Source organism: Oncorhynchus masou, chromosome 27 (genome assembly GCF_036934945.1).
Source record: "Oncorhynchus masou masou isolate Uvic2021 chromosome 27, UVic_Omas_1.1, whole genome shotgun sequence".
NCBI classification, from domain to species: domain Eukaryota; kingdom Metazoa; phylum Chordata; class Actinopteri; order Salmoniformes; family Salmonidae; genus Oncorhynchus; species Oncorhynchus masou.
This window is the reverse complement of record NC_088238.1, coordinates 59575579-59719757: the sequence shown is the minus strand read 5'-3', so window position 1 is coordinate 59719757 and position 144179 is coordinate 59575579. Positions and strand designations below refer to the sequence as shown.

At 42.8% G+C, this 144179-nt stretch overlaps 3 protein-coding genes and 1 pseudogene across 5 annotated transcripts; 3 read left to right on the top strand and 1 right to left on the bottom strand.

The window, feature by feature from the left end:
• Positions 1–72597: 72597 nt before the first annotated feature.
• On the top strand, positions 72598–74136 carry LOC135515533 (general transcription factor II-I repeat domain-containing protein 2B-like; annotated as a pseudogene).
• Positions 74137–91699: 17563 nt separating this feature from the next.
• LOC135516467 (caspase activity and apoptosis inhibitor 1) lies at positions 91700–97628 on the bottom strand. The gene is made up of 6 exons (XM_064940798.1): positions 97397–97628; positions 93954–94145; positions 93496–93580; positions 93222–93279; positions 92740–92804; positions 91700–92346 (listed from the first exon to the last, which is right to left on the bottom strand). Exons 1-6 carry the CDS (start codon positions 97499–97501, stop codon positions 91853–91855), a joined length of 999 nt encoding a protein of 332 aa, XP_064796870.1. The 5' UTR covers positions 97502–97628; the 3' UTR covers positions 91700–91852.
• On the top strand, positions 97181–101822 carry LOC135516464 (zinc finger protein 37-like). 2 transcript variants are annotated; one of them, XM_064940795.1, is made up of 4 exons: positions 97181–97270; positions 97926–99187; positions 99325–99654; positions 99899–101822. In XM_064940795.1, the coding sequence occupies exons 2-4, from the start codon at positions 98596–98598 to the stop codon at positions 100489–100491; spliced, it is 1515 nt and encodes a 504-aa protein (XP_064796867.1). In that variant the 5' UTR covers positions 97181–97270; positions 97926–98595; the 3' UTR covers positions 100492–101822. The 2 variants fall into 2 exon arrangements, with proteins under 2 accessions (XP_064796867.1, XP_064796866.1); XM_064940794.1 differs by having other exon boundaries at positions 97227–97305.
• Positions 101823–101925: 103 nt separating this feature from the next.
• Positions 101926–108321, top strand: LOC135516465 (protein c-ets-1-A-like). Of its 2 annotated transcripts, none has more exons than XM_064940797.1 (7): positions 101926–102280; positions 102465–102668; positions 102774–102848; positions 102933–103133; positions 105964–106176; positions 106526–106644; positions 106779–108321. In XM_064940797.1, the coding sequence occupies exons 1-7, from the start codon at positions 102265–102267 to the stop codon at positions 106995–106997; spliced, it is 1047 nt and encodes a 348-aa protein (XP_064796869.1). In that variant the 5' UTR covers positions 101926–102264; the 3' UTR covers positions 106998–108321. The 2 variants fall into 2 exon arrangements, with proteins under 2 accessions (XP_064796869.1, XP_064796868.1); XM_064940796.1 differs by having other exon boundaries at positions 106526–106692.
• The last annotated feature ends 35858 nt before the right edge of the window (positions 108322–144179 follow it).

Genomic DNA, 144179 nt, shown 5'->3' with positions numbered 1-144179 from the left:
GTCCAGACTTCAGGGGGAAGCTTGTTCCACCAAGACAGAGAAGAGGAAGACGGGCAGGGACCCAGCTGTCCAGACTTCAGGGGGAAGCTTGTTCCACCAAGACAGAGAAGAGCACACATCTGAACAACCATGGTGGATTTACAGTAGAGACATTTTCCCCAGCACCACAGGAGTTTATACGGTAGAGCACATACTGTACATTGTGATACGCCAACGGTGGGCGTTGGCTTCCCAGACATAAAGAACACACTGCTAGGGCCATTTAACCTTGAGCTGTTGGCACTCTGGCACATATCACCCTGCGCCCCCCTTCCCCCGACTGGCTGCCGCTATAAATCTAAATGTCTGCTGCTTTTTAGGATGAATCAGCAGTTTGGAATACTGATTGAATTTGATTTCATAAAACATTTAGACAAACCAATTAAAGAGGTGGCTGACTACGGTCACGAGAACCTAATCCATCATGCTGTCACAGGGTGAAAATCGGAGTGACACTAATGTAGTCGATATGTTGATGTATTTGCGGTCTGGTACAATAAAGTGGAACCTGATTACCGCATGAAGGAGAGGCTCATGATTCTAGCATGACGGTGACTGGACCGTACCATTCCGGCTTCAGGTAGGGAGGTTACATGCTGGACAAAGAATTTGTGGGGCTTTGCCAGAAGTTATACAGTTTGAGTTGGTTAGCATGCTTTATCTGTTGTTGATTTTCCAAATTAGGCTCACGAACAAGTAAAGCAAGGCTAAACCTTCTCCAAGCTGGTTGATATAAAGACAAGAAACGCTAGCATGTAGCTATGCTTCTATACCTGCATGTATGTTAATCCCAAATCCAGCTGACACTTCATAGAATTCCGAGCACGATCATGGACAAAACATTACATTTCTTGTTCCTTTCAACCACTTGAGGCTACTTCCTCCTTGGCAAGGTCCAACAAATGAAGACGGGATTGAAAATGAACATTCCGTGGTCTTCACCGACTTAAAGATGTTCTCCTACCGAACTTTTTCAGGCACTCCATTATTTGCGGTCCTGTTCGGGTTGTAAATGGGCCTTTATTCGCATTCTGTAATCAGAATAAATCCTGAAGACAAGTCAGTGGCCTGACTCACTGCTATTGATTCACAAATTACCCATATATCATTAACCAGGTGCCTCTTTACACTCCCATATTATTAACCAGGTGCCTCTTTACACTCCCATATTATTAACCAGGTGCCTCTTTACACTCCCATATCATTAACCAGGTGCCTCTTTACACTCCCATATTATTAACCAGGTGCCTCTTTACACTCCCATATCATTAACCAGATGACCCTTTACACTCCCATGTTCCATATCATTAACCAGGTGTCTCTTTACACTCCCAAGTTCAATATCATTAACCAGGTGTCTCTTTACAATCTCAAGTTCCATATCATTAACCAGATGTCCCTTTACACTCCCAAGTTGCATATCATTAACCAGATGTCCCTTTACCCTCCCAAGTTCCATATCATTAACCAGGTGTCTCTTTACACTCCCAAGTTCCATATCATTAACCAGATGTCTCTTTACACTCCCAAGTTCCATATCATTAACCAGATGTCTCTTTACACTCCCATATCATTAACCAGATGTCCCTTTACACTCCCATATCATTAACCAGATGTCTCTTTACACTCCCAAGTTCCATATCATTAACCAGATGTCTCTTTACACTCCCATATCATTAACCAGATGTCCCTTTACACTCCCATATCATTAACCAGATGTCTCTTTACACTCCCAAGTTGCATATCATTAACCAGATGTCCCTTTACACTCCCAAGTTCCATATCATTAACCAGATGTCTCTTTACACTCCCAAGTTGCATATCATTAACCAGATGTCCCTTTAAACTCCCAAGTTCCATATCATTAACCAGATGTCTCTTTACACTCCCATATCATTAACCAGATGTCCCTTTACACTCCCATATCATTAACCAGATGTCTCTTTACACTCCCAAGTTCCATATCATTAACCAGATGTCTCTTTACACTCCCATATCATTAACCAGATGTCCCTTTACACTCCCATATCATTAACCAGATGTCTCTTTACACTCCCAAGTTGCATATCATTAACCAGATGTCCCTTTACACTCCCAAGTTCCATATCATTAACCAGATGTCTCTTTACACTCCCATATCATTAACCAGATGTCTCTTTACACTCCCACGTTCCATATCATTAACCAGGTGTCCCTTTACACTCCCAAGTTCCATATCATTAACCAGATGTCCCTTTACACTCCCAAGTTCCAAATCATTAACCAGGTGTCCCTTTACACTCCCAAGTTCCATATCATTAACCAGATGTCTCTTTACACTCCCATATCATTAACCAGGTGTCCCTTTACACTCCCAAGTTCCATATCATTAACCAGGTGTCCCTTTACACTCACAAGTTCCATATCATTAACCAGATGTCTCTTTACACTCCCAAGTTCCATATCATTAACCAGGTGTCCCTTTACACTCCCAAGTTCCATATCATTAACCAGATGTCCCTTTACACTCCCAAGTTCCATATCATTAACCAGGTGTCCCTTTACACTCCCAAGTTCCATATCATTAACCAGGTGTCCCTTTACACTCCCAAGTTCCATATCATTAACCAGATGTCTCTTTACACTCCCAAGTTCCATAACATTAACCAGATGTCTCTTTACACTCCCATATTATTAACCAGATGTCTCTTTACACTCCCAAGTTCCGTATCATTAACCAGGTGTCTCTTTACACTCCCATATCATTAACCAGGTGGCTCTTTACACTCCCAAGTTCCATATCATTAACCAGATGTCTCTTTACACTCCCATATCATTAACCAGATGTCTCTTTACACTCCCAAGTTCCATATCATTAACCAGGTGTCCCTTTACACTCCCAAGTTCCATATCATTAACCAGATGTCTCTTTACACTCCCAAGTTCCATAACATTAACCAGATGTCTCTTTACACTCCCATATTATTAACCAGATGTCTCTTTACACTCCCAAGTTCCATATCATTAACCAGATGTCTCTTTACACTCCCATATCATTAACCAGATGTCTCTTTACACTCCCATATCATTAACCAGATGTCTCTTTACACTCCCATATCATTAACCAGATGCCTCTTTACACTCCCAAGTTCCATATCATTAACCAGATGTCCCTTTACACTCCCAAGTTCCATATCATTAACCAGGTGTCTCTTTACACTCCCATATCATTAACCAGATGCCTCTTTACACTCCCAAGTTCCATATCATTAACCAGATGTCTCTTTACACTCCCACGTTCCATATCATTAACCAGGTGTCCCTTTACACTCCCAAGTTCCATATCATTAACCAGATGTCCCTTTACACTCCCAAGTTCCATATCATTAACCAGGTGTCCCTTTACACTCCCAAGTTCCATATCATTAACCAGATGTCTCTTTACACTCCCAAGTTCCATATCATTAACCAGGTGTCTCTTTACACTCCCAAGTTCCATATCATTAACCAGATGTCTCTTTACACTCCCATATCATTAACCAGATGTCTCTTTACACTCCCATATCATTAACCAGATGTCTCTTTACACTCCCATATCATTAACCAGATGCCTCTTTACACTCCCAAGTTCCATATCATTAACCAGATGTCTCTTTACACTCCCACGTTCCATATCATTAACCAGGTGTCCCTTTACACTCCCAAGTTCCATATCATTAACCAGATGTCTCTTTACACTCCCAAGTTCCATATTATTAACCAGATGTCTCTTTACACTCCCATATCATTAACCAGATGTCTCTTTACACTCCCATATCATTAACCAGATGTCTCTTTACACTCCCAAGTTCCATATCATTAACCAGATGTCTCTTTACACTCCCAAGTTCCATATCATTAACCAGATGCCTCTTTACACTCCCAAGTTCCATATCATTAACCAGATGTCTCTTTACACTCCCACGTTCCATATCATTAACCAGATGTCTCTTTACACTCCCATATCATTAACCAGATGCCTCTTTACACTCCCATATCATTAACCAGATGTCTCTTTACACTCCCATATCATTAACCAGATGCCTCTTTACACTCCCATATCATTAACCAGATGTCTCTTTACACTCCCATATCATTAACCAGGTGTCTCTTTACACTCCCAAGTTCCATATCATTAACCAGATGTCTCTTTACACTCCCATATCATTAACCAGATGTCTCTTTACACTCCCATATCATTAACCAGATGTCTCTTTACACTCCCATATCATTAACCAGATGCCTCTTTACACTCCCAAGTTCCATATCATTAACCAGATGTCTCTTTACACTCCCAAGTTCCATATCATTAACCAGATGTCCCTTTACACTCCCAAGTTCCATATCATTAACCAGATGTCCCTTTACACTCCCATATCATTAACCAGATGTCCCTTTACACTCCCAAGTTCCATATCATTAACCAGGTGTCTCTTTACACTCCCATATCATTAACCAGATGCCTCTTTACACTCCCAAGTTCCATATCATTAACCAGGTGTCCCTTTACACTCCCAATTTCCATATCATTAACCAGATGTCCCTTTACACTCCCATATCATTAAACTGCTCATTGAATGATTAATCAATGCCTGTTGAGGAATGTATGATTCCCCCATTGTTCTATAGCCTTGAGAGGAGACATTAGTCCACCATTTTGTAACACTTTACAGTTACAGTGGTTTTACTGTAAGTGCAGACTAACTATTATTTCTCATTAAAACAGTGTATTTACAGCAGTAACACTAATCCTAGCCATTACACTAACCTTCAGTACAATGTAAGTAACAAAATAATATTTGTTTAGCCTAGTGGTTAGAGCTTTGGACTAGTAACCGAAAGGTTGCAAGTTCAAACCCCCTGAGCTGACAAGGTACACATCTGTCATTCTGCCCCTGAACAAGGCAGTTAACCCACTGTTCCTAGGCCGCCATTGAAAATAAGAATTTGTTCTTAACTGACTTGCCTAGTAAAATAAAAAAAATCATATTTGTTGTTACTGTGTACTTCTATGACTATGTCCACAGTAATAAGAAGACACTATAACGTCAGCCCCACAATGTCTACTCACCCTCTAATGTCTAAGACATGGATATGTATGTAAAACAACATGTTTTTCTTGCACTGTTCTTCAGTTCACCATATTAAGCCGAAGCTAAATATATCATTACTGCACATTAAAATACTCTTGACACACTGCTACCGAGGCTTTTGCAAGAGCTTGGTAGCAGATTCTATTTCAAAAGGAGGTTTGAGTGTTAACTGAGGAAGACAGTCCCCTGTGAAAGGTTCATTGATACACCTAGACTCCATAATCCACTACTAAATTCCCTCTCGGTTGACTTAAAAAAGAGGAATAATCAATATTGGACCAAATCTGGCCAATTTATTCTTTCATCTGGGATAATCTTCTTTTAGGAATCCATATTTTCATGGATAAAACACATTCTCCCAACTCGAAAAGAGAATGTGCTGTCAGTGGGAAAAAGTGCTTTATCTGCAGATTGAAAAAAATACTGCTTTCTCAACCCCCCAAAATGCATTATGGTCAAAAGGTTACTAGAACCGCTATCCTACCCACGCCTTCACCCTTCAGAGAGACTGTTACATATTGCTGTTCTGTGAGCAACTTATACACACCGATTTTACCCAATTTAGCAACAACAACAAAAAATGACAAATATATCCAGAAATATTAGCTTCAGCCAATCCTCAAAAAGATTCTAGATAGATTCCTCTAATATAATAATTAGTCGGCATTACATGTTAAGACACTGTATCACACAATATTCTCTTCCAACACCTGTGAGGGCCGCACCCAACTGACACTATTCCCTTCTCATTAGGGTGCTTTGTTTTGTCATTATGTCATGACATCGATGAAGCCCAGGTTGGTGCTTTGTTTTGTCATTATGTCATGACATCGATGAAGCCCAGGTGGGTGCTTTGTTTTGTCATTATGTCATGACATTGATGAAGCCCAGATGGGTGCTTTGTTTTGTCATTATGTCATGACATTGATGAAGCCCAGATAGGTGCTTTGTTTTGTCATTATGTCATGAGATCGATGAAGCCCAGAGGGGTGCTTTGTTTTGTCATTATGTCATGACATCGATGAAGCCCAGATGGGTGCTTTGTTTTGTCATTATGTCATGACATCGATGAAGCCCAGATGGGGGCTTTGTTTTGTCATTATGTCATGACATCGATGAAGCCCAGATGGGGGCTTTGTTTTATCATTATGTCATGACATCGATGAAGCCCAGATGGGGGCTTTGTTTTATCATTATGTCATGACATCGATGAAGCCCAGATGGGGGCTTTGTTTTATCATTATGTCATGACATCGATGAAGCCCAGATGGGGGCTTTGTTTTATCATTATGTCATGACATCGATGAAGCCCAGATGGGGGCTTTGTTTTATCATTATGTCATGACATCGATGAAGCCCAGATGGGGGCTTTGTTTTATCATTATGTCATGACATCGATGAAGCCCAGATGGGGGCTTTGTTTTATCATTATGTCATGACATCGATGAAGCCCAGATGGGTGCTTTGTTTTGTCATTATGTCATGACATCGATGAAGCCCAGAGGGGTGACATTTTTTACTCCTGTGAAATAAGCTAAATGTTTGTCCTGTGAAACGAGTGAACAACTTTGTCCTCTAAAATGGAATGAAAGGATAATCTTTTGTCACCTGAAAACAATTAGTCCGGACCTTCCTTATTTTCTCTCATTTGGATGTGCTTACATGCAAAATCCAGTGGTTAAGTCAATCTTCAGTCATTGAATGTTCCATCTCGTGGTTAGATTGAAACTATGGTTAACATGATAAAACTAAGTTGCTTGTATACCTGTGTAGTTATGTCACGTTCTGACCTTTATTTCCTTTGTTTTGTCATTATTTAGTATGGTCAGGGCGTGAGTTGGGGTGGGCAGTCTATGTTTGTTTTTCTATGATTTGGGGATTTCTATGTTTCGGCCTAGTATGGTTCTCAATCAGAGGCAGGTGTCATTAGTTGTCTGATTGAGAATCTACTTAGGTGGCCTGGGTTGCACAGTTTGTTTGTGGGTGATTGTCTATGTTAGTTGCTTGTGTCAGCACAGTCCTTATGACAGCTTCACGGTCTTTATTTGTTTATTGTTTTGTATTCAGTATTCAGTTCTTTCTTTAATTAAACATTCATCATGAACACATACCACGCTGCATGTTGGTCCTCTGATCCTTCTCGCCTCTCCTCTTCAGATGAAGAGGAGGAAGATCGTGACAGTTACTTTCATACTAACATGTGGTTACTCAATACAATTACATTAACGGAGCTGTGCTGTTGTCACACACAATGAACAACAAATGCATAACATATTGGGTCTATAATACTTAACAAGGTGCTTTTTGTTTTCTGTCTCAGTGAAGGTGGCCTCGTCTGTGTTGTTGAAATTGCTCACGTGTACTCCATTCCTTCACCTGTCGGCTACAGGGTCATATTCATGCCAGTTAATTGAGTAATTAAATATTTTTATACCCCTTGCCTGCGCGGGAGAGGACAACCATATAAATACTGTAATAACAGGGTAATCTTTCTCCCTTGAAGGTCAAACAAGTCCCTTAGACTTCAGCCTGCCCTAAATATTTTATTACATCAAAATGAAAAACAGTATATCCAATTCAAACATCCCTGAAGGTAATTTATAGAACCTTCTAGAAGCTTCTGATAATATAAGGTGGTTTGAGGTTTAAACAAAAAACAAAAAAAATTAGATACAGCACCCGGGAACATTTATATTTTTCGTATATAATATAACAGTGATTCTATAATGATGAGAGGATCATTTATGAGTTTTGCCCTGCAAAATTTGGGCTTGATTTTTACGGACCTCATTTCTGATATTAACCAGAGGATGTGGGTCTATTCATCAAAAAATAAACACATCTGTTTTAACTGACAAACTAAGAAAATCACTACTAAACAAAAGGTGTGTCGCTCAAGGCAGTTTGCAAGTTGAGCGAGGGAGCATAGGTCAACTTGAATAAAAGTTGAGAGAGAGAGAGAATAGGACCTTTTATAGAGAATGCAAAACTATGTCAAGTGATTGCTCTCAGTGGTTGGACACCTCTGCCCCCTTTTCTCTCTCTCGCTGTAAACAACGTTCGTTGTGATTCAATAAGCAATAAACAAATGAATGAAGAGACAATTAAACAGTGGCCCAAAGTCAAACATCCTACCCACCCCTCCCTTGGCCGCAACACGGCCAGTCACAACGATGGCGAGGTTAACCTGTGCTAACATTAGCATCGATCTTTCCCCCTTGACGTGTCTCAGGGGGGGCCCTCCCCTCTTCTCCAATCTTCCTGCCACGCTCACCTTTGTGCCCTTCCATCAAGCTCTGCCCTCCCCGGGAGGAAAGACCCCGATGTTAAACATGAATTCTTCCGAGCTGGGGGCCATTTGACTAATCAGCAGTTACGAGACTCGGTGGCGCGGCGCGTTTGAGTGACAAATGCCAATATCCACTCGGGGGAGGGGGGTATGGATCAACAAGCCAATACGATAAAACTGATCTATCATTCTGTCAGCCTATGGGCAGGGGCGCTCTGTTTGGCCAATAAGGAGGAAAGGGAGGGGTGTCAGGGCTTTGGGAGGGACAGGGGGTGATTAAGGTGATAGGTACAGGCCTCCCAGCCATGATGACAGACACCTTTGGCGATTCTTAATTACAAGCTTGGAGATGGGGAGGAGAGAGGACGCATCGGCACCTCCATTTTCTAAAATAAAAAAACCTGTAGCATGTATAGGTTTAAAAAAAACAAAAAAACAAATGGTTCTCTGGCTCAGAAGAAGTTTAAATCGGCAGGTCCAATGATAAACAAAATGTAATATTATATTGATCGTCATGATGCGGCCATTACATGTTCCTAATAAGGGAGGAATATCAGGCCAGGCCAGATTGTTATTCAAAAGCATTTGAGTCAAAAGATCTTCAAATCCATCGAGATGAGTGGCGTTTTCCTGATTCCTATTGAACACGTAGTGAACTTGTTGAACTTTGAGTATCAAAGTGGGGGGGTGGGGGGGGGAACACACAAAGTGGTCGTATTTTAATGATGCATAAGTTATATCCCACTTTACTATGAATGCACTCAATGTGCCTCCAGCTTCCTACGCTGTACAATCACAGCGTTTACTGAGAGCTTTTAACAGATTGCATTTTTCATTTTTTTTTTTTTTTTTTAAACACCCCGACGCACAAAAGCAATTTGCCAGAATAGTGCCGGAAAGTATAGCTTTTTTGTATTCATTCTGCGGTTTCAAATTGTTTGCCTTTCATTACAATTTTAGATGTCTGGCTCTGTCCTCTTGTCAACTTTACCCTCAAAGTATACGATAAGTGATACCTGGAACTCCAGTGCAATTGATACCACTTCAGATGACTGTGAATCCCCATTTATTGTGCATTTGTTGGAATGAACATGTGTTTGAATTTCCTCATCTTCTCTCAGCACGACCCTTCCTACCAACAGCCAACAGCGGCTATGTAAGGAATGGCATACTATTCCCTTTATAGAAAATAGGGTGTCGTTTAGGATGCACACAGTGTTGCCATGGGCCAAATATACTCTCGGGTTGGCTGGGAAGAGGAAGGAAAAAAAACATGTCCCCCCCACCCCAAGAGCTTTGATCCTCTGTCCCCCCCTTTAAGGGTCAAGTGAAGCATCCTATTCTTCCATCTAAAAGGCCACAGGTGCCCTGGGCTGGCTTTTCAGCAGTCTAAAACCGAGCCATTTCTTAAGTGCTCTGCGACAAAGAGACGTTGTAAACAATACAACGCAAATACAAAGTCAACGCGGCGTGTCAGAATACAGGTGTGTGTGTGTGTGTGGGGGGGGGGGGGTGAAAAGCAGGGGAAAGAGAGAAGAGGGTTCAAACTGATTCAAAATGCAGGAGTGGTGTAACCTTCACAGGTCCTATGTTTAAGCATCAGTACTTCCTACAGAAGTGGGCAAATTAAATCAGGTCTAAGCAGTGACATGCCGTGAGAGACAAGTTCAATATAGATGATTTATCTACTTAGACAAATTAAATCAGTGGCAGCTTATTCTTGCGAAAAGGTTCGGATGTCTCCAACTTCTCTGGAAAAATTTAATTTGTATCGAATTGGATTTTGTCCAACTTTTTTTTTTGTTACGATGCCTCGGGGCAGTTGGGAAGGCAGCCAAAGAAAAGTGCTGTAATGGTTAAGATTGCATTTTTGTTTTTGATACAAGAACGAAAAGGGCATTTTTGGCTTAAAATCACTGCCCAGTCAAAGAAGATATATATTTATAGATATCGGTGTCTGATATCTCCACAGATTAGGAATATAGGAAATGTATACAACATGTGGAAGGACAAATTATATTAAATGTAACAACCTTTATTAAATTAGATATATATATATATATATCCATCAATATATATATGTATTTTAAGCAACAGACACTAAACCATTTCCTGATGAAATCATGCATTTGAATCATGCATTTATTACCACTCGACTGTTGTTTAACACTGTACATTGCTCCCTTCGTAAGATTCCCTGTTGTTTTCTTCCTCTTCAGCATACAATTGGAGTCATGATAGAAGAAGCTAAAGAAGGGAGACGTGTAGTAGCAGGTGGCCTAGTACAGTAGTAATTCCCTATTTTAGTTCATTTACTACTTACTGACATTTTTTTGAGGATTTCAGGAAACATCGTTTGCCTCGTTGTCCATGTTTGATGATGTCACAATGACTCTGCAGACGTTCTGAAATTCTTTTCTGTTGTTCTAACGACCCCTAAAGCGGTCCCCTGGCTGATCATTTCAAAGGGAATACTTTCTCAACCCAAAATGATAACAAATGACAAATGCGCTTAGTTTCTACTCTGTAATCACCACCACCTCCACCAATCCATAGTAATTATCTACAAAAGGGGGACACGCATTAACAAGTGATTTACGAGTTACACTATGCAGTATGATATACAGAAACCACAAAGGGTATGGATCATTCCCTGTGCATCTCTCGGTCAATGTACTGTGTAGCATTCTGTGGCTTTAATGTGATTTCATTTACAGCAACGACACACTGCGCACTTCTATAACTCTGCAACACCAAACATGCCTCAGCGAAGAGAGCATCTTAGGAAGCATTGTGCACTGACTGGAGAATCGCCGACATCATTGTTGTAGGCCTGTTTGGGGATAAGACAGAGTTACAGTAGCCCAGCAAAAATGAGTGTAGGAGCGTTGCGAACTAACTGTAAATAAGGTTAGCTAGTTAGCTTACCGCCGGACGAAACAATGAACTTACCAAAAGTTGGTAAAACTGCTCATTGTTGCCTTTATAAAATGGCACGGAAAGCTCCTTACAGCCTATATCTCTGTAGTTGTACATACTATTTAAGATGTTTCAGTCTGCCTAAAAGGGCATTTTCCTCTAACAAAATGTGAGCTACATGAAGCAAACATCCTGTCTGAATGTATTTGTATCTGTGATGACAATCTAATACATTGTGTGAACATGACCCTTTGGATGTATTGATTCGGAAGTGGGTATTTTTCAGAGTGCAGTCTTGTATGTCAAGAATTTACCAATTGGGAGGAAAACTACACAAACCCCCACCCCCACAGCCTTGTCCTTGCTTCACACACAGGATACAAAACCTGTTCCAATAACAACCATTTGGAACTATAATTGCTTATAGAAATTTGGTGATGTTTCATGTAAGTAAGGAAACCATATTCTCGCTTTTTGAATAGTTGCTTAACAATGGACTGTGGATTTGTTATGACTTTTCTTTCGGGTAGCTACAGTAAGTAGTATGTCACATTACATGTGATGTATCCTGTGATTAGCCATCAACTCAAAGACAAGCAGAGGCATACATCACATTTCTCAAATCTACTTAATAGGCTAAAGTGAAAGAACTTGTATAAGTTGTTTTATGTAGCGTTTTATGTAGCGTGGACTACTGGAAACCCATTGGCTGTTAATAGAGGCCACTGGACAAAACAAGTTAAGGTGTCTACTGTTCGGTGTATTTTATGTCACTTTGGCGAACATGAAAAAGACTCAAAATCTCAAATCAAAACAAATCAAAGTATATTTGTCATGTGCGCCCGAATACAACAGTGAAAGGCTTACTTACAGGCTCTAACCAATAGTGTGAAAGAAAAAGGTGTGTGTTTCTGTGTGTGTGTGTTTCTGTGTGTGTGTGTGTTTCTGTGTGTGTGTGTTTCTGTGTGTGTGTGTGTTTCTGTGTGTGTGTGTTTCTGTGTGTGTGTGTGTTTCTGTGTGTGTTTCTGTGTGTGTGTTTCTGTGTGTGTGTTTCTGTGTGTGTAGGTAAGTAAAGAAATAAAACAACAGTAAAAAGACATTTGACAAAATAAGAGTTGCAAGGCCACATACAGACACCGGTTAGTCAGGCTTATTGAGGTAGTATGTACATGTAGGTATCGTTAAAGTCACTATGCATATATGATGAACAGAGAGTAGCAGTAGCGTAAAGAGGGGTTGGCGGGTGGTGGGACACAATGCAGATAGCCCGGTTAGCCAATGTGCGGGAGCACTGGTTGGTCGGCCCAATTGAGGTACTATGTACATGAATGTATAGTTAGTGACTATACATATAAGATCAACAGAGAGCAGCAGCAGCGTAAAAGAGGGATGGGGGGGGGGGGGTAGCCTCCGGGATGGGGGGGGGGGGGGGGGGTAGCCTCTGGGATGGGGGGGTAGCCTCCGGGAAGAAAGGCATGTTCCAATGCTATTTTCTCTGGGAAGATGATCGCTGCAGCTGTACATAGCCCATCTGTAAATAGCCCACCCAATCTACCTACCTCATCTCCATATTGTTTTTATTTACTTTGCTGCTCTTTTGCACACCAATATCACTACTTACACATCATCAGCTGCTCATCATCACCATCTATCACTCCAGTGTTCATCTGCTAAATTGTAATTCTTTTGCTACTACGGCCTATTTATTGCCTTACCTCCTCACGCCATTTGGACACACTGTATATCAACTTTCTTTTTTTTTCTATTGTGTTATTGACGGTATGTTTGTTTATTCTACGTGTAACTCTGTGTTGTTGTTTCTGTCGCACTGCTTTGCTTTATTCTTGGCCAGGTCGCAGTTGTAAATGAGAACTTGTTCTCAACTAGCTTACCTGGTTAAATAAAGGTGAAATAAATGATATTATATATTATTAAAGACCATGTTTCTAAACAACATTAAATCTAATGGCTAGAAACGTGGAAGAAGTGTTTGTAACAGCATTACAGGTGTAGGAAGATAACAAGCCCGAGCTCTCAAGAAACAGCAGGATACACATGTATACAGTTTATTTTCAGTGTTGTTCTTAAGGCATTCATTTGCATTAATGGTTTGCAAAATCAATTAAACATCCCTAATTGTACTTTATATACCGTGCTGTTTTAATGATCAAGCTAAAAAACAGAGCCACACAAAATTAATAATGGCTTCTAAATGAGGTTGTTTAATGATGCCTTATTATAAATCAGAAATGCAAAATAATTTGAATTTATTTCCTTGCCCGTACAATGCCTTAAGAACTAATGATGGTGATTCAAACAAACATAGTCTTTTTTTAACTTGAATCCTTTCACCGAGGCAACTGTTCATTTCCAAAATCTCCGGTCAGTACTTGGGAGTTGGGACACTGTATTTTTAGCTCTGTGTTTTGGGCAGGGAGATAAGAGGAGGTAAATAGTATCAAGTTATTTTTTTAAATATGAGAACCACAACAGTGAGAGCAATGGAGTGGCAAAATAAAGAGCCAATCTGGCGGTTAGGGGCAGCATGGTCCAGATCTCATCTTTAAGGACCAGCTGGTCGAGTGAGGAGCTCTGTTCCTCAGATAAGGAAGAAGTGGTTTTAATCCTTCAAATGGAGCTTCCCTATGACCACAGGAAGTGAGAGGATGGGGGCCTAGCCAGACCTACTGCTCTCTGATGTGGTACGCTGCCAGTGCCAATGAAAGCCTCAGAGGAAAGGGAAAAGCTTGGACGAAGCACAAACTCTAATCACCGTTTGGGAAATAATTGCTAAACAGGCTGCCAATGATTTCCAATGCATCATGGAGTATATAGCGTGATATTGGAGACAGGGAGAAAGGGGGAGTTGGATAACAGATACAAGCAGATCTTCAACCGTTGAGATATCTCTTGTTATTTCATTCCCACTGGCAAAGAGATTTCCATTGCTTACATTTTCATGATTATGCACAAATACCCTTTATGTGTTCTGATATCGAATGTATTAATTGTGAAAGCGTAAAAATAAATAAATAAAACGTCCTTTATTTCCTCCGTTTATTTCTCTTCAGCAGGTTAAATATTTTTGCAGACTTGCTGTTTTAATATGATGGATTCGACTGATGGCACAAGTCCAGCTCCTATTTTCCTGCTGTCAAATGATTCCAAAACATCTTCAAGCATGATGAAAACCCTCCAAGTGTAAAAAATGAGCCACTCTTTGGGTCACCGTGTGATCTGCGAGATGGCTTCTTTCCACATAATGAATGGAACTTGACTACAATTAGGTCCAATTAAATCTTTAATAAGCAGATAATGGATCATCTGGAGGTTATGGCATCCTGAATGCTCTACTCAATACTCATTCCATATTAAATAGTATTTACTTCACATTCACAATTGCAATTACCGTCCTGCTGACGCGAAGGCAAAGCACATTGTGAAATGGTTAAAGGGGTACTTCATTAGGTATTCATTACAGGTCATTTGGAGTTATATCTCCTCACTGAAGTCCTAAGTGTGTTTGTTAGTACTGGTAAATACTTTGCAGTATTAATTCCACATCGCACCTTTTCAGTGGCTATGTGCCTACAGTTATAAAGGATAGGTCTTACATCACCTTCTTTCAAAGGCACCTTGAGATCAACAAAGGGGGGGGGAGACTGCAATCTATGCTAACATTTGCTTCATTGCTGTTCGACACGTAGGGCTTGTTTCTATGAAATACCTCTTGTAAGTGACAGTTGGTAGGCATATGGAAGATCTAGTAAAAAAGCACATGCTGACACACCCAAAAATGTCTGGTATACATGCTGACTAACAGACAGCACTGACAGCACTTAAGGTCGGTTTGGTTTCAGTTTAGATTATTTTTTGTTGTTGTTGATAAAAAAAATGCATTATCTGGGTTTGATGCTGTAACGACAAAGAATAAAACAATTGACGGTAGCGACGGCTCATTACTATCACATATTGGTTGCGACTGCCCCCCCCCGACAGACAAATCGCAGCACCCCCCGCCCCAAACTACTTCCTGCGCTATGCCCACAGGCTTGCCTGGCAAGAGCCAATGAGAGCAGACAGCTGTAGGTGCAATGGATTCTGGTCATTGTAGTTAATTAGCACATGTTCTGCTCTTAATCATAATAAGTTGGAGAATATATCACAGAGAGAAAGGCACAGAGGGGAAAAAAAATGTAAATTAAACAGAATTCAGATATTTGAACCACTGTTGGTCAATTAGTTATTTTAAATCTGAAAATAAAACAGAAATTTCAGTTACACTCAGCACCACGAACGGAACAATAAACTGTGTCAAAAGAAAGAAACAAAATGGCTGATTGCACATATTGTTGTGTCGCAGTCTGGATTCAGAATGGATTACATTGTTTGTTATTTCTCAACCATCTACACGCAATACCCCATAATGACAAAGTGAAAGCATTTGACATTTTTTGCTAATTTCTTGAAATGAATTAGAGAAATATCTAAATTTACATAACTATTCACACCCGAGTCATTACTTTGTAGAAGATCCTTTGGCAGCAATTACAGCCGTGAGTCTTTGTGTAAATCTCTAAGAGCTTTTCTACACCTGGATTGTGCAATATTTCAAAATTCTTTAATTAAGCTATGTAAAATCTATTGTTAATATCTAATCAACTATTTTCAGGTGTTGCCATAGATGTAAGTAAATTTAAGTCAAAATTGTAACTCTGTCACTCAGGAACATTCACTGTCTTCATGGTAAGCAACTCCAGTGTAGATTCGGCCTTGTGTTTTAGGATAATGTCCTGCTGAAAGGTGAATTCATCTTCCCAGTTTGTTGGACTGAAACTCCCCAGGTCTTCACAATTCTAACTAAACCCATAACATGATACAGCCTTCACTATGCTTGAAAATATGAAGAGTAGTACTCAGTAATGTGTTGTATTGGATTTACCCAAAACATAACACTTTGTATTCAGGACAACAAAAAAAAACTCAGTTTAAGAACAAATTCTTATTTACAATGACAGCCTACCGGGGAACAGTGGGTTAAAAAACATCTTCAAAATCGGTGTCCCTTCCACGGGACGGTTGAGCTAACGTAGGCTAATGTGATTAGCATGAGGTTGTAAGTTACAAGAACATTTCCAAGGACATTGACATATCTGATATTGGCAGAAAGCTTAAATACTTGTTAATCTAACTGCACTGTCCAATTTACAGTAGCTATTACAGTGAGGGAATATCATGCTATTGTTTAAGGAGAGTGCACAATTTTGAACATGAAGTTATTAATAAACAAAATTAGGCACATTTGGGCATTCTTAATACAACATTTTGAACAGAAATGCAATGGTTCATTGGATCAGTCTATTATATAGTCAATTTTTAACATTAAAGTAACCATTGGCCTCATGGGGAAATCAGTTAGGAGGGGCGCCTGAGTTAGGAGGGGCGCCTGTATCTTTGTAGTGACTGGGTGTCTTGATACACCATCTAAAGTGTCATTAATATTTTCACCAAAAGGATATACAATGTCAACTTTAAAAAAATTGTTTTTACCAATCTACCAGTAGGTGGGGCATTGGAAAACCTCTGGTTTTGTGGCATTTGCAGTTGAATCTGTGTTTGATATTCACTGCTCTACTGAGAGACTTTACAGATAATTTACTCCTGCTGTGGTACACCTTGCCATTCATAATGATTCAAAAAAATCTTTGTATACTTTTGATTCTGCTTGATAAAAAAAAAATACCAGTATGGCAAACAGTCTTACACTAGCATTGAATGTTTGAATTTGACGATGACTAAGAGAGACCAATGTGTATTAGTCAAAACAGCCCCAGAATCTTTTGCTGGGTTAGGGGCATACCTCAGATAAGACAAAATGGTTGCCAGAACAAACAATGTCCCTGCATTGAAATGAAGAGCTACTGCTCGACTCATTCACCACATCTTCCTAATAAAGTGAATCTTAGTGAATGACTTGGGTGTTAGGTGGGAAAAGTTACAATACAACATGTCAGCTCACCACACACACACACTAACACTAAGACCGGGATTCAATGCATGCGAGACAGACTATAACAGTAATAATTAGTTATTTATTGAATTTATGGTTAAGGCGACATTTTGGAATGCAATCTCTGAAGGTCGGGGAAAATACCTTTAAAAGACGCATCGTCGGCTGTATAGCGATCTGCTAATTGCTCTTAGTGACACCTCTTTAAACGCTTCAGTCATTTGAAAGTGTATCAATAGTTGCGAGATACTATGATACTATTGAACCATCTGGAGGAACTACTCATGGTGTGATTGTGATAACATACAGGAACTCAAGTCCTTTTTGTTCACCCAACCTAGAATACCTCATTCAAATGCCGACCGTATTACCTCCCAAGAACATTCTCTTTGGTTATAGTCATAGCTGTGTATATTCCCCTTCAAGCTGATACCACAATGGCCCTCAAGGATCTACACTGGACTTGCTGCAAACGGGAAAGCACAAATTCTGAGGCTGCATTTACTGTAGCTGGGGACTTAAAAAAGCACATGTTTGGAAAATGCTACTGAAGTCCTATCAACACATTTTCTGTGGTTTCGCACTTCAAAAACTCTCCTGTTTCTCGCCCTTCCAGGATGGCTACAAGGCCCTCCCCCGCCCTCCCTTCAGCAAATCAGATCACGACTCCATTCTGCTCCTCCTTTCCTAGAGGCAGAAATTCAAACAAGGAGTACCTGTGCTAAGGTCTATTCAACACTAGTCCGACCAATCGGAATCCATGCTTCAATATTGTTTTGATAATGCAGACTGTACACAGCCCCCTCCTATACTCCCTGTTTACCCATCACTACGTGGCCACGCACTCTTCCAACTCAATCATCAAGTTAGCAGACAACACAACAGTAGTAGCCCTGATTACCATTGATGAGACAGCCTACAGGGAGGAGGTGAGGGCCCTGGCAGAGTGGTGACAGGAAAATAACCCCTCTCTCAATGTCAACAACATGAAGGAGCAGATCGTGGACTTCAGGAGACAGCAGAGGGAGCACACCCCATCGACAGGACTGCAGTGGAGAAGGTGAAAAGCTTCAAGTCCCTTGGCGTACACGTCACGGAGAATCTGAAATGGTCAACCCACACAGGCAGTGTGGTGAAGGTGCAACAGTGCCTCTAATCTCAGGAGGCTGAAGAAATTCAGCTTGGCCTCTAAGACCCACAAACTTTCAGACACACCATTGAGCGCATCCTGTTGGGCCGTGATACAGCCCCGCAACCGCAGGGCTCCCCAGAGTGCCTGCCCTCCAGGACACCTACAGCATCCGATGTCACAGGAAAGCCAAGAAGATCATTAAGGATATCAACCATCCAAGCCATGCCTGTTCATCCCACTTATCATCCAGTAGGCTAGGTCAGTACAGGTGCATCAAAGCTGGGCCCGAGAGACTGAAAGAAGCTGTTTATCTCAAGGCCATCAGACTGTTAAATAAGCCATCACTAGCCGGCTACCACCCGATTACTGGACCCTGCACCTTAGAGGACGCTGCCCTATGCAGTGTACATAGACATGGAACACTGGTCATTTTAATAATGTTTATATACTGTGTTACTAATTTCAGACGTATATTCTAGTCAATGCCACGCCAACGTCCTAATGTAGATATGTTTCTTAATTCCATTATTTTCCTTTGAGATTTGTTAGTATTGTTAGATCCTACTGCACTGTTGGAGCTCGGAACAAGCATTTCACTACACCTGCAGTAGCATCTGCAAGTGACCAATACAACTTGATTTGATGAATGCAATGCAATGCTCCCAGGTCAAACCGTGGACCTTTGAGCACAAGAGTGCAGAAGCAGGTAGCCTAGTGGTTAAAGCATTGGGCCAGTAACCAAAAGGTTGCTAGATCGAATACCCGAGCTGACAAGGTAAAATAAAAAAAATCTGTTTTTCTGCCCCTGAACTAGGCAGTTAACCCACTGTTCCTAGACGGTCATTGTAAATAAGTATTTGTTCTAAAGTGCCTTGCCTCATTAAATAAAAAGCGTAATAGGGGATTTTATTGACACAAAGACCAAACACATATACAAAGCACAGGGTTGAAACCAAAACAAAAGAGTGGGAGACCCGTAACATACACGATACCACACGGGACGAGACCCGTAACATACACACACACGATACCACACGGGACGAGACCCGTAACATACACACACACACACGATACCACACGGGACGAGACCCGTAACATACACACACACACACGATACCACACGGGACGAGACCCGTAACATACACACACACGATACCACACGGGACGAGACCCGTAACACACACACACAACGATACCACACGGGACGAGACCTGTAACATACACACACACACACACACACGATACCACACGGGACGAGACCCGTAACATACACACACACACACACACACACACACACGATACCACACGGGACGAGACCCGTAACATACACACACAACGATACCACACGGGACGACACCCGTAACATACACACACACACACACACGAAACCACACGGGACGAGACCCGTAACATACACACACAACGATACCACACGGGACGAGACCCGTAACATACACACACGATACCACACGGGACGAGACCCGTAATCATTTGCGCAGCACAAAGTCCAAAACACAGCACAGGTTCTCTGTTACGTACAGCTCTTGGAGGCAACGTTACATCTCAACTCACCGTGGAGTGAAAAAACAAGTCCGATAATAGGTGCGTGGAAGGACAACAGAGGCAGAGAAAAATACAGTTTGCAGGAATGTATTATTCCTAAGTGGGGGAAAGTGGGCCGGACGGAACCAAAGAAAATAAAGTAAAAGTTAGTAGCCTCTCCTACCTTACCTGCCTTCTCACTTCTTACCTAACCTTTAGCACCACCTGGCGTGCTAACCAAAATACAGGGGTGGTCCACCCAGGTCTTACCTAGTGTGTATAGACAGATGAAATACTACGGGTTATGTATGCCCACAGGCCTCTTGCCTAAACACTCCCAAGGTGCAGTTCCCTTCCTCCCCTGGGAACAAGTGAAAACTAATAATTTAAGTGAACAATTTCAATTAACCAAAACCACTAAGTCCTATTGGCATACACATACCTCTGAAGGAGCAGCTACAACATAATATCAACATAACTTTCACTGACCAACAACCAACACAGGACATAAAAAGAAGTTCCCTTCCCTGGGGAAGGAACACTGGCTTTTATCAAGCTGGAGAAGGAGTTGGTATAATGAAGAGCCAGCTGTATCCCTTGACGAGAGGGAGGGGTCAGAGCTCCAATCAGCGATGGGGCCGACCAATCAGCTGCTTTAGGATTCCAGGAAACCATTTCCTGAAATGCACAATACAAACCCACAACAACACAGAAGCTGGGGATTTGTAAGATGCTCACACGACCAACGGACTTTGGAACAATAATCGACAGCTCGATGGTGAACCAAAGAGCATATTTATACAATTACAATCAAGGAAATGGGGACCAGGTGTGCGTAATGACACAGTTCCAGAGGGATCCGGAACAATAAGGACTATGCTGAATGTGGAGTAGAAAGTACGTGCACAGGAAAGGTACCTATTGGAAATCACTGGGGAGGCAGGGTAGCCTAGTGTTTAGAGTGTTGGACTAGTAACCGAAAGGTTGCAAGTTCAAATCCCCGAGCTGACATCTGTCGTTCTGCCCCTGAATAGGCAGTTAACCCACTGTTCCTAGGCTGTCATTGAAAATAAGAATTTGTTCATAACTTGCCTAGTAAAATAAACTTGGAGACCACATTATTCTATTAAAATGTTTAGTGTATATGCCCTTTGAGACATAACAAAAGTGTCATTTGAACAATAGTTCTCTTTTTGCTTTACATGTTACCTTATAAGGACATCTCCCCATGATGAGTAATGGTAGCCAATCATTGCCTTATAAGGACATCTCCCCATGATGAGAAAGTGGTACCCAATCATAAATTCAATATGGTCTGGAAACACTAAAGGCCTAATACATGTGAAGAGGACCTGTTTTTTTTTCTGTGACTATGCCTAGTTTGTGATAGAAGACACTATTTGGGCATTCCACTGCCTGTGAGCCGTTCTGTGATCCTGGCTGTATATGGTAGTAATTGGCCAAATCAGCCATCATTCTAAATACTTACACTGCCCCCTGTTGGTGAGAATCAATCAACGTTGTGTCGTAGGAACATAAAAAGAGACCCTATTATGAATGCTTGTGTAAAGTTGCACCCGGTCTCAGCTTATTCTCAATACCCGGTCATATTTCTAAGTAGGGTAGTGTTCAAGTATGTAGTGTTCAAGTATGCAAACTTTGGGTTTGTGTAAAAGCCTGATCAGAAATACCAGTTTGTACCGGCAAAAACACAAAACAAGGTTTAGCCTGTTATGTATATCCACTGAAAATAAGATACGTGAGATCATCACCTCTCCACTGTGACGTGTGGCGAGCCTTCTCACAAAATGGCCGCAGTGGCATCACAGAGGTGGGTGCTACACATTGGTAGCATATGTATGTTTGAGTTGCCCCCATTACAATAGCTATTGTTATGCTGTTATATTATATTATATGTTGTATTGTTGAACATTCTATAACTAAAGCAAAAAGCCGAGATGAAGCCAGCAATGAGAATGAAAGTGTAATATTAGGAAACTCTCCAAACTGTTTCTTATGTTCTGAGAGTGGTTGAATAATCACATTACCCTTGACCTAAGAATAGTTTTGGTTGGACACAGTCGGAGAGGCTCACAGGAGGCCCTACATATTTGAAAATGAACTACTGTCTTTCAAACCAAATCCCACATGATGAAAAGGCACTGAAGTGGTACTGCACTGTGACAGCTGCTTGTTAGTGACTCCAGTGTAAGAACTACCACAGTGTCGGCTTGTTTAGAAAGAGTGAGAGTCTATCACAGAGAGAAAGAAATAAAGCGAGAGAGAGAGAAGGAGAAATGCACATAGACACAAGGATCACCGGTAGCCTCTAGAATTTGAACTCTTGTTCAGATTCATGTAATCTGTTTAGCTCTGCATTGCTTCCATGTGAGGGTGTGTGTGTGTGCCTTTCAAATCTGGTCAAACGTAGGCGACAGAAGTCTTATCCAATCTGTATAGGAAGGAAAGTATGAAGCCCAAGTTATAATTTATGACAACGTATGAAACATCCATAATGAATGTGTTGAACTTTTTGAGAGAATGTCAAATCTTAAAGACCCAATGCAGTCATATTGACCTCAAATCATTTCTGGGTAACAATTAAGTACCTTTATGTTAAAAAATATACAAAAATATATTTTTAGCTATGCATTTTGCTAGATTGTCTGGGTGTGGTCTGAGTGGGGAGGGGAAATTGGAAGACTAGCTGTTATTGACAGAGGTTTGGAACTCTCTGTCTTATTGGTCTATTAACTAATTACAGCCTGATGACGTCACCAGGCTGGCCAAAACTTCATCCCACCCAAACAGGTGATACGATACTTCAGGCGGTATTTTCAATCAGTTATTACACTAAAAGGGCTTTGTCATAATTTTCACAGTTTCACAGTATTATTGCAAACCTATAGTATGGAAATATATTTACTCCACGGAAATATAAATGCAACCATGTGACAATTTCAACGATTTTACTGAGTTTCTGTTCATATAAGGATTTCAGTCAATTGAAATAAATTTATTAGGCCCTAATCAATGGATTTCACATTGACTGGGCAGGGGCACAGCCATCAAAAGTGGCATAGCCCCGCCCACTGGGGAGCCAGGCCCAGCCAATCAGAATGAGTTTTTCCACGCAAAATAGCTTCATTACAGACAGAAATGCTCCTCAGTTTGATCAGCTGTCTGGTTGGCTGGTCTCAGATGAACCCACAGGTGAAGAAGCCGGGGGTGGAGGTCATGAGCTGGTGTGGTTACATGTGGTCTGTGGCTGTGAGGCCGGTTGGACGTACTGCCAAATTCTTTAAAACTACGTTGGAGACGGCTTATGGTACAAAAGTGTACATTAAATTCTCTGGCAACAGCCCTGGTGGACATTCCTGAAGCTAGCATGCCAATTGCCCGCTCCCTCAAAACTTGAGACATATGTAGCATTGTGTTGTGTGACAAAACTGCACATTTTAGAGTGTCCTTTTATTGTTCCCAGCACAAGGTGCACCTGTGTAATGATCATGCTGTTTAATCAGATTCTTTATATACCACACCTGTTAGGTGGATGGATTATCTTGGCAGAGGAGAAATGCTCACTAACACGGTTGTAACATATTTGTGCACCAAATTGGAGAGAAATACGCTTTGTGTGTTTTCACATTTCTGGGAGCTTTAATTTCAGATCATGAAACATGGGACCAACACTTTACATGTTGCGTTTTATATTTTGGTTCAGTATATATAAAATACAGGAAAATCTAGTTTTTGACTGCACTGAGTAAGGAAGGCTGTCTTGATTTCCTCTGAGGAAAATGACCAACAGTAATGTTGATGTGCTTTGTAGTCATGGTAATTACACACACTGACTCTTGTTGACAGTCGGAAGGGAAGTCCCATTGAGAGTAAATGGACCCTTTTGTCTCATGAATGGAAGGCTGATAGAGATGCCTTAAAAATAAAATAACCAGAGTGTAACTATTACTTAGTGCAAAAGCCCAAGTGGCAACTGGCCATTGTCAGACATGGGATAGTTCGTTAAACGTGTAGAGGGATTCAAAGGGAACAGCCTTCAGAATAAAGAATACAATGAAAATAACCAACAGAGAACGCATAGTTCCTGTTTTGTAATAACTTTATTGACAGTATAGTAGAAATACAGACAATATGTTTGGGCTGGTATGTAGTGTGCTGTAGGTCATATTTCTGCTTTGAGCAATTCAAGAAATTCAAGGGATGGCACCAAATTCTACACCCAGGAAAGCAAACCAAAGAGGAAATGGCTTTGAATAAATAAAATGCCGCCAAATGTGCCTCTGGTTGAATTGAATAAAAAATGAAAGCTGGTAAATTTAGACTATCCAATCATTTTATTATTCTGCTAAACCATGGTGCAATGTGATTAAAATAACACACACTAAAGAAAGCCTGGAGAATGAGGGGCACATTTTGCACATTCATCGAAATGCATAATTTAGGCAGTAATTCAAATTGAAAAACAATATAGCAATGACATGCTTTGCTTGATGATGCTTGGTGATTGGGCTCATGCTTGTTAATGCCATGGGTTTCGCTCAATGCTTAAAGCCTCTTAATTTGGTGAGCCGTTTACATTTGGAAACAAAACACTCACCATTTCTCTCATTATCCCAAAAGCAAAACCCATACAAACAGATTGACATAAATGTGTTTGACAATAGTGCTGTGACTCTACAATGGTCGTTTCACACCTCAACATAGTAAGGAGTCCAGCAGAATCAGCTGTGCATTATATTTAATGTTAATGTTAATGTTATTTAATGTTAACACGGCCATTTGAGTTGTTTTGAGTTGTACTCTAAAAAGGTACTGCATACAATTAGCTAATCATTCAACAGCAAGACATGCTGTTCCTATACTAATCTAACAATCTAAGTTTCTTTACTTAGACTGTGTGTATTAGGTAGTTGTTGCGGAATTGTTAGATTACTTGTTAGTTATTGCTGCCTGTCGGGAACCAAAAGCACAAGCCTTTTGCTACACGCGCAATAACACCTGCTAACCATGCGTATGTGACCAATAACATTTGATTTGATTTGATCAAAGTAATACATAGAGACAGCATTCACAACAGCAACACAGAGAAAGAAGGGACCTAAACCTCTACCAGACTCACACACGTCTAACCATGGGTAACCGTTAGTGACCATACTATAGAAATCAGTCATCGACAATGGGCATCAATACCACCTACAATGTGCCTTTTGTAGATGATGCACCACCGTATTTAATGTCAAATATGTATTTATCCAGTAATCAGTATGCATTTCTAATGTCATAACATTATTTATTTATTTTTTTACCTTTATTTTACTAGGCAAGTCAGTTAAGAACAAAATCTTATTTTCAATGACGGCCTAGGAACAGTGGGTTAACTGCCTGTTCAGGGGCAGAACGACAGATTTTGTACCTTGTCAGCTCGGGGGTTTGAACTTGCAACCTTTCGGTTACTCGTCCAATGCTCTAACCACTAGGCTACACTGCCGCCCCATAACATCAATAGGATCAATCAGGCTAAACCAAGAGCAGTATTGTTGAATGTATAAGTGCATAGTAACATCTACTGAATGATAGACACCTTTTAAAAAAACACATTTATATATATATTTTTTTTAAGTACAACCAATCTTTTTTATTGGGCCTATTGCTAGGGACGTTAAACGTTCAGGTGTGCGTACCTTCACTATGGGGGATCTAGTCTAGAGCACCCTTTTAAGTTGCGTTTGAGAACATTTATAAACTACCTAAAGGGTTTTAATGAGTGAGAAATAGATGTCGTTGTTGCAACAGTTTGTGAGTGGGCCACATCATCGTCAATGGATATGTGCAATTATGTTGCCATATTAAATTATTTTACAATATGCGCTAATTTACCAAATATGAACAGTTTGTGTTACCACTCTATACAAATTTGCATAACAAATAATAATAATTTGCATTTTCACCCCATACAATAGAGTGAAATTATACATCCTTTTATACCTCAGATTAGTGATGTTAGTATGAAAGTGCGTAGTCATCACGATGGAATACGATTGATTACTTTTAAAACAGATCAATAATCTTTGGTTTTGTATGGTTGATTCTGTCAAGCACTGGGATGCGCAGGACTTCGAACACGGGAGTTATCAATGAAACAGACAGGAAATGACACGGAAAATTTGTATTATAAAAGTTGCGGGCCACACACCAATACATGTATTTGACATTCACATTATCGGTTAAATAGCAGCCAACCTGTTGTCACTGTTGATAACCTATGCTGTGTTGTGATTGGATTAAGTTAACAGAAAAAGTGGTCCGTTTCCTTTTTCGTGATGGCAGCCTCCCAAAATCAACATCCGACATTTGAAAGTACATATTGTATAAGCCTTCAACAAGCTCTCATCTAACCAACCATGTATACAGTGGCAACTTTAGCATGTAACCCATGGGGCAACCCACCCACAAAAATATAAAATAATAACATGCATGCCAGCAAAGTCACAACACAACACTAAACAAGACATTAATTGCACTATAATGGTGACAAACGGTGCCTACAAACTGTTAGGGCCTACATAAAAGCTGTCCCAACAGTAGAGCTTTCTTTTCAACATCATGGAGTGAATTCTTACCACTGTGGAGCCTTGTCTGGCATCAAAACAGTTCATTCAGCCTCATTTACATACAGTGCCTTGCGAAAGTATTCGGCCCCCTTGAACTTTGCGACCTTTTGCCACATTTCAGGCTTCAAACATAAAGATATAAAACTCTATTTTTTGTGAAGAATCAACAACAAGTGGGACACAATCATGAAGTGGAACGACATTTATTTTGCATGCCCAATTTTTCAGTTTTTGATTTGTTAAAAAAGTTTGAAATATCCAATAAATGTCGTTCCACTTCATGATTGTGTCCCACTTGTTGTTGATTATTCACAAAAAAATACAGTTTTATAACTTCATGTTTGAAGCCTGAAATGTGGCAAAGGTCGCAAAGTTCAAGGGGGCCGAATACTTTCGCAAGGCACTGTAGCTGATATGGCTGACTTGCTTAAACAAATGTGGTTTCTACTGACAATTGAGATGTACAAACTATGGCATAAGGGAACGACGAGCGGATAAGAGACAATCTGTAATTTAGATTAAGAAATTCATGAAGAAGCTACGACGGATGTAGTCAATATAACTTTTTGTTCAGCACTTTTGAAATGTACAGCGACAGAATTCAGAACACGTATTCTCCCTGTACACCAAGTCAGAACTGTAGGATAAATAAAGAGGGCATATAAGTAGACAATGAAAGCACTTACAATATTCAATCTTGCTGCTCGGGAGTTACCCACGGATCTTGACTCACTCATCGCTTTGACCATCCGCATCGATGGGCGATTGCGGGAACGACGGATGGAGAGGAAATTCGATTTACCTCGCACGTCCAGGGATTCCACCTCGCCTCCGAGTCATCCCGGATGTCCCCAATAGTCCTGTTGCCAAAAGCTCCCGAGGTTTCCCGACCTTCCTCGAGAGTCACCGAAGGCTGCCAAGGCACTGTTTCCCGAGCCTATGTAACTAGGCCGAGCTGGGCTGTCGCCATTGGAACGGCAACACAGGATCAACACAAGGAGCTGTCTGTATTGTCAGACTTTTGGTCATTTTGTGCCCTTTTGCCCGGTAAAAGACCAGGCTCACTGGTAGGAATGAGTACTCTGGTGGGCCATATGGAAATGTTTTCTGCTTCCCTTACTCACACCCCTTTTCATGTCATTCTGCTGTGGGGAAACCAGTCCAAATCTCTCCGGGTCCTCATTGACTCTGGGGCCAATGAGAGCTTTTTGAACGCCATACTGACTTCCGAGCTGAATATCCCCCCTCAGCCCCTCTCCATTCCCATGGATATTAGAGGGCTGGACGGGCACTCTATAGGTCGGGTCACTCATAACACCACTCCCATCAACCTACGTGTGTCAGGGAATCACAGCAAGACCATTCAATTCCTGCTCATTATGTCCACCCAGATTCCTGTGGTTTTGGGATTCTCCTGGCTCCAGCAACACAATCCCCTCCTCATCTAGTCTACGGGTGCTATCACGGGCTGGAGTCCGTTCTGCCACGCCCATTGTCTGAAGTCGGTGCAACCTGCCCCGGATGTCTTCCTTGGATCTACGAAACGCCTACCACCTGGTGCGGATACAAGAGGGGGACAAGTGGAAGACCGCCTTCAACGCGGCCAGCGGGCACTACGAATATCTGGTGATGCATTTTGACCTCGCCAACGCCCCCGCCGTGTTCCAGGCTCTGGTGAATGATGTTCTCTGCGACATGGCTGAACTGGTTCATCTTTGAAAACATTGATGACATTCTCATCTTCTCCCGCTCCCCCCAAGAACACATGCTCCACGTCCGACAGGTTCTCCAGCGCCTTCTGGAGAACCAGTTGTTCATGAAGGTGAAAAAGTGTGAGTTCCATCGCTCCACCATTCCCTTTCTGGGCTACATCATCTCCATTGGGAATGTCCTGATGGATCCCGAGAAGTTGAGAGCGGTGGTGGATTGGCCTCAGCCTATGTCCAGGGTGCATCTGCGACACTTCTTGGGGTTTGCCAACTTTTATCGCTGCTTTATCCTGGGTTACAACAACCTGTTCTCCCCCCGTCTGCACTCACCTCTACCAAGGTTCCGTTCAAGTGGTCCTCTGCCGCTGACCGGGGGTTCCGGGACCTCAGACACCACTTCACCACTGCTCCTATATTCCGGTTCATCCTGACACTTCCAAATCAAATCAAATCAAATTTTATTTGTCACATACACATGGTTAGCAGATGTTAATGCGAGTGTAGCGAAATGCTTGTGCTTCTAGTTCCGACAATGCAGTAATAACCAACAAGTAGTCCAACTAACAATTCCTAATCTACTGTCTTATACACAGTGTAAGGGGATAAAGAATATGTACATAAGGATATATGAATGAGTGATGGTACAGAGCAGCATAGGCAAGATACAGTAGATGGTATCGAGTACAGTATATACATGTGAGATGAATATGTAAACAAAGTGGCATAGTTATAAATTGGCTAGTGATACATGTATTACATAAGGATGCAGTCGATGATATAGAGTACAGTATATAGGTATGCATATGAGATGAATAATGTAGGGTAAGTAACATTATATAAGGTAGCATTGTTTAAAGTGGCTAGTGATATATTTACAACATTTCCCATCAATTCCCATTATTAAAGTGGCTGGAGTTGAGTCAGTGTCAGTGTGTAGGCAGCAGCCTAGCAATGTTAGTGGTGGCTGTTTAACAGTCTGATGGCCTTGAGATAGAAGCTGTTTTTCAGTCTCTCGGTCCCAGCTTTGATGCACCTGTACTGACCTCGCCTTCTGGATGATAGCGGGGTGAACAGGCAGTGGCTCGGGTGGTTGATGTCCTTGATGATCTTTATGGCCTTCCTGTAACATCGGGTGGTGTAGGTGTCCTGGAGGGCAGGTAGTTTGCCCCCGATGATGCGTTGTGCAGACCTCACTACCCTCTGGAGAGCCTTACGGTTGAGGGCGGAGCAGTTGCCGTACCAGGCGGTGATACAGCCCGCCAGGATGCTCTCGATTCCCATTAGTTCGTGGTGGAGGCCGATGCTTTGGACTTCGGAGTGCGGGCTGTTCTGTCCCAACGTTCTGCCCTGGACCTTAAGCTGCATCCCTGCGCCTTCTTCTCCCACCGCCTCAACGTCACAGAGAGAAACTACGATGTAGGGAATCGGGAGCGGTGAAGATGGCGTTGGAGGAATGGAGGCACTGGCTCGAATGGGCGGAACATCTGTTCATTGTGTGGACCAACCACAAAAACCTGGAGTATCTCCGCACCGCCAAGTGCCTCAACTCCAGGCAAATGAGATGGGCCCTGCTGTTTACTCAGTTCAACTTTCCCCTCTTTCCTACCGGCCTGGGTCCAAGAATGTCAAGCTGGATGCCCATCTTGCCCCTACGGTTACCACCCCGGAGCCCGAGACCATGCTTCCCACCTCGTGCCTAGCAACAGCACCCAGCTGGGGAAACAGGTCCGGGAGGCGCAGCGGTCCCAGCCAAACCCTGCAACAATGCTTAATTGCGACAATGCTTTTGGTGTCCTACTATGGTTCCGGATGCTGCCACATTTGGGATCCGGATGGTTCCGGATGTTGCCGCTTTGGGATATAAGCCTACGCTCTCCCCCGAGCAAGAGGAGGAAGTCAGCAATCCCTCTGCCAAGATATTCATCCACCGCTGTCGCCATACCTGGAAGAGAGAACGGGCCGTTCTGTTGAAGACCACTTCCAGGTATAGGTGACAAGCGGATTGCCACCAGACCCCTGCTCCACGATATGGGCTCGGGCAGAATGTATGCCTCTTCACCCGGGACCTGGTGTTGTGTTGCTACCAAGCTGTGTTGTCATGTGCTACTGCCATGCTATGTTGTCTTAGGTCTCTCTTTATGTCGTGTTATGGTGTCTCTCTTGTCATGATGTGTGTTTTGTCCTAAATTTTTATTTTATTTTGTATTTTTAATTAACTGGCTTGGCCAAGTTAAATAAAGGTTAAATATATAAATACAAATGATGACTGGTTGTCTAGCTCCCTAGCTAAGATTTTGAAAGTATGATGTTGACATGATCACAATATACCTAAAACACAATAATTATCTCTCTGGCTTTCTCCAAGTCCACTCAGTCAAACACCAGTTGTATTCCAGATACTTACAGCTAACACTTTGACACAAACACACAGAGACTGAATAGAAGATGTGTTATCCGTGAATGAAGCAGGTTTGAAAGCTACAGTAGGTCTGGTTTGTTCTGGTCTGGTGTGGTGTGGTGTGGACTGGTGTGGTGTGGTGTGGACTGGTGTGGACTGGTCTGGTCTGGTCTGGTCTGGTGTGGTGTGGTGTGGTGTGGACTGGTCTGGTCTGGTCTGATGTGGTGTGGACTGGTCTGGTCTGGTGTGGTGTGGTGTGGACTGGTCTGGTCTGGTCTGGTCTGGTCTGGTCTGGTGTGGTGTGGTCTGGTGTGGACTGGTCTGGTGTGGTGTGGACCTGTCTGGTCTGGTCTGGTCTGGTCTGGTGTGGTGTGGTGTGGTGTGGTGTGGACTGGTCTGGTGTGGTGTGGACCTGTCTGGTCTGGTCTGGTCTGGTGTGGTGTGGTGTGGTGTGGTGTGGTGTGTGGACTGGTCTGGTCTGGTGTGGTGTGGTGTGATGTGGTGTGGACTGGTCTGGTGTGGTGTGGTGTGGACTGGTCTGGTGTGGTGTGGACTGGTCTGGTCTGGTGTGGTGTGGTGTGGACTGGTCTGGTCTGGTCTGGTCTGGTGTGGTGTGGTCTGGTGTGGACTGGTCTGGTGTGGACCTGTCTGGTCTGGTCTGGTCTGGTGTGGTGTGGTGTGGTGTGGTGTGGTGTGTGGACTGGTCTGGTCTGGTGTGGTGTGGTGTGATGTGGTGTGGACTGGTCTGGTGTGGTGTGGTGTGGACTGGTCTGGTGTGGTGTGGACTGGTCTGGTCTGGTGTGGTGTGGTGTGGTGTGGTCTGGTGTGGTGCGGACTGGTGTGGTGTGGTGTGGTCTGGTCTGGTCTGGTGTGGACTGGTCTGGTCTGGTCTGGTCTGGTGTGGTGTGGTGTGGACTGGTCTGGTGTGGACTGGTCTGGTGTGGACTGGTCTGGTCTGGTGTAGTGTGGACTGGTCTGGTGTGGACTGGTCTGGTCTGGTGTGGTGTGGTGTGGACTGGTCTGGTGTGGTCTGGTCTGGTGTGGACTGGTCTGGTGTGGTGTGGACTGGTCTGGTCTGGTCTGGTCTGGTGTGGTGTGGTGTGGACTGGTCTGGTGTGGTGTGGTGTGGTGTGGACTGGTCTGGTGTGGTGTGGACTGGTCTGGTGTGGTGTGGACTGGTCTGGTCTGGTGTGGACTGGTCTGGTCTGGTGTGGTGTGGTGTGGTGTGGACTGGTCTGGTGTGGTGTGGTGTGGACTGGTGTGGTGTGGTCTGGTCTGGTGTGGTGTGGTGTGGACTGGTCTGGTCTGGTGTGGTGTGGTGTGGACAGGTCTGGTGTGGTACCTGGAGACAGCAGCAGATCTGTCCCTTCTCCCGCTCCAGGAAATGCATCACCATTTTGTAGGAAACGTGGAGGTGCATTCTACAGAGCTATTTTTTATTTCACCTTTATTTAACCAGGTAAGCTAGTTGAGAACAAGTTCTAATTTACAACAAAAGCTACATCTGCAACCAATCAGAACACTCAAAGAACGAATTCAAACGGACTAATAGGAAAGCATACAAATTTCACATGACAACCGTATTTACTCAAATAGAGGCACCTCAACCCTGTTACAGAAGCTAACGATGCCACAGTTGCAAGACATAAGCCATTAGCAACGTCTGGGGGCAGAGCTGTGGTGGCAATGCCAGCCGGTGCCCGTCTATCGTCTCCCTGGTTGACAGTGTCCTACGGTTACATGGAGTATTCACAGAGTGGCACTTTGTTCCTCAAACTGGCCCGGCTAGCGCGCGGTTCATCATCAATTAATGAGATGGTGTATTGTATCAGTAGCTAGTAGGGGTCCCTGCCTCCTCTTACTCACGGCTCATTAAAAACCTTTTAACAGGCTGGGCCTTCCATAACTGTCTCTTAATGCTTGTTCAGGTTGTCAAGGAAAATAATTTTTGTTGAAAGAGGAACCATTTTATTTTGAAATATTGATTAGGGTCAAAGAAAAAAAAGAAGGGCCGATTGGCATAAAAAAAACAACAGTGTTTGACATAGTTTCTACGTGTCTAGCTTCAACAACAGGGTTTGACATAGTTTCTAAGAGGTTTGACATAGTTTCTAAGTGTCTAGCTTCTACAACAGGGTTTGACATCGTTTCTACGTGACTAGCTTCAACAACAGTGTTTGACATAGTTTCTACGTGTCTAGCTTCTACAACAGTGTTTGACATAGTTTCTACGTGTCGAGCTTCTACAACAGCGTTTGACGTAGCGTCTACAAAAGTGTTTGACATAGTTTCTACGTGTCCAGCTTCTACAACAGTGTTTGATGTAGTTTCTACGTGTCTAGCTTCGACAACAGCGTTTGATGTCATTTCTACGTGTCCAGCTTCTACAACAGGGTTTGACGTAGTTTCTACGTGTCCAGCTTCAACAACAGTGTTTGACATAGTTTCTACGTGTCTAGCTTCTACAACAGTGTTTGACATAGTTTCTACGTGTCTAGCTTCGACAACAGTTTTTGACATAGTTTCTACGTGTCTAGCTTCTACAACAGGGTTTGACAGTTTCTACGTGTCCAGCTTCTACAACAGCGTTTGACATAGTTTCTATGTGTCTCGCTTCTACAACAGGGTTTGACAGTTTCTACGTGTCTAGCTTCTACAACAGTGTTTGACGTAGCGTCTACCTGTCTAGCTTCTACAACAGCGTTTGACGTAGCGTCTGTGTCTAGCTTCTACAACAGCATTTGATGTAGCTTCTACAACAGCGTTTGACGTAGCGTCTACGTGTCTAGCTTCTACAACAGTGCTGACGTAGAGTCTACGTGTCTAGCTTCTACAACAGCGTTTGACGTAGCGTCTACATGTCTAGCTTCTACAACAGCGTTTGATGTAACGTCTACAACAGCGTTTGACGTAGTTTCCACGTGTCTAGCTTCTACAACAGCGTTTGATGTAGTGTCTACAACAGAGTTTGACGTAGCGTCAACAACAGTTTATGACATAGTTTCTACGTGTCCAGCTTCTACAACAGTGTTTGATGTAGTTTCTACGTGTCTAGCGTCTACAACAGCGTTTGATGTCATTTCTACGTGTCCAGCTTCTACAACAGGGTTTGACGTAGTTTCTACGTGTCCAGCTTCTACAACAGGGTTTGACGTAGTTTCTACGTGTCCAGCTTCTACAACAGCGTTTGACACAATTTCTACGTGTCCAGCTTCTACAACAGCGTTTGACATAGTTTCTACGTGTCTCACTTCTACAACAGTATTTGACATAGTTTCTACATGTCTAGCGTCTACAACAGAGTTTGACGTAGCGTCTACGTGTCTAGCTTCTACAACAGCGTTTAATGTAGCTTCTACAACAGCGTTTGACGTAGCGTCTACGTGTCTAGCTTCTACAACAGCGTTTGACGTAGCGTCTACGTGTCTATCTTCTACAACAGTGTTTGACGTAGCGTCTACGTGTCTAGCTTCTACAACAACGCTTGACGTAGCGTCTACGTGTCTTGCTTCTACAACAGCGTTTGACGTAGCGTCTATGTGTCTAACTTCTACAACAGCGTTTGATGTAGCGTCTACGTGTCTTGCTTCTACAACAGCGTTTGACGTAGCGTCTACGTGTCTCGCTTCTACAACAGCGTTTGATGTAGCTTCTACAACAGTGTTTGACTTAGCGTCTACATGTCTTGCTTCTACAACAGCGTTTGACGTAGAGTCTATGTGTCTAGCTTCTACAACAGCGTTTGATGTAGCGTCTACGTGTCTAGCTTCTACAACAGTGTTTGACGTAGCGTCTACGTGTCTCGCTTCTACAACAGCGTTTGATGTAGCTTCTACAACAGCGTTTGACGTAGCGTCTACGTGTCTAGCTTCTGCAACAGCGTTTGACGTAGCGTCTACGTGTCTAGCTTCTACAACAGCGTTTGATGTAGCTTCTACAACAGCGTTTGATGTAGCTTCTACAACAGCGTTTGATGTAGCGTCTACAACAGCTAAACTCGTGAATTCTGGACCGAATCCGAACGCAAGGTGGACTCGTATTCGAAATAAAACGCAACGTGGACTCGGACTACGGACTCAGCACCATAGCACCCAAACTGAAAATTACTTTTCACTGTAAAATACATTTTGGACCGCTTATGAATAATTAATTAACTATGAAACTCGTCCACCGTATATTCATGCGACAAAGGCTTTTTCTGGTGTGTTTTTCAAGCCACTACAGTGGCTCAGAAGAAGATCCTGAAGTCAAACAAAAATAAATATAATCTCCATTTTACCGTTTTATGGAAATTAACCACTGGCATTAGTTGGATGCAGAACATTTTCCAAGTAGGAATCTCTACATCATTAAGCACATTAAATCATCTTTGCATTTCAGAAAAGGGCAAATTACTTATTAAATATAACATGCAATCTGTTTGTTTGTTAGTTTGCATGTCCTAGTTACTGGGGGCTGAGGGATGGCGGCTCTTAGAATCCAAAGACAGGGGCAAATGACACATTCATTAGGATGCCAGTAATTATGTATTTACCCTTTTAATGAGTGCAGATGCTTAAAAGTAGATAATGGTCCAACATGTCCCCAGGGATCTGTGATTAGCTTACATGAAGTGCTTTGTCATTTCGGCATGCTTTTCCAAAGTTCAGTTTTAGGCTTTACACCACAGATTGAGCTTCTCAGTTTTGTGATGTGGTTACAATATCCATGTTCAAACTGGATATAGATTCAGATATGTCACTGTAACGGTTTTCATGCGGTGAAAGAGAGTCGGACCAAAATGCAGTGTGTAGATTGCGATCCATGTTTAATGAACAAACGTAAACACGAATCAAATACAAATACTACAAAACAAAGAACTTGATGAACGTAACGAAAACCGAAACAGCCTATACTAGTGTAAACTAACACAGAGACAGGAACAAGGACACTAAGGACAATCACCCACGAAACACACAAAGAATATGGCTGCCTAAATATGGTTCCCAATCAGAGACAACGATAATCACCTGACTCTGATTGAGAACCGCCTCAGGCAGCCGTAGACTAACGCTAGACATCCCACAAAACCCCAAGACAAAAACACACCACAATAACCCATGTCACACCCTGGCCTGACTGAATAAATGAAGAATAAACATAATATATTTTGACCAGGGCGTGACAGAACCCCCCCCCCCCCTAAGGTGCGGACTCCCGGACGCACATCAAAACAATAGGGATGGTCCGGGTGGGCGTCTGTCCATGGTGGCGGCTCCGGCTCCGGCGCGGGACGTGGAACTCACTCTATAAATGTCTTAGTCCCCCCTCCTCGCGTCCTAGGATAGTCCACCTTTGCCGCCGACCATGGCCTAGTAGTCCTCACCCAGAAACCCACTGGACTGAGGGTCAGCTCGGGACAGAGGGCAGCTCGGGACAGAAGGGCAGCTCGGGACAGAGGGGCAGCTCGGGACAGAGGGGCAGCTCGGGACTGAGGGGCAGCTCGGGACTGAGGGGCAGCTCGGGACTGAGGGGCAGCTCGGCACTGAGGGGAAGCTCGGCACTGAGGGGAAGCTCGGCACTGAGAGGAAGCCCAGCACTGAGAGGAAGCCCAGCACTGAGAGGAAGCTCAGGCAGGTAGTTGGCTCCGGCAGATCCTGGCTGGCTGGCGGGTCTGGTTCACTGGCGGATCTGGAAGAGTCTGGTTGACTGGCGGATCTGGAAGATTCTGGTTGACTGGCAGATTTGGAAGGGTCTGGCTGACAGGCAGATCTGGAAGAGTCTGGCTGACTGGCGGATCCCGAAGAGTCTGGCTGACTGGCGGATCCCGAAGAGTCTGGCTGACTGGCGGATCTGGAAGAGTCTGGCTGACTGGCGGATCCGGAAGAGTCTGGCTGACTGGCGGTTCCGGCAGATCCTGGCTGACTGGCGGTTCCGGCAGATCCTGGCTGACTGGCGGTTCCGGCAGATCCTGGCTGACTGGCGGTTCCGGCAGATCCTGGCTGACTGGCGGTTCCGGCAGATCCTGGCTGACTGGCGGTTCCGGCAGACCCTGGCTGACTGGCGGTTCTGGGCAGACTGGCGGCACTGGGCAGACTGGCAGCACTGGGCAGACTGGCGGCACTGGCGGCGCTAGGCAGACTGGCGTCTCCTTGCAGACTGGCAGCTCTGGCTGCTTCATGCAGACTGGCCGCTCTAGCTGCTCCATACAGACTGGCAGCTCTGGCTGCTTCATGCAGACTGACAGCTCTGGCTGCTCCATGCAGGCTGGCAGCTCTGGCTGCTCCATGCAGGCTGGCAGCTCTGGCTGCTCCATGCAGGCTGGCAGCTCTGGCTGCGCTGAACAGGCAGGAGACTCCAGCAGCGCAGGAGAGGAGGAAGGCTCTGGCTGCGCTGAACAGGCGAGGCGCACAGTAGGTCTGATGCGTGGTGCTGGCACTGGTATTACTGGGCCGAGGACACGCACAGGAAGCCTGGTGCGGGGAGCTGCCATCGGAGGGCTGTGGTGTGGAGGTGGTACTGGGTAGACCGGATCGTGCAGGCGCACTGGAGCTCTTGAGCACCGAGCCTGCCCAACCTTACCTGGCTCGATGCCCACTCTAGCCCGGCTGATACGAGGAGCTGGAATATACCGCACCGGGCTATGCACCCGCACTGGGGACACCATGTGCACCACTGCATAACACGGTGCCTGCCCGGTCCCTCTAGCCCCCCGGTAAGCACAGGGAGTTTGCACAGGTCTCCTATCTGGCGTAGCCCTACTCCCTGTGAGTCCCCCCCCAAGAAATTTTTGGGGCTGACTCTCGGGCTTCCTGGCCAACCGTGTTCCCTCATATCGCCGGCTCCTCTCTCCGGCTGCCTCTGCTCTCCTCGCTGCCTCCACCTGTTCCCATGGAAGGCGATCCCTTCCCGCTAGGATCTCCTCCCATGTGTAGCAACCCTTGCCATCCAATATATCGTCCCATGTCCAATCCTCATTGCGCCGGTGTTGCTGCCTTTGCTGTTTCTCCTGTGGCTCCTTCCTGTTGACACTCTGCTTGGTCCGTTTGTGGTGGGTGATTCTGTAACGGTCTTCATGCGGTGAAAGAGAGTCGGACCAAAATGCAGTGTGTAGATTGCGATCCATGTTTAATGAACAAACGTAAACACGAATCAAATACAAATACTACAAAAACAAAGAACGTAATGAACGTAACGAAAACCGAAACAGCCTATACTTGTGTAAACTAACACAGAGACAGGAATAAGGACACTAAGGACAATCACCCACGAAACACACAAAGAATATGGCTGCCTAAATATGGTTCCCAATCAGAGACAACGACAATCACCTGACTGATTGAGAACCGCCTCAGGCAGCCATAGACTAATGCTAGACATCCCACAAAACCCCAAGACAAAAACACACCACAATAACCCATGTCACACCCTGGCCTGACCGAATAAATGAAGAATAAACATAATATATTTCGACCAGGGCGTGACAGTCACGCCCTGACCGTAGATTGCTTTGTATGTTTCTATTTTTTAGTTTGGTCCGGGTGTGATGTGGGTGGGTATTCTATGTTGTATGTCTAGGTGTTGTGTTTCTATGTTTAGGCCTGGTATGGTTCCCAATCAGAGGCAGCTGGTTATTGTTGTCTCTGATTGAGAACCATACTTAGGCAGCCTGTTTTCCCACTATGGGTGTGGGTAGTTGTTTTCTGGTTTTTGTGTGTCTGCACCAGATAGAACTGTTTCATTTGTTCCTCTTTGTTTTTTGTTCTAGTGTTCAGTTTCTTTATTAAATTTACCATGAACACGTACCACGCTGCACCTTGGTCCTCTTCACCTTCTTCCACCTACGAATATCGTTACAAGATATGATCATATTCTGACAGAAATGGGTTTAGCATTTTAGCTGTGATTTTTATAAGAACAGATCTATGGCCGCTGGGATGCAGCAGTTCAAGTTTCAGGTCCTGCAATGTAGAACCATTCAGAGTTGCTATGGGTCAGCACAAAGTATTGTCCAATCACATTCAAGTCCTGACCAATATATACTTCCATATAAACTCAACATGGTTTTGGCAGGGTAGCCTAGTGGTTAGAGCGTTGGGCCAGTAACCCGAAAGGTTGTTGGATCGAATCCCCGAGCTGACAAGGTACAAATCTGTCATTCTGCCCCTGAACAAGGCAGTTAACCCACTGTTCCCCGGTAGGCCGTCATTGTAAGTAAGAATTTGTTCTGACTTGCCTAGTTTAAATAAAGGTTAAATAAAGTTCATAAGGTCCAAAGAAGAAGAATCTGTCAATTTAAATAAATACATTAGGCCCTAATCTAGGGATTTCACATGACTGAGCAGGGGTGCAGCCTTGGGTTGACCTGGGAGGGCATAGGCCCACCACTTCGAAGCCAAGCCCACCAAATGTGGAGCCAGGCCAAGCCAAGCCAATCAGAATGAGTTTTTCCCCACAAAAGGGCTTTATTACAGACAGACATACTCCTCAGTTTCATCAGCTGTCTGGGTGTCTGGTCTCAGACGATCCCGCAGGTGAAGAAGAGGTTGTGGGCTTACGTGGTTACACGTGGTCTGCGGTTGTGAGGCCGGTTGGTCGTACTGACAAATTCTCTAAAATGACGTTTGGAGGCAGCTTATGGTATAGAAATTAACATTCAATTCTCTGGCAACAGCTCTGGTGGACATTCCTGCAATCAGCATGCCAATTGCACGCTCCCTCAAAATTTGAGAAATCTGTGGCATTGTGTTGTGTGACAAAACTGCACATTTTAAAGTGGCCTTTTATTGTCCCCTAGCACAAGGTGCACCTGTGTAATTATCATGCTGTAGAATCAGCTTCTTGATATGCCAGGTGGATGGATTCTCTTGGCAAAGGAGAAATGCTCACTAACAGAGAAATAGCGTTTTTATTTCATTACCCCGTCTTTCTCCCCCATATTGTGATATCCATTTTGTGATATCTATTTTGTGATATCCATTTTGTGATCTCCATATTGTGATCTCCATATTGTGATCTCCATATTGTGATCTTGTCTCATTGCTGCAACTCTCCAACGGGCTCAGGAGAGGTTGAAGGTCGAGACTTACGTCCACCTAAATCTGGCCTGCCAAGCCGTTCTGCTTAACCCGGACTTGAACCCAATCGAACATATCTAGAGAGACCTGAAAATAGCTGTGCAGCAACGCTCCCCATCCAACCTGACAAGAGCTTGAGAAGTTCTGTAGAAACTCCCCAAATACAGGTGTGCCAAGCTTGTAGCGTCATACCCAAGAAGACTCAAGGCTGTAATCGCTGCCAAAGGTGCTTCAACAAAGTACTGAGTAAAGGGTCTGAATACTTATGTAAAAGTGACATTTCAGTTTTTTTCTTTTTATAAATTAGCAAAAATGTATAAAAAAAAATCTTTGTCATTACGGGGTACTGTAGATTGATGAGAGGAAAAAAACAATTGAATCACTTATAGAATAAGAAAATTGAAAATGTCAAGGGGTCTGAATACTTTCCCGAAGGCACTGTATTGTATACGAGCTGAGAAGGACCACGTCTTGCTAGTCATTGGTACTGAAATGTTTGATAAACGCTGTTCTGTACTGCCAATGTTGTCAGCACTACTGCCTCTGTAGAGTGTGTAGGGTCAGAGTGTATGTGTGAGGATAGGGTGTGTGCGGAGGGGTGGGGTTAGTTGACGATGCACACAGTGATGTGGACTGTTGTGGATAAAATGCCAGGGCCGGATTCTTGTCCCAGTCCGCCAATTGTCTGCATTCACGGCTGCATGTGACAGCTCAATCGGATATTACCTTTACATTTCTATCGCACAATCTGTAGTGCATGAAACACATCGGGAATCTCACTGCCGATAGGTACTTATCACAGTGGGAGGCCGTTCCTTCTCTTGCTAGAACAAAAGCGGTACCTGCTGGGCGCCGACCCGGTAGCGGCTAACCTATAGATTTTACTTGTATAACCGCAATGCACGTGTCAGTGGCCAACAACTTTGAGCCAATCTGAGAATATGTGGGGAGCCAAAAAAAGTAACAGGAAAAAAAGAGAGCATTTTCTCTGTACATCTGTAGGCTAAATACTTCCTCCAATCAAGCTAACCACTGTGGCTAGTATTGACATTATGATTAAAGAACAATGCATTAGCTAGTTTCCATGAAAAAAACTGCCTGTGTCAGCTGCCGAGTTAGTGCAGTGTCCTTAGATAGCTAGCTAGCGAATATGCTAATGTTACCTAGCTAGGTAAACATTTGTCTATAGGCTGCCACTGGCAGTATGGGCTTATGCAGAGTGAATTCAATTGCTTGTTATCTTGCTAGGTAGTTATCTAGCTGTGGCCGTCTGGCTAGTAACAACAAGGGCTTTCTACAAAATAGCAAGATTAGCACAGATAGCTTAGAATCAAGACCATAAGCAATGCGCACAAATATGCATTGACAAACAATGCTACTGCCACCCTGTGGTTTGGAGTATATTAACAAGGTATTTTAACAGAGGTGCTAAGTGCTGAGGCCAGGCAGTGTCTGTGCTATGACTCTTCAGCGATACAGACTGAATAGAGCCTTATATTTTGGGTTCTGATGGGGTACGACAGTTGAACATAGCTCTTAAGTTATATTCTTCAAAGAAAATCTATGGCTATAGATCATTCATTTAGTCAAAAGATTGACCCTTTAAGTTAAAGTTAAGTGAATCCTTCGAATTTGAAGATATTTCTCTCACACCACACTTTCTGTCACTCAAAGTATTGAGTTGAAGAGGTTGACAAAGCGTCTGTCATGTTAAAGACACTGAAAGGCACTCAAAGTGCCGCTAATCTAAAAACAAGAAACATGGGGCGGCAGGGTAGCCTAGTGGTTTGAGCGGTGGACTAGTAACCGGAAGGTTGCAAGTTCAAACCCCCGAGCTGACAAGGTACAAATCTGTCGTTCTGCTCCTGAACAGGCAGTTAACCCCACTGTTCCTAGGCTGTCATTGAAAATAAGATTTTGATCTTTAACTGACTTGCCTAGTTAAATAAAGGTAAAAATAAAAATAAATGTTTCAGGAACTTTTTTTTTTCTCCCACTGACAGCACAAATCGTTTGTGGGCTCTGACTTTCACAAAGCAGTTCTCTCAGTCTGGTGAAAAGGTTTGGGGGGCCGTTTTTACAATTCCCCACTGACTCATTCATCACGCTGAGAGGAGAAGGGCTGAAATCATTGAATGATCTTTGCATAGAATGCTCTGAAAGGTGAGAGGACCCATTAGTCTTCGAACCGACAGAAATTCGCAAGAGCAATCTATAGGCATATGTCATCTGGTTTCAAAACATTCATCATCGCGTGCTCAGGAGAGACTTGGGCCGAGGAACTGCTGAGTGGCACTGTTGATTAAATCTACAAAACTCAGCAAAAGTAACATTCTCAAGCAAAATAATTTGTTTTCGGCAAATGAATATGGACAGGTGTTATTATTCTGGCATTGTCTCTGACGTTGGGCTGTAAGAATAAATATTCTACCTCACCTGATGAAGAAGAAACAATAAAAATGTTTAAAAAACACGTGGACTCCAAGTTACCGTTACTACAATAAATGTTATCAAGCTAAATGTGTCCCTTTTACAAAAACAAGCATTGCACTCTGGTGAAGTGACGATTGCGACCACGCACAGTTCATGGGCTCTCAAAGAAACGTGAACAGAATACATTTATCTGGACCTTTTCACTTTAAAAGTGTCACTGGCCTCCAAGAGGAACAATCTATTTGAGACAATATTGAGGGTCGAATGGCCACCCTTTCAACCCTTTTCCCCTCTTCAATCCTGCTGGTGAATTCTGCCAAGAACCAAGAACAACATCACCAACATGTTAATTGACCTCTTCCTGCAAAACAGCAAGTGAATTTCAAACGCGATATGAATAGATAACCAAGCATACGCTCCTCTCAGGCTCCTCGCGCTGCACACAGTTTTGAACTCAATTTCACACTCCACTGCTTTCTGAGACAATTTAGACAGCCTGACGCCAACAGCAGAAAGTGAGAAGACAATGCTTTTTTTTATTGACTTTTTAGCAGAGGTGTGGGTGTGTGAGTGAGTGAGAAATATGATTCATCCCCAGAGAGAGAGAGAGAGAGAGAGAGAGATACAGAGAAGGAGAGAGAGACAGGGAAGGGGGGAGAGAGAGAGAGAGAGAGATACAGAGAGACAGGGAAGGGGGAGAGAGAGAGAGAGAGAGAGGGGAGAGAGAGAGGGAGAGAGAGGGAGAGAGAGAGAGAGAGAGAGAGAGAGAGAAAGAGAGAGAGAGATACAGAGAGAGAGAGAGATACAGAGAAGGAGAGAGAGACAGGGAAGGGGAGAGAGAGAGAAATACAGAGAAGGAGAGAGAGACAGGGAAGGGGAGAGAGAGAGAGAGAGAGAGAGAGAGAGAGAGAGAGAGAGACAGAGAGAGAGAGAGAGAGAGAGACACACACACACATTGGGCATATCCAAGGGAATTGTTTTCTCAGTGACTAATCCAATGTTTGTCCCAGCGCTTCTCCAATGAGTCTGCCAAGGACAGGGAAACATTGAGGGACCAGGGGAGTCCATCTTGGAACACTCAACTAAAGGGACTGCTCGCCGGTTTCCAAATACAACTAGGCCTGCAGTAATAATACCTTGAATTCAAATAACATAAATTCAGATATACAATGGATTTGGTGTACTGATGACTCAAGACATTCATAGTGAATCACATGTCCTTATTAAGTCAAAAATATGTCACAGATTATGTCACAAACATGTCATACATAGATGTCATAACAATTCTCTACTACAATGTCACTACTGCTTATAAGTGAAAAGGCAAGTGCTGTATGGTATTGGATCCATGTTGTATCAAGTTTTGGGAAAAGTGTATTGTACTCTTTGTAGAAAAAGGACACAATTGACATAGAAAATGCTCTTGATCTTGTGATGGGATATACAGCATTGGTTCAGAGCTCACAAAACACACCGCACACCTATTTGTGTTGCTATCACACCTTTCAATCTCTTTCGATCTCTTTCTTCTTTTCTTTGGAAGGGACCAGGGGGGAAAAAAGTCCAGCTTCCTTTTGAAACGTGTCTTTAATTCTACCTTATTAGTCAGACTGACTTTTTTTCAAAGGCATCGTAAAGACAGAACCTTTGTGTTGGAAGAACTGTCAATAATTCAAAGTGGAGGCCTGCGAATATTCAACAATTTAGTTGATCCATTCGGACCGATTCCAGCTCTGCTTAGTATTTCCTTATCACTAAGGGTTTGGTAATTGGCTTAGACACATAAAAAATATATATATATATATTTCGGGAGTAAGCAGGTATGCCATTCTAATGGGTATTTTCAGTAGGACTTCTGGCCAGGGGTGATGTGTTTGAAATGAATGTTACATTTTCTACTCCAAAAGGGGTTTTTGCCTTCTTTTTATTTTTTTTATTTTTTTTACACTAGCTATGAATATAAATGATTCCCAGTTCAAATGATCTAATCCAATACAAAGATCTGTTTGTTTATTTTTTGTTCTCCGCTAAGCCACCTGACATCTAACAGAGAGCCCGTCTGGTGTTCAACCTTCCCAAGTTCTCTCACGTCACCCCGCTCCTCCGCTCTCTCCACTGGCTTCCAGTTGAAGCTCGCATCCGCTACAAGACCATGGTGCTTGCCTACGGAGCTGTGAGGGGAACGGCACCGCAGTACCTCCAGGCTCTGATCAGGCCCTACACCCAAGCAAGGGCACTGCGTTCATCCACCTCTGGCCTGCTCGCCTCCCTACCATTGAGGAAGTACAGTTCCCGCTCAGCCCAGTCAAAACTGTTCGCTGCTCTGGCCCCCCAATGGTGGAACAAACTCCCTCACGACGCCAGGACAGCGGAGTCAATCACCACCTTCCGGAGACACCTGAAACCCCACCTCTTCAAGGAATACCTAGGATAGGATAAGTAATCCTTCTCACCACCCCCCCTTAATGATTTAGATGCACTATTGTAAAGTGGCTGTTCCACTGGATGTCAGAAGGTGAATTCACCTATTTGTAAGTCGCTCTGGATAAGAGCGTCTGCTAAATGACTTAAATGTAAATGTAAATGTAGAATGAAATACACATATTTATTTTTTCACTAATAAGGTGAATTTATTGACTTACAGAATGACTAGCCACCATTAAAAAATACCAAAAGAGCAACTTGGCTGAACTTTTTTTTGTCATTGGGGTCCAATTGGGTCTGGTTGTCGTCGGGTTCATTTGAGTTCGGGTCTGATTGTCCTCAGGTCCGGGTCCAACGTTTTGGATCCGAGAAGACCTCTTACTGTAAATGCTTTATCAATTGTAGTTAAAAAAAAATGGGTCCTCTCACATTCTTACAAATTAACAAATCGGCACATGAGGAATAACATAATTGAACATCTAAAACACTAGACTCCACGCTATAAACAAATAGTTTTCTCCTGTGGAGTTTTATCTAACGCTCAGTGCTGTTATCACCATTTCCCACTAAAACAGAAACTACCCAGATAGCCTACTCTCCTGAGAGCAGCATTGAGCTGTACTGGCGCCTTTGCCATGTTTCCATGGAAACATTCCCATGGCGTAGCCCATTACAGCAACAGACTTGGGCAAAGCTTTCAGGTGATTTCTTGCCAGAGTAAAAAGGCTGAAATAGTCTATTTCCAGAATGTCCCCTCTCTTGCATTAGCTGTATGAGAAGAAGGGGACAGTGTTATGGTTTTTGTGTGTGTGTGTGTGTGGGGGGGGGGGGGGCAGATTCCATCACATTCAAAAATACTGCAAGTGAACGACCAGACTAGAGGAGACAGATTCCATCACGTTCAGAGTACTGCGAGTGAATGACCAGAATGTCCCTCCTTTTTGAAGTTAACAACTTGTAATGGGCTCACTAGAGTATATCGAAAGCAAAGGTGTCTGATGATATGACAACCCCCCCACCCCCAAATAAACCGGCTGCCTCATTTAATCAAAACGCAAATTGAAAATAATGAACACCTCGAGCCCGATGGCCTCTGCGTCTGGTTCCTCCATCTCCTAAATGAAGACCTATGATGAGGTTAACTAGCGCTCTAACATGGGGACTGATTGTTTCACATATTTGACTGTGGGGAGCCATTCCTCTCGGGCCTGTTTGGTTTTGATTAAGTTGCATTTTATTACGCTGTCTCCCACCGTGGTTGCCAGCTTAACGAGCCTGGCGTGGCGATAATAAGGCAATGATAAAAGATCTGAGGAGGCCATTATGACTTCTCCGCCACAGAGTACAATATAAAAAATGGTTCGGTGAACGCTAGGGACTCAATTCCAGTGGCTTCTAAGCGTCCAGAGGGTTTGGTTCTAAGGGTACGACGATTACGAGATGATCGCTTTTTGGGAACTACTTCAAGTGCAGAGTGTATTCGGCTCTTTTGCCTCAGGTTGAGCTGCATAGCATGTTGTGACTTGTACTAGACATAACCATTATTATTGCTAACATCCATAACAATACCTCATTACAATAGCTCATTACAATACCTCATTTCAATACCTCATTACAATACCTCATTACAATACATCATTGCAATACCTCATTACAATACCTCATTACAATACCTCATTACAATACCTCATTACAATACACCATTACAATACACCATTACAATACATCATTACAATACCTCATTACAATACACCATTACAATACACCATTACAATACACCATTACAATACCTCATTACAATGCCTCTGTCACGTCTAATCAAGGTGGGTGGAATCAGGCCCAGAGAGCAGATAGCGATATAAAGTTTTATTCTCCGGTGAACAAAATAAACAACGGTCAACCCAAATACACACAGGGTAAATTTATCCAACACAGGATAAAGACTAATCGGAGAATAAGAAACAATAAACACCGACAGACAAAACGAATGACAAAATAAACAATCCCGCACAAAACAAGGGCGGGACAACCTACATTAAATACAGACACTAATTAACTAAACACACAGGTGAAACCAAAACAAACAAAACCAACAGATACACGAAAAAGGGATCGGTAGTGGCTAATAGGACGGTGATGACGACCGCCGAGCACCGCCCGAACGGGCAGGAGAGCCAACTTCGGCGGAAGTTGTGACAGTACCCCACCCCTGACGCGCGGCTCCCGCAGCGAGCCGCCACCGTCCTCGAGGACGACCCGGAGGACGAGGTGCTGGGCGATCCGGGTGGAGGCGGTGGAAATCTCTCAGGGGGGAAGGGTCCAAAATATCCCTCACCGGAACCCAGCATCTCTCCTCCGGGCCGTACCCCTCCCAGTCCACGAGGTACTGTAGGCCCGACCCTGTCCCCCGGTGCAAACACTGGGGTCTCACTGCGGTGCTGGTCAGCGCTCCTCTTCTGCCGTTCTCCCGCTAACCGTAATGAGTCCTGAACGGCTTTCCAGGTGTCCTTGGAGCGCTGTACCCATTCCTCCACCGCAGGAGCCTCGGTCTGACTCTGATGCCATGGAGCCAGGACCGGCTGGTAACCTAACACACACTCAAAAGGAGACAAGTTAGTAGAGGAGTGGCGTAAGGACTTCTGGGCTAGTTCGGCCCATGGAACATACCTTGCCCACTCACCAGGCCGGTCCTGACAATAGGACCGCAGAAACCTGCCCACATCCTGGTTAACGCGCTCCACCTGCCCATTACTCTCGGGGTGAAAACCTGAGGTTAAGCTAACCGAGACCCCCAGTCTCTCCATAAACGCCCTCCACACTCTGGACGTGAATTGGGGACCCCGATCAGAGACGATGTCCTCAGGCACCCCATAGTGCCGGAAGACATGGGTAAACAAAGCCTCAGCAGTCTGCAGGGCCGTAGGAAGAGACGACAGGAATGAGAAAACCGATCCACAACGACCAGGATCGTAGTACTTCCCTGGGACAGGGGAAGGTCGGTAAGAAAATCCACCGATAAATGTGTCCACGGCCGTTGTGTAACGCAGAGGGGTTGTAATTTCCCTCTAGGCAGGGGCCGAGGAGCCTTGCTCTGAGCACACACTGAGCAGGAGGAGACATAAAATCTCACGTCTTTAGCCAGTGTGGGCCACCAGTATCTCCCTCTCAGACTCTGCACTGTCCTCTTGATACCAGGATGACCCGAGGAGGGAAGAGTATGAGCCCACCTAATCAGCTTGTCCCGGACCACCCTCGGCACGTACTTGGTCCCAACTGGACAGTTAGGAGGAGCCGGCTCTGACCGTGAGGCCCTCTCTATCTCAGCGTCCACCTCCCATATCACCGGTGCCACGAGACATGACGGTGGAATGATGGGAGTTGGCTCTACTGACCGTTCCTCGGTATCATAGAGGCGAGACAGTGCGTCAGCTTTAGTGTTTTGGGAGCCTGGCCGATATGTGAGGGTAAACTGGAACCTAGTAAAAAACATGGCCCATCTAGCCTGACGTGGATTTAGTCTCTTAGCTGCCCGGATGTACTCGAGATTACGATGGTCAGTCCAGATGAGAAAAGGGTATTTAGCCCCCTCAAGCCAATGTCTCCACACCTTCAGAGCCTTGACTACAGCTAACAACTCCCGGTCCCCCACATCATAGTTTCGCTCCGCTGGGCTGAGCTTGCTCGAAAAGAAAGCACACGGGTGGTGTTTGGATGGCACGCCCGAGCGTTGGGACAGCATGGCTCCAACCCCAGCCTCGGACGCATCCACCTCCACTATGAACGCTAAGAGGGGTCCGGATGCGCCAACACGGGCGCATTGGTGAACAGCTCCTTCTGACGACTGAAAGCTCTGCCCGCCTCTGCTGACCAGCGCAAGCTTACCGGTCCTCCCTTCAGCAGTGAGGTGATGGGAGCAGCCACCTGACCAAAACCCCAGATAAACCTCCGGTAGTAATTGGCAAACCCTAAAAACCGCTGCACTTCTTTCACCATGGTCGGAGTCGGCCAATTACGCACGGCTGTAACGCGATCATCCTCCATCACCACCCCGGAGGTGGAAATACGATACCCCAGGAAGGAAACGGACTGTTTGAAAAACTCACATTTCTCCGCCTTGCAATACAGGTCATGCTCCAGTAGTCGTCCAAGTACCTTACGCACCAGAGACACATGCTCCGCGCGTGTGGCAGAATAGATCAAGATGTCATCAATGTACACTACCACTCCCTGCCCGAGCAGGTCTCGGAGAATCTCATCTACGAAGGATTGAAAAACGGCTGGAGCATTCAACCCGTATGGCATGACGCAGTACTCATAATGACCAGAAGTAGTACTAAATGTGGTTTTCCACTCATCTCCTCCCCGGATACGTACCAGATTATACGCGCTCCTCAGGTCCAGTTTTGTGAAGAATCGCGCCCCGTGAAATGATTCCATTGCCGTAGCGATGAGAGGTAGTGGGTAACTAAACCCCACTGTGATGGAATTTAGACCTCTATAATCAATACACGGACGCAGACCTCCATCCTTCTTCTTCACAAAAAAGAAGCTTGAGGAGACGGGTGATATGGAGGGCTGAATGTACCCCTGTCCCAGCGATTCGGAAACATATGTTTCCATCGCAACTGTCTCCTCCTGGGACAATGGATACACGTGACTCCTAGGAAGTGCAGCGTTTTCCAGAAGGTTTATCGCACAGTCCTCTCGACGATGAGGTGGTAATTGGGTCGCCTTCCCTTTACCGAAGGCGATAGCCAAATCGGCATAATCAGAGGGAATGCGCACGGTGGAAACTTGGTCTGGACTCTCCACTGTAGTCACACCAACGGCAACTCCTAATCACCTACCTGAACACTCCTCCGACCACCCCTTAAGAGCCCCCTGTTGCCAGAAAATCACCGGGTTGTGTTGAGCTAACCAGGGAACCCCCAACACCACTGGAAACGCATGTGAATCTATAAGGAACATGCTAATCTGCTCCTTATGATCACCCTGCGTTACCATGTCCAGCAGCACCGTAGCCTCCCTAATTACTCCTGACCCTAATGGTCGGCTATCTAAGGAGTGCGCGGGGAAAGGTCGATCTAACGACACCAGGGGAATCCCTAGCCTTAACGCAAGCCCACGATCCATAAAATTCCCAGCTGCGCCTGAATCGACTAGCGCCTTATGCTGTAAAGATGGGGAAAAACCAGGGAAAGAAATCAATACAAACACATGACCGACAGGAAGCTCTGAATGAGTTTGGTGCTTACTCACCTGGGGTGATCGAGCAGTGTTCCGCCTGTCCTCCCGACTCCTAGATGAGTTCCTCCAGCACCGGTCGGACGTGTGCCCTCGTCGACCACAACTGGGGCAGGACACTCCTCCTCCGGTCCCCCTTGAAGTCGTACCTCCTAATTCCATAGGGATAGGAACAGGGGGGCTGGGGATTGGAAACGACAGGACCTGATCCGAACGCCCGCGAGCAGCCAGCACGTTGTCTAGACGGAGAGCCAGATCGATAAGTCCATCCAGTGTGAATGTGGTGTCCCAACATGCCAGCTCCCTGCGGACGTCCTCCCTGAGACTACATCTAAAATGATCAATCAAGGCCCTGTCGTTCCATCCTGCTCCTGCTGCCAAAGTCCTAAACTCAAGGGCAAAATCCTGTTTCCTCCTCCTGGAACAGCCGTTCACCCGCCGCCCGACCCACGGGTGGATGGTCAAAAACAGCTCGGAATCGGCGGGTGAACTCTGGGTAATTATCCTTAGCCGAGTCCGGACCATTCCATACTGCGTTGGCCCACTCGAGGGCTCGCCCAGTCAAGCAGGAGACGAGGGCGCACACGCTCTCCTCTCCAGAGGGAGCAGGACGCACGGTAGCCAGGTATAGTTCCAGCTGAAGGAGGAAACCCTGGCACCCAGCCGCCAATCCGTCAAACTCCCGTGGGAGTGTCAGCCGAAGAGCCCCAGAGCCAGATGTGGACGCAGAAACAGGAGGTGCTGGAGAAGGGGTTGGTAGAGATGAGGTGGGGAGGCCACTCCTCTCCCATCGATCCATTCTCTCCATCATTTGGTCCATAGCAGAACCATTCCGGTGAAGCACGCTGGTATGATGGAGGACCCTCTCTTCCATCGATGGGAGAGGAGACGCTGCTGCTCCTGCTGATTCCATGGGTGGTGCGGGATTCTATCACGTCTAATCAAGGTGGTGGAATCAGGCGCAGAGAGCAGATAGCGATATAAAGTTTTACATACATTAAATACAGACACTAATTAACTAAACAACACACAGGTGAAACCAATTACACAAAACCAACAGATACACGAAAAAGGGATCGGTAGTGGCTAATAGGACGGTGACGACGACCGCCGAGCACCGCCCGAACGGGCAGGAGAGCCAACTTCGGCGGAAGTCGTGACAGCCTCATTACAATACCTCATTACAATACACCATTACAATACACCATTACAATACCTCATTACAATGCCTCATTACAATACCTCATTACAATGCCTCATTACAATGCCTCATTACAATACCTCATTACAATACCTCATTACAATACCTCATTACAATGCCTCATTACAATACCTCATTACAATACATCCATTATTTGCTCAAATGTAAGTCTTATTTTGCTGAACAAAGCTACTATGGTCGTGTTCATTAGGGGCCCCAACGGAAAGATAGTCCCTCCCTATTTTAGTTGATTTTCTACCGTTTGCTGCCTAATGAACTCTACCGAGGTCGTCCATATCTAGGGGAAACATGACAGCAAGACCTTTACTGTGTAATAATGTTGCTGATGAATCTTTTGGTTTTCATGTTGACCCTCACACTATATGACGATTAATTAGTGACGGGTCGTTCGTTCGCAAACGAACGGCTCTTTTTGAACTGATCTTTTTGGTGAACAACGGGAACCGAATCACATATGTGAAAGAGCTGTTCATTTGACTCCCTGATTTGCATACTGTTACCACTACTTTATGAGCTCCAGACAACCATTATCTGCAGATAAGTTATAAAAACATTCTCTGAAGATGGTAATTCCTCACTGCAGGAACAGTAGATAGTAAGGAGAGAAGCTAATTCTGGTCCAAACACATTTTTGCACTACTGAACGAAGAGCCGTTTGAACAGCTCTTTTAGCTGAATCGGAGAACTGTTTGTGAGCCAAATGAACAGCTCTTTTAGCTGAACGGAGAGCTGTTTGTGAGCCAAATGAACCGCTCTTTTAGCTGAACGGAGAGCTGTTTGTGAGCCAAATGAACAGCTCTTTTATCTGAACGGAGAGCTGTTTGTGAGCCAAATGAACAGCTCTTTTAGCTGAACAGAGAGCTGTTTGGGAGCCAAATGAACAGCTCTTTTAGCTGAACGGAGAAATATTTGGGAGCCAAATGAACAACGCTTTCAGCTGAACGGAGAGCTGTTTGGGAGCCAAATGAACAGCTCTTTTAGCTGAACGGAGAAATGTTTGGGAGCAAAATGAACAGCGCTTTCAGCTGAACGGAGAGCTGTTTGGGAGCCAAATGAACAGCTCTTTTAGCTGAACGGAGAGCTGTTTGAGAGCCAAATGAACAGCTCTTTTAGCTGAACGGAGAGCTGTTTGAGAGCAAAATGAACAGCTCTTTTATCTGAACGGAGAGCTGTTTGTGAGCCAAATGAACAGCTCTTTTAGCTGAACAGAGAGCTGTTTGGGAGCCAAATGAACAGCTCTTTTAGCTGAACGGAGAAACGTTTGGGAGCCAAATGAACAGCGCTTTCAGCTGAACGGAGAGCTGTTTGGGAGCCAAATGAACAGCGCTTTTAGCTGAACGGAGAGCTGTTTGAGAGCCAAATGAACAGCTCTTTTAGCTGAACAGAGAGCTGTTTGGGAGCCAAATGAACAGCTCTTTTAGCTGAACGGAGAAATGTTTGGGAGCCAAATGAACAGCGCTTTCAGCTGAACGGAGAGCTGTTTGGGAGCCAAATGAACAGCTCTTTCAGCTGAACGGAGAGCTGTTTGGGAGCCAAATGAACAGCTCTTTTAGCTGAACGGAGAGCTGTTTGGGAGCCAAATGAACCGCTCTTTTAGCTGAACGGAGACCTGTTTGTGAGCCAAATGAACAGCTCTTTTAGCTGAACAGAGAGCTGTTTGGGAGCCAAATGAACAGCTCTTTTAGCTGAACGGAGAGCTGTTTGGGAGCCAAATGAACAGCTCTTTTAGCTGAACGGAGAAATGTTTGGGAGCCAAATGAACAGCTCTTTTAGCTGAACGGAGAAATGTTTGGGAGCCAAATGAACAGCTCTTTCAGCTGAACGGAGAGCTGTTTGGGAGCCAAATGAACAGCTCTTTTAGCTGAACGGAGAGCTGTTTGGGAGCCAAATGAACAGCTCTTTTAGCTGAACGGAGAGCTGTTTGGGAGCAAAAAAAAACAGTTATTTTAGCTGAACGGCAAGCTAAATGATCTTCACTGAAAAGACTCAGAATTCCCATCACTGCAACTCAATCATTTCTCCGTTACCTTTCTTGTGCTACCATTAGACAATTAATCCTTAGTATGAAGAAAATAAACCCTCAAATGTAAAGTCTTAGGGGTTAGTTTTGCTGAATAGTAACGAGTTGGTAACACTTTATGAAGGTGGTACGCTTAAGAGATTCATAACAACTTTATGAATCAGTCATGACAACTTCAGGAACATTGCAGTATCATTCATACATACTACATTCATAGCACATTTATTCGACGTCATTCATAAGGGGGTCTTCAAAGGGGGTCTTCAAAATAAAAGTCCTTTTTCATTATATTGCAAAAAGGTATTTTAGTAGAAAACTGTGGTGGGAGTGAGCCAGATGGTCACTGGTGTTACTGACTGGGTGGGTTCAAGCTTGGGTGTCCTCCGCGCCACAGCATTGCTGAGCTAAAGGCTAGGCATTAGCTTGCGGAGTCTTCGGGTCTTATTGAAGTTTGCTTACTACCACAATTACAATGGCAAATAACTGTTCAGGTGCCATGCAGACATGGGTTCAAATAGTATTTGAAATATTTGAGCCTGCCTGGACTGCCTGATGGGCAGGTGGGGTTTGCACTTTTAGGATGATGCCATTGACTTCATTGAGCCAAGCAAGCTCAAATCAAGTACAGCTAGCTTATGCAGTTCAGAGATACTACACCCAGGGCAGGTGCCATCCCCTACTGCCATTGTGGCCTTGAGCAAGACATTTAATTTTTAACCCCTAAACTGCTACCAGGGTAATGCTGTAAGGCTGACCATGTGTTGTGTCGGGAGTTTGGGTACCGTAACAAAACAAAAACCATTTCCTTTTTACAGTGGATTAATACAATTTTATTTTGAAAATTCCTTATGAATGATGTTGAATACATGTCTTATGAATGTTGTTATGAATGCAACTGCAACACTCATAAAGGTGTTACGACTGGTTCTATAAAGGTGTTATGACTGGTTCTATAAAGGTGTTTTGACTGGTTCTATAAAGGTGTTATGACTGGTCCTATAAAGGTGTTACGACTGGTACTATAAAGGTGTTATGACCGGTTCTATAAAGGTGTTACGACTGGTACTATAAAGGTGTTATGACTGGTTCTATAAAGGTGTTTTGACTGGTTCTATAAAGGTGTTATGACTGGTTCTATAAAGGTGTTACGACTGGTACTATAAAGGTGTTATGACTGGTTCTATAAAGGTGTTTTGACTGGTTCTATAAAGGTGTTATGACTGGTTCTATAAAGGTGTTATGACTGGTTCTATAAAGGTGTTATGACCGGTTCTATAAAGGTGTTATGACCGGTTCTATAAAGTTGTTATGACCGGTTCTATAAAGGTGTTATGACTGGTTCTATAAAGGTGTTACGACTGGTTCTATAAAGGTGTTACGACTGGTTCTATAAAGGTGTTACGACTGGGTCTATAAAGGTGTTACGACTGGTTATATAAAGGTGTTATCTATAGCCACTTTATTCAAAGTGTTACCGATGAGTTTGGGTTTGTGAGAGTAATATTCTTATAGTAGCTGTCATAAAAAACCTTTATAGATCCTTCAAACATACTTCACAAATAATTTGTAAGCAAATACCATGCTATTTAGAGGGAGAAAAAGGGGGTTAATGGGAAGGACATTTTTAAGAGTAAATTAATTAATTTCATCCCTTAGACAATATTAAAAGGGGGTAATCTGCTATTCAAACAACAACAAACAATGGAATAAAACAGGCAGATATTTTAGGTTCTGATGGGGTACAGCACTTGAACTAAGCTTATAAGGCCTCATAAGTTCAATTCTTCAAGAATCATTTTATCATTAATATCAAGGTCGAATTTGGATACGAAAATGGACCAATTCCGCCCCTTTCTCAGTTTTCAAACAGAAATGTGCTTTTGGTGGTTCATCGACGTGTCATTCTGGTGCGCCGTGACCGACGTAGCTAGTTAGCTAAGCTAGCCACTGTAGCTAGCCAGTAAGTCCTCCACCATGTGTTGATGTGACGTAGATAGTTCCTTATCTAAGCGAGCCGCTGTAGATAGCCATTATCTCCTACAGTATATATTGATGTGACGTACAGTTGAAGTCGGAAGTTTATATACAATTAGGTTGGAGTCATTAAAACTCATTTTTCAACCACTCCACAAATTTCTTGATAACAAACTATAGTTTTAGCAAGTTGGTTAGGACATCTACTTTGTGCATGACACAAGTAAATATTCCAACAATTGTTTACAGATAGATTATTCCACTTATAATTCACTGTATCACAATTCCAGTGGGTGAGAAGTTTACATACACTAAGTTGACTGTGTCTTTAACAGCTTGGAGAATTCCAGAAAATTATGTCATGGCTTTAGAAGCTTCTGATAGGCTAATTGCCATCATTTGAGTCAATTGGAGGTGTACCTGTGGATGTATTTCATGGCCTACCTTCCAACTCAGTGCCTCTTCACGTGACATCATGGGAAAATCAAAAGAAATCAGTCAAGACCTCAGAAAACAAATTGTAGACCTCCACAAGTCTGGTTCATCCTTGCGTGCAATTTACAAAAGCCTGAAGCTCCCACGTTCATCTGTACGAACAATAGTACGCAAGTATAAACACCATGGGACCAGGCAGCCGTCATACCGCTCAGGAAGGAGACGCGTTCTGTCTCCAAGAGATGAATGTACTTTCATGCGAAAAGTGCAAATCAATCCCAGAACAACAGCAAAGGACCCTGTGAAGATGCTGGAGGAAACAGGTACAAAAGTATCTATATCCACAGTAAAAGAAGTCCTATATCGAAATAACCTGAAAGGCCGCTCAGCAAGGTAGAAGCCACTGCTCCAAAACCGCCATAAAAATAGCCAGCCTAGGGTTTGCAACTGCACATGGGGACAAAGATTGTACTTTTTGGAGAAATGTCCTCTGGTCTGATGAAACAAAAATTGAACTGTTTGGTCATAATGACCATCGTTATGTTTGGAGGAAAAAGGGTGAGGCTTGCATGCCAAAGAACACCACCCAACCATGAAGCACGGGGGTGGAAGCATCATGGTGTGGGAGAGCTGTGCTGCAGGTGGGACTGGTGCACTTCACAAAATAGATGGCATCACAAGGAAGGAGAAATATGTGGATATATTGAAACAACATCTCAAGACATCAGTCAGGAAGTTAAAGCTTGGTCGCAATTAGGCCTTCCAAATGAACAATGACCTCAAGCATACTTCCAAGGTTGTGGCAAAATGGCTTAAGGACAACAAAGTCAAGTTATTGGAGTGGCCATCACAATGCGCTGACCTCAATCCTATATAAAATTTGTGGGCAGAACTGAAAAAGCGTGTGCGAGCAAGGAGGCTTATGAACCTGACTCAGTTACGAATGGGCCAACATTCACCCAACTTATTGTGGGAAGCTTGTGAAAGGCTACCCGAAACATCTGACCCAAGTTAAACAATTTAAAGGCAATGTTACCAAATACTAACTGAGTGTATGTGAACCTCTGACCCACTTGGAATGTGATGAAAGAAATAAAAGCTGAAATAAATCATTCTCTCTATTATTATTCTGACATTTCACATTCTTAAAATAAAGTGGTGATCCTAACTGACCTAAGATAGGGAATTTTTACTAGGATTAAATGTCAGGAATTGTGAAAAACTGAGTTTAAATGTATTTGGCTAAGGTGTATGAAAACATCCGACTTCAACCGTAGCTAGTTCCTTATCTAAGCTAGCCAGTAACTCCTACAGGATGTGTTGAAATCATTTCCCAGGATTTGTTTTTGGACAGATCTGTAAGAAATGTCACTTCTTTAGCCAAATATCTAATGCATTTTTAAAGGGGGGTTAAGCATTAAATGACCTGGTATGATGGTGCGTTGATCAGTTACACAGTTTTTGTTATTTTTGCCCACAGCAGACCTTTAAAAGTCCAAAGATGTTTATAGCAATTGCACATTCCTCCTTTAACAGAGAGCTGTTCTTCGTATCCCTTGAAGAGCAAGTTGTTGATTTTCCAGCAAAACATTGCCTTCTAATTGCATACACACAACATTCTAATTGCATACACACAACATTCTAATTGCATACACACAACATTCTAATTGCATATACACAACATTCTAATTGCATATACACAACATTCTAATTGCATACACACAATATTCTAATTGCATACACACAACATTCTAATTGCATACACACAACATTCTAATTGCATATACACAACATTCTAATTGCATACACACAACATTCTAACTGCAAACACACACCATTCTAATTGCATACACACACCATTAATTGCATACACACAACATTCTAATTGCATACACACAACATTCTAAATGCATACACACAACATTCTAAATGCATACACACAACATTCTAATTGCATACACACAACATTCTTATTTTGTGCCACTCTGCCCTCCAAAATGGAATGACATTTTATTGTCATACTGTCTTCACCAACAAGCAAACAATTTTCAGTTTACACACAATTTGAATCATTCAACTTGTTGCAATAAATATTAGAGCTTATACTATAACGTGGCCAAATGAAGAGTTTAGTTGAAAACTGCTATATCCACAATTTTTTCACATTTGTGTTTTTTTCATCAGAAATGAATGCTTATGGCTTGGGTACCGATCTGTGTGTGTCACGTTCTGACCTTTATTTCCTTTGTTTTGTATTTATTTAGTATGGTCAGGGGTGAGTTGGGTGGGCAGTCTATGTTTGTTTTTCTATGATTTGGGGAGTTGTATGTTTCGGCCTAGTATGGTTCTCAATCAGAGGCAGGTGTCATTATTTGTCTCTGATTGAGAATCATACTTAGGTAGCCTGGGTCGCACTGTTTGTTTGTCTGTGGTTGTCTATGCTAGTTGCTCGTGTCAGCACAGGTCTCATTTGTAGCTTCACGGTCGTTATTGGTTTATTGTTTTTGTATGCAGTGTTCAGTACCTTCTTTAATTAAACATTCATCATGAACACATACCACGCCACATTTTGGTCCTCTGATCCTTCTCGCCTCTCCTCTTCAGATGAAGAGGAGGAAGACCGTGACAGTGTGTAAAATATTACAGCACTTTGTTTCTTCGACTTTTTGATTCATAGATTGGAGATGTGTATTAAAATGGGTTTTGTTGCATTGATAATACCATGTTCAGAACACGTTACTATAGTAGTATAACCTCTGGAAATTAGCTTGCTTTCCAGATCAACGATGTATTGCAGACTTCACAGTAACGCTAATGCATGTCTTCCCATGTATGTGTCACGGATCTCTCCGGAACTTTCATTGTACACACCTGGCCCCTATTCCCACATTGTATTTGTATATAGAATATATTTTTGTATATATTTGAAACCCTTTGGTTTCAATTGGGCTGTCCGTTAATTGTTACAATGTCCGTGGGTACGTGTGAGTACCTGAGCTGTGTGTTCTGGACTTTCATGCCCTTGCCGGATTGCGCAGATGATTACGGGTCTCGTCCCGTGTGTTAATCATTGTGCGCGTGTCTTATTTACTCGAGGTACTCTGCACTCTTTTGTTTGGGTTTCAACCTTGTGTTTTTGTTACGTGTTTGTTTGGTCTTCGTCCCTGTGCCTTTACATGGCACGCCGTAATTTGGGCTTAATAAAAAAAAATTACACATTCCTACGTCTGTCTCCCGAATCATTCATGTCTGCAGGACAGTATGGCTGACCCAAGAAATGTCCTGTTTGAAGAGCAGTGCCAGTGCTCCATCTGTCTGGAAGTGTTCCCTGAGCCAGTTTCCATGCTATGTGGACACAACTTCTGCAAGAAATGTATCAACAAACACTGGGCTAGCAGAGAACAGACCCAGTGTCCACTCTGTCCGGAGTTACTCCACAGAAGACCTGACTAGGTCAGTGTCCCTCTCTCTGGTCACACACTGAGGCCCACCTCCACCTCCTACAGGTCAGTGTCCCTCTCTCTGGTCACACACTGAGGCCCACCTCCACCTCCTATAGGTCAGTGTCCTTCTCTCTGGTCACACACTGAGGCCCACCTCCACCTCCTACAGGTCAGTGTCCCTCTCTCTGGTCACACACTGAGGCCCACCTCCACCTCCTACAGGTCAGTGTCCCTCTCTCTGGTCACACACTGAGGCCCACCTCCACCTCCTATAGGTCAGTGTCCCTCTCTCTGGTCACACACTGAGGCCCACCTCCACCTCCTATAGGTCAGTGTCCCTCTCTCTGGTCACACACTGAGGCCCACCTCCACCTCCTACAGGTCAGTGTCCCTCTCTCTGGTCACACACTGAGGCCCACCTCCACCTCCTATAGGTCAGTGTCCCTCTCTCTGGTCACACACTGAGGCCCACCTCCACCTCCTATAGGTCAGTGTCCCTCTCTCTGGTCACACACTGAGGCCCACCTCCACCTCCTATAGGTCAGTGTCCCTCTCTCTGGTCACACACTGAGGCCCACCTCCACCTCCTATAGGTCAGTGTCCCTCTCTCTGGTCACACACTGAGGCCCACCTCCACCTCCTATAGGTCAGTGTCCCTCTCTCTGGTCACACACTGAGGCCCACCTCCACCTCCTATAGGTCAGTGTCCCTCTCTCTGGTCACACACTGAGGCCCACCTCCACCTCCTATAGGTCAGTGTCCCTCTCTGGTCACACACTGAGGCCCACCTCCACCTCCTACAGGTCAGTGTCCCTCTCTCTGGTCACACACTGAGGCCCACCTCCACCTCCTATAGGTCAGTGTCCCTCTCTCTGGTCACACACTGAGGCCCACCTCCACCTCCTACAGGTCAGTGTCCCTCTCTCTGGTCACACACTGAGGCCCACCTCCACCTCCTATAGGTCAGTGTCCCTCTCTCTGGTCACACACTGAGGCCCACCTCCACCTCCTACAGGTCAGTGTCCCTCTCTCTGGTCACACACTGAGGCCCACCTCCACCTCCTATAGGTCAGTGTCCCTCTCTCTGGTCACACACTGAGGCCCACCTCCACCTCCTACAGGTCAGTGTCCCTCTCTCTGGTCACACACGGAGGCCCACCTCCACCTCCTACAGGTCAGTGTCCCTCTCTCTGGTCACACACTGAGGCCCACCTCCACCTCCTATAGGTCAGTGTCCCTCTCTCTGGTCACACACGGAGGCCCACCTCCACCTCCTACAGGTCAGTGTCCCTCTCTTTGTTCTAACTTCAGTGGCGGCAGGTAGCCTAGTGATTAGAGCGTTGGACTAGTAACAGAAAGGTTGCAAGATCGATTCTCTGAGCTGAGAAGGTAAACATCTGTCGTTCGGCCCCTGAACAGGGCAGTTAACCCACTGTTCCTAGGCCGTCATTGAAAATAAGAATTTGTTCTTAACTGACTTGCCTAATGAAATAAAATGTCCTGGGAGATTAGTGCTTTTTCAGGTCGGATCTGTTTCAGTTACATTATTACAAAATAATCACGGTTTCAATTGTTTTTTTATCATTAAATGCACTATCCATTATTTGGGTTAAATGTTGTAACAACACAAAATAAAACAATGAATAAAGTCCCCATGATGGTAGTGACTGTAATGAAAGTCCCAGGATGGTAGTGACTGTAATAAAAGTCCCCATGATGGTAGTGACTGTAATAAAAGTCCCATGATGGTAGTGACTGTAATAAAAGTTCCCATGATGGTAGTGACTGTAATAAAAGTCCCCATGATGGTAGTGACTGTAATAAAAGTCCCCATGATGGTAGTGACTGTAATAAAAGTCCCCATGATGGTGGTGACTGTAATAAAAGTCCCCATGATGGTGGTGACTGTAATAAAAGTCCCCATGATGGTAGTGACTGTAATAAAAGTCCCCATGATGGTAGTGACTGTAATAAAAGTCCCCATGATGGTAGTGACTGTAATAAAAGTCCCATGATGGTAGTGACTGTAATAAAAGTCCCATGATGGTAGTGACTGTAATAAAAGTCCCATGATGGTAGTGACTGTAATAAAAGTCCCATGATGGTAGTGACTGTAATAAAAGTCCCCATGATGGTAGTGACTATAATAAAAGTCCCATGATGGTAGTGACTGTAATAAAAGTCCCATGATGGTAGTGACTGTAATAAAAGTCCCATGATGGTAGTGACTGTAATAAAGGTCCCATGATGGTAGTGACTGTAATAAAAGTCCCCATGATGGTAGTGACTGTAATAAAAGTCCCATGATGGTAGTGACTGTAATAAAAGTCCCCATGATGGTAGTGACTATAATAAAAGTCCCATGATGGTAGTGACTGTAATAAAAGTCCCATGATGGTAGTGACTGTAATAAAAGTCCCCATGATGGTAGTGACTGTAATAAAAGTCCCATGATGGTAGTGACTGTAATAAAAGTCCCATGATGGTAGTGACTGTAATAAAAGTCCCATGATGGTAGTGACTGTAATAAAAGTCCCATGATGGTAGTGACTGTAATAAAAGTCCCCATGATGGTAGTGACTGTAATAAAAGTCCCCATGATTGTAGTGACTGTAATAAAAGTCCCCATGATGGTAGTGACTGTAATAAAAGTCCCATGATGGTAGTGACTGTAATAAAAGTCCCATGATGGTAGTGACTGTAATAAAAGTCCCCATGATGGTAGTGACTGTAATAAAAGTCCCCATGATTGTAGTGACTGTAATAAAAGTCCCCATGATGGTAGTGACTGTAATAAAAGTCCCATGATGGTAGTGACTGTAATAAAAGTCCCATGATGGTAGTGACTGTAATAAAAGTCCCATGATGGTAGTGACTGTAATAAAAGTCCCATGATGGTAATGACTGTAATAAAAGTCCCCATGATGGTAGTGACTGTAATAAAAGTCCCATGATGGTGGTGACTGTAATAAAAGTCCCCATGATGGTAGTGACTGTACATTACTGCTGATCATTTATGAACCATCATTTACTCACATTAATTTACTTTAGTAGAATATTTCAGTTGTTTTGTATATTACAGAATCACACAGACAGGACAAGTTGGTGCTCAATCGATTATGGTCATTCTAGTTAATTACCAAGTTTTCTGCACTAAACTATGTAGAATATTGGCCCGTTGAAAACTACAACTCCCTACTACATCGCACAGTTTGGGATTGATCTGATTTATCTCTAGAGAAATGCATTGCGCAATGTGTGCCTTAAGATCAGAAAAAAACCTGAACTAAATGGAATTAAAATAATTAAACTGAGGTGGGTCAATCTCTCTGCACTACTCTGATTACTACTCCCGAAAACCACTTCATAACTTTGGCTGTCTCCTGCTACAGTGAGAGTGTGAGTCTCCCATCCAAGGACTGGTCTGAGATCAGTGTTCACAGTGCTCTATCAGTAGGGACTGTGAGGAGATTCCTGTCTAGGCTGATGGGGAATCTTCAGAGTGAAATCCAGGTTGTCTCGTGTCATGAAGGACTCAAAATCACATTTAAATTGACAGGCCTTCCAACAATATTTGGGGTTTCTGTGAGAGATATATTGTTGCCTGTCAAATAGGAAAACGTCTTGGGGAACACTTTATTTGGATAGTCCCCTATAGATGATCTACGGATGGTGAAGCTATCAACTAACTATTACTGTAATTCTGTTGACATGGCAACAGCTTGCTAGAGCTAGAGCTAGAGTTAGAGCTAGAGTTAGAGTCAGAGTCAGAGTCAGAGTCAGAGTTAGAGTTAGAGCTAGAGCTAGAGTTAGAGCTAGAGTTAGAGTTAGAGCTAGAGCTAGAGTTAGAGCTAGAGTTAGAGTTAGAGTTATGGTTAGAGCTAGAGCTAGAGTTAGAGCTAGAGTTAGAGCTAGAGTTAGAGTCAGAGTCAGAGTCAGAGTCAGAGTTAGAGTTAGAGTTAGAGCTAGAGCTAGAGTTAGAGCTAGAGCTAGAGTTAGAGCTAGAGTTAGAGCTAGAGTTAGAGCTAGAGTTAGAGTTAGAGTTATGGTTAGAGTTAAAGTTAGAGCTAGAGCTAGAGTTAGAGTTAGTTAGAGCTAGAGCTAGAGCTAGAGCTAGAGCTAGAGTTAGAGTTAGAGTTAGAGCTAGAGTTAGTTAGAGTCAGAGTTAGAGCTAGAGCTAGAGTTAGAGCTAGAGTTAGAGCTAGAGTTGGAGCTAGAGTTAGAGTTAGAGCTAGAGCTAGAGTTAGAGTTAGAGCTGGAGTTAGTTAGCGCTAGAGTTAAGGTTAGAGTTAGAGCTAGAGTCAGAGTCAGAGTCAGAGTCAGAGCTAGAGCTAGAGCTAGAGCTAGAGCTAGAGTTAGAGCTAGAGTTCGAGCTGGAGTTAGTTAGAGCTAGAGTTAAGGTTAGAGCTAGAGCTACAGTTAAAGCTAGAGCTAGAGTTAGAGCTAGAGTTAGAGTTAAGGTTAGAGTTAGAGTTAGAGCTAGAGTTAGAGCCAAAGCTAGAGTTAGAGCTAGAGTTAGAGCTAGAGCTAGAGTTAGAGCTTGAGTTTGAGTTAAGGTTAGAGTTAGAGCTAGAGTTAGAGCTAGAGCTAGAGTTAGAGCTAGAGCTAGAGTTAGAGCTGGAGTTAGTTAGAGCTAGAGTTAAGGTTAGAGTTAGAGCTAGAGTCAGAGTCAGAGTCAGAGTTAGAGCTAGAGTTAGAGCTAGAGTTAGAGTCAGAGTCAGAGTCAGAGTCAGAGTTAGAGTTAGAGCTAGAGCTAGAGTTAGAGCTAGAGCTAGAGTTAGAGCTAGAGTTAGAGCTAGAGTTAGAGCTAGAGTTAGAGTTAGAGTTATGGTTAGAGTTAAAGTTAGAGCTAGAGCTAGAGTTAGAGTTAGTTAGAGCTAGAGCTAGAGTTAGAGCTAGAGCTAGAGTTAGAGTTAGAGTTAGAGCTAGAGTTAGTTAGAGTCAGAGTTAGAGCTAGAGCTAGAGTTAGAGCTAGAGTTAGAGCTAGAGTTGGAGCTAGAGTTAGAGTTAGAGCTAGAGCTAGAGTTAGAGCTAGAGCTAGAGTTAGAGTTAGAGTTAGAGTTAGAGCTAGAGTTAGTTAGAGTCAGAGTTAGAGCTAGAGCTAGAGTTAGAGCTAGAGTTAGAGCTAGAGTTGGAGCTAGAGTTAGAGTTAGAGCTAGAGCTAGAGTTAGAGTTAGAGCTGGAGTTAGTTAGCGCTAGAGTTAAGGTTAGAGTTAGAGCTAGAGTCAGAGTCAGAGTCAAACTAGAGCTAGAAGCTAGAGCTAGAACTAGAGTTAGAGCTAGAACTAGAAACTAGAGTTAGAAACTAGAGTTAGAGTTAAGGTTAGAGTTAGAGTTAAACTAGAGTTAGAGCCAAACTAGAGTTAAGCTAGAGTTAAACTAGAAGCTAGAGTTAGAGCTTGAGTTTGAGTTAAGGTTAGAGTTAGAGCTAGAGTTAGAGCTAGAGCTAGAGCTAGAGTTAGAGCTAGAGCTAGAGTTAGAGCTGGAGTTAGTTAGAGCTAGAGTTAAGGTTAGAGTTAGAGCTAGAGTCAGAGTCAGAGTCAGAGTTAGAGCTAGAGCTAGAGTTAGAGCTAGAGTTAGAGCTAGAGTTAGAGTTAGAGCTGGAGTTAGTTAGAGCTAGAGTTAAGGTTAGAGCTAGAGCTAGAGTTAGAGCTAGAGTTAGAGCTAGAGCTAGAGTTAGATCTAGAGCTAGAGCTAGAGATAGACCTAGAGCTAGAGTTAGAGCTTGAGTTTGAGTTAAGGTTAGAGTTAGAGTTAGAGCTAGAGTTAGAGCTTGAGTTAGAGCTAGAGTTAGAGCTAGAGCTAGAGTTAAGGTTAGAGTTAGAGTTAAGGTTAGAGTTAGAGCTAGAGTTAGAGTTAAGGTTAGAGTTAGAGCTAGAGTTAGAGCTTGAGTTAGAGCTAGAGTTAGAGCTAGAGCTAGAGTTAAGGTTAGAGTTAGAGCTAGAGTTAGAGTTAAGGTTAGAGTTAGAGTTAGAGTTAGAGCTAGAGCTAGAGTTAGAGCTAGAGTTTGAGTTAAGGTTAGAGTTAAACTAGAAGTTAGAACTAGAAGTTAGAGCTAGAAACTAGAGTCAGAGTTAGAGTTAGAGTTAAGGTTAGAGTTAAACTAGAGTTAGACTAGAAACAAGAGTTAGAAGCTGAGTTAGAGTTAAGGTTAGAGTTAGAGCTAGAGTTAGAGCTTGAGTTAGAGTTAAGTTAAAGCTAGAACTAGAGTTAGAACTTGAGTTAGAGTTAGAACTAGAAACTAGAGTTAGAGCTTGAGTTAGAGTTAGAGTTAAACTAGAAGTTAGAAGCTAGAGTTAGAGTTAGAGCTGGAGTTAGAGTTAAGGTTAGAGTTAAACTAGAAGTTAGAGCTTGAGTTACCGTTAGAGTTAGAAGTTAAACTAGAAGTTAGAAGCTAGAAGCTAGAAGTTAAGGTTAAACTAGAAACTAGAGTTAAGGTTAGAAGTTAAGGTTAGAAGTTAAGGTTAGAGTTAGAACTAGAATAGAGTTAAGGTTAGAGTTAGAGCTAGAAGTTAAACTTGAAGTTAGAAGCTAGAGTTAGAGCTAGAAACTAAGTTAAGGTTAGAGTTAGAGTTAAGGTTAGAGTTAGAAGCTAGAAGTTAGAGTTAAGGTTAGAGTTAGAGTTAGAGTTAAAGCTAGAAGCTAGAGTTAAGCTAGAGTTTGAGTTAAGGTTAGAGTTAAACTAGAGTTAGAGCTAGAGTTAAGCTAAACTAGAAGTTAGAAACTAGAGTTAAAGCTAAACTAGAGTCAGAGTTAGAGTTAGAGTTAAGGTTAGAGTTAGAGCTAGAGTTAGAGCTAGAGCAAGAGTTAGAGCTGGAGTTAGAGTTAAGGTTAGAGTTAGAGCTAGAGTTAGAGCTTGAGTTAGAGTTAGAGTTAAAGCTAGAGTTAGAGCTTGAGTTAGAGTTAGAGCTAGAGCTAGAGTTAGAGCTTGAGTTAGAGTTAGAGTTAGAGCTAGAGTTAGAGCTAGAGTTAGAGTTAGAGCTGGAGTTAGAGTTAAGGTTAGAGTTAGAGCTAGAGTTAGAGCTTGAGTTACCGTTAGAGTTAGAGTTAGAGCTAGAGTTAGAGCTAGAGTTAAGGTTAGAGCTAGAGTTAGAGCTAGAGCTAGAGTTAAGGTTAGAGTTAAGGTTAGAGTTAGAGCTAGAGTTAGAGTTAAGGTTAGAGTTAGAGCTAGAGCTAGAGTTAGAGCTAGAGTTTGAGTTAAGGTTAGAGCTAGAGCTAGAGTTAGAGTTAGAGCTAGAGCTAGAGCTAGAGTTAGAGCTAGAGTTAGAGTTAGAGTTAAGGTTAGAGTTAGAGCTAGAGTTAGAGCTAGAGTTAGAGCTAGAGTTAGAGCTGGAGTTAGAGTTAAGGTTAGAATTAGAGCTGGAGTTAGAGTTAAGGTTAGAATTAGAGCTGGAGTTAGAGTTAAGGTTAGAGTTAGAGCTAGAGTTAGAGCTAGAGTTAGAGTTAAGGTTAGAGTTAGAGCTAGAGTTAGAGCTAGAGTTAAGGTTAGAGTTAGAGTTAAGGTTAGAGTTAGAGTTAGTGTTAAGGTTAGAGTTACGGTTAGAGTTAGAGTTAAGGTCAGAGCTCGAGTTAAGGTTTGAGCTAGAGTTATCCCACATCGTAACTCTTGGGTTAATGGTTATGGTGTTGGGTTGACAGAAGCTGGACTGGGGTTTGAACACCGGTCGGGGCTTCCCTTCAAATGAGCTACTTTGGTCCATTGATCTTAAATAGTTCCGCTGATATCCTTAAGTTGAGAGGACTTTCAAACAAAAGTTGAGTCAACCCAGAAGAAAATCGAGGCAACCCAGTGTAATAAGATTTTTAGTTTTCTCAACTTCAGCAAATGTGTTGAGACAACTCAGGAATGCATTTTAGCAGACTTTCCGCCCCAGTGAATTGAGTGTTTGACAGTGTACACATCAGCAGCATGCACACACTTACTCACACATCTCACCTTCTTTCTTCCACACTTACTCACACATCTCACCTTCTTTCTTCCACACTTACTCACACATCTCACCTTCTTTCTTCCACACTGACTCACACATCTCACCTTCTTTCTTCCACACTTACTCACACATCTCACTTTCTTTCTTCCACACTTACTCACACATCTCACCTTCTTTCTTCCACACTTACTCACACATCTCACCTTCTTTCTTCCACACTTACTCACACATCTCACCTTCTTTCTTCCACACTTACTCACACATCTCACCTTCTTTCTTCCACACTCACACATCTCACCTTCTTTCTTCCACACTCACACATCTCACCTTCTTTCTTCCACACTTACTCACACATCTCACCTTCTTTCTTCCACACTTACTCACACATCTCACCTTCTTTCTTCCACACTTACTCACACATCTCACCTTCTTTCTTCCACACTTACTCACACATCTCACCTTCTTTCTTCCACACTTACTCACACATCTCACCTTCTTTCTTCCACACTTACTCACACATCTCACCTTCTTTCTTCCACACTTACTCACATATCTCACCTTCTTTCTTCCACACTTACTCACACATCTCACCTTCTTTCTTCCACAGTGGATGTGTCTCTGGACCCTGATTACAGCACATCCCAGACTCATCCTTTCTGAAGACAGGGAAGTGAAATATGGAAAAACACTACAGAATCTTCCTGACAACCCAGAGAGGTTTGATATGATTTGGAATTTCTTGGGAAAAGAAGGTTTCTCTTCAGGAAGATTCTACTGTGAGGTGGAGGGTAAGACTGAATCGTCTTTAAGGAACGGCCAGAGAGTCCATCAACAGGAAGGGGCAGATTAACCTGAACCCTGAATTTGGATACTGAACTATATGGAAGAGAAATGGAAATGAGTATGCAGCTCTTGATGACAAAGCTGTCCATCTCTCTCTCAGACAGACGCCCCAGAAGGTGGGGGTGTTTGTGGGTTATGAGGAGGGTCAGGTCTCCTTCTATGATGTGAAGACCAGCTCTCATATCTATTCTTTCACTGGATTCACATTCACTGAGAAACTCTATCCATTCTTAAACCCCGAGACAAATATTGACGTTGAAAACTCATCCCCGTTGGTCATCACTCCTGTCAGTCAAATAGATGAGCCCGATATTAAGGAGAAAACATGGTCTGAGATTTTTGATTAGAAATATAGCATGTCTTTAAAAAAAAATTCAAACTTGATAACTTCTGTACCATTTGTTTACCAACTTTTAAATCTTGCTTCAAGTTCAATCTTGCTTCATGTCACCTCCGTTCTCTTCCATATTTTTTATTATCAGTGTGCTAGCCTAAGCAAGCACACTGCTGTTACCTTGCATTAATCAGTCATTGGCTAATCGTTTACCACTTCTTCATAAGTATGTTTACAAATAACCAATGGCCTAAACACATATAGTTATAATTATTTATAAATAATTTACAAATAATAACCACATCCCTTATAAACATATTAACCATTTATAAATAGCTTACTAATGTTTAAATAAGTTGTAATGATGAGTTACAACTGTGCGTCAAATTATTAACATATTTCTTATACTGTAAATTATATTTTAATGGTAATTAGAAAGGTCTTAACCATCCATGATTCATTTTTTTGCATAGTCCCTCTCAAGAAAATTGTGATTTAATGTGCTTACATCTCCGTACAACCAAGAAAGCAAGGCGTGACTGTCCTTAAAAAAAGCCCTTTGATTCATCCACTGGCACTGCTTTTCTAAGTCATGGTGTCTGATTGTTTTAGCTTCAAATGACATTAAAGCTACAACAACAACAACACAATCTGTCTCTTCCATTGGACCTATGTGCAATCAGAGGGGGGACAAGCAATCACTTTGGGAAGCGTTGTCGGCAGACATTCCCTGGTAATTGTCTGTCAACATGTTGGGCTGAAATAACACTCTATTCATACATGGTGGTGGTGGTGGTGGTGGTGAAGGAGGGCTAGGGATCGGTGGAGGGGAGGAAAGGTTGCCATGGCATCCGTTTGCTTTTAGGATGACTTATGTTACTTTATTTGATGGAGATTTACAGACGGGTAACCCACTCCAGATGTCCGACTGGTGCGTTTAAGCAATCCAGGTGTCCTGTAGGCCCAAAGTATTGTACGTTTAAACGCATGAGTACACCATTACCTGAAGCCATTGTGTGGCCAAAGTGTATGACAATCAAAACCATGGGATAGATTGATCATCACCAAGGTGTTGTAACTGGTTACAAGCTTTCGATTCAACTACTCAGCCTAGACAAGTGAGATTTTTGTTCTTTCTCAAAGTCAACTGTCAAAAGTATGACTGATATTCATTTGTATATGTCTATTGACATTGAGTGTACAAAACATTAGGATCACATTAAACAGTACCTCCCAAAGAAATGTATAACGTTCCTTATTTAAAACAGTTGTTTTTGTTTAAAGCATTATACCGAGTAAAGGAAAGTGGGGCCCCAAGGAAGGCCTGATATAAAATCATAGGCTGGACAAACGTTTCTGTTAAGCTCCTTTTTGACAATTACTTATAGAATACAATTGCCTGCCAGCTGGTGGGAGAACAATTTGACAGGTTTATCACAACTTTGACAAAAGTAATTTACTCGGCTCACTCCTTTGTGGCTCTCTGGAGAATGTAAATCCTAGAAATAAAATAAATAAATAAATGAAAGCCCGAAGGGAACTGACAGCTCAATGTCTCCAAGCCCTCCGCAAGCGAGGGAGGAATCACTTGCCATCGTAAAAATGTGAGGGAACCGTGCTACATGTTGTGATATATCAACCTTCCTGGGAGGCCTGGTGGTCCATGATGTTCTGAGAACAGCTGGGGCCCATAACCAAACAGCTGAGTACCTTTCATTTGCTGATAAGGAAACTGGCACAGGAGATGTTCTGATGTCCATCTTTTAGAATGGTTTGCTACCCTCCAATAGGTTTAGAATGGTTTGCTACCCGGTTTAGAATGGTTTGCTACCCTCCACCCGGTTTAGAATGGTTTGCTACCCTCCACCCGGTTAAGAATGGTTTGCTACCCTCCACCAGGTTTAGAATGGTTTGCTACCCTCCACCAGGTTTAGAATGGCTTGCTACCCTCCACCAGGTTTAGAATGGTTTGCTACCCTCCAACAACTTTAGAATGGTTTGCTACCCTCCACCAGGTTTAGAATGGTTTGCTACCCTCCACCAGGTTTAGAATGGTTTGCTACCCTCCAATAGGTTTAGAATGGTTTGCTACCCTCCAATAGATTTAGAATGGTCTGCTACCCTCCAATAGATTTAGAATGGTTTGCTACCCTCCACCAGGTTTAGAATGGTTTGCTACCCTCTACCAGGTTTAGAATGGTTTGCTACCCTCCACCAGGTTTAGAATGGTTTGCTACCCTGCAATAGGTTTAGAATGGTTTGCTACCCTCCAACACGTTTAGAATGGTTTGCTTCCCTCCAATAGGTTTAGAATGGTTTGCTACCCTGCAATAGGTTTAGAATGGTTTGCTACCCTCCACCAGGTTTAGAATGGTTTGCTACCCTCCACCAGGTTTAGAATGGTTTGCTACCCTCCACCAGATTTAGAATGGTTTGCTACCCTCCACCAGATTTAGAATGGTTTGCTACCCTCCAATAGATTTAGAATGGTTTGCTTCCCTCCACCAGGTTTAGAATGGTTTGCTACCCTCCACCAGATTTAGAATGGTTTGCTTTTGTGAAAACTATGAACTAAGGACATGAAGTCAGAATTTTCCAAGACGAGAAAGTCTGACATAACGGGTATGTCTGTGACGTTTCTGTAGTATTTGAAGGTTGGGTTTGATTTCAAGTAATGCCAAGCAACACGTAGGTGTTTGTTTGTAAGTTCTCTTTCGGAGGGCACACTGGACACTGGACGGATAAAGAGCAATGTTCTGATCTCACAATATCAGTCAAGCACCAAAGCTAATTGACTAATTTTGGTTAGCTTGCTAGCTATCTGAACACACAAATGAGAGAACGCCTCACTCTGATTGTGTTACTCACTCGAGAAGAGCTGGTTATGTTATCTAGACAGGTGAGTGACTAACTATGTTACTCACTCTAGAAGAGCTGGTTATCTAGACATGTTATGTTATCTAGATTAACTGTGTTACTGGCAACATTTTAATGAGTGTCCCAAGTTTGACCTTTTTTCCTTGCATCCTCTCTCCTTACATCCTTCCCAAAGGTCTGAGAGGAGAGAAATTCTCCTGACATAAGGTCTGTGGTAAGTGGTCAGAGTCAGATCCTGGTCCTCAAGAGATATGGGCACACGTGGCCAGTGAGGGGGAAGGATATACCAAGTAGACGAGATGAGCATTGCCCGGCCTATTGACCAACTACCATGAATACTAACATTCTATAGTCAGTAAGGCCTAGATTCAAATCAGATCGAGCATTTCCTCACGCTAGCCATCACCCACAATGCTGGTGTTTTGGCGGTGTCGGAGCAGTAACTGCGTTTGGAGCTGTCAAATCGGTGAGCAGATGCTCTTGTGGTCATCGTCCCAAAGCCACATCTGTTCCATTCCCATTACGAGTTCAGAAGGAGAAAGTGTACGCTATATAGAAATCGTGACGATCAAATTGAAAATCATTCACCAAAAATAATGAGGATTTATATCAGCCTAATTGAGATGTCGATGACATCACACGTTTCAGTGTTCAAACTAAAAACACGGCTGCGTGAGATTTATAAATAATACATCTATGTGCAGCCAGTGGCAATGTCCGCTTTAGATATAATGCCAGGAGCTGCTTGTGGATTGGACAGCTCTAACAAAGTCCCACCTTCAACAACACCAAAACAGCAGCTGAGCGGGTGGTCACTAGCACCAATCTGAATGAATTTTACAGCCCTTAGTCTAGTCGCTATAAATTATTAGCCTCTGATCCTTACAGAAATTTAACTGACTTAAACCAAAAATGAATAGTCGAGACAAACCAATGTATGAGGCTCACTGGAAACACTGAGATATTGATTGAACAGGCGTGGGCAAAGCCCGGCTCGGGGGCCGTATGCGGCCCCCCACCTGATTCAATACGGCCCACGGATTCATGCTCAGATCACATAAAGAATTTGTGATAGTAGTTTTGAAAAAGTATTTTGTTTTCTAAGATTTCAAAGAAAAGGAAAGTAGAAAATGAATGGAGAGTGTTGCATCAAGAGTGGACATTGAAATATTTCTTTATTGAGGTATCAGGGAAAGCTGTGTGCTTAGTGTGCAAAGACAGCATCGCTGTCTTGAAAGACTAAAACGTGTCCCGACACTTCCAGAGGAATTAGAGAAATATAGGAATATATCTTCTGAGCAGAGGGCAAGTGCATCAAAAGAGTTGCTTTCTCAAGTTGCAAAAGCAGCAAGGACTTTTCACAAAACTGCACTCAGCAAACGACGGAATTGCGAGAGCGAGCTATGTACTGTCCCACAAAATTGCTAAACATAGCAAGCCATTCGCTGAGGGTGAATTAATTAAAGAATGTTTAATTGACTCTGCGGCAATACTTTTCCCCGACAAGAAAGAGCTGTTTTGAAAATGTTTCCCTGTCAAGACTAACAGTGACACGGCGTGTTGAGGAAATCGCAGAGAATATGGAACAACGGTTGAAAGACAAGGTAGAGGACTTCATCTATTTCTCCTTGGCCCTGGGTGAGAGCAGTGATGCACGTGACACGGCACAGTTGTTGATATTCTTACGAGGCATAACCTCAGACTTTGGAATTACAGAGGAGCTTGCTTCAGTGCAGTCAATGAAGAGCACAACCACAGGGAAAGATTTCATGGAGGAGGTTAATAACTGTGTGGCAAAGCTGGGACTGACTTTTGAAAGGTTATCCAGTGTGACCACTGATGGGTGTCCAAACTAGACAGGAAAAAACATTGGCCTTTTGAAAAGGATACAAGATCAAGTAGCTGAGCTGAACCCAGATCAGAAAGTAATTTTTCCTGCATTGCATTATTCATCAGGAGGTGCTCTGTAAATGTGTTCGGAAAATGAGACCTGTTGTGGATACAGTCACTAAAGTGGTGAACTTCATAAGAGCAGAATCTTTAAACTAAAGGCTGTTTGTCTCACTGTTGGAAGAGAGAGAGTCGGGTCATGCAGATCTCCCCTACCACACAAACGTGAGATGGCTGAGTTTGGGGTGTGGGACCTGAAGTCGGAGATGGCTGAGTTTGGGGTGTGGGACCAGAAGTCGGAGATGGCTGAGTTTGGGGTGTGGGACCTGAAGTCGGAGATTGCTGAGTTTGGGGTGTGGGACCTGAAGTCGGAGATGGCTGAGTTTGGGGTGTGGGACCTGAAGTCGGAGATGGCTGAGTTTGGGGTGTGGGACCTGAAGTCAGAGATTGCTGAGTTTGGGGTGTGGGACCTGAAGTCAGAGATTGCTGAGTTTGGGGTGTGGGACCTGAAGTCAGAGATGGCTGAGTTTGGGGTGTGGGACCTGAAGTCGGAGATTGCTGAGTTTGGGGTGTGGGACCTGAAGTCGGAGATTGCTGAGTTTGGGGTGTGGGACCTGAAGTCGGAGATTGCTGAGTTTGGGGTGTGGGACCTGAAGTCGGAGATTGCTGAGTTTGGGGTGTGGGACCTGAAGTCGGAGATGGCTGAGTTTGGGGTGTGGGACCTGAAGTCGGAGATTGCTGAGTTTGGGGTGTGGGACCTGAAGTCGGAGATTGCTGAGTTTGGGGTGTGGGACCTGAAGTCGGAGATTGCTGAGTTTGGGGTGTGGGACCTGAAGTCGGAGATTGCTGAGTTTGGGGTGTGGGACCTGAAGTCGGAGATTGCTGAGTTTTTGCAAGTGAAGAGAAAATATGTGAATTTCCCTCAACTTCAAGATAAAGAATGGTTGGCTGATTTTGCCTTCAACCATGGACGTCATGACCCTCATGAATGAATTGAAATCCAAACTACAAGGGAAGGGCCTTTTTGCACATCAGATGTACAGCCTTATCAAAGCCTTCAAGGGAAAATTACTCCTCCTGACCCTCCAAGTAGAAGCCAACAATCTCACCCATCTTCCGACACCACTAGTCTATCAGATGACCAGCGGGAGAAGTATACATCACTGCTGCGTGCTTTGAACTGTGAGTTTTCTTGTCGTTTTAAGGATTTCAAAGTGTTTGAAAAATGACATGCTGTTGGTTTCCTCTTCTTTCACCTTCAATGTGGATAACGCTCCCTCTGACCTGCAACTTGAGATTATCGATCTTCAGTCTGATGCAGTGATTGGAGAACTGTTCAAAACAATGTCTCTAACGAGGTTCTATGCATTTCTCAATGAACAAGACTTTCCAAAGATTAGGAGTCATGCTCAGAAGATGTTTGTACTGTTTGGGTCAATCTGTGTATGTGAACAGACATTTTCAGTGATGAAATATTACAACACAAGGAACATATCATCTCTTACCGACTCTTACCTCTCCGCAGTGGTGGAAAAAGTACCACATTTTCATACTAGAGTAAAAGTAAAGACCTTAACAGAAAATTACTAGTAAAAGTCACCCACTAAAATACTACTTGAGTAAAAGTATTTGGTTTAAATGTACTTAAGTATCAAAAGTAAAAATAATTTAAAATTCCTTATATTAAGCAAACCAGATGACACTATTTTCTTGTTTTTTTTTTCATTTACAGATAGCCAGGGGCACACCACAAGACATAATTTACAAATTAAGTATTTGTGTTTAGTGAGTCCGCCAGATCAGAGGCAGTAGGGATGACCAGGGATGTTCTCTTGATAAGTGTGTGAATTAGACAATTTCCCTGTCCTGCTAAGCATTCATAATGTAACGAGTACTTTTGGGTGTCAGGGGAAAATGTATGCAGTAAGAAGTACATCATTTTCTTTAGGAATGTAGTGAAGTAAAACTAAAAGTAGTCAACAAATATAAAGTACAGATACCCTAAAAAAAACTACTTAAGTGGAACTTTCAAGTATTTTTTACTTAACTACTTTACATCACTTCCTCTTCGCAAACCTTGCGCATAGCCATGTCAGAAACTATACCTTACTTCACTGCTCTACACCCATCATCACCTCTCACATTGATTGAGTAGTTTAAGTGTAATGTTGAGCTCTCTCTCTTTCTGGCGTTTTACCTGTGAATACCCATTAACAAGAGTTCTGTCCGTGGTGTTGAATGCACAGTGTACTTATTCCCTCAGTGTAGTTTCATTGCATGTTTAATAATGAAAATACCCTACCAAAAGGAGAACATGGATGTGGTTTATTTCTGTGCATGTAAAAAAAATAAAAAAAATAAGTAGCATGTCTGGATGTGATTTACAGTAGATATATCTGTCAACAGAGTGATACACATAATGTATAACCGTGTAATATGAGTCTGGCCCGCAATGGCAAAAATATATTCTAATGTGGCCCTCCACGGAAAAGAATTGCCCAGGCCTGAGATAGACAGACAGATATATACAGTACCAGTCAAAGTTTTGGACACACTTGCTTCATTCAAGGGTTTTTCTTTATTTGTACTATTTTCTACATTGTAGAATAACTTTGAAATAACACATATGGAATCATGTAGTAACCAAAAAAGTGTTAATTAATCAAATCAAAATATATTTTATATTTGAGATTCTTCAAAGTAGCCACCCTTTGTCTTGACAACAGCTTTGCACACTCTTGACATTCTATCAACCAGCTTCATGAGGTAGTCACCTGGAATGCATTTCAATTAACAGGTGTGCATTGTTAAAAGTTAAATAGTGGAATTTCTTTCCTTTTTAATGTGTTTGAGCCAATCAGTTGTGTTGTGACAAGGTAGGGGTGGTATTCAGAAGATTGCACTATTTGGTAAAATACCAAGTCCATATTAATGGCAAGAACAGCTCAAATAAGCAAAGAGAAACAACAATCCATCATTACTTTTAGACATGATCATTCAATGCAGAAAATTCTAATAACTTTGAAAGTTTCTTCAAGTGCAGTCACAAAAAAACATGCGCTATGCTGAAAATGGCTCTCATGAGGAGTGCCACAGGAAAGGAAGTTACCTATGCTGTAGATGATAAGTTCATTAGAGGTAACTGCACCTCATTATTGCAGCCCAAATAAATGCTTCACAGAGTTCAAGGAACAGACACATCTCAACATCAGCTGTTCAGCAGAGACTGCGTGAAATCAGGCCTTCATGGTCAAATTGTTGCAAAGAAACCACAACTAAAAGGACACCAATAAGAAGAAGAGACTTGTTTGGGCCAAGAAACACGAGCAACGAACATTGATCTGATGAGTCCAAATTTGAGATTTTTGGTTCCAACCGCCATGCCTTGTGAGACACAAAGTAGGTGAACGGATGATCTCCGCAGGTGTGGTTCCCACCTTGAAGCATGGAAGAGGTGGTGTGAGGGTGTGCTGATGTTTGGTGGTTTGCTGGTGACATTGTCAGTGATTTATTTAGAATTCAAGGCACACTTAACCAGCATGGCTACCACAGCATTCTTCAGTGACACGCCATCCCATCTGGTTTGCGTTTAGTGGGACTATCATTTGTTTTTCAACAGGACAGGATTACCCAAAACACATAACAGGATGACCCATAACACATCTCCAGACTGTGTAAGGGTTATTTGACCAATAAGGAGAGTGATGGAGTGCTGCACCAGATGACCTGACCTCCACAATCACCCGACCTCAACCCAATTGAGATGGTTTGGGATGAGTTAGACCGCAGAGTGAAGGAAAAGCAGCCAACAAGTGCTCAGCATATGTGGGAACTCCTTCAAGACGGTTGGAAAAGCCTTCCAGGTGAACCTGGTTGAGAGAATGCCAAGAGTGTTCAAAGCTGTCATCAAGGCAAATGGTGGCTGCTTTGAATCTAAAATATATTGAATTGTTTAATACTTATTTTGTTACTACATGGTTCCATGTGTTCACCAATATTCTAGAATGTAGAAAATAGTAAAAATAAAGAAAAACCCTTAGAGTAGGTGTGTCCAAACTTTTGACTTTTATGTATATACACACACACATATATACATATATATATATATGTATATATATGTATATATATATGTGTATGTATATATATATGTATATATGTGTGTGTGTGTGTATTTACATAAAAGTCAAAAGTTTGGACACACCTACTCTAAGGGTTTTTCTTTATTTTTACTATTTTCTATATTTTTACTATTTTCTATATATATGTATATATATATATATATAGCCAGAATTCTGGCTCTCACAGACCTGTAACTTCTTCTTTAAGAGGCTCCTCTGTCCTCCACTCGTTACCTGTATTAATGGCACCTGTTTGAACTTGTTATCAGTATAAAAGACACCTGTCCACAACCTCAAACAGTCACACTCCAAACTCCACTATGGCCAAGACCAAAGAGCTGGGACACCAGAAACAAAATTGTTGACCTGCACCAGGCTGGGAAGACTGAATCTGCAATAGGTAAGCAGCTTGTTTTGAAGAAATCAACTGTGGGAGCAATTATTAGGAAATAGAAGACATACAAGACCACTGATAATCTCCCTCGATCTGGGGCTCCACGCAAGATCTCACCCCGTGGGTCAAAATTATCACAAGAACGGTGAAATCCCAGAACCACACGGGGGGACCTAGTGAATGACCTGCAGAGAGCTGGGACCGAAGTAACAAAGCCTACCATCAGTAACACACTACGCCGCCAGGGACTCAAATCCTGCAGTTCCAGGCGTGTCCCCCTGCTTAAACCAGTACATGTCCAGGCCCGTCTGAAGTTCGCTAGAGAGCATTTGGATGATCCAGAAGAAGATCGGGAGAATGTCATATGGTCAGATGAAACCAAAATATAACTTTATGGTTAAAACTCAAATTGCCGTGTTTGGAGGACAAATAATTCTGAGTTGCATCCAAAGAACACCATACCTACTGTGAAGCATGGGGGTGGAAACATCATGCTTTGGGGCTGTTTTTCTGTAAAGGGACCAGGACGACTGATCCGTGTAAAGGAAAGAATGAATGGGGCCATGTATCGTGAGATTTTGAGTGAAAACCTCCTTCCATCAGCAAGGGCATTGAAGATGAAACGTGGCTGGGTCTTTGGGCATGACAATGATCCCAAACACATCGCCCGGGCAACGAAGGAGTGGCTTCGAAAGAAGCATTTCAAGGTCCTGGTGTCACGCCTTGGTCTTAGTATTTTGTGTTTTAGTTAATTAGTTGGTCAGGCCAGGGTGTGACATGGGTTTATTGTTTGTTGTAATTCTTAGTGGGTTTTTTTAGTTATTGGGATTGTAGCTGATTAGGGGTGTGTGTTACATAGGTTTGGCTGTCTGAGGTGGTTCTCAATCAGAGTCAGGTGATTCTCGTTGTCTCTGATTGAGAACCGTATTTAGGTAGCCTGGGTTTCACTTTGTATTTCGTGGGTGATTGTTCCTGTCTCTGTGTTAGTGTTCACCAGACAGGCTGTATAGGTTTTTCACTTTCCGTTTGTTGTTTTTGTTTTTTCATGTATCGTTGTTTGTTCTATTAATAAACATGAGTAACCAACACGCTGCATTTCGGTCCGACTCTCTTTCGGCAAACGAAGAACGCCGTTACACCTGGAGTGGCCTAGCCAGTCTCCAGATCTCAACCCCATAGAAAATCTTTGGAGGGAGTTGAAAGTCTGTGTTGCCCAGCAACAGCCCCAAAACATCACTGCTCTAGAGGAGATCTGCATGGAGGAATGGGCCAAAATACCAGCAACAGTGTGTGAAAACCTTGTGAAGACTTACAGAAAACGTTTGACCTCGGTCATTGCCAACAAAGGGTATATAACAAAGTATTGAGAAAAACTTTTGTTATTGACCAAATACTTTTTTTCCACCATAATTTGCAAATAAATTCATATAAAATCCTACAATGTGATTTTCTGGAGAAAGAAAATCTAATTTTATCTGTCATAGTTTAAGTGTACCTATGATGAAAATTACAGGCCTCTCATCTTTTTAAGTGGGAGAACTTGCACAATTGGTGGCTGACTAAATACTTTTTTGCCCCACTGTGTGTATATATATATATATATATATATATTATACACACACACACACACATATATATATATATATATATATATATATATGAGAGAGAAAGAGGGAGACAGAGAGAGAGACCTAAATGGCCTGAAACCTCTCAGAGGACAAGCCACCAACTATCTCAGGACTGAGCTTGTTTATCTCGTAGCACTGGCTGCCATGGAAGTGAGTTGGCTTTGATGTAATATTGCGATATTTCATTCTATTATCCTGTTTGACTGTGCAAGGTCATCTATCCTGGCTTATGTCTCTCTATATCCGTCAGGAACATTTTTGCTTTATTGGCTCGCCAGCCAACACGCTGGAATATCAATGGATGTTTGATGGCATTATGCAGCATTTGTATGCTAGGCCCTTTACTTGGGGAAAACTCGGGTAGGGCACAGAGGGAATATGTAAGTCAGATGTCAATGGATGGGAGGGGGGGGATTTCTCAAAATCCTGGTGTTAAGCTGGAGTGGCATGTCAAATTTACACATTGAGGCTTTTTAGGATTTCTGCAATATTGCTGCGAAGACAACTAACTGTGTGTCTGCAAGTGTATCTGAGGTATGTTAGTTTTGCACACTTCCAAACCAGCCACTGCTGGCAAACTATCCACTGTTTGCAAACCAGCCACTGTTTGCAAACTATCCAATGTTTGCAAACTATCCACTGTTTGCAAACTATCCACTGTTTGCAAACCAACCACTGTTTGCAAACCAACCACTGTTTGCAAACCAACCACTGTTTGCAAACTATCCACTGTTTGCAAACTATCCACTGTTTGCAAACTATCCACTGTTTGCAAACCAACCACTGTTTGCAAACCAACCACTGTTTGCAAACATCCACTGTTTGCAAACCAACCACTGTATGCAAACCAACCACTGTTTGCAAACTATCCACTGTTTGCAAACTAACCAATGTTTGCAAACCATCCACTGTTTGCAAACCATCCACTTTTTGCAAACTATCCACTGTTTGCAAACCAACCACTGTTTGCAAACCAACCACTGTATGCAAACCAACCACTGTTTGCAAACTATCCACTGTTTGCAAACTAACCACTGTTTGCAAACCATCCACTGTTTGCAAACTAACCACTGTTTGCAAACTATCCACTGTTTGCAAACTAACCACTGTTTGCAAACCATCCACTGTTTGCAAACTAACCACTGTTTGCAAACTATCCACTGTTTGCAAACTATCCACTGTTTGCAAACTAACCACTGTTTGCAAACCATCCACTGTTTGCAAACCAACCACTGTTTGCAAACTATCCACTGTTTGCAAACTATCCACTGTTTGCAAACCAACCACTTTTTGCAAACCAACCACTGTTTGCAAACCAACCACTGTTTCAAAACCCTCCTAAGTAGGACTATTTCAACTCTTCTCCTTTCTTGGTTCATCAAAAAGTAATAAATTAGCAACCATGCTATTTTGATGTATTCCCATAATTGTATAATTCAAATGTCAGCCAAATTAACCAATATATTACTTTCCTTTGTCATGACATTCAATGTTGATTTATAATCGATGACATAGATGCCTTCAGAGCAGGAACCTGTAAAAACTAGTAATCGTGATTATTAAGGATTTCAACAGCAATTTACTCTATTAAAAATAAGGGCAACTTAATTCAAACAAATTGTAAAAGGATGCCCGGTAATAACATATCTCCTTTGCTTTGGTAAAATATTTGCAGCCTTAACTTGATGAAAATGAAATGTGCGCGATGATGAATCATTGCTCGGGGAAATCAATTTATTTAGTCACTCAGAGGTGCTAAGTTATTTATTGTTTGTCAGCATGTGCTGTTGCTTCAATTTAATTCCAAGCAAGAACAAAAAGGAAAAGAAGCCACGTAGAGGAGTAGACTGGAAGAAACAAAACGCTGATGTGCACACAAAGAACTGAGCACACAGAAACATAACGCTGATGTGCACACAAAGAACTGAGCACACAGAAACATAACGCTGATGTGCACACAAAGAACTGAGCACACAGAAACATAACGCTGATGTGCACACAAAGAACTGAGCACACAGAAACATAACGCTGATGTGCACACAAAGAACTGAGCACACAGAAACATAACGCTGAGGTGCACACAAAGAACTGAGCACTCATATAGAAGTGTCTCCTTATTTGAATATACAGTGTCTTTCTTCGGCTGGCGTCGGAGACATGAACACCCGATTATATCTGTATAGATTCCACATCAGCAAAGTGGACCTCGGCATACAAAATGGCTGGAAAGAGGTATTTTTACAAGAATGGGTTAAGCTATTTAAACATATTACGCAATAACAAATACACACTGTAGACTAGAGTCCTGCGTTGTAGACTAGAATCCTGCGCTGTAGACTAGAGTGCTGCGCTGTAGACTAGAATCCTGCACTGTAGACTAGAATCCTGCGCTGTAGACTAGAATCCTGCGCTGTAGACTAGAATCCTGCGCTGTAGACTAGAATCCTGCGCTGTAGACTAGAATCCTGCGCTGTAGACTAGAATCCTGCGCTGTAGACTAGAATCCTGCGCTGTAGACTAGAATCCTGCGCTGTAGACTAGAATCCTGCGCTGTAGACTAGAATCCTGCCCTGTAGACTAGAATCCTGCGCTGTAGACTAGAATCCTGCGCTGTAGACTAGAATCCTGCGCTGTAGACTAGAATCCTGCGCTGTAGACTAGAATCCTGCGCTGTAGACTAGAATCCTGCGCTGTAGACTAGAATCCTGCACTGTAGACTAGAATCCTGCACTGTAGACTAGAATCCTGCACTGTAGACTAGAATCCTGCACTGTAGACTAGAATCCTGCACTGTAGACTAGAATCCTGTCCCCTGTGGAGAATCTTGAGTAACTTTTTTTCTCTCTCTTTCACTTCAGAACTTTTTTTTGATTGATGGATCACAATGGGCAGGCCGCCATTTTGGATGTTGAGTTGAGAGATTGATGTGACATTTGACTCGTTCACATATTAAGGGGGAGAAGAAGAGAAAAAAATTGCTGGCATCAAAGTATAAACACTTTGGAAGAAATATAGGACCCCTCTGCCATTTAACCAATTTGACACTTAATATACAATATATATATATATATATAAATAAATAAACTGGGAGTTTCGAGCCCTAAATGCTGATTGGCTGACAGCCGTGGTATATCAGACCGTACACCACATGTATGACTGTAGTAAGAAAGCCCCCCCCTACCCTCATGACATGTATGACTGTAGTAAGAAAGCCCCCTCTACCTTGATGACATGTATGACTGTAGTAAGAAAGCCCCCTCTACCCTCATGACATGTATGACTGTAGTAAGAAAGCCCCCCTACCCTCATGACATGTATGACAGTAGTAAGAAGGCCCCCCACCCTCATGACATGTATGACAGTAGTAAGAAAGCCCCCCTCCTACCCTCATGACATGTATGACTGTAGTAAGAAAGCCCCCCAACCCTCATGACATGTATGACTGTAGTAAGAAAGCCCCCTCCTACCCTCATGACATGTATGACAGTAGTAAGAAAGCCCCCCCCTACCCTCATGACATGTATGACTGTAGTAAGAAAGCCCCCCCCTACCCTCATGACATGTATGACTGTAGTAAGAAAGCCCCGCTACCCTCATGACATGTATGACAGTAGTAAGAAAGCCCCCCTACCCTCATGACATGTATGACTGTAGTAAGAAAGCCCCCTCCTACCCTCATGACATGTCTGACTGTAGTAAGAAAGCCCCCCCCCCTACCCTCATGACATGTATGACTGTAGTAAGAAAGCCCCCCTACCCTCATGACATGTATGACTGTAGTAAGAAACCCTCATGACATGTATGACTGTAGTAAGAAAGCCCCGCTACCCTCATGACATGTATGACAGTACATACCCTCATGACATGTATGACTGTAGTAAGAAAGCCCCCCTACCCTCATGACATATATGACTGTAGTAAGAAAGCCCCCTCCTACCCTCATGACATGTATGACAGTAGTAAGAAAGCCCTCCTACCCTCATGACATGTATGACTGTAGTAAGAAAGACCCCGCTACCCTTCAATGAATCCCAAATGGCACCGTATTTTCAAAAGTAGTGCACTATATTAGACGATACTAGGGTGCCATTTCAGATGCTGCTGTGATGTACACTACACCTTGGCTGGAGTCAATAGCATAACGATCACACCTATCCACTATTTCTAGGTCTACACGGTGATAGTCAGAGCAGTTCATCAGCTCATCCCAGATAATAATTCACATCCTAACGCAGTTAAAAAAATGACACCGGTTTTAAAATAAAACAGTAATCAATCATAGACACTATGAACACTTCAGTCTTTATATTTTTTAAAGCGGACATTACCCCCTTGAAATCAGAAATTAATTACAAGGGATACCCGTTGATAAACTTTGGTGTGGAGAATAGCGATCTGCATTTAGAAAATAAAATAAAATATTTTAAATGCAAAATACCCAAGAGGCACTTCAACGCTTATTCTGCATTTCATTTGTTCCTGTGGGGAGGAGGGGGGGGGGGATGTTTGGTTCTGAATCTGCATGTAATTGCGCCCCCTAACCTTACAGTTTACCAGAACAAAGCGGCTTCAGACTAAATCACGGCAAAACGCAAAAACACGTAAGGTGAGAGCATGCTATGTACTCTAATTCCCTGTTGAAGAGGGAAAAAGCAGTAGAAATTAATTCAAAAGCTGTTTTAATTGATCAAATCGGTGCCTACTTTACTTGATTTATATCATTAATAAAACCAATTATCTGATTTAAAGTCCATTGGGGGTGGGGTTTTTTCTATGGGTGTGCAGGCCAAGTTCAACAACAGTACAGATCTTTACTCATGGTTAACGCATATGCAGGGTGACTTATAGTGGCTCCCAGGGTTACTGTGAATATAAAAATCAACAGATAAACCCCTGTCTTCACACGAATTGCCGTTATTAAAAGGTTTTGACTTACTCCTCCTGTACATGGAGATAGGACCTGAAGATAGATAGCCCAGTGTATCGTGCTTTATAGAGCTGGACACTGAACAGCAGCATCTACCTACAAGTCCAATACACGACATGACCAATGGTATCATCCCAACATCTCATTTCAAAATCATGGGTATTAGTATGAAGTTTGTCCCCCCTTTGTTGCTATAACAGCCTCCGCTCTTCTGGGAAGGGTTTCCCCTAGATGTTGAAGCATTGCTGCGGGTATTGTCATGCTGAAACATGAAAGGTCCTTCCCCAAACTTTTGCCGCAAATTTGGAAACACAGAATCGTCTTGAATGTCATTGGATGCTGTAGAATTAAGATTTCCGTTCACTGGAACTAAGGGGCGTAGCCCTGAACCATGAAACATTATTCTTCCTCCGCCTAACTTTACAGTTGCTATTATGCACTGGGGTAGGTAGCCTTCTCCTGGGATCCACTAAAACCAGATTCGTCAATCGGACTGCCAGATGGTGAAGCGTGATTCCTTACTCCAGAGAACGCATTTCCACTGCTCCAAAGTCCAATGGCGACGAGCTCTACACCACTCCAGCTGACACTTGGCATTGCGCATGGTGATCTTAGGCTTGTGTGCTGCTGCTCGGCCACGGAATCGCACTTCATGAAGCTGCCGCCGAACAGTTCTTGTGCGGACGTTGCTTCCAGAGGCAGTTTGGAACTCGGTAGGGAGTGTTGCAACCGAGGAAAGACCATTTTTACACGCTTCAGTGTAACGGATGTGAAACGGCTAGCTTAGTTAGCGGTGGTGCGCGCTAAATAGCGTTTCAATCGGTGACGTCACTTGCTCTGAGACCTTGAAGTAGTGGTTCCCCTTTGCTCTGCAAGGGCCGCGGCTTTTGTGGAGCGATGGGTAACAATGCTTCGTGGGTGACTGTTGTTGATGTGTGCAGAAGGTCCCTGGTTTGCGCCCAAGTATGGGCGAGAGGACGGTCTAAAGTTATACTGTTACATCAGCACTCGGCGGTCCTGTTCCGTGAGCTTGTGTGGTCTACCACTTTGCGGCTGAGACGTTGTTGCTCCTAGACGTTTCCACTTCACAATAACAGTACTTACAATTGACCGGGGCAGCTCAAGCAGGGCAAGAATCTTGACGTTGCCAAGTTGAAAGTCCCTGAGCTCTTCAGTAAGGCCATTCTACTGCCAATGTTTGTCTATGGAGATTGCATAGCTGTGTTCCCGATTTTTATACACCTGTCAGCAACTGATGTGGCTGAAATAGCTGAATCCACTCATTTGAAGGGGTGTCCACATACACTATATATACAAAAGTATCCATCTTCGAGTCCACTACACTAATGTTGAGAGTTGGCGTCATAAGAAGAATGGCCAATCGTTAACATGTTGTCCTATAAGCACTGTTTTTCCTGTACCCTGTAGTATCTGCCGGTTCCAATTCGCCCCTACCCCTTCCCCTTAGTCCTAATCCTTCCATGTTTGCCAATTTGAAGGGTCTGGATAGGTATAAGCAGCGCAGGGGTAGAGCTTTCACCTTGCAGATCTGAAAACAACAGAGGGTTAAGGTATCAAACGTAGCTTAAAAAGGGACTTAATGGCATCAATTTCACCATGAGTCACTTGGCCTATACACAATATGCATCTCCACAGGCGGTTGTTTCAGTGGCACAACATTCACATCGTCTCTTTTCCCTTTCTTACCGTACCTGAATCAGACTGGATAGGTAAAAGTAGTGTGGTGGATACTATATAGATCAGATAGTGTATCAGTCTCGGCCATGCTACTTTAATGGATAGTTGACAGAAATCAGTGGTCAGGGAATAAGGTAATTTAACAGACTGACACAGCATTAACTTTCGTTCTCCACTAGTCTTTCCTCGATTAATTTCTTCTCACTTCCTTCTCATAATTCATTGAAGGAGAAGATCTGGTGGTACCTCGCTTTCTCCTCCAAAAAGTTTTAAAGGAATCAAGTGGAGAGGACACAAGGAATTAAGGAGAGACTGCTAATCAAAATCAACATTTCTGTTCACACATTGCATACTAATAGTTCTCTGTGAACTAGTGTAATTGTGCCACCTACAGCTCTGGTCATGAATTGCTTATTGAACTGGGACCGTTATGTTTTGAACTATTTCATTTAACTTAACCAGGCAAGTCAGTTAAGAACAAATTCTTATCTACAATGACGGCTTACACTGGCCAAATCCAGAAGATGCTGGGTCATTTGCGCCGCCCAATGGGACTCCCAATCACGGCTGGTTGTGATACAGCCTGGAACCGAACCAGGGTCTCTAGTGATGCCTCAAGCACTGATATGCAGTGCCTTAGACCGCTGTGCCACTCGTGAGTCCTAATACGATCCCTATTGTATTAAAACAGCCTCGTTTCCCTCTTCATCATTTACCTTTGATGTGCTCAATTCACTTATATTGACATAGTTGGCAACTTAAAATGTCATCACTGAATATATACAAGTTTGTATTCATGATAAATAAATGGTATTTTAAAGTAAATGCTGCTGGTTTGGCTCTATAATCTGTCTGGACAATGTGCCCGTGTTGAGACCTTCTAATACTGAAACCTGTGATGACACCTTGACCTCCCTCTGAATAATAATTTTGTTGACAAGGTTATGTACGTGACAGAAATAGGTTTGAAACCTGGCTTTCACCAACCCAATAACATTCTCAAGGCTCAAGAAGGGTAGGAAGTAAGGAAGTTTTACACATTTGAACAGGAGTGGCTATTTCTCATTTAAGTCAAAACACACACACACACACACACACACACACACACACCATCGCATCCTGTCCCTCACTGCACTGAGACGATAGAACTGACCAGGAGAAAGCCAGCCTGACAATGAGAACTGACCAGGAGAAAGCCAGCCTGACAATGAGAACTGACCAGGAGAAAGCCAGACTGACACTGAGAACTGACCCGGAGAAAGCCAGCCTGACAATGAGAACTGACCAGGAGAAAGCCAGCCTGACAATGAGAACTGACCAGGAGAAAGCCAGCCTGACAATGAGAACTGACCAGGAGAAAGCCAGCCTGACAATGAGAACTGACCAGGAGAAAGCCAGACTGACAATGAGCCTTTTAACATATCAAGTATTGTCCAATCAGTGCAGATAAAGAGTGGGAGGACAGATAACAGCAACTGAGATAGGCTGCATGGTGGCTCTAAGGAAATGACCACGTATGATAGAGTAAGTGTACCATCTAGTGTTATAAAAGGGAAACACGTGGAGAATTGTCAACAACACTGCCTTTCTGGTTTCAAAGGGTCCCAAAAACACAACTAAAATATTTAACTTTCATAGTAAACCTCTCCTTTGTGCAGCTGTACCCATCACAAATGTAAATGTCTTAATTCTCTCTTTGGAAACCTTCTGTAACCTCTCAAAATGAACATCTTCTACCCCCGTCTCTACGGCCTTGTCATATCTGAGCACAGAATATATAATAAAATATGTTCGATTTATCTTCAAGTTTGGTGTGAAAAGTGCAAATCAATCCCAGAACAACAGCAAAGGACCTTGTGAAGATGCTGGAAGAAACAGGTACAAAAGTATCTATATCTGTATCCACAGCAAAGGAGAAATGTCCTCTGGTCTGATGAAACAAAATTTGACCTGTTTGGCCATAATGACCATCTTTATGTTTTGGAGGAAAAAGGGGGAGGCTTGCAAGCCGAACACCATCCCAACCGTGAAGCATGGGGGTGGCAGCATCATGTTGTGGGGGTGCTTTACTGCAGGAGGGACTGGTGCACTTCACAAAATAGATGGCATCATGAGTCAGGAAAATATGTGGATATATTGAAGCAACATCTCAAGATATCATTCAGGAAGTCAAAGCTTGGTCGCAAATGGGTCTTCCAAATGGACAATGACCCCAAGCATAATTCCAAAGTTGTGGCAAAATGGCTTAAAGACAACAAAGTCAAGGTATTGGAGGTGCCATCACAAAGCCTTGACCTCAATCCTATAGAAAATGTGTGGGCAGAACTGAAAAAGCGTGTGCAAGCAAGGAGGCCTACGAACCTGACTCAGTTACACCAGCTCAATCAGGAGGAATGGGCCAAAATTCACCCAACTTATTGTGGGAAGCTTGTGGAAGGCTACCCAAAACATTAGACCCAAGATAAACAATTTAAAGGCAATGCTACCGAATACTAATTGAGTGTATGTAACCTTCTGACCCACTGGGAATGTGATGAAAGAAATAAAAGCTGAAATAAATCACTCTACTATTATTCTGACATTTCACATTCTTAAAATAAAGTGGTGATCCTAACTGACCTAAAACAGGGAATTTTTACTAGGACTTAACTGAGTTTACATGTATTTGGTTAAGGTGTATGTAAACTTTCGACTTCAACTGTATGTAGTTCTGTATTTATGTAGATCTTGAGGGAGATTTTTCACATTAAAGGCAGCAAAATGTGACAATTGTGCAAGGGGTGTGAAGAGTTTCACTAGGCACTGTATTTCTGTCTCCCGAGTGGCACAGCGGTCTAAGGCAATTTGTTCTTAACTGACTTGCCTAGTTAAATAAATAAATCAAATCTTCTGTAGGAGGTGGGCCTCCTGTGGGGCGGATCTAATGAGCGCACGGGCATGGTCACCTGACCGTTTGAAAATGAGGTTGCAGAAGCTTGGGAGCAGGGGTCTTGATGTAACAGTATAATTTTTAAACCGTTCCCTCGCCCATACCCAGGCGCGAACCAGGGACCCTCTGCACACATCAACAACAGTCACCCTCGAAGCGTCGTTACCCATCGCTCCACAAAAGCCACGGCCATTGTTTGAAGCAGTCGCCATGAAAACATTTAAAATGACTTGCCAAGCAGACAGATCAGGAGCCAGGATGTTTTATTTAACTAGGCATGTCAGTTAAGAACAAGTTCTTATTTACAATGACGGCCTACACTCCAGAATAAAGTGACTAAGGGGGCAGTTGAAATGGGGGGGGGGGTCACAATTTGGGAGGAGGGGAATCTTGCAGTGGAATTATACAGAACAAAAAACATTAAAACGCAACGTGACTATCAACAATTTTACAGAAATGAATTCCTTAGACCCTAATCTATGTATTTCACGTGACTGGGCAGCCATGGATGGGGCATATGCTCACCCATTGGGGGGCCAGACCCAGCCAATCAGAATGAGTTTCCCCCCACAAAAGGGCTTCATTACAGACAGAAATACTCTAAAGTTTCATCAGCTGTCCGGGTGGCTGGTCTCAGACGATTCCACAGGTAAAACAGCTCGACGTGACAAAAATGCACATTTTAGAGAAGCCTTTTATTGTCCCCAGCACAAGGTGCACCTCTGTAATGACCATGCTGTTTAATCAGTTTATTGATATGCCAAACCTGTCAGGTGGATGGATTATCTTGGCAAAGGAGAAATGCTCACAAACAGGGAAGTTAACAAATTTATTCACAAAATGTGCGAGAATGGTCTCGGCCTTTGAACTTGAACTATATACATTGAACAAAAAAATATATTTTTAAACGCAACCTGTAGCATTGGTCCCATGCTTCATGAAAGAAATTAAAATCAATCACAAAAAAAGTTAATTTGACTGTTTTTAGCCCATCTCCACTGTATTAGCACAATGGACTGCCCCCACCCCCCATTGACACTAAAGCAAGGTCTCCTACTCCAGACGTAACATAATACATATAAATCCAGGACACTGAAATTAGTATGATATGTTACGGTTGGCATGGTTACATAAGGCAAAAACAAAAGGATTGTTGGTTTCGGTGGGTGAATAACGTGAACGTCCAACAACTCAAAAGGTTGTTCGTTCAAAACTCATCACTGACAACGTTAGTATTTTTTTGCTATTTTTCAACTACTCACCACTTTTTACGCTACTTTGTAACTACTTAGCATTTTAGCTAACCCTAACCTAACTCCTACATGTAACCCTAACCCCAAATGTAAGACAGCTAGCTAACATTAGCCATGTAGCTACAATTCGTAACAATTTTATACATTTCTCTAATTCGTAGCATATCATACAAAATGGGTGATGGACATCCACAAATGAATACGAAACGTAACACATAGAAACGTAACACATACTAAATGCATTCACAGATTTACGTACAGAATAATACGTACAGAATAATAATGCTCCAAAACTAGGTTGATGACATAGACCCCACATGTTCAACTCTGGACAGATAAAACATTTAGTATTTTGCTCTATGCAATCCAATCATGAGCGCAGTTTTATTTTATTTATTTTATTTTATTTTTAACGGTGGAACAGACTGTTGTAGGTTACGTCTGAAAACTAATTTTGAATAAAAAATATTGCATTTATACACAATCCCTCTTTTTTTATATAAACATTGAACACACTTCATTTTTTCTGGCTATGATGGGTTCATGTTCCCGAAATAGTCATAGCCCTAAAATTACCATGTGCATTTATCATTTAATCGGGTGTATTAGATACGCTATTAGCGCAGGTATTTTCCTCTATACGTCAGAAAGGAAAACGTTCTGTAGCTTACAGTAGAATTTAACAGGTGAACAGACAGTTGATGTTTAGCATTGAAGTCTGTCTACTTACAGTGGAAGGCAAACAACGTTTCAGAATGTAAGCAGTGCAGCAGCATAGGTTAAAGAAACGGTTCATGGAAAACATAATCCCCTATTAAAATCTAACGGTCGGATTACAGGTGCACAGTAATTTGCAGTCCTCTTTCATAAAAACGTTGTCCGTCAGCCTAAACCTACAGCAAATGTCACTGCATTCTGCCATCACCAACAACGACACTTGATCAAGTTTGCTTACTGCTCTTCACTTTAGAAGAACTGCCTCGGCCTAATGCAAAATACTTCCAAAGTATATAGCACGTACGGGCGATATTCTCACACTAAATAGTCTTCATCTTTTTTTTCCAGGCAGAGTTTTAATGCTCGCGCACGCGTGTTTCAGGACCGGTCTGATTTAAAAACAGAAACATGGGTATGTATGGCATGAGCCAAGATGATAACTCTCAATATTTTTTGTAAGTGTGCAGTCTTTTCAGAAAATGGCCCAAGCAGATATTTAGTGTGACACGTAAAGCAATTGTAAGAAATGAAGCCCCAGGTGAAAGCTATGATCCCTTATTGATGTCAGTTGTTAAATCAGTTTAGATGAAGGGGAGGAGACAGGTTAAATCAGGATTGTTAAACCTTGAGACGATTGATACATGGATTGTGTATATGTGCCATTCAGAGGGAGAGCGGGTAAGTCAAAATATTTAAGTGTCTTTAACGGGATTTGGTAGTAGGTGCAAGGCGCACCGGTTTGTGTCAAGAACTGCAAAGCTGATGGGAAACTGTTGATTGTGAAAAAACCCGTGTGTATCAAGAATGGACCACCTCCCAAAGGACATCCAGCCAACTTGACACAACTGTGAGAAGCATTGGAGTCAACATGAGCCAGCATCCCTGTGGAACACTTCAACACATTGTAGAATTCATGCCCTGATGAATTGAGGCTGTTCTGAGGGCAAAAGGGGGTGCAACTCAATTTTAGGAATGTGTCCTTAATGTTTTGTACAGTCAGTGTACATTTGCACTCCTATTTTGAAAGTGTGGGTGCAGCTGATCCATATGCTCACAGCTCGGGCCGTCATTTCCCGTGATAGAGAATCCACTGAACACATTTTCTCAAATAAATATGTACAAAGCATGTGAAGTAGAAGGGGGAAAAAAAACTTTACTTGATTACAATCCTTAAAATTCAAAGAACAACAAGTGACTCATATGACTCCTTTTCTGAGAATGAAATTATTTTAGAAACATCTAAAAAAACGACAAGTCTTTGAGAGCCTTAGCCTGCCTTGTTTACGTCTGTTTCTTCACATCGTTGGCTTTCATTAGGGCCTTAATGGCCCTAGCTCTCATCTCTAACTCCAGGAGCTCCAGCTGCTGGGCTGAGGGCTGGCTTGGCGCTGGAGTTAGGCCAGGGACGGGCGCACTCTGAGCAGGTAGCCTCGTAACCAACAAGGGAGCCTCTGGAGCAGCGGCTAGTGGTGGCGCCATCGTTTTTTTTGCGTCTTCCTGGTCAGGTGTCGATGCTAAAGCTAGGATCTCACTAACGCTTTTGTCTATGTCCTTCTGGAGTTCTTTCTTCGGTTCGGGGGGTTTGTCCGCAAACGGTTTCCCGTCGGCAGGGCTCGCGGAGGGGCCGGGGTTAGATGTTTCTCCAGCAACTACTTCCGGTGTCCTGGCGGCTTCCTCAGTTTTTTCAGACGGCTCGTCTTTGTGTCCCTCAATGTCACTGTCGTAGGTGTCGGCGTTGATGCTAAGGACGTCGCTCTCTTCTGAGCCACCACCTTCTGCAGATAAAGTGACAGGAATCAGTTTGGGTCAAAAGGAATCTGTTCGTCACACTCAACCATCCCAGCAGACATGACAGAAAACTTTACCGACGTCAACTAGATTGAAGCATTCATTCTATCATTTATGACAAAGCTTATCTAGTCTTGTAGGGCAACATACCACAGAAGAGAAGCTGCATGTATCTAATTATAGACAAGTTGACTTACAAATAGCTTACCAAAATGTGTGTGTGACAGGCTTACAATGATGGCAAAAAAAACAACATTTGAGAGTGCGCTGACCCTGGTGCTAGAGGGGGTACGCAGCTGGAGGTTGAATGTTTGAAGGGGGTACGGGACTATAGAAAGTTTGGGAACAACTGGGTCTAGACCAACATCAGCTACCAGTACCTTGTTTGCTCTCCCCTTCAACACTCTCTTTGAGGGACGACGTGGAATCCACATTATTATCCTGCCTTTACAGAAAGAATGAAAAAAAAAACACTGTTGAATCACTTCCAGACTAAAATTGACCAATCAGATACAATGAATAAAAATGTTGTTTTTTTGTTGTTTTTTTGTTTGCATTTCTACCTGCAACTAGCACCCAAATGTCAACTAGCCTACAGACCAGTAATAGCAAAGCAATAGAAATCTATAAGAGTAAAACAGTCTTTGTAGAACGGGGGGAAAAAAATCTGCTTTTTACAGCAAATAAGCAGTTTGGCCTATTGTGTGTACACAAAGCCATGTCTTACAATTGGTTCTCGCTACACAGGTTGACAACAGCAGCAAAAACATCAGCGATAATATGTCCTTTTCAGGTCCGTGCAACGGATTATGATCAAGGGAAGAAGCAGCATTATGCTCCAATTAAATGCAGTTCTACTCACTGGCTATCGGTGGCGCCATTTTCCCTATCCCCTTCAGATGAACAAGTCAGCTCTTCACCTTTTTGAGAACATCAACCAAACACACCATCAGATTAATGAGGTGAAAAATTGGTCGTGTTCAGAATGACACAACGTAGTTCAGGTAATAGCCTACTTCCCCCATTTTGTGTCTTCTGAACACCACCCAGCATATAACAGACCAAGAGAACCGACAAGACAGCAGGGTTAACAGTAGACCACCACCTTGTGATGCTGAATGGACCCATGGGCTTACCCTCCAGTATCTGAAGGAGGTGGCTTTGAGACAGCTGCTCCAGCTGCTCCCTGCACAATGTCTTGATTTCATTCAGATTACAGCTCTGTAAAAACAAAAAACAAGATGTAATCCAGACTACAGCTCTGTAAAAACAAAACAAGAGAACAAATCTGGAAACAAGAGAGGGGAGGAGGGAGACAAGATACCAACAAATCAAATTTAAAACAGAGAAATTACTAAAAATGTGACTAATGGTACAGTCTGACTATACTTTAACTGATTGTCCACAATACATCAAACACACGTCCAATCTTTACATTAAGTAGCATAGAACAGATGTGCTGACCAAACACACAAATGGGTTAGGAGTTAGTAAATAGGTTAGGCCTAGCCACTGCACAGCCAACACCCCTGATGCAGGGACCCCTGGTTCCAGTCCTTTTCATGCTACCCCCTGAATTTCACTACCTAATCACCTTGAGTTCATCAGGCAGCATCTTCTGCAGCTTATTCTCTCCCAGCACGTGAAAGCACTGATCGAGCATCTCATGTCTGTCTGCGACATAGGCACTGATGGGTTTAAATGGCACACTCAGGTCCAGCCCTCCCTCCTCGATGTCGCTGCCAGGCTCAATCAGCTCCAGATCTGCCTGCTCCTCCTTGGAGTCCTGTTTCAAGGAGTTATATAGCAGTATGTTTTTCCACCAGGAGTAACCGAGGCAATGAGGGCCAACATTGTGTCAAAGGTAGAATGCAAGTAACCACTGAAGTGAAAAATGCAGTGTTCCTAAAAACTCTTACACCCCGAACAGACCGATCACGTTGGAAACAAACTTGGTGGATTCAAATCGTCAAGATTTTGTATGAAAATTATACGAAGAACCAGCTAAACAAAAAGGACTATATGAATTTCAGGTCAAATAACCCATCTCTAGTTCATCTCCGAGACAAACTAGACTTTTTTTTTTAATCTTTATTTTACTAGGCAAGTCAGTTAAGAACAAATTCTTATTTTCAATGACGGCCTAGGAACAGTGGGTTAACTGCCAGTTCAGGGGCAGAACGACAGATTTGTACCTTGTCAGCGCAGGGATTTGAACTTGCAACCTTCCGGTTACTAGTCCAACGCTCTAACCACTAACGTTAAATATACATGAATGTTTCATATGTGTGTTGACCTTCCCCCAAACTAATACAATTGATTCAGTTGGTTTTGATATTTAACTTGTGTGTAGGGCTGAGCAATATAGCCTACAAATCCTATCTATATTTTTTCAAACTTATGGGAAATTTGAGAGAGAGAGAGAGAGAGAGAGAGAGAGAGATATATATATATATATAGATAGTCGGAAGTTTACACACTTAGATTGGTGTCATTAAAACTCGTTTTTCAACCACTCCACACATTTATTGTTAACATCCTATAGTTTTGGCAAGTCTGTTAGGAGATCTACTTTGTGCATGACAAGTCATTTTCCAAACAATTGTTTACAGATTATTCCACTATCACAATTCCAGTGCTTCAGAAGTTTACATTCATAAAGTTGACTGTGCCTTTAAACAGCTTGAAAATGTTCCGAAAATGATGTCATGGCTTTAGAAGCTTCTGATAGGCTAATTGTATTTCAAGGCCTACCTTCAAACTCAGTGCCTCTTTGCTTGACATCATGGGAAAATCAAAAGAAATCAGCCAAGAGTTCAGAAAAATAGTTGTAGACCTCCACAAGTCTGGCTCATCCTCGGGAGCAATTTCCAAACGCCTGAAGGTACCACGTTCATCTGTACAAACAATAGTATGCAAGTATAAACACCATGGGACTGCGCAGCTGTCATACCGCTCAGGAAGGAGACGCGATCTGTCTCCTAGAGACTAACGTACTTTGGTGCGAAAAGTGCAAATCAATCCCAGAACAGCAGCAAAGGACCTTGTGAAGATGCAGGAGGAAACAGGTACAAAGGTATCTATATCCACAGTAAAATGAGTCCTATATCAACATTACCTGAAAGGACACTCAGCAAGGAAGAAGCCCCTGCTCCAAAACCGCCATAAAAAAAGCCAGGCTACGGTTTGCAACTGCACATGGGGACAAAGATCGTACTATTTGGAGAAATGTCCTCTGGTCTGATGAAACAAAAATAGTACTGCTTGGCCATAATGACCATCTTTATGTTTGGAGGAAAAAGGGGGAGGCTTGCAAGCCAAAGAACACCCATCCCAACCGTGAAGCACGGGGGTGGCTGCATCATGTTGTGGGGGTGATTTGCTGCAGGAGGGACTGGTGCACTTCACAAAAAAAAAAATGTTTGGGATGAGTTGGACCACAGAGTAAAGGAAAAGTAACCAAGCGCTCAGCTGTCAGAGCAGCTCACAGATCAACGGACCTGTACATAGCCCACCTGTAAATAGCCCATCCAACTACCTCATCCCCATACTGTACTTATTTATCTTGCTCCTTTGCACCACAGTATCTCAGAAAATGAATGTACATCTACCATTCCAGTGTTTAATTGCTATATTGTCATTACTTTGCCACCCTGGCCTATTTATTGCCTTACCTCCCTTATCTTACCTCATTTGCACACACTGTATATAGACTTTTTCTACTGTATGTTTGTTTATTCCATGTGTAACTCTGTGTTGTTTGTCGAACTGCTTTGCTATATCCTGGCCAGGTCGCAGTTGTAAATTAAAACTTGTTCTCAACTAGCCTAACTGGTTAAATAAATGTGAAATAAAAAAAATAAAGTGGAAACTCCTTCAAGGCTGATGGAAAAACATTCCAGGTGAAACTGGTTGAGAGTCAAGAGTGTGCAAAGTTACCAAGGCAAAGGGTGGTTAATTTGAAGAATCTCAAATATATATTCTGATCTGTTTAACAATGTTTTGGTTGCTACACGATTCCATGTGTAATTTTATTGCCGTGATGTTTTCACTATTATTCTACGATGAAGAAAATCCAAAAAAGGGTATCATTAGAAAAGTTAACTTATCTATTACAGTAAATACAATTAAAATGTCTTAATATTTCTGTGGATTCCGGGGCGGCAGGTAGCCGAGTGGTCAGAGCGTTGGGCCAGAACCGAAAGGTTGATCGAATCCCCGAGCTGACAAGGTAAAAATCTGTCATTCTGCCCCTGAACAAAGCCTAGTGGGTTAACTGCCATCATTGAAAATAAGAATTTCTTCTTAACTGACTTGCCTAGTTACAAAAAGGAAAAGGAAAATATATTCTGATCAAGGTAAAGTTGGTTTTATATTCACATTCAGACATTCAACAAAAGCCATTTAAAATTGTAAAAACTAATTCAGTTTGTCACAGAAAACATCAAACTAGAAATTACTTATTCTATAAATGTCTAGAATACTTTTACAACCTTTGGGGGGGGGGTTGCTAGAAATACATCAATAGCATCTATCAAATGCCATTTAAAATTGTATAAATTGGGGCATGTCGTCTATGCATCTTTTATTTCTATCAAATCCTTACTGGAATTTCTCCTCAAACCAAAGATTGTAGAAGTATACTAGACATTTATAGAATAGATCATATCTAGTTTGATGATTCTGTGACAAAACAGTGAATTAGTCAATTAGTTATTGGTTTTTACTTTTTTTAAATGGCTTTTGGAGAATGTCTATTGAACGTCAATGTGTGAATATAAAACCAACTTTACCTTGGTCCGATTCTGCTGGACAGAAAGGAAGAAGTGATCTCAACTTTGTTGTTGTGAGTGACAGGGGGTGGCTTGGTGTGTGTAATGGGAAGGTGCACACAGAACAGCAGGAGCGAAGGTGAGGAGACCAAAAAGACAACACGAATAAAACAAGTAATTAAGTGATTGTGATACAGACACTTGGAATATTAGTTTTTTGTATAAATGAGCAAAACAGCCAACGTAGCTAGCAATGTTCTCTCACCTCCACGCTAGACTCTGTACACCTTCGTCTTCTGTCGACATGCTGCTCTTCCGTATGTGAACTTTTCCTTTTCTTTTCTCTACTAGTGGATTTTTTCCTTAGCATTTTTTTTTGTTTTACTGGTTACAATTACGAGCAAACAATATAGCAAAAGTGTTCTTCCACAACAATCTACTGCTACTCTTGTAAACGGGATGAAACGACATAAAAGCTTTTCCGGGTCACGGAATTTTATACATTTTCTAAATAAAAGCCTCGCCATAATAGTAGAAAGGTGTCAATAACCTGTATTTAATCATGATATTACACAATCATTGTCAAAACATTCACAGTGATTCATATCTGTTTATATTTAAGTGGCATTTGTAACTTCCAATGTCAAATACATAACACACATTAGCGTCATATATCATGAATAAATACAGGTTATTAAAACGTTTCTTCTATTACATGGAGGACTTTTACTTTAGAAATCTTCAAAAAAATCCGTGACCCGGACGTTACCCGTTAATGTTGTTTGTATATACAGCCGAGAGGAAGCGGTGAAGTGAGATGGTCGACTCCGCCTAAAATCTGTCTTGGCGAAAAGCGTTAAGCAGAGGGCGGAGTTTTTGTACGGGCGACAATGAGAGAGAGGCGAATATGGTAAGTACTATTTTGATATGAGAAGCTTATCATTTAATCAAATATAAGTTTCATAATGATTAGGTTGCTACGAGTGTACTGATGTAGCCTAAGTGTAATGCACGTAACATTCCGGCAACTTTGTGAAAAACATTTTTATATGGGAGTTGTTGTTCACAGGCGTATCTACCCTCTCATTGGCTAGAATGTTCCCACCTGATCGCGCATCCCCCCGCCTGCTTTTAGCCTTTGCGGACATGTATTTCCATCGTAGAGCGGTCAGTCAACCATCTTGTCAATATAATTGATCCTCTTTGCCTTACATTCATTGTTTGTAAGACGCTGGGGAAGAAGAGCGCGATACACATTTCATAGCGCAAATGTAAAACATTCGCCAATAGACATTTGGAAGGTTTTCTATAAAATATCATGTCCAGCTGATATATCTAGATGCTGGGTAAGCGAGGAAGATTCAGACGGAGTTCCTCTCTTCATGCTATATTGTAGCCAATCACATTGCAACATAGTAGCCAGTAATATTATAATCAGACTAGCAGTAAGGTTATTGTAGCAACATGAAGCCTCAGTCAAAAACTAACACAGGGATCAAAAGGGAGACTTCAATGTCAGCCCAAGCTCGCCCCTCGAAAACCGCTAGAGAGGGTGAGGTATCGCTCTCTTTCCAGGACGAACTGGCGGCGACGATCCACGGTGCGTTCGAAGTGGCTGTGGAAATTGCCGTATTAGAAGTCACTAAACTGGTAGGTCAAGCGCTTGGGGATGTCCGCGATCAGATGCACGAAACCCTACGGGAAAACAAGTCTCTTAAACAACGCTTGCAAACAACCGAGCAAGAGTTGAATGCTGCGCGTCAATGTGTGGAAACAACGAGAGGTGTAAGTCCGCAGGCACAGTTATCGATAAGTCCTCTCCACAACAACAACTTAGCAAAGACCCAAAAGCAGTCAAAGGACAACGAATTAAATATAAAGTCCTCATATTCATTGGACGAATATGGATATGAAATTGTGGAGGCAGAGATCAGTAGTGAACGACAGAAAGACCATGGGTCTTTCAGTGAAATCAGCGAGGATGGTCGGGTGTGTTCCCAAGACCTACACCCAGCTTCAAGTGGACAGTCTATCCCTCATCATGACCTGCTTAAAGGTAGGCCTATTTATCAAGCCAAATGATATGTCATACATACAATATTAGAGAAATTCAGTTTGTGCTTGACTAGCTAGATAAGAACAAGAAATACCTTCAAAGCCTGACAATTGTTCTGCATGTCATTTTCTTTTCAGAAGTCAGGGAAGAGGCCTCCAGTTTGTGTATGGACCACAAGGCAAGTGCAGAAAGCATCAGTCATAGTGGTCTAGAAACAACATTTGGAGATAATGACCCATCAGCACTTCACGTTGTGGTCCAGAGCCTTGAGACGGAGCAGGTTAAAGTGAAGGAGGAGAACGGTTCTGGTTCCGGTTCTGGTTCTAGTTTTGACTCTGTGGTAAAAGAAGACTTTGGTCCTGATAGTCTGTCTCTGGTTCAGTCCAAGATGTTAGAGGAGTGGAAACCGGACCCTTTGGACTTACAGATCTCTGACGCTCTGCTTCCTGGAACCAGCCATAGTCTGTGTAAGTACCAGATAATAGCAGAGAGCTTCCAAATAGCCACTGACTATACCACCCACAAGATGCCACTAGACTTCATAAGATTGACCACTTACTGAGTAATACTAACCATTATGTGTCAGTATCTCTCAAAATGATTTTATTAGAATGAGTAACACCTTTGCCTGCATGTAGGATGTATGCATATGGAACCTGTGTAATAAAACATTAAATATATATGTTTTTAATGTATTCTCTCTCTCCACAGCTCACCCTCATATGGTCAACACAGATGTTCCACAACTGACTGCCCCAACAGCCAGTGCCCTTCCAGCCTTCTCCTCCCAGTTCCCCAACAACCTCTTCCAACCAAGAGAGGCAGCAGCTCCCATCATCCCTGTTGCCCCACCTCAGATCTATGGAGTCCAGATCAGAACCAACCCTAATCCCACCATCCCCCACCCTAACCCTAATCCCACCATCCCCCACCCCAGCCACATCTGCAAACTCTGTGGCCAGGGCTTCCACCAGCCCAGCGAGCTCCGTAGACACCACACCCAGGCCCACCCCAAGCGTCAGGTCTTCCCCCCTGGCCAGAGCCCTTACCACTGCAGCGAGTGTGACCGGGATTTCAACCGTCTGGAGAACCTGAAGACTCACCTGAGAATCCACACTGGAGAGAGACCCTATACCTGCTCGGTGTGCTCCATGCGCTTTCGCCACTCGGGGGCGCTCACCAGGCATTTCCGCATACACACCGGGGAGAAGCCGTATGTCTGCGGTCAGTGCGGAAAGACATTCCGGAACTGTGGGGGACTCCGTTTCCACCAGCGCTCCCATAGTAGACAGGGGCAGTGCTAGTGTAGCGATTTAAGGGGGGGGGGGGGCAGCTTTGTGGATACAGCAGGGCAAGCTCAGTCACTACCTCCTTTGCCATAATGGTCCAGAACCCTTGGTACAGGCTGAAAGTCTTTACCAAACTCTCCCAGATATCAACATTAAATCATATTCAACTTGGCCATAAAGGGGAAATCTGCAGTCACTACAAATGTTTATTGATTTGTCAGTTAATAAGGATATGTACCCATTGACTCTTGAAGAATATAACTTTTTGAACATAGTTACATTTTTGTACACCTCAAAATATGATCTTGTTTTACTCCGATGTTTGTAAACAAAGTTAATGTAAAACAAACCAACAGTGACTACCATTGAAACATGGTTAAACCTTTAGTTTTGATATCATGCATCCATAGCTCTATGAATTTGAGTGGTTTAATTCCTCCAGCCCCGTCCCTCAGCTCTTAACGAAACAGTGGCGGGGAGTTCGCTTTGTTATTGTTTCAACTGCTGATTACTGCTTTAACACCAACCAGGTCTGTCATTTCTCCCCCCCTTGTTGTTTTCTACAAATGTCTTACACAATATGTGACTCATTTTGTGCCTAAATTGCTCACTGTCATGGCTCCCTAAACCCACTTCATGGAAGAACCTCATCGCAGTAAGGCAGCCACAGTGGTCCGGTAATGGGTGTCTGGCTCTATAGGCTCTCCCTGCTGGGCTGGGGAACACACACACACACACACACACACTCAAAGATGTTAACTTACTTACGATACACTACCTGATATAATCCCAGTGTTTCTGTTATATGAATGGGGTTGAAGAAACCCCCTGCACAGATATGCACTTACAGCCCCTCATTGGGTGGTCACTTCACCACATGCCATGCTGAAATAGAAAGACCTGATTCGCTGCTGCTGGTCTGAATATGTCCAATTGAATTGCCATGATCTCAGTGGTTCCTGATGATATACTAGTGTATTGCCTTAGTTAAACGCTATCAACTTAAAAACAAAAAGAGTAGTTCCTTATCTCTATCACAACTACCATTCTCAGTAGTAATGGCTCCTCTTGTGGCATCGTCTCTCTAGATAACCTCCCTGTATGTCTTTTTGCAGTATCTTTTCCATGTTGCCTAATTGGGAGTTCTCGTTTCCTATTTGGTAGTGTCCCCAATACCCGCCCCTCCATCACTGCCGATTGACACATATCCGTCACCACCTGTCCCCTCCCTCCTCGTCCCATTGGTCTCATTAAAACTCCTCTCCTCCCTCCTCGTCCCATTGGTCTTATTAAAACCCTTCTCCTCCCTCCTCGTCCCATTGGTCTTATTAAAACCCTTCTCCTCCCTCCTCGTCCCATTGGTCTTATTAAAACTCCTCTCCTCCCTCCTCTGGATCACTTTCTTCCACCTGATCCCTCGTTCCAAAGACCTAAAGGATGGACTGGAGCGCTTACGGTATTTCTCTCCCATTTTGTCGTCATTCACCATAATCCTGTGTTTTATTATTTTCACTACTTTATTTACAACTTTATACTGTCATTTATGGCGTCTTCTTTAGTAGTCGGTTCATTTGTGTGTGAGCTCAAACTCTTGCTATTGAGCTCTCAGCTCTTGTCTGTTTTTTTTCCTCCCTGATTCCTCTGGGATGACTCCGTGACCCGGCTCCCCGTGTCTCCGGTGTCGAGGTAGACCCACTGGATGTCCCTCCTCTCACCCCCACCAGTAAGGAGGTCCTGAGCCAGGCGATAAGGGCCACCTTCGCTGGCTTCGCCCAGGAGAGCAGCCATATGCACTTCCCACAAGGTACCATGTGGGGTATACGTACAATGACATCTGGTATTATATAACTTGTAGTTTTGTTGTATAGCCTACCTGTAATTGGTCTCTCTGTTTCAGCCTAACCTGCACAGTGTGTCAGGAAATCAAGATGTAAAGAGCGATACAAATTGTGTTTTGACTAATATTCTATTTCCTCTTTTGTGTCCAGACCCTAAACTGTGGTCAGAGTGGGAGGTGAACCACTGGTTAGACTGGTGCCAGGCTGAGTTCGGGCTCCAAAGCCTGGGCTCGGATTGGAGAGGGCTGCCTGGGAGTGAGCTCTGTACCCTGGACAGAGAGGCCTTCCTGGACCTGAGCTCTGACTACACAGCAGGAGAGATCCTCTGGGAACATCTGGAAACTATGCGCAGAGGTAAAATGGGGGAGTGATGCTGTATCATACCAATGTATGTATTTATTCATTGAACTATGATAGTAAGAGATTTCTGTTGCATGTGTGTATCTATGTGTGTTTCAGATTGTGAATATGATCGTGGTTCCTCTCTAGTCCATTGCACGTTGAATTCTCTCTGCCAGTCGCAAATGAACCAAGGTATTAAAAACGCATCCTTTCAGAGGTATATAGTCTGTATGTCGATGTCAGTAATCTATATCAGCTATGCTCTGTCTTCCTCAGACAGTTACGTGGACCATGTGCAGCTCATGGACAACCAGAATCACCATGGTCAGTTCTCCCATCTCCCAATAGAACCCCCACAGCTTCTGACCCTTGACCCTGTGACTGTGAGATATCAGGACTACCACCGGGTCAAACAGGAAGGACCTTACAGAAACCACCTGTCCTCTGTCCCTCTGCTCCGAGACCTTGACAGGACAGGTAGGAAACCATGGAGACCTTGGTAGGACAGGTAGGAAACCATGGAGACCTTGGTAGGACAGGTAGGAAACCAATGAGACATTGGTAGGACAGATAGGAGACCATAGAGACCTTGGTAGGAAGCCATAGAGACCTTGGTAGAACAGGTAAGAAGCCATAGAGACCTTGGTAGGAAGCCATAGAGACCTTGGTAGGAAGCCATAGAGACCTTGGTAGGAAGCCATAGAGACCTTGGTAGGAAGCCATAGAGACCTTGGTAGGAAACCAAAGAGACCTTGGTAGGAAACCAAAGAGACCTTGACATCCAGTGGAAAGCCAAAGAGATTGTGTAGGAAACCAAAGGGGCTTGGTAGAACAGGTACTCCGCTGTCCTGGCGTCGTGAGGGAAGCCATAGAGACCTTGGTAGGAAGCCATAGAGACCTTGGTAGGAAACCAAAGAGACCTTGGTAGGAAACCAAAGAGACCTTGGTAGGAAACCAAAGAGACCTTGGTAGAACAGGTAAGAAGCCATAGAGACCTTGGTAGGAAGCCATGGAGACCTTGGTAGGACAGGTAGAAACCATAGAGACCTTGGCAGGAAACCAATGAGACCTTGGTAGGACAGGTAGAAACCATAGAGACCTTGGTAGGAAACCAATGAGACCTTGGTAGGACAGGTAGGAAACCAAAGAGACCTTGGTAGGAAACCAAAGAGACCTTGGTAGGAAACCATAGAGACCTTGGTAGGAAACCATAGAGACCTTGGTAGGAAACCAATGAGACCTTGGTAGGAAACCATAGAGACCTTGGTAGGAAACCAATGAGACCTTGGTAGGAAACCAAAGAGACCTTGGTAGAACAGGTAAGAAGCCATAGAGACCTTGGTAGGAAGCCATAGAGACCTTGGTAGGAAGCCATAGAGACCTTGGTAGGAAGCCATAGAGACCTTGGTAGGAAGCCATAGAGACCTTGGTAGGACAGGTAGAAACCAATGAGACCTTGGTAGGAAACCAAAGAGACCTTGGTAGGAAACCAAAGAGACCTTGGTAGAACAGGTAGGAAACCAAAGAGACCTTGGTAGAACAGGTAAGAAGCCATAGAGACCTTGGTAGGAAGCCATGGAGACCTTGGTAGGACAGGTAGGAAACCAAAGAGACCTTGGCAGGAAACCAATGAGACCTTGGTAGGACAGGTAGAAACCATAGAGACCTTGGTAGGAAACCAATGAGACCTTGGTGTGACAGGTAGGAAACCATAGAGACCTTGGTAGGAAACCAAACCAAAGACCTTGGTAGGAAACCATAGAGACCTTGGTAGGAAACCATAGAGACCTTGGTAGGAAACCAATGAGACCTTGGTAGGAAACCATAGAGACCTTGGTAGGAAACCAATGAGACCTTGGTAGGAAACCAATGAGACCTTGGTAGGAAACCAAAGAGACCTTGGTAGAACAGGTAAGAAGCCATAGAGACCTTGGTAGGAAGCCATAGAGACCTTGGTAGGAAGCCATAGAGACCTTGGTAGGAAACCAAAGAGACCTTGGTAGGAAACCAAAGAGACCTTGGTAGGAAACCAAAGAGACCTTGGTAGGAAACCAAAGAGACCTTGGTAGGAAACCAAAGAGACCTTGGTAGAACAGGTAGGAAACCAAAGAGACCTTGGTAGAACAGGTAAGAAGCCATAGAGACCTTGGTAGGAAGCCAAAGGGACCTTGGTAGGAAACCAAAGAGACCTTGGTAGGAAACCAAAGAGACCTTGGTAGGAAACCAAAGAGACCTTGGTAGGAAACCAAAGAGACCTTGGTAGAACAGGTAGGAAACCAAAGAGACCTTGGTAGAACAGGTAAGAAGCCATAGAGACCTTGGTAGGAAGCCATGGAGACCTTGGTAGGACAGGTAGAAACCATAGAGACCTTGGCAGGAAACCAATGAGACCTTGGTAGGACAGGTAGAAACCATAGAGACCTTGGTAGGAAACCAATGAGACCTTGGTAGGACAGGTAGGAAACCAAAGAGACCTTGGTAGGAAACCAAAGAGACCTTGGTAGGAAACCATAGAGACCTTGGTAGGAAACCATAGAGACCTTGGTAGGAAACCATAGAGACCTTGGTAGGAAACCAATGAGACCTTGGTAGGAAACCAATGAGACCTTGGTAGGACAGGTAGAAACCATAGAGACCTTGGTAGGAAACCAATGAGACCTTGGTGTGACAGGTAGGAAACCATAGAGACCTTGGTAGGACAGGTAGGAAACCAAAGAGACCTTGGTAGGAAACCAAAGAGACCTTGGTAGGAAACCAATGAGACCTTGGTAGGAAACCAATGAGACCTTGGTAGGATAGGTAGGAAACCAATGAGACCTTGGTAGGAAACCAATGAGACCTTGGTAGGAAACCAATGAGACCTTGGTAGGAAACCAATGAGACCTTGGTAGGAAACCAATGAGACCTTGGTAGGAAACCAATGAGACATTGGTAGGACAGGTATGAAACCATGGAGACCTTGGTAGGAAACCATAGAGACCTTGGTAGGACAGGTAGGAAACCATAGAGATCTTGGTAGGAAACCATAGAGACCTTGGTAGGAAACCATACAGATATGCTTTGTGTTCTTCATACCACTATGTGTGTTCTATTTAATTATGTGAAGAATCTCTTGTCCTTTTGTGTTGGATTAATATTTGATTGAAGGGAAAGGGTTAACATTCAGAATGTATTTCTAATTGATAAGCCATTGGAAATGTATTATTGCTTTAGACCAGGGGCTTTGGAGGTGTCTCTCCTTCTGTTAAGAGAGATTCATTGAATAGTTTCCTATCATCAACCAATTTTCTCAATCTCTTGACTTCAGAGTGTGAGTCTGAGTTTGGGACCCTGCATTATGAGGACACGGACACCACCGCTTCTCTGTCCTTGACTAGACCAACGCAGGGTGTGGAAGAGTCCATCTCTGAGGACCCCTTCAATTTGCCACCCCCACACGGGAGCTTCAAAGAGTTTATAGGGGACAAGTCTGATCTGTGTAGAGCTGTGGTTCCGGCAGGCATTCTGTCTGCTTATACTGGTGAGTGATGTTCTTTATGTAGAAAATGACCACTCTCTTTGATTACCCGTTGATCTACAATCTAGGTTCTGATTTAGCCAACTCCTTTGCCTGGATCTTGATCTCCTTCGTCTTGGGGCTCCTGAGTGGTGCAGCGGTCCAAGGCACTGCATCTCAGTGCTAGAGGTGTCACTACAGACCCTGGTTCGATTGCAGGCTGTATCACAACCAGCCGTGATTGGGAGTCCCATAGGGCGGCGCACAATTGGCCCAGCGTCGTTGGGGTTTGTTCGGGGTAGGCCGTCATTGTAAATAAGAATGTGTTCTTAACTGACTTAACAGTTTAATCCCTCCCTATGTGTCTCAACAGGCAGTGGTCCCATTCAGCTGTGGCAGTTTCTATTGGAGCTCCTCATTGACCGCAGCTGTCAATCATTTATAATTTGGACAGGGGATGGATGGGAGTTTAAACTGACAGATCCCGACGAGGCAAGAGTTGTAGCCTATTATATGCTGTTACAGTGTTCTTATTCTGAAGTAAGGTCAATTAGCCAACTTTAGATACGCCAATATACTGTATAATATGTTGATGATAATACTAGTTTAATGGTTTGTTATCCCAGGTGGCCCAGCTATGGGGCCGGAGGAAGAACAAGCCTAAGATGAACTACGAGAAGTTGAGTCGAGGCCTGCGCTACTACTACGACAAGAACATCATCCACAAGAACGCTGGCAAGCGCTACGTCTACCGTTTCGTCTGTGACCTGCAAGGCCTGCTGGGATACGAACCCTGGGAACTGCACGCGATGTTGGATATCACGGCCAAAGACGGCCATGAGTGAAAGTGGGGAAATGGGCGTTTCCTTTATTCCTCGACCGCTTCTAAACACGCATTGGAGGAGAAGGTCCGAGGGGAGGAGCCGTAGAGCGGAATGGGAGGAACCTCAGATCTTCTCCTTCAGTGAGTTTTGAGAAGGAGGTTGAAGAGCCAAGGAAATAGTTTTTGAGATTCACCCCGATGTTGGTGCAGATGGCGACGAGACAAGAGACTGTGTTTACAAAAACTCAACCTCCTTATCATTTGGCAATCATTAATTTGATCATGGTCAACTGTAAGCTGTGGGGCTTGTATGTTTTATATGTGATATGTATATATTCAATATAATTATTGAAGATATGACCAGAGAAACAGTTTTGTTTAAATTGTTGTTTATTCAGGGCCTTCAGAAAGTATTCACCCTCTTGACTTGTCCCATGTTTTGTTGGGTTAAAAGGTCAATTAAAAACATTTTGGTCAATGGTCTACACTAAGTACTCTGTGATGTCAAATTAGAAGAAATGTTCTAACATTTTGTACAACAAAAAAAAATAAAAATAAAACGCATATCTTGATTACTTATTAAGTATTCAAACCCCTTAAGTCAATAGATGTTAGAAATCACCTTTGGCAGCGATTACAGCTGTGAGTCTTTCTGGGTAAGTCTCTAAGAGCTTTACACACCTGGATTGTACAATATTTGCACATTATTCTTTACGAAATTCTTCAAATTCTGTCAAGTTGGTTGTCGATCATCGCTAGACAGCCGACGATTTCAAGTATTGCCATAGATTTAAGACAATTTAAGTCAAAACTGTAACTTGGCCACTCAACAACATTCAATGTCCTCTTGGTAAGAAACTCCAGTGTATATTTAGCCTTGTGTTTTAGGTTATTGTCCTGCTGAAAGTTGAATTTGTCTCCCAGTGTCTGTTGGAAAGCAGACTGAACCAGGTTTCCCTCTAGGATTTTGCCTGTGCTTAACTCTTATTCCATTTATTTTTATCCTAAAAAAAAATCCCTTGCCGATGACAAGCATACCCATAACGTGATGCAGCCACCATCATGCTTGAAAATATGAAGAGTGGTACTCCGATATGTGGTGGATTTGCTCCAACATAACGCTTTGTATTCAGGACATAAAGTTCACTAATTTGCCAAATATTTTGCAATTTTACTTAAGTGCCTTGTTGCAAACAGGATGCATGTTTTGGAATATGTTTATTCTGTACAGGCTTCCTTTGTTTCACTCTGTCATTTAGCTTAGTATTGTGGAGTAACTATAATGTTGTTAATCCATCCTTAGTTTTCTATCACAGCCATTAAACTTTGTAACTGTTTTAAAGTCACCATTGGCCTCATTGTGAAATCCCTGAGTGGTTTCCTTCCTCTCCGGCAACTGAGTTAAGGACGCCTGTATCTTAGTAGTGACTGGGTGTATTGATACACCATCCAAAGTGTAATTAATAGCTTCACTATGCTCAAAGGGATGTTCAATGACTGCTTCTTTACTTGTACCCATCTACCAATAGGTGCCCTTTGCGAGTCTTTGGGGTTGAATCTGTGTTTGAAATTCACAGCTCGACCGATTACAGATAGTTTTATGTGTGGAGGTACAGATTTGAGGTAGGCATTCAAAAAGCATGTTAAACACTATTATTGCACACAGAGTAAGTTCATTCAATTTATTATGTGACTTAAATAGATTTTTACTCCAGAACTAATTAAGGCTTTGTCATAACAAAGGGGTTGACATTTCAGCTTTTCATTTATTTATTTTTAATTAATTTGAAAAAAAAATACAAAAACATTTCCACTTTTGACATTGTGTTATTGTGTGTAGACCAGTTACAACAAAAAAATCATAATTTAATCCATTTTAAGTTCAGGCTGTAACATAAAACGTGAAGAAAGTCAACGGGAGAGAAACCTTGCTGAAGACATACAGGTGCTGTATATCTCTGAGATGTCTTTTATCGACCACCTTCAGGAACACGGATCTTATTGGTCAACAGTTGGTCAGTTTTACAGGTTTTAGCAAATAAAAAGTGGTTAAAAATCATGTCTGTTTATAAAATAGTCTATGTTGTGTTTTGAGACATGATTGAGGGGGGGGAGGGGGGGGGGCGGTTTGACAGACACAAGTTGCACTAATGGAACCTAAATGAGAGGTGTCTTCTTGCTCACCAAATCAAGTCAAGGGTAGCAGGTGTGTGTGTGTGTGTGTGTGTGTAAAAGCTGGACCCTGTGGAGATATGACTCAAGCAGTGTTAATAACACTGGCCCTTCTCTCTGTTCTATTTTCATCTCTAATGCTTCACCTCCTTATCGATTGGCTGTCTGAGCCCACTTCCAGCTGGAGTTCTTATTTCCAGTTCTTTTGTCCAAATAGTATCTGCTTATTTTAGCCTACTTCATTTTCTGTCAGCAACTGAATTGCCGATATTATACCTGGGTGACAGTGTGAGTGGACTCTTCTCCTATTGGTGTAAATCCAACGCGGTGAAGGCAAAGATGTACTGAAGTTTATCTCTACTTATTGTTATGATGCGCCCTGAAAGCCTGGCTTACTCTAAACAAGCCCAGCCCAGCGCAGCTCACCACTTGTGTTACATACCGTATTACCAAATGGGAAACAAGGCTTTTCAAGTTATCTTGTCCACCTTCCACAATGAGTATCATGAGCAGGGTTGGCTTTTGTAAAAGATTAACGGTTAAGTGTGATCCGTTAAATTACCAGCTAGAATATTGTAATCAGATTACAGATAAAAACTATATTATTTACTTCGATGATTACTTTTATATTCAGAAAGGATGTTTGAAAGAAATGATCTTTGACCCTTCTCTGTTTTCACAATGACATTCAAATCAGCATTGAAAAAAAGGCGCACGTTTAAATTTGTTCCACCTGAGGGAGTCTGACCACCAATCAGAGACCACTATGATGACACACCAAATGATGACCACCAATCAGAGACCACTATGATGACACAACAAATGATGACCACCAATCAGAGACCACTATGATGACACACCAAATGATGACCACCAATCAGAGAGCACTATGATGACACACCAAATGATGACCACCAATCAGAGACCACTATGATGACACACCAAATGATGACCACCAATCAGAGACCACTATGATGACACACCAAATGATGACCACCATTCAGAGACCACTATGATGACACACCAAATGATGACCACCAATCAGAGACCACTATGATGACACACCAAATGATGACCACCAATCAGAGACCACTATGATGACACAACAAATGTGTTTGATGGATTGCGGGTAAAGAGCAGGAATAGTATTTTGTAGGCTACAGTACCAAGCTTTGTCTTCCAATGGTGAGACTGCTGTCGGCATCTAAAGATTATTCAACTTGAATAAACGCTTGGAGGTAAAGGTGACATCAGTGGTGTTGTCTACAGCGATACGGATATGACCTATTATTGATATCTACATAGCGCATTGATGTGAATCACACTGCTGCTCCCTCATTTAGCTATTTGCGCCTTACGGATTGTGGTTGTTGTAGATCCCAGCCTATAGAACAACAGCTGCACGGTGCAGATCCCAGCCTATGGAACAACAGCTGCATAGTGCAGATCCCAGCCTATGGAACAACAGTTGCATAGTGCAGATCCCAGCCTATGGAACAACAGCTGCATAGTGTAGATCCCAACCTATGGAACAACAGTTGCATAGTGCAGATCCCAACCTATGGAACAACAGCTGCATAGTGTAGATCCCAGCCTATAGAACAACAGCTGCACGGTGCAGATCCCAGCCTATGGAACAACAGCTGCATAGTGCAGATCCCAGCCTATGGAACAACAGCTGCACGGTGCAGATCCCAGCCTATGGAACAACAGCTGCATAGTGCAGATCCCAACCTATGGAACAACAGCTGCATAGTGTAGATCCCAGCCTATGGAACAACAGCTGCATAGTGTAGATCCCAGCCTATGGAACAACAGTTGCATAGTGCAGATCCCAGCCTATGGAACAACAGCTGCATAGTGCAGATCCCAGCCTATAGAATAACAGCTGTATAGTGTAGATCCCAGCCTATAGAATTAACAGCTGCATAGTGCAGATTCCAGCCTATGGAACAACAGTTGCATAGTGAGGATCCCAGCCTATGGAATAAAAGTGGGGCTTTTATTTCTCAATCTAATTCATGCTGATATAAAAAGAACATCCACAGGCCTAATGGACACATGCTCAAACTTGCACGCATGTTATAGACTTAAAGGGTAATTCTGTAGTTGCTACATACATTTTTGGACTTATAAATGATTTACTGTATATTAATGTAAATATATAATTTAATGTATTATTATATGCAGTAGAAAGCGATGGGTTAGAAGAAGCCTACATAACCAACCCATAAAGTAAAATTGAACATCCATATGTGGCCAGCTAGGTAAACTTTAACATGTGTCGTTCAATTGGTAACATACATTTTTGTCCTCTTCTAATGACTCTTAAAGGGAAAGTAATCTAAAAGTAACGAAATGTAATCAGATTACGTTACTGAGTTTGAGTCATCCAAAATTACATTACTGATTACAATTTTGGACAGGTAACTAGTAACGGATTACATTTAGGAAGTAACCTACCCAAACCCTGATCATGAACATCATACTCCATTTTGGGCCATCTAATGTAGGGGCTTAAAACATCTCAGCCCCCTGAGAGAAGAAGAGTGGTAGTCAGTGAAATGGATACAACGTGAGCACCATTTCCCTCCTGTCTCCTCCCATCTCTCCTTCTCCCATGCTGTTCCTTCCGCTTGCCGCATGGGAGCCTGGGCATGAGGAGAAAAGTGGTGGAAGTAATCTTCACATCCTCAGAAAGGGGGTCATGTCTTTGTCTCCGACTGGTTTTGCTTTCTCCCACTCTGCACTCAGTCAATGACTGTGCAGGTGAGTCACAATGCAAAGCAGGACGGCAGAATAAAGCTGTTCATTTAATCACAAGTTGTTGTTTTTTAAATGCACATTTGGGAAACACAAGGGCTACATTTACACATGGAGCCCAATTCTGATCTGTTTTCCAATTATTAGCTAAAGATCTGATTTGTCAAAAGAGCAATAATTAGGCAAAATATTATAATTTGTCTGCATGTGTAAATGTAGCCAAGGGGCCTATAATTACTATGATTGAACCAAGATACCCAGGGCGTGACTAATCTCACAGTCAGGGCAAACCTCAACCGAGTTATGCTGCAAACCTCAGCCTGCTAGACATCCTTGCATCCTTTACAGACCCCAGATACAGTATATACTACAGATGTTTACCCATTAGGCATTCCTCACCTTTCCTCAAACAGACATACACTCTTAGGGTTCCAAACGGGTTCTTCAGCTGTCCCAATAGGTCACATGTCTGGGCAATTCCTCAGGGAGCCTGATTGGTGTTCTAGATAGCGCCTTTGTTTCTAAGAATGTAGCAGAATTCATGATCGCAGGGTGGACACACAAGATGCTTAAAGAAAGGATACTCGCACCCTTCTGCTGTGTGTTTGATGAGACAGTAGCACTTGGAGCAGGCTAGGAAACAGGCATGAAGACCTGGCAGCCCAGAACAGGGTCGGTCACTGTCCTACAGGTCAGCAGGGTGGCTACCAGCCCACAGGACCTGGTACTGCCTGAGAATAACCAAGGGAAAAGGCAGGAACAGCAACAAGTAGTGAGATCTGGGGGCGAAGTGGCTGGCCAGCGGACGCCTAACAATGTGGGAGCAGGCTGGGCGCTAGAACAGGGGGGGGGAGATGTTTACGAATAATATTTATTATATTCTCTTTTGGCGAGTCTGACTAATGTTCCAGACCAGAACAATAAGTTGTTAATTCAGTGTGAAAAATCAATTGCTGCTCACTCACTACACACGAGGAGCCAGCGCACCTACACTCTTTGTTCTAGTGCTTTGTGCAATAGAGGAGTCATATTATTCATATTCAAAGCTGTGCCAGTCCATTTATTCAGTTACACTTGATCTCACACTTCATTTGGCCTTTCCAGTCTGAAAAGCAATTTCCTTGAGTCTAATCATTCATTGTTACAATTTCATTTTTGTACCTGCTCACCTTCTTGTATTTTTCCAGGAAAATCTTTAATTTATTTCACCTTTATTTAACTAGGCAAGTCAGTTAAGAACAAATTATTATATTAGATTTGAATCTGTTGTTCTGCCCCTGAACAGGCCACTGTCCCTAGGCCGTCTTTGAAAATAAGACTTTGTTCTTAACTGACTTGCCTAGTTAAATAAAGGTATAAATAAAAACAAAACTTTGAAGCTGGCAGCACATCGGTTAGAGGATGTGTCTTCAACCTCCTGTCAAAAGAAAGAAAGGTCATTGGTGAGGTCATACATCAGCCCAGGAATGGCCAAAACCACTGGGGGGTGCATGTTTTTGCTCCAGTCCTGCACTAAACACACGATTCAACTGAATTCTAGTGCTTGTTTTATTTTTCTTGTTCTTCTTCTCTCATATTTCCAGTTTTTCTTCCTCTCTATATTATTACCTGTATTGTGCATTGTTGGGAAAGTGCTCGCAAGATAAAGCGTTTCACTGTACTGTTTTACACCTGCTGTATCCTGTGTATGTGACAAAACTTGAACTAATTTTCTGTTTGTAATTGTATTGACTGGACTCCCTAGTGCCCAGCTGGTGTTACACCACTAGGTGTCGCTAATACACAACACTAATCATGAGCAATTGATTAGTAGATCCAGGCTACTGCTTGGCATGGATAAAAAGTGTGACACCAATCAAGGCCCTCAAGGATTGGTGTTGCTCACCCCTGAGAGTGTGCAAAAGCTTGAACACACGGTAGCTCTCCAGGAGCAGTGTAAATGTTAAATACAAAATGGCCAATATAGATAACGTAGCCCACTAACGTTATGGGTTGCAGCATACGTGTGCGCATTCATTGGAGAATGGGGAAACATACCACATGTATCGCTCCGAACTCATTGATTAGTTTGTCACGAATGTGATCTGTTGTTACATCCATACTTTTGGAAACAAGGCACCCACTGTTGTCCCTTTTATGATCCAAAACGTTACGGTGGGTTATTTTGTTCCACAGATAACGAAAGCGGGTCGACTACTGGTGAATGTATTGAGAGGCGGGGTTAGATACTCAGGAAATATAAATGTATCCAATCACAACTATTGAATCAGACCATCTAACCAACCAGAAACTTGCTTTATATTATACTAGATTATATTATACTTTGCATTATACTTGATTAAGATTTTCACACCAATGACCACTAGAATTTGCCAATCTCGGAGTTAAACATCAAATGTGATACGTGGGGATGGTTCTTCTGTTACATTTTTTGCCTGAACAAAATATATTAAAACATGTATGTATCCCGTCACATGACCTGGATACAAAATTGGGCGATTTTTGATATTTTTCAAATGTTATTTGTGCTTTGCAATGTGTATTAGGCACTAGCTTAAACACCTATTAATTTGAAACACACAGAACGTTTAGTTTACAAAAAAAATTATCATGTAGGGTTTCCACCACTTCCGAACTCTTCAGACGAAGGCCAGCCCCCATTCACTTTCAACGGAAGGACGCGGAACAATGCGCAAGGGATTGTGGGAAGGTGATCTGCTAGGGGAGTAGTTGAAAACATTTAGCTCCGCTCTACTTTATGCAAATTGCATGCTAACCAAATTCCCATATCGATCAATGTGATACAATCCTTTTCCAAAGCGTCTGGTCTATATCTTAACATTAATAAATGTGAACTCATAGCTGTCAAAGATTGTGTGACACTTTCATATTATGGTATTCCAGTAAAAGAAGAACTTACACATTTAGGCATAACCATTACAAAGGATCAGAAGTCGAGAGGCTTACTACATTTTAACCCTCCTATTAAAAAAACGGAAGAAACTAAATCAATGGCTCTAGAGGGACTTATCTTTAAAAGGTAGAGTCCTAATAACCAAGGCTGAAGGTATCTAGACTAACATATGGCGCTCTATCTTTATATCTTGACAGTAAAATAAGCAAGGAGATAGACCAGATGCTTTTCAACTTTCTGTGGAGAAACCGTACCCATTACATTAGGAAAACTGTTGTAATGAACACTTATGAGAATGGTGGACTGAATTTTCTGGACTTTACTACTTTGAATAATACTTTTAAGATCAACTGGATAAAACAATTCCTAAGAAGATCCACTTCTATCTGGAATTTTATTCCTCATCATGTCTTCTCTACTTTTGGTGGCCTTAACTTCATGTTGTTTTGCAATTATAATATTGACAAAGTTCCAGTGAAACTTTCTGCTTTTCATCGGCAGGTTTTCTTGTCATGGTCCTTAATTTATAAACACAATTTTTCTCCACACATATATTATATATGGAATAATCGGGATATATTGTATAAAAATACCTCTCTGTTTTTAGAATATTGGTTCCAAAATAATATCCTATTGGTGAGCCAACTGGTAAATGCAGAGGGTCTTTTACTCAGTTATAAAGAATTCTTATCACTTTACAAGGTCCCTGTAACACCTAAAGATTTGCAATTGTTTTAGATGACATTCCCTCAGGTGTTGCTTTATTAATCAGGAATGTGTCAAGACCTGACCCTCAGAGCCGACCTTCTATTGACCCTGTTGACTCATCAGTAGGAAAGATTTGTTTCTCTTTTGGTCCATTCAACAACAGAGCGATACGATCCTTGTTTCAGCAGGATGTTGTATCTATACCTTATGTCATGCCTTATTGGAATGGATTTATTGATAATATCTGTTGGAAAAAAGTTTGGATGTTGCCACACACATACCTACTTGTTAACAAAATTAAGGAAGTTTCCTTTAAAATGATTCATAAATATTATCCTGCCAACCACTATATGAAGAAGTTTAAGGAAAACATCAACTCAAATTGCTCCTTTTGTAATGACCACCCAGAAACAGTGTTGCATCTTTTTTGGCATTGTATTCATGTGGCAAGACATCAGTAGTCTTATAATTGAACACATTTATGAAGATATTACACTATTGTGGAGAGATGTACTGTTTGGATTCTTTACATACAATAGAAATAAGCGGAAACATTTTTATGTAATTAATTTCATTATTCTTTTGGCCAAATTTCATATACACAAATGTAATTTGTACCCTACATTTTCGTACCCTACAAAAAGAAATTGAACTGTATTTTAAGACGGTTAAATGCTCTACTAACAAAAAAAGCTGTTAGAATTGTAAATATATGCATGTCCCTTAAGGTCCTTATGTAATTGTAATGTGATATTGTACCCCCGAGCTCGATTGTCTATTGTTTGTAATCTATGTATGCTTGTGTTCCCTCGTGAGATTTATGTAATGATTTGTTGTTAATAAAAATTAAAAATAAAAATAAAAAGATTTTTAAAAAGTTCATGAAACACAGTTCCGCCTGTCGGTTCCGGGCAAGCACAGCCCCCCCAAAAATGGAGGAAAGCAAATTATCACTGTCTGGTTTTCAATTCCATATGATTTTGCATTGCTAGAATACAGAGACAAAATCATAAGGTCAAAGGCATGGAGGAGGATTGCAGAGATTTTTGGTGTTGTTGGTGGGTGAAGAAAAATGTGCACCACAATGTTTGCATTTCACTACACTCAATAACATCTGCTAACCACGTGTATGTGACGAATACAATTTGATTTGCTGCTAGCTAGCTATGAACATCAAGCAACCTAAACCTAAAAACTGCTCAAAGCCACCATTTGTGAATGTGTTGAGTAAATTTAAATTGTGAAATTTGCCCGCCAAAGGATAGAAATCACCAGTAACATGCATTATAATATTCTAAGTGATACAGTAAGCATGTAATATGCTACCAATTGGATAATGGTATTTCAACGTTATGATTCTCATATTATAGTATATGTCTCTTTCATTATACTGGTGTCATGGCATTTATGAATAGCTCACTTCCTGTAAAATACAATGGTCTACATACACATGGATGGGTACTTTGGGCAAAGGAAACTGTGGTTTTGACTTGCAAACATTGTCGTGCAAATCTGTCTTTACCCACCACCAACACCAACATCTCTGCCATCCTCCTCCATGCCCTTGACCTTCTGATTTTGTCTCTGTATTCTAAAATCTTTCTCGGCAAATACGCAATGAAGAATTACAACGCTCCCCATGGCACCTTATTTACATTTTAACGTGTTTAATTAGCCTACAAATTCTCAGAACCTCATTTTCATGTACAGTACAAGGGTTGGATTTGAACCAAACAATTTCACGTCATAAAGAATGTAGAAAATGTGATTTATGATTAACAGAGAGGAAGAGAAAGCGAAGAGACCCAACTTGGCGGAAACTCTGTATCTCTCCAGCAGGTGGCGTTGTTTCGCCCACAAGCATGGAGTTTTTGGGTCAACGAGAGTGTTGAATTTGGTCGACAAAAAAAATGAATGGCATGCTTGCTACGTGAGGTTTATTTGATGGAATAGAAGTTTATTTTAATGCTTAAGTTGTTACGAGTGTACGTATATAAGTAGGACACATCCCGGTAACGGAGAAAAAAATACTTTGTATCAAGTTGTCACGAGATGGCTATGCATATTCATGTAATTTGTATTTGTATTTACTCTTCCTGGGATTCGGCAGAATTAAGGCAGTTATTCAATTTTAGAAACATTACAATACATTCATTACAGAATTGACATCACACTAATTGTGTGCCCTCAGGCCCATATTCCATTACCACATATCTACAACACAAAATCCATCTGTACGTGTGTATGTATAGTGCATATGTTATCATGTGTGTGTATGCATGTGTCTGTGCCTATGTTTGCAGTGGTGTAAAGTAGTATTTTGTAAAGTAGTTTATTGGAGTATCTGAACTTAACTATTTATATTTTTGACTACTTCCTAAATAAAATGATATACTTTTTACTCCCTGACACCCAAAAGTACTAGTTACATTTTGAATGCTGAGCAGTACAGGACAAATGTCCAATTCACACACTTATCAAGAGAACATCCCTGGTCATCCCTACTGCCTCTGATCTGGTGGACTCACAAAACAGAGAACATCCCTGGTCATCCCTACTGCCTCTGATCTGGTGGACTCACAAAACAGAGAACATCCCTGGTCATCCCTACTGCCTCTGATCTGGTGGACTCACAAAACAGAGAACATCCCTGGTCATCCCTACTGCCTCTGATCTAGTGGACTCACTAAACAGAGAACATCCCTGGTCATCCCTACTGCCTCTGATCTGGAGGACTCACTAAACAGAGAACATCCCTGGTCATCCCTACTGCCTCTGATCTGGAGGACTCACTAAACAGAGAACATCCCTGGTCATCCCTACTGCCTCTGATCTGGTGGACTCACAAAACAGAGAACATCCCTGGTCATCCCTACTGCCTCTGATCTGGTGGACTCACAAAACAGAGAACATCCCTGGTCATCCCTACTGCCTCTGATCTAGTGGACTCACTAAACAGAGAACATCCCTGGTCATCCCTACTGCCTCTGATCTGGAGGACTCACTAAACAGAGAACATCCCTGGTCATCCCTACTGCCTCTGACCTGGAGGACTCACTAAACAGAGAACATCCCTGGTCATCCCTACTGCCTCTGATCTGGTGGACTCACAAAACAGAGAACATCCCTGGTCATCCCTACTGCCTCTGATCTGGTGGACTCACAAAACAGAGAACATCCCTGGTCATCCCTACTGCCTCTGATCTAGTGGACTCACTAAACAGAGAACATCCCTGGTCATCCCTACTGCCTCTGATCTGGAGGACTCACTAAACAGAGAACATCCCTGGTCATCCCTACTGCCTCTGATCTGGAGGACTCACTAAACAGAGAACATCCCTGGTCATCCCTACTGCCTCTGATCTGGTGGACTCACAAAACAGAGAACATCCCTGGTCATCCCTACTGCCTCTGATCTGGTGGACTCACAAAACAGAGAACATCCCTGGTCATCCCTACTGCCTCTGATCTAGTGGACTCACTAAACAGAGAACATCCCTGGTCATCCCTACTGCCTCTGATCTGGAGGACTCACAAAACAGAGAACATCCCTGGTCATCCCTACTGCCTCTGACCTGGAGGACTCACTAAACAGAGAACATCCCTGGTCATCCCTACTGCCTCTGATCTGGTGGACTCACAAAACAGAGAACATCCCTGGTCATCCCTACTGCCTCTGATCTGGAGGACTCACTAAACAGAGAACATCCCTGGTCATCCCTACTGCATCTGATCTGGTGGACTCACTAAACACAAATACTTCTTTTTCTAAATTGCGTTGGAGTTGCCCCTGGCTGTCTAAATTGCGTTGGAGTTGCCCCTGGCTGTCTAAATTGCATTGGAGTTGCCCCTGGCTGTCTAAATTGCGTTGGAGTTGCCCCTGGCTGTCTAAATTGCGTTGGAGTTGCCCCTGGCTGTCTAAATTGCGTTGGAGTTGCCCCTGGCTGTCTAAATTGCGTTGGAGTTGCCCCTGGCTGTCTAAATTGCGTTGGAGTTGCCCCTGGCTGTCTAAATTGCGTTGGAGTTGCCCTTGGCTGTCTAAATTGCGTTGGAGTTGCCCCTGGCTGTCTAAATTGCGTTGGAGTTGCCCCTGGCTGTCTAAATTGCGTTGGAGTTGCCCCTGGCTGTCTAAATTGCGTTGGAGTTGCCTCTGGCTGTCTAAATTGCGTTGGAGTTGCCCCTGGCTGTCTAAATTGCGTTGGAGTTGCCTCTGGCTGTCTAAATTGCGTTGGAGTTGCCCCTGGCTGTCTAAATTGCGTTGGAGTTGCCCCTGGCTGTCTAAATTGCGTTGGAGTTGCCACTGGCTGTCTAAATTGCGTTGGAGTTGCCCCTGGCTGTCTAAATTGCGTTGGATTTGCCCCTGGCTGTCTAAATTGCGTTGGAGTTGCCTCTGGCTGTCTAAATTGCGTTGGAGTTGCCCCTGGCTGTCTAAATTGCGTTGGATTTGCCCCTGGCTGTCTAAATTGCGTTGGAGTTGCCTCTGGCTGTCTAAATTGCGTTGGAGTTGCCCCTGGCTGTCTAAATTGCGTTGGAGTTGCCCCTGGCTGTCTAAATTGCGTTGGAGTTGCCCCTGGCTGTCTAAATTGCGTTGGAGTTGCCCCTGGCTGTCTAAATTGCGTTGGAGTTGCCCCTGGCTGTCTAAATTGCGTTGGAGTTGCCCCTGGCTGTCTAAATTGCGTTGGAGTTGCCTCTGGCTGTCTAAATTGCGTTGGAGTTGCCCCTGTCTGTCTAAATTGCGTTGGAGTTGCCCCTGGCTGTCTAAATTGCGTTGGAGTTGCCTCTGGCTGTCTAAATTGCGTTGGAGTTGCCCCTGGCTGTCTAAATTGCGTTGGAGTTGCCCCTGGCTGTCTAAATTGCGTTGGAGTTGCCTCTGGCTGTCTAAATTGCGTTGGAGTTGCCCCTGGCTGTCTAAATTGCGTTGGAGTTGCCCCTGGCTGTCTAAATTGCGTTGGAGTTGCCTCTGTCTGTCTAAATTGCATTGGAGTTGCCCCTGGCTGTCTAAATTGCGTTGGAGTTGCCTCTGGCTGTCTAAATTGCGTTGGAGTTGCCCCTGGCTGTCTAAATTGCGTTGGAGTTGCCCCTGGCTGTCTAAATTGCGTTGGATTTGCCCCTGGCTGTCTAAATTGCGTTGGAGTTGCCTCTGGCTGTCTAAATTGCGTTGGAGTTGCCCCTGGCTGTCTAAATTGCGTTGGAGTTGCCCCTGGCTGTCTAAATTGCGTTGGAGTTGCCTCTGGCTGTCTAAATTGCGTTGGAGTTGCCCCTGGCTGTCTAAATTGCGTTGGAGTTGCCCCTGGCTGTCTAAATTGCGTTGGAGTTGCCCCTGGCTGTCTAAATTGCGTTGGAGTTGCCCCTGGCTGTCTAAATTGCGTTGGAGTTGCCCCTGGCTGTCTAAATTGCGTTGGAGTTGCCCCTGGCTGTCTAAATTGTGTTGTAGTTTCCCCTGGCTGTCTAAAACAGTACCAAAAAAGGAAATGGTGTCATCTGGTTTTTGACGTGTTGTATAAAGAATTTGGTGAGTAGTATTTACTTTTACTCAAGTATGGCAATTGAGTACTTTTTCCACCACTGTACTTAAGTACATTTTTACGACTCAAGTAGTATTTTACTGGGTTACTTTCATTTGAGTCATTTTATATTTTTTTATATACTTTTACTCATGTATGACATTTTAATACTTTTTCCACCTTTGTCTGTTTGTGTTACTAGTTAATACATTTTTTTTAAATCTAACCTTTATTTAACTAGACAAGTCAGTTAAGAACAAATTATTATTTACAATGACGGCCTACCCTGGCCAAACCCGTATGACGCTGGACCAATTGTGCCCTGCCCTGCCCTGCCCTATGGGACTCCCAATCACGACCGGATGTGATGCAGCCTGGATTCAAACCAGGGACTGCAGTGACACCTCTTGCACTGAGATGCAGTGCCAAGTTGGGTCTCTCTCTCTCTCTTATTAATGAGGCTAGTCGCAAAGATTTTTCTAACTCATAAAAGATAGACTACAACCTGTTGTTTCCATTGGGAACAAATTATTCATGGTGGGCAGCAGGGAAGCAACTGCGGTTTTAGAAGTGGGTGGGACATAATATTTATATTTGTTTTATCCAATTGGGTAAACGCTACAAACAGCCTACCCGACAGCACCGAGACGTCTGCAGGGTCCTAAAGCACCCCAAGTGCCTCATTTTTGTATCACATTTCAATGATAAAACTGGGTGGGACACAAACAAAATGCAATTTCCCGAATGTGGGAGGGGGACATGTCCCTCCCGTACCTGGGAAAGTTGCACCCTAGTGGGCAAAACTAGCCAGGAGGGGGGCAGAGCCAAGTACAAGTAAGCAAGATCCTATTGGCGCGTTCTAGCATGTATTTGCATATTTCCCATTAGGGAACGCCTACTATGTGATGTGTGTGATAACTCTATTCGCCCTTTGCACTCCTTCTAATCTCCTCAAGGATTCAATTAACCAAGGTCCTGATGAACAGTCAATTAGGTAAATAAGATGTTTTCATGCAGGTTTGGAACGAAACCCTGCATCTTAATTCCTTTTTTTTTTTGCCCTGTAGCTATTCAGGCCCAGGGTTGGTAGCAATTGCTGTACAGCTTTACTATAAACCAACATTAGATTTAAGAGGCATCTATCTGTCCCCCTCCTCCTCCACTTCCTTCTGATTCTGTTTCTTGGCCCTAGACGCTGCCAAAGTCTACAGGAACGTACAATGGTGGCTGAAGGCCTTGTTTATTAACAATCCACATTGTACTCCTGCTTCAGCCAGCGGGCGGTTTGGGGGAGGTGGCTACACGGCGCCACCCAGAGCATGTTGCACACCACATGCCAGTGAACTGGAGGTGCCACCCAGAGCATGTTGCACACCACATGCCAGTGAACTGGAGGCGCCACCCAGAGCATGTTGCACACCACATGCCAGTGAACTGGAGGCGCCACCCAGAGCATGTTGCACACCACATGACAGTGAACTGGAGGCGCCACCCAGAGCATGTTGCACACCACATGCCAGTGAACTGGAGGCGCCACCCAGAGCATGTTGCACACCACATGACAGTGAACTGGAGGCTGGCCACCCAGCGCATGTTGCACACCACATGCCAGTGAACTGGAGGCTGGCCACCCAGAACATGTTGCACACCACATGCCAGTGAACTGGAGGCTGGCCACCCAGAACATGTTGCACACCACATGCCAGTGAACTGGAGGCTGGCCACCCAGAGCATGTTGCACACCACATGCCAGTGAACTGGAGGCTGGCCACCCAGCGCATGTTGCACACCACATGCCAGTGAACTGGAGGCTGGCCACCCAGAGCATGTTGCACACCACATGCCAGTGAACTGGAGGCTGGCCACCCAGAGCATGTTGCACACCACATGCCAGTGAACTGGAGGCTGGCCACCCAGAGCATGTTGCACACCACATGACAGTGAACTGGAGGCTGGCCACCCAGAACATGTTGCACACCACATGCCAGTGAACTGGAGGCGCCACCCAGAGCATGTTGCACACCACATGACAGTGAACTGGAGGCTGGCCACCCAGAGCATGTTGCACACCACATGCCAGTGAACTGGAGGCTGGCCACCCAGAGCATGTTGCACACCACATGCCAGTGAACTGGAGGCTGGCCACCCAGAACATGTTGCACACCACATACCAGTGAACTGGAGGCTGGCCACCCAGAGCATGTTGCACACCACATGCCAGTGAACTGGAGGCTGGCCACCCAGAGCATGTTGCACACCACATGCCAGTGAACTGGAGGCGCCACCCAGAGCATGTTGCACACCACATGACAGTGAACTGGAGGCTGGCCACCCAGAACATGTTGCACACCACATACCAGTGAACTGGAGGCTGGCCACCCAGAGCATGTTGCACACCACATGCCAGTGAACTGGAGGCTGGCCACCCAGAACATGTTGCACACCACATGACAGTGAACTGGAGGCTGGCCACCCAGAGCATGTTTCACATCACATATCAGTGAACTGGAGGCGCCACCCAGAGCATGTTGCACACCACATGCCAGTGAACTGGAGGCGCCACCCAGAGCATGTTGCACACCACATGACAGTGAACTGGAGGCTGGCCACCCAGAGCATGTTGCACACCACATGCCAGTGAACTGGAGGTGCCACCCAGAGCATGTTGCACACCACATGCCAGTGAACTGGAGGTGCCACCCAGAGCATGTTGCACACCACATGACAGTGAACTGGAGGCTGGCCACCCAGAGCATGTTGCACACCACATGCCAGTGAACTGGAGGTGCCACCCAGAGCATGTTGCACACCACATGACAGTGAACTGGAGGCTGGCCACCCAGAGCATGTTGCACACCACATGCCAGTGAACTGGAGGCTGGCCACCCAGAACATGTTGCACACCACATGACAGTGAACTGGAGGCTGGCCACCCAGAGCATGTTGCACACCACATGCCAGTGAACTGGAGGCTGGCCACCCAGAGCATGTTGCACACCACATGCCAGTGAACTGAAGGCGCCACCCAGAACATGTTGCACACCACATGCCAGTGAACTGGAGGCTGGCCACCGGGAAGGAGTGGGCATGCTGGGAAAGTTAACTGTGTGTCTGCTGAAAATCACTCGTTCCGTGTTGTTACAGAAGACACAGCAAGGCAAAACTAGAACAAATCTTAGCAATCTTTGCTTTTTCAATAACCTCGTGAATTTATTTACCATAGTAATAAAACTAATAGTTGTTTTTATTTCCAGGTCAAGGATATGTAAATTAGGGTAGCCAACTCACAGACAGGGAGCCTATGGCCCTGGTTAATTCTTAATTTCTATTGTCCAATCGGTTGGCGACACTGACTTAAACAGAGTTGAGTACAAACACTCCCAGAGTGATCTGAGTGATATGTTGAGAGCAAATATCCACAAGGTCAGGATTCCTATAGGATGGATGAAGAACATTTTAATGGTTCGTTTTAAACTTGATTAAATCAAGTCAGTTAATTAATTTAGAACTATTTCTTAACTGAATCGGTCATTTATTAATATAACCGTGGCTTATTCTGTAGGGACTTTATTCTAGATTTAGTTAGGTTTCTTGTGGGTTGAGGTGATTAATTAGCCTTTTAAAATGATAAACTAGGATTAGCTAACACAATGTGCCATTGTACACAGGAGTGATGGTTGCTGATAATGGGCCTCTGTACTCCTATGTAGATATTCCATTAAAAGTCAGCTCCGGGTGTCGTGGGTGTGGAGTCAGACGCAGGAGACAGAGAGTGTACGGGACAAGCATAAGTACAGGAGATACTGCTAGCTAGCTAGCCAACAGCTAGCCAACGTCTACCGAATAGAATGTAAGGCTGTGCTCTTTTAATGCACCAACGCACCACAGGGTGCTCACAATACTAACGGCCCCAAACACGGGGAATGAGAAAGGTACAACTGAAGTTTCACGACCAGGAACAAACACGTTCCTCTACATTAGAGCCGAAGGTTACAATCATTAATCCCGCACAACAACCAGGCGGGCCGGCCGTCTAATAAAGACAAACTAATCATTCACCAACAGGTGTTACCAATAAACATACAAGGAGGGGGAGGAAAGACAATCAGTGGCAGCTAATAGGCCGGTGACGACGACCGCCGAGCGCTACACGACCGGGAAGGGAAACCACCCTCGGTCGGACTCGTGACACAGCCGTTTCCAGCTACAATAGTCATTTACAACATTGACAATGTCTACACTGTATTTCTGATCAATTAGATGTTATTTTAATGGACCAAAAATGTGCTTTTCTTTCAAAAACAAGGAAACTTCTAAGTGACCCAAAACTTTTGAACGGTAGAGTGAAAACAGGCCAGTCAACTCAACTAGACTCACCATACAGGGTGATAACATGCCAGTCAACTCATCTAGACTCACCATACAGGGTGATAACAGGCCAGTCAACTCATCTAGACTCACCATACAGGGTGAAAACAGGCCAGTCAACTCATCTAGACTCACCATACAGGGTGAAAACAGGCCAGTCAACTCATCTAGACTCACCATACAGGGTGAAAACAGGCCAGTCAACTCACCGGGTCAAGCCTGTTTTTTACTACTGCACTGTCGGAGCTAGGAACACAAGCATTCCACTACCCCCGCAATAACAAATATGTGTATGTGTAACGGATGTGAAATGGCTAGCTAGTTAGTGGTGTTCGCGCTAAATAGCGTTTCAATCGGTGACGTCACTTGCTCTGAGACCTTTAAGTAGTGGTTCCCCTTTGCTCTGCAAGGGCCGCGGCTTTTGTGGAGCGATGGGTAACGATGCTCTGAGGGTGACTGTTGTTGATGTGTGCAGAAGGTCCCTGGTTTGCGCCCGGGTATGGGCGAGGGGACGGTCTAAAGTTATACTGTTGCATTTGTGACCAATAAGATTTGTAATTTTATTGGAATCCAGCCAGAGTTAGGCTTATCCAACAGTTTACATTGTGACTTGTGTATTTTCGTTTTTTTTTTGGGGGGGGGGTTAAAATGTAATGTAACATGTAATAGAACGTTCTCATCCTTCTATAGAAATGTTCCTCATCCATCTGTATTTACATATCATTTACATATCATTTACATATCCAATCACATTGACATACTGTCTGTACATACTCACCATCAGTGAATGTCACCTTTTGAAAAGAGCAGTGCCATTGTGATGTGTGATTTCCAAGCTGAAATCAAGGAAGTAGTAGGTTTTTTTTTATGTTTGACACTGAATGGACTGAGTTGAACACTAACGCTACACAGTCCCCTACCTGCATCCCCAGACAGGCCTTCAGCTGCAATGATGTGAGGAGAGAGGAGAGGAGAGGGGAGGAGAGGAAGAGAGGGAAAGAGAGGAGAGGAGGGGGGAGGGGAGAGGAGAGGAGAGGAAGAGGAGAGGAGAGGAGAGGAAAGGAAAGGAGGAAGGGTGAGGAGAGGAGGAGAGGAGGAGAGGAGAGGAGAGGGAGAGAGGGAAAGATAGGAGAGAAGGGGGAGGAGAGAGGAGAGGAGAGGAGAGGAGAGGAGAGGAAGAGGAGATGAGAGGAGAGGAGAGGAGGGAGGAGAGGAGAGGAGAGGAGAGGAGAGGGGAGAGGAGAGGGAGAGGAGAGGGAGAGGGGGAGAGGAGAGGAGAGGAGAGGAGAGGAGAGGAGAGGGAGAGGAGAGGAGAGGAAAGGAGAGGAGAGGAAAGTAAAGGAGGAAGGGTGAGGAGAGGAGGAGAGGAGGAAGGAGAGGAGAGGAGAGGAGGGGGAGAGGAGAGGAGAGGAGAGGGAGAGGAGAGGAGAGGGAGAGGAGAGGAGAGGAGAGGGAGGAGAAGGGGGAGAGGAGAGAGAGAGGAGAGGAGAGGAGGATGAGGGGAGGGGAGAGGGGAAGAGAGGAGAGGGAGGAGGAGAGGGAGAGGAAGAGGAGAGGGAGAGGAGAGGTGAGGAGAGGAAAGGAGGAATAGGAGAGGAGAGGGAGAGGGAGAGGGAAAGGAGAGGAGAGGAGAGGAGAGGAGAGGAGAGGAGAAGGAGAGGGAGAGGAGAGGAGGGAGAGGAGAGGAGAGGAGAGGAGAGGAGAGGAGAGGAAAGGAGGAATAGGAGAGGAGAGGAGAGGAGAGGAGAGGAGAGGAGAGGAGAGGAGAGGAGAGGAGAGGAGAGGGAGGAGGAGAGGAGAGGAGAGGAGAGGAGAGGAGAGGAGAGGAGAGGAGAGGAGAGGAGAGAATATGTGGGAACTCCCACTCTATCCTGATTCCGACTCTATCCTGATTCCGATTCCTCTCTCACTGAGAGAGCTGATGTGGAAAACATTGAGAGCAATCTGAGTTATCAGGTGAGGAGAGGAACGTATCGATAGTATAATCCATTATGTAAGATAACATTTAATGGTTTTATCAAATAGACCGACACTTTTCTCAGGATTTCTTCCATATGCACAACTGGTACTAGTCCTAGGCCACATAATGTACAAATTCTGGATTTAAGTTATGCTGTGTATTGATTAATGAACTATTGATTAGGCGTGCATACACCCAACGCCAAGAGTTCAGACTGCAGGAACATATGGGTTCCTCTGAAACGTCACTGCGACAAGGGATCCTTCTGGCCTGTGTGCGGCTAGATGGAACTGCCCCTGTCTCCAGGGTTACCTTCTTCCTCGGAAAATAGCATTTGAAGTTAAAGGGACAAATCTGCAGTTGCTACATCAATTTTTTGACTTTTAAATAAATCATATATACCCATATATTCATGAAAAATATAACGTATTATATATAAATGATCTTCATTGTAAACTGCCAAAGTGCTGAATTGTGGGACATGTACTTGTGTAAATCAAACCATATGAATATGAGAGTAAATACAGCCAAATATATTGATAAAAAAACGTGTCCTAGAGAGATTGACAAGGTTATCAAAACATCAAGCCAGTGTAAGCCTACACGAAACACAGCCCTCATTTTAAGTGTTTCTAAAATCCCCTTTGGGAAAATTGAATTGTGTAAAAAAACGATTGGAACCATTTCCCTGTTAGGTTGTATGGGTATTATGACACCTCCACTGTGGGCTCTATACATTAAGGACTTCTCTGACAGACTGCATAAGAAGAGAGCTGGAACTGCTCCCTGCTTATGATGAAGGTTAGGTCACGGGGTGAATACGCTGTCATCAGCTACGATCGACTTGTTGCGAGGCCCAGGAATGATGAGGAATCACGGAGATTCTGAGAGATCACGAGTCCATCTCAACAGGGATCATTAAAGACATGACTCTGTTTTCTGACGGGCTATCTTACATTCTCAGTGAATGTATCAGTCGCTTCGTTTCATCATGACTGATGTCCACAGCATGAACTACTTATCTCGTCTGACAAATCGCTGCCTATCTCTTCCCAGTAATGATATGATCGATCGTTAATTTTATACAATCTGTATGTGTATTGAGCTCTTTTCCATTTAATCATCTCAGTGACGAAGAGCTTGGCACAGCACTGTCTGAAACATCTAGCTCGACTATAATTTTGTTAGTCAATACCTAATACTACACATTGCATTTACCAAATTCGAGAGTGATTATGATAAGAGAAGAAAATGTGATCCTGACATAAATTGCTTTTTCTGGTATAAAACAAAATATTTTGTCTAACCTTAAGTATTATCTTGAGAAAGATTTAATTTGACATCAACCAGAAAAAAACAACATTTTTTAGACATGCTGCTTTATCTGTCTTGCATGTACACGTTTAATCCTTTTATCCTTGGATTATCTGGAATTAATTAAAATATATATATTCTTGGAGTTACAGACACATGGTTGTGTAAAGATAATGTAGAGAGCTCTACCATATTGAAAACTATAATCATGTTTGCAGGTGTAGAGAAGGCCGAACCGGTGGAGGTCTCTTGGATGACGACATGGAATACTCTCAAAGGAATGATACAGAATATTGTTTTTGTTGTTGTTGTTGTTGATGTCTGGAGAATCCAGTGGAAACCATTGATAACCAAAATCATTGGGTGAATTTTACAGACCTAACTATAACAGAAAACAATTCAACCTCCGCTTGGCAGACACACTTGCTATAGGAACTAGGTAGGGAAAGAACTGTTATATCATGGGAGACTTCAATATTAATATCATAAACTCTGCCTATCATAATATTACTAATATGTTTTTGGATACAACATTGTTTTTAATCCTGTAATTTCAAACCAGCTTGAATGACAGACAACTCAGCAACTGTGTGTTTTTCCCTGACACCCGAAAGTACTCATTATCTGTACTTTACTATTTTATATTTTTGACAACTTTTACTTTTACTTCCCCACATTACTAAAGAAAATAGTGTACTTCTTACTCTGTACATTTTTCCCTGACACCCGAAAGTACTCGTTATCTGTACTTTACTATTTTATATTTTTGACAACTTTTACTTTTACTTCCCCACATTACTAAAGAAAATAGTGTACTTCTTACTCTGTACATTTTTCCCTGACACCCGAAAGTACTCGTTACATTTTAAATGCTTCGCAGGAAGGTTTAAAGGTATTTTGGTATCTGTACTTTACTATTTTATATTTTTGACAACTTTTACTTTTACTTCCCCACATTACTAAAGAAAATAGTGTACTTGTTACTCTGTACATTTTTCCCTGACACCCGAAAGTACTCGTTACATTTTAAATGCTTCGCAGGACAGGATAATGGTCCAATTCACAGGCTTATCAAGAGAACATTCCTGGTCATCCCTACTGCCTTTGATCTGGAGGACTCACTATACCCAAATGCATTGTTTGTAAATGATGTCTGACTGTTGGAGTGTGACTCCTGGCTATGCATACATACATGAAAACAGAAACATGGTGTCTTCTGGTTTTATTAATATAAGGAATTTGAAATGATGTATACTTTCACTTTTGATACTTAGGTATATTTAAAACCAAATACTTTTAGACTTTTACTCAAGTGGTATTTTACTGGGTGACTTTCACTTTACTTGAGTCATTTTCTATTACGGTATCTTTACTTTTACTCAAGTATGACAATTGGGTACTTATTCCACCACTGTACTTTAGATCGGAGATGAAAAACTGTCCGTCCGTGGGCCTGCCCCCCTTTTGAAGGCCCCCCCCACACACACACAAAGTTGTGGTCTCAACTTACTTACTTAGAATAGTAGAATACAAAGGATGCCATTTCAAAATGTGGTTGTGCATCAGCAATTTTTCTCTTGTGATGTCAGTCACTGACCGTCACTCAATTAGCCCATGTCATCAAAACATGTTTAGATTGCTAAGTTAGTTTAGCGGCCAGCTATCTAAACTTGTTATCATGGTCGAATTACCGGCTGGGTGGCCCCCATTGATTTTGTTAGTCAATCTCACTCAGGTATCATATTAAAACTGCAAACATTTCTCTTTCCCTATGGCAAAAAGGTATAGAATTTCAGGAAATTAGCTATAAAACAGCTCATTTACCTCTCTGCCCCCCCCATGGCAAAATGTGTGGAATTGAAGCAACCTTGTTTAAAATGGCAACATTTTAACTAAACGCCATGGCAAAATGTGTAGAATTGCATAAAATTAACTCTAAAACTTAAAAATGTGTCTCCGCTTTCAAGAAAATGAAAACAAAACAAAATGTTTGTGGGGTGGGGGGTCACGAGCCACTGTGGCCCCTCTTGATGAGGTCAGAATCTTTGTGGCCCCCACCCCTTCAAAGATGCCCATCCCAGCATTAGATACTTGTTTATCTTCAGCAAGCCTACAGAGCCATCAGACTTATTCAGGCTTTTTCCACATTTTGTTACGTTACAGCCTTATTCTAAAATTAATTTAATTGTTTTTTCCCCCCCTCATCAATCTACACACAACAGGTTTTTATAAATGTTTGCTAATTTATATTTAAAAAGAAAGAACAGAAATTTCACATATACATACGTATTCAGACATTTTACTCAGTACTTTGTTGTAGCACCTTTGGCAGCGATTACAGCCTCAAGTCGTCTTGGGTATGACGCTACAAGCTTGGCACACCTGTATTTAGGGAGTTTCTCCCATTCTTCTCTGCAGATCCTCTCAAGGATCAGGTTGGATGGGGAGCATTGCTGCACAGCTATTTACTCAGTACTCTGTACACCCAGTGTTTTAGTGAAATATCCAGATCCTAAAACCTTGACTTCCCTGAAAATATTAAAACTAGAAAAGCCTAAAGAAGAGAAAGACTGATTCATGGTATTATTATTTAATCCCTTTCTTTCAATAACAAATGATTCAAAACATATCTCTCAAAACCCATTCCATATAACCATGAAACATACAGAAACAAACTCTACCAGATATTGTTGGCTGATGATACAAGTGTACTGTACTCTCACAGAGATCTAATCAATCTAATCAATCATGTTGTAAATGATGAACCGTGTCATTTCTCAAAGAGGTTTAAAAATCAACAAATTGTCACTGAATCAAAAAAAAACAACAAAAAAAACAATGTAATTACTTGGTACAAAGTACATAAAATACAGACTATATTTAGCCAGGGGTCCATGTTGATGATACACCAGTACGACCCGCTCTCTCGGTGTTTTGATTGATGATGAATTGTCATGGTAACCACACATAAAGACAATAACCTTGAAGATGGCCAGAAATAAGGAGATGCTTGGCAGAGGCACTGTTCTCAGTCTCTACTACACAGTGACCTTCTCATTCATCAGTTACTGTAACATTAGACGGACCAGCACACAACATGGCCAAACTACTATCAATCTATCACCTGCAGAAACGCTCTGTAAGGGTCTCTAAAATCTAAAAATCTACCAGTTTTAGAGACCATTTCAGCACCACTGATCAAACAATTAGGGCTTCTGAATATTTATCTATTTAATTATCTAATATCTGAAAACATAATCTAGACGAGGTTAATCATGGGCCTTTTTTAAAAATGTATTCCACTCAGTTAATCAAAGGGAATGTTTCAGATTTTAAATGTAAAGTTTTGTCCAAAAGGGAGGCATACTTTTGAATGTAAATCGCAATTTGTGTTTTCAATTTCTTGTCTATTTGTCTCAATTCTTTAACCTGTAGTTGATGTTACACACCGTCGATACGACTCGGGGTTGCTGGCCTTCTAGGCAGAGTTCCTCTCTCCAGGGTCTGTGTTCTTTTGCACATCTAAATATTTTTTTTTGTTGGCCAGTCTGAGATATGGGTTTTTCTTTGTAACTCTGCCTAGAAGGCCAGCATCCCGGAGTTGCCTCTTCACTGTTGACGTTGAGACTGGTGTTTTTCGGGTACTATTTAAAATGAAGCTGCCAGTTGAGGACTTCTGTTTCTCAGTTTCTTCAGTTTCTTGGCAATTTCTCACATGGATTAGTCGTCATTTCTCAGAAAAAGAATAGACTGACGAGTTTCAGAAGAAAGTTTGTTTCTGGCCATTTTGAGCCTGTAATCAAACCCACAAATGCTGATGCTCCAGATACTCAACTAGTCTGAAGGCCAGTTGTATTGCTTCTTTAATCAGAACAACAGTGTTCAGCTGTGCTAACATAATTGCAAAAGGGTTTTATAAGGATCAATTAGCCTTTTAAAATGATAACCTTGAATTAGCTAACACAACGTGCCATTGGAACACAGGAGTGATGGTTGCTGATAATAGGCCTATATTCCATAAGAATCTGCCTTTTCCAGCTACAATAGTCATTTACAACATTAACAGTATCTACACTTGTATTTCTGATCAATTCAATGTTATTTTACTGGACAAAAGAAAATGTGTTTTTCTTTCAAAAACAAGGACATTTTTAAGTCAGATGACCTAAACCGGCCAATCATAAGGAGGAAAAATGGAATACAAATATATGACTCTGGGGCAAATTGCATTGTAAGGGATTACATTTGGGATCAGAAAGCACATTGAACAAGTTCTGACTCATCTAAACATAGGGAATATTACTGTTCTATGTTGCCACAGTTACAGGTTCCTAATGTTGACTATGGCCTCAATTACTATTCTTTTAGTTTAATTTAGGGAAAATTGATTTTGATTTGTTTACATGTTATTATGTGCCATGTATCATCTTGGAAAAAAAGGTTGAGAAATGAAAACATCCCAAATAAACTTGTATTAATGTGTAAATGTGGTTTTGGAGTTTATTTGGAGTATTGAATCTGGCAAAACACTAAAGATCAAAGTTGGGGAGTAACGGATTACATGTAAAATACAAAACAAACGGTACCTGTAATCCGTTAAATTACCAGCTAAAATATTGTAATCAGATTCCAGATACTTTTGAAAAACTAGATGATTACTTTGAGGATTACTTTTAAATTCAGAAAGGCTGTTGATCTTTGACCCTTCTCTGTTTTCACAATGACATTCAAATCAGCATTGAAAAAAGGCGCACGTTTAAATTTGCTCCACCTGAGGGAGTCTGACCACCAATCAGAGGCCACTATGATGACACACCAAATGATGACCACCAATCAGAGACTACTATGATGACACACCAAATGATGACCACCAATCAGAGACTACTATGATGACACACCAAATGATGACCACCAATCAGAGACCACTATGATGACACACCAAATGATGACCACCAATCAGAGACTACTATGATGACACACCAAATGATGACCACCAATCAGAGACCACTATGATGACACAACAAATGATGACCACCAAAAAATGTTAGCTGACATAGGCTTACTGACGTAAGAGAAAAACTGCTGATGCACAACCGAATTTCAAAATTGCATCTTGTGTATTCTACTATTCAAACTCAAAACAATAAGTTGAGACCCTTGCAGAGTTCGTTAAAAAAAAAATGACATTTGATTTTTTTTTAACGAACTCTGCAATTTGTGTTTTCAATTTCTTGTCTATTTGTCTCAAGTGTTTTGTTGACCATTATTTGCTGTTACACACTCTTTCCCTTGTGATGTGGTAATAATTTGGTATGTAAACATGTTTGAGAACATTTTGTGACAACTATAAGTAATTGCAGGACCACTGATTGTTTATCTTGTCAACTTTGACAGTGGTCAGAAAGCTTGAGGTAGAAGTTGCCGTTAACCACAGATATAGAATCAGATGACCTCAAAACAATAAATTGAGACCCTTGCAGAGTTCGTTTAATCTTTATAAATGAATTTATCTTATTAACACTGTGTTCTAGCTAGCTATTTGTGTAGGTAGCTATCAAGTAAACCCAATGAAAAAAATTTAAATTGAAGGTCCTCGGGTCAATTTCATTTTGTTTTTCTCTTACGTTAGTAACTGATAGTCAGTCAATTAGCCCATGTCAGCTAACATTTTTTAGATTTGCAAAGTTAGTTTAGCGGCCAGCTATCTAAACTTGTTATCAACAGCGGCCCCTCAAGATGAGTTCAGATTTGTTTTTGCCCATCCCACCATGTAGACTATGACACAACACACAGATCAATATCATAGGGAAACCTGGTCTCAGCGAAAAAACGTATTATATTTTTTTACAATAAATCCATAACACTCCATTTGTTTTTGTTTTTACCGTTATTTAACTAGGCATGTCATTTAAAAACAAATTCTTATTTTCAATGACAGCTTAGGATCAGTGGGTTAACTGTCTGTTCAGGGGCAGAATGACAGATTTGTACCTTGTCAGCTCGGGGAGTTAAACTTGCAACTTTTCGGTTACTAGTCCAACGCGCTAACCACTAGGCTACCCTGCCACCCCATGTCTGATATGTTACTTTATGTTATGGTTACATTACATTGGCCTACTGCACAGACAGTGCGTTCCACATGTCAATCCTCTGACGAAAAGGGAACGGGCCAGGAATGAAAAGTATCGGGGAACAAAAAGTTTAAGGGCGTCCAGTGGTTTCGCAATGAATGTCTGTAAAATAAGTCAAACGTAGGCATTTGTAAAGATTACACAGAAGATTTCAGCGATCCTAAGGGTGCAATCCGCAGTTCAAACCAAAGAGGTCAGTCCACCACTGATTTGGTAAAGAGCTTAAAGGGTGGGGCTGGAGGACTGTAACCTCATCACTCTCAAACTCATGGACAGCATAATGAATACAAGAACTGACCCACCATGATATCAAAACGTTTTGAGGCTATACAGTATAGTTTGTTTAGCCTATATTGTTTACAAACGAAGGACTTAAACAAGTTTACATTTTGGGGGTTCTGATGGGGTATGACAGACAATTGAACTAAGCTATAGGTTATCATTTTCAAGAATCAAATGGGTAGCCTAAATGTAATTAGATAAAACGTTTTTAAAAATGGATGTAGCAACTGCAAGATTGCCCCCATTTAAGTTTAAACGCCCTTCAGATGAGGAAGTCAGCAGCCCTGGAGACAAGGGAGAAGGTCCCCTTGTCGCAGTGACATTTCAGAGGAAAGCTTACCATAAAAAGACCTTTCTGTAGTCTGAACAGATGGCATTAGGGGTACACATGCCTAATCAATAATTTAATAATCAATCATTTATTCAGCCTTACACAGCATAACATAAATCAGGATTTTGGACATTAACATTATGTACATTATATACCAGCAGCATACCACCCTGCATACCACTGCTGGCTTGCTTCTGAAGCTAAGCAGGGTTGGTCCTGGTCAGTTCCTGGATGGGAGACCAGATGCTGCTGGAAGTGGTCTTGGAGGGCCAGTAGGAGGCACTCGTTCCTCTGGCCTAAAAAAATATCCCAATGCCCCAAAAAGACACTGCCCTGTGAAGAGTCTTTTGAATGGGACGTGGGTCCCGACTCTCTGAGGTCATTAAAGATCCCATGGCATTTATTGTTAGAGTAGGGCTGTTAACCCTGGTGTCCTGGCGAAATTCACCATCTGGCCCTCAAACCATCACAGTCACCTAATAATACCCAGTTTACAATTGGCTCATTCATCCCCCTCCTCTCCCCTGTAACTATTCCCCAGGTCGTTGCTGTAAATGAGAACGTGTTCTCAGTCAACTTACCTGGTAAATAAATGTAGCCTAAACACTGTAAACCTCAAGGCATTTCTTACTTAAATACTTCTATTAGGTTGAACTCAAAGTAAATGAAAAGTAATTATTACTTAAAATGTTTATGGGGTACTGACTCAAAACTAAATGAGAAGTCACGTCAACAAATTATCTTTTTTTTCCCAGCATGCTCTACTGCAGGTTGATTTTTGGAATCGTTCTTAATATCTGTGTTTTTCCATGTATATTGATTGAGTGGTTAATTTATTAGTCTTATGCTACACAAAGATAAATAACATACATTTCTCTAAACTAATCCAATCATTTAGTTAAGATGTTTCACACCTGTTGCTGAAATGGTTGCTCCAACCAAAATGCCTAAGGTAGTTTACTCACACTGTTCCTAATCATGGCAGTCGTTATGAATGCAGGTTACAAGGGAATAAACATGCCAACTGTTGGATATCCTAACTCTGGCTGGATTCCAATAGGAATTACAAATCCAATCTTATTGGTCACATACGCATATTTGTTATTGCGGGTGTAGTGAAATGCTTGTGTTCCTAGCTCCGACAGTGCAGTAGTATCTAACAAATATACACATCACTTTTCAGCTAAATTTCCCAGGAAGGAGATGTCCACACTGGTGATGTTGACAGAGAATGTTATATTACATGTTACATGACAATTTTATGGATTTTAAATTTAAAAAAATAAAATACACAATGTCATGATCTTTGTCAACAAGATTTGACTGTGCACTTCTTTGCTGATTTACTCTCGTCTCTCGTCTCTGTCACGCTGGCTGCCTCCTGCTGCAAGGTGGTCAACAGCTGCTCCCCGGCTGCCACAATGGTCAGTGTCAACATAGAAATATAACATAAAAAATAGACATTAGCCTTGCTGGAAAAGCTACGTTTGGTTGGAGTTTAAAAAACAGGCTTGACCAGGTCCCGGTTTCAGTTTTGTTTAAAGACCCACAAATACTGGTCCTGTATGGTGAGTCTAGATACAGTAAGTTAACTGGCCTGTTATCACCCTGTATGGTGAGTCTAGATGAGTTGACTGGCCTGTTTTCACCCTGTATGGTGAGTCTAGATGAGTTGACTGTTGTTGATGTGTGAGGGGTATAGTTAGTTAGTTGATGTGTGAGGGGTATAGTTAGTTAGTTGATGTGTGAGGGGTATAGTTAGTTAGTTGATGTGTGAGGGGTATAGTTAGTTAGTTGATGTGAGAGTGGTACAGTTGATGACTAACTATACCCCTCACACCGCAACTAACTAACAAACTAACTATACCCCTCACACATCAACTAACTAACTATACCCCTCACACATCAACTAACTAACTATACCCCTCACACATCAACTAACAAACTATACCCCTCACACATCAACTAACTAACTATACCCCTCACACATCAACTAACTATACCCCTCACACATCAACTAACTAACTATACCCCTCACACATCAACTAACTAACTATACCCCTCACACATCAACTAACTAACTATACCCCTCACACATCAACTAACTAACTATACCCCTCACACATCAACTAACTAACTATACCCCTCACACATCAACTAACTAACTATACCCCTCACACATCAACTAACTAACTATACCCCTCAGACATCAACTAACTAACTATACCCCTCACACATCAACTAACTAACTATACCCCTCACACATCAACTAACTAACTATACCCCTCACACATCAACTAACTAACTATACCCCTCACACATCAACTAACTAACTATACCCCTCACACATCAACTAACTAACTATACCCCTCACACATCAACTAACTAACTATACCCCTCACACATCAACTAACTAACTATACCCCTCACACATCAACTAACTAACTATACCCCTCACACATCAACTAACTAACTATACCCCTCACACATCAACTAACTAACTATAGCCCTCACACATGTTCTGATGCTGTTCCTGTCTTTTTCTTCGTGTGTTCCCTATTAAATGTTTGACTCCCCGTACCTGCTTCACCTCTCCAGCCTCACTTCTTTCACTGTACATATTGAGATATGTGGTCAGGGTATATACTGTAATATGGGGGGGGAATGGTCAGGTTATATACTGTAATATGGGGAGGGGAATGGTCAGGGTATATACTGTAATATGGGGAGGGGAATGGTCAGGGTATATACTGTAATATGGGGGAGGGGAATGGTCAGGGTATATACTGTAATATGGGGGAGGGGAATGGTCAGGGTATATACTGTAATATGGGAGGGGAATGGTCAGGGTATATACTGTAATATGGGGGGAGGGGAATGGTCAGGGTATATACTGTAATATGGGGGAGGGGAATGGTCAGGGTATATACTGTAATATGGGGGAGGGGAATGGTCAGGGTATATACTGTAATATGGGGGAGGGGAATGGTCAGGGTATATACTGTAATATGGGGGATGGGGAATGGTTAGGGTATATACTGTAATATGGGGGGGGGAATGGTCAGGGTATATACTGTAATATGGGGAGGGGAATGGTCAGGGTATATACTGTAATATGGGGAGGGGAATGGTCAGGGTATATACTGTAATATGGGGGAGGGGAATGGTCAGGGTATATACTGTAATATGGGGAGGGGAATGGTCAGGGTATATACTGTAATATGGGGAGGGGAATGGTCAGGGTATATACTGTAATATGGGGGAGGGGAATGGTCAGGGTATATACTGTAATATGGGGGGGAATGGTCAGGGGAATGGTCAGGGTATATACTGTAATATGGGGAGGGGAATGGTCAGGGTATATACTGTAATATGGGGGAGGGGAATGGTCAGGGTATATACTGTAATATGGGGAGGGGAATGGTCAGGGTATATACTGTAATATGGGGGAGGGGAATGGTCAGGGTATATACTGTAATATGGGGGAGGGGAATGGTCAGGGTATATACTGTAATATGGGGGAGGGGAATGGTCAGGGTATATACTGTAATATGGGGGAGGGGGGAATGGTCAGGGTATATACTGTAATATGGGGAGGGGAATGGTCAGGGTATATACTGTAATATGGGGAGGGGAATGGTCAGGGTATATACTGTAATATGGGGAGGGGAATGGTCAGGGTATATACTGTAATATGGGGGATGGGGGAATGGTCAGGGTATATACTGTAATATGGGGAGGGGAATGGTCAGGGTATATACTGTAATATGGGGAGGGGAATGGTCTGTAATATGGGGAGGGGAATGGGGTATATACTGTAATATGGGGGAGGGGAATGGTCAGGGTATATACTGTAATATGGGGAGGGGAATGGTCAGGGTATATACTGTAATATGGGGAGGGGAATGGTCAGGGTATATACTGTAATATGGGGGAGGGGAATGGTCAGGGTATATACTGTAATATCAGGGGATGGGGGGGAATGGTCAGGGTATATACTGTAATATGGGGGAGGGGAATGGTCAGGGTATATACTGTAATATGGGGAGGGGAATGGTCAGGGTATATACTGTAATATGGGGAGGGGAATGGTCAGGGTATATACTGTAATATGGGGTAATAGGGGAATGGTCAGGGTATATACTGTAATATGGGGAGGGGAATGGTCAGGGTATATACTGTAATATGGGGGAGGGGAATGGTCAGGGTATATACTGTAATATGGGGAGGGGAATGGGGGGAGGGGAATGGGGTATATACTGTAATATGGGGAGGGGAATGGTCAGGGTATATACTGTAATATGGGGGAGGGGAATGGTTAGGGTATATACTGTAATATGGGGGAGGGGAATGGTCAGGGTATATACTGTAATATGGGGAGGGGAATGGTCAGGGTATATACTGTAATGGTCAGGGTATATATGGGGAGGGGAATGGTCAGGGTATATACTGTAATATGGGGAGGGGAATGGTCAGGGTATATACTGTAATATGGGGGGGGGGATGGTCAGGGTATATACTGTAATATGGGGAGGGGAATGGTCAGGGTATATACTGTAATATGGGGAGGGGAATGGTTAGGGTATATACTGTAATATGGGGAGGGGAATGGTCAGGGTATATACTGTAATATGGGGAGGGGAATGGTCAGGGTATATACTGTAATATGGGGAGGGGAATGGTCAGGGTATATACTGTAATATGGGGAGGGGAATGGTTAGGGTATATACTCCCGAGTGGCACAGCTTTCCAAGGCACTGCATCTCAGTGTAACAGGCATCACTACAGTCCCTGGTTTGAAACCAGGCTGTATCACATCCGGCCGTGATAGCAGTCCCGTAGGGCGGCACACAATTGGTCCAGGGTCGTCCGGGGTAGGCCGTCATTGTAAATAAGAATTTGTTCTTATCTGACTTGCCTCGTTAAATAAATACAAAAAAAAGTATACAAATTGAATTCTGTGGTATTTTACTATACTTAAAAACCTGTAGTGATTTTGCAGACTTTACTACAGTGTTGCTTTTTTTCTCCAGATAATACTGTAAAAATAAAGGTAGGCTACTGTGTGTATGTGTGACTGCGACACAAGTGAGATAACGTGTATTCCATTCCTATCATCATTATGTCGTCACCCAGCAATGATCTGAGGAGGACTGTGTTACCTTACGAGAAACCCTTGACCAACAAAATACTTTCTATGAAGAAATGCTAAACATACAATAAGCCAACTTCCGATCTTTCTGCAAACAACTGGATTGATTCGCCAGTCGCGGAAATACTTGAAGACCAGTTTGCACAGCATGGTCTCAGAGAAAAACGTATTATATTTGACTCAAATCCACGCCACTCCATTTAGTATGATATGTTACGTTTGGGATGGTCACATAAGACAATAGGTTACTTAACGTCAAAATGAAAACAGGGTGGTTGGTTGGGTTGGATGGCTGGGCGAATGACACGAATCTCATCACTGACTACTTTAGCATTTTATCTCATTTAGCAACTTCACAAACTACTTATTAACTCGAACAACAACCCAAAAGTTACCCTGCCAGGGGGAAAGTAGAATTTATTTATTCCCAGAACGGGACCAAGGTATGCAAGTGCTTGTCAAACAATCGCTTCAAAGGGCTCCTTTACTAGGTTCCTGCACACTTTCATCCACTCACAACCCGTTTCCGGCCTCATAACAGTTGTGAATGGAAAGAGACATCCGTTAAAACCAAAAATCGAATGAAATTTGTCGATTGTCATTAGGCCGGAATACATGCGTCCACTGGTTGTCCCCGCTCGTCTCGGCTACACATCTTGGCAAAATGGCTGGTTGTTCTCGTTGAACCACAGCGCATTTTGAAGCGTAGGCTGTACCAGCCGATTTGTTCATGCCTCTGACAAGCAGTAATGAGTAATAGTGGTGTAATAGCCTACAGTTCTCTGGACATTTTGTTTGAATTATTGCGAAAGCCTCATGTTTTACCTGTACAGCGTACCCCTGCTATTTATTTCGCCGTACCGCCTTACTTTCACCCCTGGTTGCAGTGTTTCAATCTCATCATGGACAACTTAAGCTGCTTTACAACTATTTAACATGTTAGGTAAATTCTTCCTAACTAACGTAACTTTAAAACTCTTAATTAAGGATACGCCCCCTTTTGTTTCCTTCAATTTTTGCCTAAAATGACACACCCAGATCTAACTGCCTGTACCTCAGGACCTGAAGCAAGGATATGCCAATTATTGATACCATTTGAAAGGAAAAACTTTGAAGTTTGTGGAAATATGAAATTAATGTAGGAGAATACAACACATTAGATCTGGTAAAAGATAATACAATGAAAAAAAAATGTTTTTATTTATTTATTTATTAATCATCTTTGAAATGCAAGAGAAAGGCCATAATGTATTATTCTAGCCGAGGTGCAATTTAGAAGTTTATGTTTGACGTTTTAGACTGATCCAATGAACAATTGCATATCCGTTCAAAATATTGTACCAAGACTGCCCAAATGTAACTAATTAGTTTATTAATACATTTTCAAGTTCATAATTGTGCACTCTCCTCAAACTTAGCATTCTATTATTTCACTGTAATAGCTACCTTGAATTGGACAGTGCAGTTAGATTAACAAGAATTTAATCGTTCTGCCCATATCAGATATGTCCTGGGAAATGTTCAAGTTGCTTACATCCTCACGCTCATCATATTAGCCTACGTTAGCTTAACTGTCCCGTGGGGGGGGACCGATCCTGTAGACGTTAACCTTAACCCTTATGTAATGTAACCTAACCTAATGTAGCATATCATACTAAAGCAGTTGAAAGTAATGTATCATACTAAATGGATTAAACCAAACTGGTGGGATTAAGACAAATTGAAAACAAATGTTTAACCTTTATTTAACTAGGCAAGTCAGTTAAGAACACATTCTTATTTACAATGACAGCCTAGGAACAGTGGGTTAACTGCCTTCAGGGGCAGAAAGACAGATTTTTACCTTGTCAGCTTGGGGATTCAATCTAGCAACCTTTCGGTTACTGGCCCAACACTCTAACCATTATGCTTCCTGTCGTCCCAGAGAATAATAGGATAATATATGTCCTACAATTAGTTGTATATTGTATAACTGCTATTATATTGTTAGGCCAATGTAATGTAACCTAACTTAAAGTAACATATCAAACCAAATGGAGTGTTATGGATTTTTTTAATACGTTTTTCGCTGAGACCAGGTTTCCCCGTGATATTGATCTGTGTGTTGTGTCATAGGCTACATAGTGGGATGGGCAACAACAAATCTGAACTCATCATGAGGGGCCGCAATTGATAACAAGTTTAGATAGCTGGCCGCTAAACTAACTTTGCAAATCTAAAAAATGTTAGCTGACATGGGCTAATTTACTGACTATCAGTGATTAACATAACAAGAGAAAAACTGCTGATGCACAACCGAATTTCGAAATTGCGTCTTGTGTATTCTACTATTCAAACTCAAAACAATAGGTTGAGACCCTTGCAGAGTTCGTTAAAAAAAGGGTGGAAATTCATCCGAGGGCCTTCGAAAGAGGGGGGTCGCAGGCAGCCTGTGGTCCATCCCTGATCTACATGATGAGAGAATACAATGAACATCAATAACTATATCAGTGTTTATACAATAGGACATTCCCACAGTTAATGTATACCAAATAACTTGAATGACTCAATTAAAAGCCCCTACAGTATATCTTTGGCAGGGTTTTGGTAGGTTACTTCCTAAAAGTAATCTGTTACAGTTACCTCTCCAAAATTGTAATCCATTTTTGGATGACCTAAACTCAGTAACGTAATCTGATTACATTCAGTTACTTTTAGATTACTTTCCCTTTAAGAGGCATTAGAAGAAGACAAAAATGTATGTTACCAATTGAACGACATCTGTTGCAGAATAAAATCAATGTTAAAAGTTTTCATAGCTGGCCACATATGGATGTTCAATTTTACTTTATGGGTTGGTTATGTAGGCTTCTTCTAACCCATCGCTTTCTACTACATATAATGATACAAATAAATTACATTGTTACATTAAAAACCAAAGTCTATCAGAATTTCAGTCATTCCTATAAATGTTATACCCCTTGACATTCAAGAACAAGACTTGGAAATATGGAAGTATAGATTAGACAAATTGTTTTACCCGAGCATAACCCCTTAACTAAGGACTTATTAGCCAGCTTTGCTCCGTTGTTTATGATTTTGTTGTCATGGAGGACAGGTTGGGCTCGTTGATTCAAGTTGAAAAATAAATGTTGCGCTCATGGAATGGCATGCTTTGAGGACTACTGAAAAGTGCTATTTTACATGTGAAAAATGAATTCCATATGCTGCATTTGCTATAGGCCTTTTGTTTAACTTTGTGTTTACATTTACATTTAAGTCATTTAGCAGACGCTCTTATCCAGAGCGACTTACAAATTGTTGGTGACTCTTAGATATCTTGATAATATGCAGCTGTTTAAAGGGCAAATCCACAGGTGAAACAATAACAAAACGGTCGCCTGCCTCTGTTTTGGTATAAAGCTGAAGGATGGGCCTGGAGAAATGTAACCACTCTCAGATTAATAGACAGAGCTATGGATGCAAGGACTGACCATCCATGATATCACAATTATTGTTTTAACCATGTTGTGAGGCTATAGAGTGTTTGTTTACATTTACAATGTTTACAAACAAGCGAGAGAAAAAAGTTTATATTTTGGGTTCTCGTGAAGTGTGAGAGTTGA

Bases quoted from the DNA above. Each gene is read 5' to 3' on its own strand.
- LOC135516467 (XM_064940798.1), bottom strand. From the start codon at position 97,501: ATGCTAAGGAAAAAATCCACTAGTAGAGAAAAGAAAAGGAAAAGTTCA. The intron at 93,581-93,953 runs GTGATTAGGTAG...TTGTTTTTACAG, and splicing joins TGCTGCCTGATGAACTCAAG to AGCTGTAATCTGAATGAAAT. The intron at 92,347-92,739 runs GTACTGGTAGCT...CTTTATCTGCAG, and splicing joins TGAAGGGGAGAGCAAACAAG to AAGGTGGTGGCTCAGAAGAG.
- LOC135516464 (XM_064940795.1), top strand. From the start codon at position 98,596: ATGAAGCCTCAGTCAAAAACTAACACAGGGATCAAAAGGGAGACTTCA. The intron at 99,188-99,324 runs GTAGGCCTATTT...TTTTCTTTTCAG, and splicing joins TCATCATGACCTGCTTAAAG to AAGTCAGGGAAGAGGCCTCC. The intron at 99,655-99,898 runs GTAAGTACCAGA...CTCTCTCCACAG, and splicing joins TGGAACCAGCCATAGTCTGT to CTCACCCTCATATGGTCAAC.
- LOC135516465 (XM_064940796.1), top strand. The intron at 102,849-102,932 runs GTATTAAAAACG...TGTCTTCCTCAG, and splicing joins CCAGTCGCAAATGAACCAAG to ACAGTTACGTGGACCATGTG. The intron at 106,693-106,778 runs GTAAGGTCAATT...TTGTTATCCCAG, and splicing joins TACAGTGTTCTTATTCTGAA to GTGGCCCAGCTATGGGGCCG.